This window comes from Natator depressus, chromosome 5, assembly GCF_965152275.1.
Source record: "Natator depressus isolate rNatDep1 chromosome 5, rNatDep2.hap1, whole genome shotgun sequence".
Lineage (NCBI taxonomy): Eukaryota > Metazoa > Chordata > Testudines > Cheloniidae > Natator > Natator depressus.
In genome coordinates, this window is record NC_134238.1 from 121,947,878 (window position 1) to 122,088,837 (window position 140,960).

Sequence of the window (140,960 nt, forward strand, 5' to 3'; positions counted from 1 at the left end):
ATCAGGTACCCTGTGCTCCCAGGCAGCTAGCCCTTCCCACTCCAAGGCTGGAGTGAGACTGACCCAGCTCCTCCCTTAGCCCTTATATCCGGGCCGGATGGGGCCTGATTGGGTGTGGCCACAGCTGTGGTTGCCTCCCCAATCAGTCTTTAACCTTCTTCCCTAGGAGCAGGGTAACTGCCCTGCTACAATAGTATATAATGACAGACAGTCATATAACTACTGTGTATCTTGGGAAATTAAGTCCCGCTGCAGAGCTTGATCCATATAGGAGAATGGGTGCATGAGGCATCTGATCTATACCTCCCATCGGACACCATAGCAGCATTTTAGAATTGAAATATTAGATCTTGATCTTCCAGGTATTTTACTGTTCTATTTTTAGCCATATTAAATCACATAGTTTCTTTATGCCCAGTTCACCAAGCGATCCAGGTCGCTCTGATTCAGAGACTGTCCTCTCATTATCTACCTCCCCCTCAATTTGTGTGTCATTCACAAACTATATCAGTGATGATTTTATGTTTTCTCACAGGTCACTCATAAAAATGTTAGATACCGTAAGGACAAGAACTGATTCCTGTGGAAACACATCTGCTCAATGACAACTCCCCATATACAATTACATTTTGAGACCTATTAGCCATTTAATCTGTGCCAGGTTAATTTTATATCATTAATGGTTTTTAAATAAAGTGGCATGGGTACCAACTCAAATGCCTTAGAGAAGTCTAAGTATGTTATGTCAACACAATTACCTGGATCAACCAAACTTCTAATATCATTAAAATATATCACTTTAGTTTGATGAGGATCTATTTTCCATAAATCCATGTTGATTTACATTAATTATATTTCCCTCCTTTAATTTTTTATTAATTAAATCCCATATCAGCCAATCCATTACCTTGCCCAGGATCAGTCAGGCTGACAGGTCTATAATTACACAAGTTATCCCATTTACCCTTTTAAAAATAGGCACAACGTTAGCTTTTTCCAGACTTTTGGAACTTCCAGTGCACCAAGACTTTACTGAAAATCAACATTAATGGCCCAGCAAGATCCTCAGCCAACTCTTTAAACTCTTAGAGACAAATTATCTAGACCTGCTTATTTAAAAATATCTAACTTTAGCAGCTGCTATTTAACATCCTCCAGAGATGCCCATTGAAAGGAAAGGTGTTACTTTACCTGTCTATGTCTCTGATTCCCCATTCACACAGGGGGCACCAGACCCTCAAAGGTATTTAGACTTCTAACGTCCATCTGGGCCTCTCTTAGTACATGCTAGGCACTGATCTACAAAATGAGACTACATTATCTATTGGGGCCTCTTAGTGCTACTGTAATACAAATAATAAGTTATAGATCTAATGTTTCCTTTTCTTCATATACATGATCTGTCCCTCAACAAATCATGAAATTCTTATGAAATACCATAAAGCATTCACAGATTTCTTTAGTGTCTAATTCATGATCTAGAGATTGCAAATTCTGTTTGCAGAAGACAATTTGCATTATCTTAATTAACTACATGATTCCAGTAAAGGACCAGAAATAATGCCATGTGACATGTCTCGAGCAGAACATATTTCAGATTGTACATGTGATTGCAGTCTTTACTATTCACCACTGGCCATGGCTGTAGCACTGGGTTTGTAAAACCAACATTCAAACCACTGAGCTTGAAATTCACTTTAAACTGGTTAAGGCTCAAGTTCTCCAAAGTTGTGGGAAGTTGACCTAAAAAGATAAAATAGTCCCATCAGGATCCACTTTCCAATTTGAAGTCAAAATTTGCCAGATAATCATTTCGACTACCCAATCAGCTGAAATCAGAACCCATATGTGAGTGTAGCTTGTTATGTACACTAAATACTGCAAACAGGATTGCGCAAAGCCCCTCCATTTCCTGCTTCATGACCACTAGACTTGATTAAAACAAAATCTGTAAAAAGCCAGCTGCTCTTGGAGGGAAACTTTGAAAAGCAAACAAACCAAAAAAGGTTGGGGGCGTTGACAAAAATTTCAAGGGAAATTATAAGTTTCCTTTAAAAATGTTTTTGACAAAATATTTTGGACCAGCACTAACAGTACTCGACAGTGATTAAATAGGAATTTTACTCAATTTACTAAATATAATTTTTAAATCCCTTTTACTGCAGGAGGATGGAAAGAAGGGGGCATAAAAAGTCCGTCAGCTTTGCTAGTAGGGGTGGGAGACAAAGGGATGGAGAGAAGGAGGGTGTGAGCAAGGGGAAAATAGCTTTCTAAAAAGGCAAGGACACTTCTGGTTACAGAGGGCCAGCTTTTTATAGGGATTTAGGCATATAAATACCTTTAAAAATCTAGCTCAGAGTGACTTCTGGGCTCAGATATCCTGCCCTAGGATGTAGACTGAATTTCACCAGAGCACAGGAGAGCAAGTCAGACACACTTACATGTACATGCGCACACACTCTCTCCTCCAGTAACAGCTTGATACCTTGCTAAAAGAGAACACATAATAAAACAAAGACACCCCCCCCACACACACACACACTCAGATTTCCTTACCTAGACCCACAAGCACTGAAGTCAGGAACTACTGTTCTTCCATACAATCTCCTCCCCTCTACTCCTGGAGCAGCTGCATTAAGAGACCTTGCCAGGAACTCCTGCAGGAGCCGAAGTTGGTATTAACCCCTTGTTTGACAAGACAGGGAATCTAACTCTCCCTCAGGGAATTACTCATCCTGAGACAGGAAGATCAGGCCCCTTGTTTACAAATGTTTCTCCAGTCTCTCCAATCGTCCACTTAATTATTTCTATTGCATTAACACTTAGAAATCCCAACTGAGCCCACTGTGCGAGACACCTCTGCACAAAACTAGGAAGTCCCTGCCTCAAAGAGTCTGAATCGACACAAGGATGTATTGTTAGCCCCATTTTATAGCTGGTGAAACTAAGGCAGAGAGAAGGGAAGTGACTTGCCCAACGTCACGTAAGAAGTCTGTGACCCTGACAGGAAATGAACCAAGATTTTCTGCTCTCCAATCTGGCATTTGAACCACATGATCAAGTTCCTTAGCGTGTCTATACATTCATCTTAGCGATGTAATCTAGATAACATTGAACATATCTGTGATCATTATTATTAATGTCAGTCATCTCATGCAGAATGAAAAGGCACATTTCCACATTTAAAAATCCACTGCCCTTTTTAAAGCAAAGAAGCCATTTGCTCATGAAAAGGCAAGTCCCAGGTACTCAAACCATCATTGCGGTACTACGCCTAATTGACTTATAATTGAGGGCAGGACCCCAAGAGGAGTTTAGCAACTTGCATTTCCTTGTTGAGAAACCACAGTGTGAAGCTAACACTCCCCAGGGTGCAGCAGTTACTTTCAGAGCTCCCCATTGTACACAGAGCACAAATGGAGAACAAGGCTCCAAATCTGTTGCATTAGAAATCCCTTTATGTAGTCTATAATTTTAATCTATTTTCTTCACCTGCTATTGTACAAATAAGGATGCACTTCCCTTGATTGGTATTTTCATTCCCATAGACACTTTAATAAAAGAATATCATTCTTGCTTTAGCTAATGCATAGCAGCAGCAAGTTTTGGAGAAAATTTGTCCCTAGCTCTTACATACTATCGGAGGCAGGAAGATTGGATTTCTTGTTTAATTTAAATCTACAAGTGGTTTCACAAGCAAAGCTCGCTGAGATGAAACACCTCATTAACAGGCAGGCCCTGTGGGCTGGAATATGTCCCCCTAATATCAAGATTGATTTAACTAGCTGTATGAAAAATGACTTTTTTTAAAACCATTGAATTTTGTAAGACTTTTATAACATAGCCCACTGAAGTCAGAAGGGGTCTTTGCATTACCTTCAGTGGTCTTTGGATCTTGCCCTTCATGGCCAGCTCGTGTCCCCAGCATTAGGGCTGGCCCAAAAGCAAAAACAAACACTAGACCTTTTTAAAAAGTGTGGAAAAGTACAAGACAGAGCCCACCCTCAGGGTTAAGGGAATTCCTTGGGCTGTAGTTGACCTCGGTTCAAGTCCTGTTCTGAATCAGGCAGGTCCCACATCCCTGGATAGTGCCCTATCCAACAGGCTATTATAGAGTCAATCTCATGCTATAGCCTAATGAATATTTCATTATATATGTAAGCAGAGCCTGGATGAGCTCTCCCTGACATCTAGTGGTGAGCTGTGGAAAAAGACTTCAGAAGCTGATCTCATTTGCATGGACACACTCACCCTTCCTAGGTGCTCAGCATGGTGGGACTGCTGGCCCAAATGATCACTTGTGGCTGATGTTGGATTTCCAGTCTTCTTGTCATTGGGGCAGGAGTAGTAAAGGGTTGTTATCCTTGTTGTGTGAACCAAGGGCAGCAGAACTGTACCTGGCATACCCCAATAGAGGGACTCACCCTCAACTGAACAACACTCGCTAGGCAGGGGACATGGGTTCCAAAGCCCAAAGAGTTGAGAGAGAGTCAGTCTGAGACACCATTTGACCTTTTCTCTCTCCATGGTATAATAAAAGAGCTAATTTAGACTCAATTGAGAGTTACATGCTGAAGAGCTGAAATCACTGATATCTTTGGGACAGTGTCTCTCTACTGGAAGAGACTGCCCAGTGTGCACCAGCACCAAGGCTCCCCCACTAACAGCTGAAATCACTGAGAGCTCTGCTAAGTGTGGGGAGGCCCCTGAAGACATCTTGGCGAGCAAGGCAGCTGGCGGAGAGGCGCGACCAGCAGGGTGCCTGGCAGAGAGGTGTGGCAAGCGGCTAGCAGGGCGGTTGTTGGAGAGGGCCAGAGCAGAGCCCCACAGAGGCATGGCAATAGGCCACTGGGGCCACGCACGAGTTCTCGAGCAGGGCAGCGTGTAAAGTGCCTCCTTCCACACACCCCCAGCCTTCCACACAGGGTGGGAGATGAACTCTGCAGATGAACGTCTGAACTCTGGAGCTGCACTGGCCAAGGACAGCAACTGTGAGTGGGATACAGCGAAGGGATGGGCACATTAAAAGGACTTTTAGGTTGCTGGACTTAAGACCCTGAGGGGGAAAAGACACTGCCCAACTTACTTGGGGGTAGGTCTTTTGCTCATGCTTTGTGTTTATGAGCCCTAGTTGTGGTGTTTTCCCAAATTAATGCTGAGTTAATTCCCTCCTTTTATTAAAAGTTTTTGCTACACTCAGACTCTGTGCTTGTGAGAGGGGAAGTATTGCCTCTTAGAGGTGCCCAGGGGGGTGGTGTGTAATTGTCCCAGGTCACTGGGTGGGGGCTCGAGCCGGTTTTGTGTTGTATTGTTGAAAAGGAACCCCTAGATATTGAACCTGGCCCTTGTTGCTGCTGGCTCCACCCAGCAGAAAGGTTACATATACAAAAAGTGGAACCGTACCAACAGAGGAGCATTCACAAGAGGCTGATTCTGTATCCAATGGTCCGGGCACTTGTCTAAGATGTGGGAGATCAAAGTTCAAGTTATGACTCAGGTAGAATAAGAACTTCAGCCTGCCTCTCCCAGGTTGATGCCTTGGCTAGGCTGGTCGCTCTCTCATTTTGCCAGAAATTCCATCCTGGGCCTGAGAAATCTTCTGGATGCATCAGCATTTTTTGACCAAAAAAAATGTTTCACTGAAACATTCCCAGCCACCTCTACTCAGGGTGCAGCCTGAGAAACTTCACTCTTCACTAGGGATATACTTCAGGAGTGGGGAAATAATCTTGTCCCCCTTGGTGATGTGCAAACCACTACTGCAAGCTCAGTATTGCAGAGGTGCCTGCAATTGGTGTGCTACCCCTATGCAGGGGAGGAAGTCTGGTCTATCTGCATACTCAGGGATGCACTAGATGCACCTCATTCCTATGCTATGCCTGTGTCTGTGCTAGTGAACCAGGAGCCCATGCTGGGGCACATTTCCTACCCAGGCTCGCAAAAGTTCGGTCTCTCTGCACAGTGAAACTGCATTAATTGATTCTGCTCCATGCAAGGCCTTGTTAGTTTGTGGGATAGGTGGAGCAGGACTTGCCCATAAAGGTTAAATGTAAGATGCCAAACTACATGGAAATAATCAGCAGGACAAAATTACAAGAGTTGGCCATATTGACTTACTCTAGTTTTTGCATGAAAAGGAAGTGGGGTAAAGGTTAAACCAAAAGAAGCACACTAAAAGCCAGGCCTTCCTCTGCTTTGATTTACACTGACGTAATGTAGGCGCGACTCCAGTGAAGTCAGAAAGCCAGGTTCTGCCTGGTCCGTAGGCAATGGGAGGGGTGGCAGTAAGAAATCTCCAACCCCACTCATGCTGCCCACTTAAGGACCAATCAGAAATCCAGCCCCTGTGCACAAGGGAGTACACAAACTGCTCCCTCCCTACTCCACTGGGGTGTACACCGCCTCAAAGGGGAAGGGAGAAGAGAGGCAGGGAGGATGTAAAGTAATCGCTCTGGTCACCCCCATGAGCCAGCCAAGGGGCATATGCTTGAAATTATGAAGGGCTGTAGCAGCATTCATGCTCCCTGAGATGCTGGGGACTTCAAGGAGGAATGGTTCCAGGTGCTCCCAATGGGCAGCTCTGCACTGCCTTTTGCTAGAGAGGCGGCATACTCAGGGCTGAAAGTGAGCCGGTGTGGGTTGGTACGGCATACCAGTAAGAACCCGCACCAGCCCATACCCAGCCCACGTTAAAGCTACGGCAGCGCTTTAATGTCCCTGCCCCTTTTGCCTCCCCGGTTGGCGGCCCTGCTGGTAGGGTCTGTACCGGCAGGCCCGACGCGTGGGGGGCGGGGGGGAAGGGGCAGCAAGGTTAAAGCGCTGCCGTGGCAATGGACCCTGCAGCGCTTTAACGTCCCTGCCCCTTTTGCCCCCCATCAGCCGTTCCCACTAAGTCCCCCCTCGGCCGCCAAGGGGGAGGGGAAAGGGAGCACTTGCCCCACTGCACCACAGCAGCAGCGTCCGGAGCCCCGGGCCCTTTAAATCGCCCCGGGAGCCCCAGGAGTGCAGGCCGGGCGGCCTGGAAGGGCTGGCTGGGGGCCCCTTCCACCCGAGGCCCCGCCCCTTCCAGGGGCTGAAGCTGGCCCCAGCCCCGTACCTGTAAGTGTCCCGAGTTACTTTCATCCCTGGGCATACTCTAGCCCAAAGGGATTACAGTGGTGTAATGCTGAAGTAGTTGAGATCCAAGTATTTGTAGAGTAATCCCTTGGGAATCCCCTAGGCTTGATTCACAATTGCCGTGCACTTTTCAGAGTCTCCCTGTGCAAAGTGTCCATAAAACACCACCAACCAGATTGGATTGGCATTCCGCACAGGTATATGTCAGTATGCCAGAGGCACGGCGGCAGAGAATCAGGCACTCCCTGAGATTTGTCAGTTTACATCAGGCAGTTAACATGGTATCAATACACCAGTGGGGTTTTTGTGCTGCATTTAATATGCGCTGCCGTTTTGGAACATAGGCCAAAGTAAAGTCTGCTGTGAAGAGTCCACTTCCCTTTCAATGCTGAGGTTCTCAGAGTTACAGTGCACTTGGAGAAACTGAAGAAGGCAGCTGATCACTGAAGTGACACATCCTTTGGCAACAGCCAGCTACAGTTATTTATTGTAACGATGCCGAACACTTCAAGTCCGGTGTCAAATGAGTTCCACCGGGATGCGTCCCCACCTCCCCCCAGTGAAATTTTGCCATATCCATGAGGCTAGACCCTCAGCAACCAAATAAACAATGTCTTTGTGGAGTCTGGGTCAGCTCATTCCTTCTAGCCAGCATTCCACTTCCCAGTGTGTCAAACCGTCCAATGTTTAAGTGCTTTGCTTTACATTCTGCTGGCTCCCTTTCATTAAAAAGCTTAACGGTTAATTTCTTTCGCCATTCTCTTGCTCTAGGAAGAGATGAACGGTTAGAGTGGGGGCCATAATGAGACTCTAGACAACCATAAGGAGGCCGGGAGAGCTGTATATAAACAAGTTTGGTCCAGTCCTATAGAGCTGTGTAATTATCCGTGTGTAAAAAAAATCCCTGTTCTTTTGAGTTGCACAGCGGGAGCACGGGAGCTTAGGGGAGTCTCAGAAATAATCAGGTGCTTCTAAAAACGAGTTCATTAATTAATCACGTCTCTGTGGTCCCCTCTCTCTTCTACTTCATCTCATTAATATTCATTAATAATGACTGTTAACAAAGACATAGAAGAGGAGCGGACATTTGCTGTTTGATGACGTGCCTGGAAGAAGACAATAGTCCCACCAAGTGATAAGTTACTTTTATTACAGCACAGGAATTTCTTCCCTTGGTCTTTTGAAGAATAGGAGGAGATATATTATTGTGGCACAAAGGTAGCCATAGGGAGCCAAAATGGAGCTGAATTACCACTGCAGCATACAGTTTCCTACCTCAGAAGGGGAAGCGGACTCAATAAAGCTGTTTTATTCATGGCAGGTCGGGGACTGAACAGTGCCTACCAATCAACACACTGACTAGTGGAACCCTCCATTCCATCACTGCAGAGTATTTGGGGACCTAATGGTTTTAAGATGAACCATTAGGACATGCAGAGTGCAGTATTTTCCAAGCCCTCCCCACCCCCCACCCCCCGCAAAAAAGTCCTGTTGAAAATTCCTGACTAGCTCTATCCAAAACATTTCCTCCCACAGCTGCCGTAGGAGAAAGAGAGAGCCTGAGACAGGAGGACTTGTATAAGAGGCCCAGTATGAGGCCTGAGGCCTGGACTAAAGTGATAGGCCCTGCTGATATAAACCAAAGTGAGCAAAAATCAGGGTGTGAGCAGAAATCAGGCCAGTATACAACATGCCCAGCTCACCGAACCTTGCAAGCTCACCAAACCTGGCAAGACCAGGGCTGGTATTGCAAAAACACACATGTTCCTGAGACCTACTAGGCACAGGACATAAATGCAGTCCAGAAGGATGGTACGAGAACACCCTGGTACCAAGTAGGGTAAAAACACTCTCCCCAAAGATAACAAGGACACGTTGGCCTCTCCTAAAGATAAGGTCAGATGAGAGCATGCTGGATAGAGATGTTTTGATCGAACCAACATGTACAAGGTAAAGGGTGGTAACTAACATGAAAACATAAGAACATAAGAATGGCCATACTGGGTCAGACCAGTCCATCTAGCCCAGTATCCTGTTGTGATGTTGCTACCCATAATGTTTTATACCAATATGCTTATGAGTGTAAACATGACATAACTGGAATATGTTTTATGATAGATATGCCATGTAACATATCTTTGCAAAGGTTATGATCTACTGAATATATTCATCCTATTTGTATCCATGTATCATTTTTATATCTGAATTTATGAGTGTTGCCTCTATTCTTGTATTTAAAGTGTTTGCTGTAGGAAACACGTAAGACAGATTTGGTCAACATAGTGTGAAGGGGTTATTCAAGTAATTGGGTGTACTTAATGAACAATGGACTTTGGGAGATGCCAATCCACATCTGAGCTTTCCGGGAACGTTCAAACTAACATGTAAACAATGGTGTTGGCCTGCAAAATGGTGAATCATTCATAGACATGTGACTTGCCCAAGTGGCTAGAGACCCCATCTTGTGGCTGTGATGTTGCACAAGAGAGAGAATATAAGAAGGCCCTGGAAACGCCTCCATTTGGTCTTCAGCTGGCTCAAAAGGTAGCCTCTCCACCCCAAAGAGATGCCTGAAAGAAATTGGAACAAAGGACAGTAACTACGGGAGTGTGCGTGATTGCTTGACCCAGACTAGGAAGGAGTTTAGTCTGTCAAAGAAGCTTATTGGAACATCTCTGAGGGTGAGATTTACCTGCATTTAGTTTCCTACTGTATTAGGCTTAGACTTGCGTGTTTTATTTTATTTTGCTTTGTAACTTACACCGGACCCTCGCTAGAACATGGGATTTGGGATCCATGAGTGATACTGCGTTAACACAGGGACTGTGTTATAGTGGGGACCGCGTTAAAATGAATTCCAATTAAAGTAATTAAATTTGGGATTCATGGCTGCGACTGCGTTATATGCGAATTCGCGCTATATAGATGCATGTTCTAGCGAGGGTCCCGTGTACTTCGTTCTGTCTGTTATTACTTGGAACCACTTAAATCCTACTTTTTTATATTTAATAAAATCACTTTTTACTTATTAATTAACCCAGAGCAAGTACTTAATTCCTGGGTGAGCAAACAGCTGTGCATATCTCTCTATCAGTGTTATAGAGGGCGAACAATTTATGAGTTTAGCTTGTATAAGCTTTATACAGAGTAAAATGAATTTATTTGGGATTTGGATCCCATTGGGAACTGGGTATCTGGGTGCTAGAGACAGGAGCACTTCTAAAGCTGTTTTCAGTTAAGCCTGCAGCTTTTGGGGGAAGTGGTTCAGACCTGGGTCTGTGTTTCTATCAGACTAGCATGTCTGGCTCAACAAGGCAGGGTACTGAAGTCCCAAGCTGCCAGGGAAAATGGACTCAGAGGTAGTCCCAGCGCATCAGGTGGCAGTCCCAAGGGGGTCTCTGTGACCCAACCCGTCACAGTGGCATAGTCGAGCAGGAGCTGTGCACAGCTGATTGCTTTGAAATACTGGTAGTGATTTTAATTGGGAATAAACTTTTTGTGTTTTGTAAGTCCCAGTACAAGCGTGGGCAAATAAGGAGTAGATTTCTGTAAGACCTCATTCTGAAGGATATAGGAGTGTGGGATATTGTTGTGATTTCACAATTTTAAGAAAAATGTTTATGAAAAGGGACCAGGAGGTGTGGGGGCTAGTTAAGGAGCCCACCCTCCTGGCTAAATTGGTAGAGGAACAAAGCCTGTGTCCATGAAAAGGGTTGGTTCAGTGAGGAAAGCAGGATCAGGCCCAGACAAGCAGGCAGGCAACAGATAAAGAGATTGGAAAACAGCTTGGGAGCCCTGAGGGGCATAGTGGCAGGAGTAAGTACAGGCACGGGGAATTCAGATCCCTGGGACAATACTTGGAATCGTTAAATCTGAGTTGATGAAGGTGTCATTGTGGGAGATAAGCAAGTGATTTAAGGAAAGAGAGTGAGAAGTTAATTCTGCAGAGGCTGGAGGGAATTAAGCAGTTGAAGTTAAAAAGGAAAAGTGTTATAGAAAGAGAATTCTTGGTTTCTTCGCAGCCATTCTGAAGGGAAAATGGGCCCTTTTCCAAAGGAATGTCTGTAAATAAGCCAGGCAAAGAGACAATCTGATTTAAATCGTTTGACTATGAACAATTTAGTCAAATTTGCTAAAGGAACATAAAGGGTTTCTATTGGAACTTAACTGCCCCCAAATGTATACAAATGTAATCTACATACAGATGTGTATAAATATATTGTGTAAATATGTGGAGTGTCTAGAACCTAAACCAACACTCTTGGCTTGTAAAACTCTGTTTTGTAGGTTTAAGATAAATTGTTTTTTGTTTTGTTCTGTTTTGTTTTTAAATAATACCACTAACAAATTCACCCTTTAACTCCTCTGTGTGGCCAGTGCTAAAGGCAGGCAGCCAATCCTGACGTTTAACAATTGATTATAGAAGAATCAATAAGGGCACCATCCCTATGGCCCCTTTTGTGGCTGATATGACACAGGTCATAGAAAAAGTGCAAGCCACATCTAAATATTTCTCAGTTATTGATTTGGCCAAGTGTTTGTTTATCATATCCCTACATCCGGACTCACAAGATCGGTTTGTCTTTACAATAAAGGAGCAACAATGGACCTTTTGTCGGTTGCCCCAGGGATATCACAACAGCCCGGCTATTGCCCATTGGCATGTTGTGGATATGCTAGACCAGTTGAGTCCACAAGAAAGGCCTTTTGTGTTTTCATACGTAGATGACGTTTTAATATTTGGGAAACTGAGGCACAAACTCAAACACTAAGAAAAAGTTTTGGCACTAATTCAGGAAACGGGGTTCAAACAGCCGTAGACAAGGCTCAGTTGGTGCTACCTCAGGTTACATATCTGGGCATAGTTGTTGGACAAGAAGAGAGACAAGTAGCTCAGAGGAAAGTAAGGCCCCTGGTAGAAATGCCAGCCCCTACCTTAAAGTAATTAAAATTGGGATTCATGGCTGCGACTGCATTATATGCGAATTTGTGCTATATAGACGCGTGTTCTAGCGAGGGTCCGGTGTACTTCGTTCTGTCTGTTATTACTTGGAACCACTTAAATCCTACTTTTTTATATTTAATAAAATAACTTTTTACTTATTAATTAACCCAGAGCTCCATACAATTTATCAGGTTTTAAGGCAATCTGAAAATTCCCCACGGCCCGTGTATATTTATGCTTACAGTGATTTTTGTGTGAAGCGGATAGTTTTGGATACATGATTGGTATAGGACCGGGTGGAAAGCAACAGATGGAAAGGATATTGCATATTCAGAGGAATGGAAATGGATTTACCAGTGGGTAACAAAGAACCCTAAACAGTTAAAGGCGCGACATGTAAAGGCACACAGTAAAGGAACGGGTATGGAGGCCACCTGGAATAATCGGGTAGATACAATAGCCCGACAGCATGACATAGCAGTTGTAACCAGAAGTCAGAAAAGGAATGTGTGTGTTGACACATCTGAGCCAACAGATGGCACTACAGACCACCTTAACTGAGTTCCAGGAAAAGTAAAATCATAGAATATCAGGTTGGAAGGGACCTCAGGAGGTCATCTAGTCCAACCCCCTGCTTGAAGCAGGGCCAATCCACAATTTTTGACCCTGATCCCTAAATGGCCCCCTCAAGGATTGAGCTCACAACCCTGGGTTTAGCAGGCCAATGCTCAAACCACTGAGCTATCATCTGGCTCTTAGGGGTGGGGTGGGCACCCACTATGGTGGCCCATGAGACCCTCCTGCCCAGTTCTGGGGGCAGTCAGGGGACAGGGGAGGGGGCTGGATGAGGCAGGGGTCCCATGGGGGGCATCAATGAACGCGGGGGGTTGGATGGGGCAGAAGTCCCGGGGGATGGGGGTGGGGGTGGGCAACGACCCCCTCGTGGAGTGAGGAGGGAAGCAGTTGTTAAGATTTTGGCAGCTCATCACTGCATACACCCCCTCTATCTTATCTATCTATCTATCTATCTACCAATCTATCTATCCCCATCCACCCCCTCTATCTAATCTAATCTATCTATCCCCATATACCCCCTCTATATATCAATCTATCTATCCACATACACTGCCTCAACTATCTATCTCTCCCCATACATCCCCTCTATCATCTATCTATCTATCCCCACACACACCCTCTATCAGTCTATCAATCAATCTATCTATCCATCCCCTTACACCTCCCTCTATCTATCCCCATCCACCCCCTCTATCCGTCTATCAATCTACCTATCTATCCCCATCCACCCTCTCAATTCACATAGATTTCTTAGCGAAGGGAGCCTTTCTGCTAAACAGTACACCTGCATGTCAGCCAAAGCTCTCTTCTTCAAGCTATTGGGCAGGAGATAGAATAGTATTTAAAATGCCAGATTGAACAGCAACAGAGGTGACAACTTGCCAGTGTTGCCTAAAATAACCAGATATGTGTCCCTCAGCATTTGCAGTACTTTCTTGTACCTATCACATGCCTTGAATACTGCAAATAGCAAAGTTATCTCATTGCAAATTAGTTATTTAAGGTCACTGACCTGCTTTTAGTCCACAAACTGAACTCGATGGAATGAAGTACGCCGATTTAAAATGTCTCCTAGTTCATTCTGTGAGGGAGGCATACTCATGTGGAGACTGGCCAATTTGTGTAGTGTCCTGTTACTTTCTAGAAGCTGGACTCTCCATTACCAAATGATTCTTGAATTTCTGCTTTTAAATTCTCTTCTTTAGAAGTGCTTACATGCCCTTTTGGTCCCTCTCTCTCCTCCCCTTTTAGACACAGTGTTGGAAATATGCCTGCCAAGGCTGGGCTCTGGTACCTCTCACAATGAATAGCGCTTTAAATCAGAACAACCTCGTAATTTGAGATGATGCCTTACAATGGGAAATCAGGCTAAAGGTCAATCAGCCAACCTCACATAGCCAGCTGTATTGCATTGGTATCCAAACCAGAAGACAAAGGTACTTAGATACTATGGGAAGAGGCCACATAAGTAACTTAGAAACTTATGTGTAAAGTTACTCATGTAAGGACTTGTCACAGGTCAGGGCAACTGCACTTGTATTTCTCTTCAGTGGTCCCTCAGGGGCACGCACTCTAGGCTCCCAGCTGTCCAGCAGTTACCTCTTTTGGGCAGAGATCTGCATCTCTCTCCCTCCTGGTCTGGGTTTTTTCAGGCTGCACAGTTCCCTGCCTATACTGTGATGTCCCCAGCAAACCAGACTCCTAAACAGGCCAGCGTCTTTTTGCTTTCTCTCCGAAGGCTTATGAACAGTGTAATTGCCAGCATTTATAAGTTACCACATAGCTCTTTCTGAGCAAGGACATTTATTCTTAAAGTGAAAGCATTCCGGAGAAAATATTAAAAACAACATTCATACACACATGCTAAAGGTTTACCAGACGTCACCCATCAAGTCTTATGGGGCCTCAAATAGGCTAAAGTCCTTCCAACCTCTCCTAGGAAGGATTGGGACCCTCCTTGGAAAGAAGGCCATTAAACTCAGGCAATTTATTTAAAAGTCCTTTCTCTGTTGATTTCTAAAGTATCCACCCTGAACTAGTATATGTAAGCCTCTCTAGGGGCTTGTACTTCCCTGGAGGTGTTACAACCTGAGTTAATTTGCCTAATCAATTCCCCCCCTCTCCCCCCGCCCTCCGGTTCTTAGTTCCTGGAGGAGCTGTGGTCACACTCCCCCATGGAATTATATACAGTCACTGGCCTAACCTAATACAATAAGATCTCTCAAAGATATTGCAGGAATTGCCATATCTGTCCCACTCTACACTTGGAAATTTAGCAAGACAGTTATTTCATTACATTTCCAAGTGTAGACAAGCCCTAAGTGTTGGCAGGATCGGACCCTTAAAGCAAGATGTAAAACAGACAACAAAAGAAGAGGTGTTGGAGAGGAGGGAAGCTCGAAGGGTTTGCAGTACAGATGTGTGGTGATTTTGACTCTGGATGTAGTTGCAAGTGTTTACAGTATTGCCAATCCCAAAAGTTCAGATGAGTTGTTTTTTTTTAAGAATTAAATAATGTTTTGCTCTCTTCTGATCTTTACAATGCTGCCAACTCTCATCAACTTATAGCAAGCAAGGCAATTCTGTCCCTACTGGAGATCTCCCTAAAGGGCCTCATTGTGCTAGGCCCTGTATAAAAACATTGTGAAGGACAGTTCTTACTCCCAACAGCTTACAATCTACAATCATGAATATGGGACATGGAAACTGGAACTGCACATTTCTCAATAGAAGCTACCAAACTTCCATTAAATGGAAACAACTTTTAATCCCTGCTGAGATGAGTTGTATTGTATGAGTGTATTGCACTCGCAATGCTGTGATGCATCAGGTCCCCGTTCGTTTTTACAGCTGAGGGAGGCTTGCTTTCTGAAGAAATAAGTTTATTCAGCCAAGTTCTGACCATTCTGGAGCTTGCACTGGCACAGTCTTCCACTCTCTGGCGATGCAGGGAAAGTGTCCCACAGACAGCACTCTCAGTCTGCCTCACCCGCTTCTTCGAGAGTCAGCCCATAGTCCAGTGGGATACATCACATCAGCTGGTACTCTGAGACACAAAAAGGAGGCAGTAAGCACTATAATGCAGTCTCAGTGACCTTGTATCTCCACTCCCATTCAGCCCCTGCCCCAGTCTGTCCTCATCCACTAGCTCTTATGTCTATCTGTGACCCCCAGCAACCCTATGTGCCCCATGCCTTCTATCTCCCCATATCCCCTGTCTCCTGACCTGACAGGCGCTGTGAACAAGGCAGGCTCTTTCTCATCCCTATGGAAGTGGGGGCTGGCTGGGAGCTGTTGCTCTGTCCTTGTGCCACAACACTCTCTGGTGGGAAAAAGGCAGAACTGCAGCAACTTTCTGGCAGAAGTTATTTTCTGCAGAAAAAAATATACATGGCATATTAATTATGCGTGCCCACAGTGGCACAGAATTCCTCAAGGAATAGCTTTTTTGGCACTTTATACATCACAGCTGCATCAGGTGGTACAAATCCAATTCTTTCCTTGTCCTTCATGGCTTGTTACTTTTAAGGGGAGCTGTACTGCCATACCAGGTGGTATCCCTATTTCATATTTACTAAATTATGTTGTTGCTAAAGAATTTCACTCAGAGTCTCCAAGAAGCAGCAACAGAGCTGCCTATGCTAACTGAGCTGAGAGAAACTGGAACTAGAAGGTGAAGTCATGTCTCAAGGAAACAGAGACACTTCCAGTTAGAAGCAGTAGTATTTGAGACCTAAGGCTATATTTTATACTCTTGGGTGTCTTTAGTTTACGCTCAGTTGAGACTAAGGTTGGTGACAGTTGCAGGAATAGTAAGTCAGTCATACTAGCAGAGTAATACCACCTCAGGATTCAGGGAAAGATTTTCATGTCTGACAGGGTACTATGGGTAGAGAGCCAGGTCAGTCAACTGGCATCGTGGCAATAGGCTGTCATAAATATAAAGGGAAGGGTAAACACCTTTAAAATCCCTCCTGGCCAGAGGAAAAACCCTTTCATCTGTAAAGAGTTAAGAAGTTAGGATAACCTCGCTGGCACCTGAACAAAATGACCAATGAGGAGACAAGATACTTTCAAAAGCTGGGGGGAGGGAGAAACAAAGCCTCTCTCGCTCTGTCTGTGTGATGCTTTTGCCAGGAACAGAACAGGAATGGAGTCTTAGAACTTAGTAAGTAATCTAGCTAGATATGCGTTAGATTCTATTTTCTTTAAATGGCTGAGAAAATAAGCTGTGCTGAATGGAATGCAGATTCCTGTTTTTGTGTCTTTTTGTAACTTAAGGTTTTGCCTAGAGGGATTCTCTATGTTTTGAATCTAATTACCCTGTAAGATATTTACCATCCTGATTTTACAGAGGTGATTCTCTTACTTTTTCTTCTATTAAAATTCTTCTTTTAAGAGTCTGATTGTTTTTTTCATTGTTCTTAAGATCCAAGGGTTTGCAAATTGGTGAGGATTTTTATCAAACCTTCCCCAGGAAAGGGGGTGTAGGGTTTGGGAGGATTTTGGGGGGAAAGAGGTTTCCAAACGGGCTCTTTCCCAGTTATGTATCTGTTAGACGTTTGGTGGTAGCAGCGATAAAGTACAAGGGCAAAAGGTAAAATAGTTTGTACCTTGGGGAAGTTTTAACCTAAGCTGGTAAAAGTAAGCTTAGGAGGTTTTCATGCAGGTCCCCACATCTGTACCCTAGAGTTCAGAGTGGGGAAGGAACCTTGACATAGGCCTTGGAAGAAAGTAGTAGCTTACTACCCACCAAACAGATGGTCAAGACCCAAGCTGACTCAACCCAGAAAGCGGCAGGTACATTTCTGTACTGGCAGAAGCTCATGAGTGGTCACGTATGTGGCGCTAGAAGAGAAACTCAACAAGCATCACTTTCTGTAGAACCTTGATGATGAGATTAAGGTTGAATTATGGGTCAGTGGTGAGGAGGAAGATGTAGTTCTACCTCCGCTTGCTCCAACAGGCATAAAAAAGGAGACCACTTACTCAGGTTTTTGACATATTATATGAGCCCTAGTCTTTGTCTGAATGCTGTAATATTTATTCTGGGAGACAGTGTTTAAATACAGACACTTCTGTGGCAATGAAGTCTTAAGTAGACTAGTGCTACATAAGACAGGGAAATCAGGCAAGTCCGTTAAACAATATTAAAACCTCAGGCTTACTTCCCTATCGTGCCAAGTTGATGAGACTAGGAAATAGGTAGTGTCGCTGAGTAGGCACACCCCATCACAGTTAACTTGTTAGGATCTGTTGCTATAAGGGCTGATGAAACAGGACTAATATTGTTGAGTATTCTCTTTTGGAACGGCTCGTCTATCAAGATTTCCTCCTTTGGAAGTAAGCCAGCCATACTTCCCCACCTTGTTATATTTAACAACAACATCTGCCCTTAGGAGCTAAAACATCCCCCAAAGATAGTTAATTCAACTCCTACTTCATTCCCTTTGTGAGTTAGGACCTTAAGACTGAACAAATGACTACGTTTTTCAGTTTACATAGAGCTGACATTTGGCAAGTGATATTCTTTGCTGTGTTTAGTGACATGTTATACATCTAAAGACACTTTGCTACTCTACAAGACCTCTGCCTTCTGCTCTGCTTTGATCTCAGGCTGGCTCTAGTGCTGCTCTGCAGAAGCCACTTCAGAACTAACCACCTTCCGTTTTGTGTCAGTTTCCACCTTCTGCTCCATCTCAGGCTGACTCTGCTGCTTCTCTACAGAAGCCACTTCAGAACCATCCACCTTCCACTGAGCCTTGGCAGAGGGAGGGAGCTGTAGCCTGGCTTTGCTGCTTCTCTAAGGAAGCTGCTTTGGAGCCACCCACAGAGGTGTCAAATTTACCTGAGAGCAAACTGAACAAAGGTTAGGCCTACCCAACAGTTGTTGAGGTGTGACGTTCCCCTGGTGTTATCTGGACCGGTGATCTGCTAAGTCACTCAAATCCTCGACTCTTGGAGCCAGCCTGACCCTGCTCCGCTGTTCATGCACAGCCTCTAGCATGTAAGCTGCTCCCAGCAACGTGAGTGAGCACTTTTGGCCAGCTGCCGCTTGGATTGTGCAACCGAATGACACTAGCTAATATCTCCAGTCCCAGACACAACCCTAGGAATCTCCGTCTTGCAGTGTCCAGTTCATCAATTTAACAAAGAAATTGATATGCACCAGGCTTGTTATCCCAAGGGGAGTCTCTGACATGTTTCAAACCAAATGCACTGCTTCAGGTAGAATAAACAAACATTTATTAACCACAAAATATTGATTTTAAGTCAAAGCACAACATGTCAGATTTGGTCAAATGAAATAAAAGTAAAACGCATTCTAAGGTGATCTTAACACTTTCAGTGCCCTTACAAACTAAGATGCTTCTCGCCACAGGCTAGCTGGTTGCCCTTCAGGCTCTCCCCTTTGATCAGCGCTTCAGTCTCTTGGTGGTGTCTGTAGATGGTGGTGGAAGAGAGAGAGCATGGCAAACATCTCTCCCTTTTATCATGTTCTTTCTTCCCTCTTGGCTGTGCCCCCCCTTCAGAGTCAGGTGAGCATTACCTCATCGTAGTCCCAAACTGACCAAGGGAAGGGGGGTGACTCACTCAAGAGTCCAACAGATCCTTTGTTGCTGCCTAGGCCAGTGTCCTTTGTTTCTGTGAGGCTGGGCTGGGTTTGTTTCATACATGCCCTGATGAGGTGTGAACTGCCCCCTCTGCTCCTGGAGAGTTTTGCCTGGGCTTGTTTTAAGCCATGAGGACACATTTTCAGCCTCATAACTATACACATGAACCAAGGTCAAAGCAGTGGTAACTCCTGCTAGAGACAAGGACGATGCATGAACCGCTGGCTGGGGGATGCTAGCCTCCAGCCCCACCCTTTCCACCCAAGGCCCCATCCCTTCCGCTCATCCCAGAACCCAGAGCCCCTCCAACGCCCCAGGCTGGCTAGTGCCTGCAGCCCCCCCCCCCAGACCCGGAGCGCCGTGGGGGAAAGCGCATGGTGCTGCTTCAGCCCCGGGATGGCGGGTGGCGTGGTCCCAGCCCCTGGAGCCTAGTGGCACTTCCAAAGTGGAGCCCTGGGGGCAGAGTGTGGGCGGGGCCATGCCTGGCTGTTTGGGGAGGCTCAGACTCTCCCAGACTCTCCTACCCACCGCCCATGGCTAGAGAGCATAATGGCCAGGAGTGGAGAGTCCAGCTAATCTCTATTCCTCACCCTGCACTTGTCTCTGGAGTCCCTCCCTTTCCACTCATGCACATTTGGGGGCGTTATCAGCACTCTGAGCAGTTTCAGGCTTGTGCTGAAAAGTAAGCAAGAGAAAGTTACTCACCTTGTGCAATAACATAGGTTCTTCGAGATGTATATCCCTGTGGGTGTTTCACTTTAGGTATCCGTGCACCCTGGCGCTCGTAATTGGAGATTTGTGGTAGCAGTGCCTGGTTGGGTCGCACTTGTGTGGTCCCCATCTCACACAGCTTCGGGAGGTTATCTGGTGCTGTGCGACCAACCCCCCCGCCCCTTCCTTCTCTATTGCCGAGTATTATTGTGAAACTCCAAAGCAGAGGGGAGGAGGGAGGGTAATGGAATACCCACAGGGACACACATCTCAAAGAACCTATGTTACTGCACAAGGTGAGTAACTTTCTCTTCTTCTTCAAGTGATGTCCCTGTGGGTGCTTCATTTTAGGTGACTTCAGAGCAGTGCCTCCGGTGGAAGGAGGGGGCTTTTGCGTTGAAGTTGTGGTAAATGGCAGTGCAGTGAGCCTGAATGAGGCATCAGATGTTGCATGTTGCTCTAATGCATAATGCTGCATAACTGTATGGGCTGAGGCCCAGGTTGCAGTCCTACAGATTTCCGTAATGGGAACATTGTTAAAGGAATGCTATGGAAGCCGATAAGGCTCTGGTGGAATGTGTCCAAATCCCTGCAGGGTCATGTTGATAGTAACACAGTTTGATGAAATATCAAATCCATTTGGATAGCCTCTGTTTGGATATAGCGTTCCGTTTGGATCATGCTGTGATTGAGACGAACGGTTTTGGGGACTGAAATGGTTTGTTCTGTCTGTGTAAAAGGCTATTGCCCTGTGTACATCCAGAATATGTAGTGTGGACTGCTGTCTATCCTCATGGAGTTTGGGATAGAATGTCGGTAGGTGGATGGGTTGATTGAGGTGAAATACTGAGGGTTCGGACTCTTTATCTTTGAAAAAGATTGTGTGTGGTGGGTCTCCGAACTCTGCTACTCGTCCGGTGGATGTGTAATGGCCACGAGGAGCCCTACTTTCATGGAAAGGAGTAGTAGCAAACATGTCACCATGGGCTCAAATGGAGGACCATTGAGGACCCAAAGGACTCTAGGCTGAGGTTCCATGGTGGAGTAGGATTCTGCACTTCCAGGTAGATGTTGGTAAGGCCTTTGAGGAAATGTTTGGTAAGTGGGTGGGCAAAGATTGATAATTCATCTACTTTGTGGTGAAACGCTGTGATAGCGGGGAGGTGTTCTCTTATTGAGCTCATGGAAAGGCCCCACTTTTTAAGTTCTAACAAGTAGTCTAATATTAGGGGTAAGGAGGCTGAGATTGATACAATCTGTTTTTGTTGGCACCAAGTATCTAATCGCCTCCATTTATGTAGGTATGTGTGGCGTGTTCTATGGCTATTTAACAAAATGTTTTGTACCTCTTTTGAGCATGTCATTTCAGATCCCCTGAGTCATGGAGTAAGCATGCTTTGATATGGCATTTTGGGGGATTTGGGTGAAGGATCTGACCTGCATCCTGGGACAGGAGATGAGGCAGGAGTGGATGCGTATGTGGTGGACTTCCACAGCACTGCAGTGTTCCACTCCTTAGTTTTATAAACAAGAGCTAATAATTTTTTCTGAGTCAAATACTGGATGTTCTCTTTGGCATCAGGCACTGGATCTTACCAGGGTCATTCCAGTGATGTAATTGCAGGTGCCTCCCATTCTTTGCTTTTTCCCCAGCTCTGCACATAAAACATTAGAAAACTTTTCAAAGTTTAAAAATAACTAATTTGGGTGGGAAACTTATATCTTAGGAACTCCTCCATCAAATGTCCTCAAATTTGCCCCATACAGTCTACACTAGACCCTGAACTGGTGTGCTACTTTTCAAGCCAACAGGAGCATGTATGTGGATTTTAGAGTGGATGCAAAATTAGTTTGAAAAGAAACCCTGTCAACCTTAGTTATAGAGCAGCTACAGCTATTATTTTAATTCTGGTATTACGGAGAGAAATAGTCCGAGAGGAACAACAGCTGTTTGCCTTTCTCTTTTCTATGTAACTGAGATGTCCGCATGTGTCATGGAGCCTGACTCCATGCCACAAGCCTGACTCCAAAACAGCATTAAGAATTTCCGTCAGAAAAGGAACTAGTCGCCATTGGAAATGTTTGTAGAAATCAGCGGAGAACCGACTCAGTCCAGGGAGTCTGCCAAAGGAGCAGATGAACTGTGCTATGAACTCTCTCTATAGAAATAGACTCAGAAACAGTCTACGGGCTTAATCCTGCCAGGTGCTGGGCTCCTTCTGCTCCCACTAACTACACTGTGATATTCAGCACCTTGAAGGATGGAGCCCCAAGTGATTTTGGTCCTCGGAGACGAATTAGGGCCCCAACCCCATAAGTGACTTTGCATGGGCAGACCCCTCCAGTGTCAGAACTGAGGTTTTAGTTACTGATATTGGCCAGGCACTCTTTGAGTCGTGCTTCGCTTTAGAATCCTTGTGAGGAGTGAACGGGTTCACAAATTTTCCCTGTTCTGCAGAAATTCCCATAGTGTTTAGGCTTTTAAACCAAGCTGCTCTTTTCTACCTTCTACATTTGGTTCTTCAGTTAGTGAGCCCTATTTTTCTTGAAGGGCCAGTAATGCATCTGCTTCCCTTCCCTTCCCTTCTCAGATGTGTGCTTTTTCCAGGTAGACTAGTATTTACATTACCCTCAGGAACACACTGTTTTTGGGTAAATCTTCAGAGCCCCAATTCTTTTGCGACGTGTCCCTAGAAAGGAGCCTTCATTCAGTATTAATCATGGTGAAAATTTATAATTAATTCTGTTTGGGATAGGGAGATCCAATGCCCTCTCAGCCCTAGTCCTGTTAAGGGCCAGATTATGATACCCTTACTCACAATGAGGAGCCCATTACTCTCTCAGAGCTCCCATTGACTTAAATGGAATGATTCATGGTGCATGGTCCTATTCGGAGGACGTGTGAGGTAATGTGGCATTCATTGCTGACCCAATCTGTTTGTAGGATATGCGTGAGATCTTGCATGATGCCAGAGTCCTCCTGCGGATATTTAGTCAATGAGGGCCTGTCAGACCTGTGCTGGCATCATATAGTTAAGAGAGGGCTAGATGGTGCCTTCAGGCACAGCCCGGAACAGTGCGTGTTGCTGTTTTCCTCTCTGCTATACGGCGCACTGAGGCACTACTTAAGAGCGTTCAGGCTGGTCTTTACTAGGGCACGCTGGTGAATGAAAGTAACTGTGATGTTTTCTATACTCCCTGCTAGAGCAATACAGCATCCCGGCTCACCTGCCATTTGACAAATGAATAAACCAAAGTTTGGACACCTCCAAGAACAGCCACCAGAGCTGATGAAGCTGCCTGGAGAATAAACAATGTGGCTCACTGTATTGTGGTTGCTTTTAATGCACTTAATCACGTGTGCCATTTCTCTCTAAAAAGGTCTGGTTTGTTCTGGGCTTCTCTGACTTTTGGGTGGCCTGTGATATCGCCCTCATTATCACTCCTTGCTTCTGCTGCACAGGCTCCAGCATATCAATCGGCCAGGGACATTGCCACATCTGTCAGCTCTTTCTGAGCCCAGCAGATTTGTGAGCACAGACTTTGTTACCTTTCTGCCTCCTTCCAGGGTTGTGCCCAACTCAGCCACTATTTCTCCTGGCTCATTTCAGAGTCGTCATAAGCAAAATACTGAGGCCAGGACAGAAGTCCTCCCCCTGAGAGGCTGGTAAGCCACTCTGCCATTTTCACAGTGCCGGTGGAGACCCATGGTGACAGAAACAGTCTCTAATGATCCACTGGGCACAGTAAAAACTCCCTAAATGATCATCAGCTGCATAAAGCTCCCACCTGCTACCTCCACTCAGGGCCAGAGCCAACTGGCTGGCTGGGTGTCCATCAAAGGGAGCTAACCCCCGCTCCCTTTGATGCGGGGTGAAAATTCCTCTCCGGGCTGCTTGCCTTTGTTGTAGCAGTGTTGATTCTTGTAGTGGTTTAGGTAAATGGTACATTCATGGATAGTTATAAGCGAAGGGCAATATAGACACAATGAGCATGTGATGATCATTGCACTAGTTATGACTGATTCATGCATTCACACCTGTGTGTAGTTTTCCCCTCCGTACTTGAGAAACCTGTAAATGTAATTCACATTGACTCAGTGCAAGTCTTTGTTTCACTCTGGTGACTGGTCCACATACACACTCTATGACTCTGCTTAGCTCATGTGGTCAAGGTCCATGGCTTTAACTCAAGAGGTCCCAGGTTTGATCCCTATTTGTGCCTGTTATACAGCACTGTAATACAAACATCTGTATTAACTGCCAGGATGTTAGTTTACTCCACAGATGGTGTTCCCCTGCATTCATGTTCTCTTTGCTTTCAGCAGGGTTTGTACTTTCTTTTTACAATCTCACTATAGAATTACAGCTCCAGCATGGGATATAGACTGGGAAGGAAGAACCACAGCATGGTCACAAAGTTCATTCTTCTGGGTCTTTCCGATCAGCCCGAACGGCAGCAGCTCCTCTTTGTGGTGTTTTCCCTAATCTACACAGCAACTCTGTTTGGAAACCTCACCATAATTACATTGTCCTCCATGGATTCTCACCTGCACATCCCCAGGTTCTTTTTCCTCAGCAATCTGTCCTTTTTGAACATCTCATACACATCTGCTGTGGTCCCCAAAATGCTAAGTAACGTGCTAGCAAACAACAAGAGCATTCCTATGAGCTGTGTGCAGCACAGGGATATATGACTGTGTTCCTGGGGGCTGCCGAGTAATTCCTGCTCACAGTGATGGCTTTCGGTCACGACGTAGCCATATGCAATCTGCTGCGATATCGCACTGTCGTGAACAGGAGAACGTGCATCAACGTAGCAGTGGTGTCCTGGGCAATCAGCTGCCTGCCCTTCCTCTCACCACGCTGTGGCCAGCCCAGTGTGGCCCCAACGTCATCAACCATTTCTTCTGTGGAACCCCGTCATTGGGTGAGCTGTCATGTAAGGACACCTCCACGCACAAAACCCTGATGCTCGTGAGGGGTGTTTTCACATTGATGGTCCCTCTCTTCCTATTTCTGGTGTCCTATGTTCACATCCTGGTGGCCATGCTGGAAAACAACTCCACTGCGAGTGGCAGTGGAAGGTAAATATATGCCACTTAGTATGTTACATTGCCTAGTGTTATGTGATCGTTCAATGTGGGCTTGCAAAACGGTGATGAAAAATTACCAGGCCAGGCACAGAATCCACTCATCCATCTTTCTTCAGAGGATGAGGAGACCGAAAATGCTCGTGGTATTTATTGACCTGGGTAAGTGACAGTGTCAGATTTTTCAAAGAAGATGCAATCACAGAATCAAAGAAATGTCAGGCTGGAAGGGACCTTGACGAATAATCAAGTCCAGCCCCCTGCAGAGTGGCAGGATCCAATAAGCCTAGGCCACCCCGCACATGTTTGCCCAGTGTGTTTTTCAAAACCTCCAATCATGGGGTTTCCACAACCTCCCTTGGAAACCTATTCCAGAGCTTGTGAAGCCATATCCAAACTCATACACCTACAAGGTGCTCAAGAGCTGGATACTGGGTTTCCTGGCTTAGAAGGATTTCAACTCTCACTTGTAATGGTCCTGAATTCATGTAACTTGCACATAGAATCATAGAATATCAGGGTTGGAAGGGACCTCAGGAGGTCATCTAGTCCAACCCCCTGCTCAAAGCAGGACCAATCCCCAACTAAATCCCACATGCATTTTTATAAGGATGGGCGCAGACAGTATAGTTAAAACTGGATTCATTTCCTAGTGAGAAGCCTGGCAAAAACTAACCAATCAGTCTCTGCTTCCGGGACAGCTGGGAGAAAGCAACAAACTTACTGGCCAGTAAATCAGGACGAGGTCACTTCCCTTCCTTTAGAGTTACCCTGGAGTCAGTGTCTGACAGGATGTTTGCTTTCCTGCTGAGCGGAGCTGGGGAGGAGTAGTGAGGCAAGGTGCCTATTGTGCCCAATGCAGGCTGAGAGGATTGCAGCACAGCAGCCAGGAAGCGTGTCCACCAAGTCTCTGACACCTACTGCTGCTGAGTCATTGCTCACGTCTGCACCCAGCAGCACAGTCCATTCGCTCCTCGTGGAGCTCTCTGCCGCACAGCAAAGATGCGCTCTGCAGAGGCATGGTAAGTGTAAGCAGTAAAGCTGGGAGGATGGGCTTGGCTTTGGTGGGTTAAAGTGCAGGGTCCACAAGGGCAGATTTTATATGGTACTTTCAACACGTCATGCAAACGAGAGGTATGTGGTCTGCAGAATCTAGTTTCTTTTTCTATCTGGGTCACCGGCTCCTGCGATCCCGAGGCCTGCATTAATGAGGAACTAAAAGAAAATAAACCACAACTAGAGCAAGGAGCAAAAGGAGAGACACAGCAGCGGGCCCAGTTCTGAGTTCACACTGCTTTTACCCAGTATAACTCCATTGGCTTCCATGAGGCACTCCTGATGCCTCCTGTGTGAGAAGAGAATCAGTGCCAGTGTCGGACAATGGAGGTAAAACACTCACTGGGACTGGCTGCACTGCTTCCTGCTGTATCTGGGTTCTGCAGCAAAATGCACTCTCAGCCAAATCCCTCCCCCATGGACACAGGCAAAGGCCTGTTAATCATTTCTGCCAGCGCTCCACTTGAGAGCCCTGGTCTAATAGATACCATCACAATCTGTAGAGATCCATTCTTTCTTCTGGGTATTTTTTCAGTAAACGTGCTACAGTTATTGGTAGTTTGTATTTGCCTCGATTTTGCAATAAGTGTTAAATTTGTATAGAATCAGTACATCCGATAATAAACTGGCAAATAGTGATGCATGAAAATTATCCCATAGTGCTATAAAAACAGTGAAAAATGACTACACAGCAAAGTCATTGCTACTGTTCTAGAACAGAGAGTACATGAAATTCTTGAACTCCCATAACATTTTCATAAAACATGCTCATATCTAGCTGAACCATAAGTCATGGACTTCTTGCAGGAACCATAGAGTATAATTTTCTGGCCTGTGGGAGCCCAGAATAGCCGTTTCTGTCCTTAGAATCTATAAGTTAAAGGAGCATCCAGCACAAACTATACATTACTGTCTCAATTACAGTCCTAATCAACAGAACTAAGCACTTACAGGAATATTACAAGCTCTTTGCATGATGGAAGAAATCAAAGGACATTCTCTTCATTTGCCAACCTATACTCTTTTTCCAACATAGTCTCAGTGCACTGTCTCCCTAAGAGTAGAATGAGGTACTAGGTCCCCCGGTTAACCTGTTCCACAGGGGAAAGTGCTTAGGGATTTAGAAGGTCAGTATTACTCTTTCTACCTGTAACTCTAAAGCCATTCAGATGAAGATGCAAACTAGAAGGAAGTGTTGATGTAAAGGCCAGTCATGATCAAACACAAAGTGCCAGGTCCCACTGAGCAGAGCTGATAAGATTAGGATTCCCCAAGCAGGACCTTTGCCTTTCTCTTGATTGCACTGTGCAGATGTTTAACTAGAGGGGGAAGTTTTCCATCTGTTGTTTATCGATGAGATATGATGCTCTACAATGTACTCCTGTGTATGGTATAAGCACAGTATTTTCTGAAGACAATGCTAGATTTGTAACCCACCTGTCCAACACAGAACCAGAAATCCCCCCTCACCAGGATTCAAACTCACCACATTTCTGGAGGCAAAGCCGTCCCCACTTCTCACTTGGAAAGTCAGTGTAACAGGACTAAAGATCCCAGCCCTCCATGAGCACAGCTTAGCAGTTCAGTTTGTTTCCACAGCTCAGAGACCAGCTTACCAGTGAGAGAGCTGTGAACGTGAGGAGCATTCTGGGTACTGCCATCCAAATGAACGCACTGCCTCAAGATTTCTATAGGAAAGGGGCCTTAGTGGTCTAAACTCCAGGGACAGATCCCAGCAAGGTTGACTTATCCCTTAATCCTCCCAAGGCAGATAAAATGCATGCCATACAGTGAGCTCTTGGGATGTTTCGGATGACAACTTAATAATGATTTAGTTGGGGTTGGTCATGCTTTGAGCAGGGGGTTGGACTAGATGACCTCCTGAGGTCCCTTCCAACCCTGAGATTCTATGATTCCTACCTAGGGAGGTGGTGGAATCGCCATCCTTAGAGGTTTTTAAGGCCTGGCTTGACAAAGCCCTGGCTGGGATGATTTAGTTGGGGTTGGTCCTGCTTTGAGCAGGGGGTTGAACCAGATGACCTCCTGAGGTCCCTTCCAACCCTGAGATTCTATGATTCTATGAAGGTCCTGTGCTGTGTGGAAACTAAAGCTCTCATCATGACACCTTTTGCAAGTGCAGAGGCTTTTCCCAGGGTCCATGCCCAAAATGTTATCATCTTGAAGCCTGATTCTGAGCTCACCCCGGTTTACAGTCTTGTATCTCCGTGACTTCTGATTCTTGTCTGGAGTGAGTGAGATCAGAATCAGAGCCCACTCCGTCCCCACACAGTGCAGCCTGCTTCACATCAATTAGCTGCTGCTCTCAACCTCTCAGAGATGGCTGCATTTCACTGGTGGTGAATACTGTGTATGTAGCTTGTGAGGGGCTTTGGGACCTATCAGCATGGAAGGTGCTATGCAGATGTAAAATAGTGGTACAAATTCTGTTCCAGTTATACTGGAGTGAAACCCATTGTCTTCAAAGGAAGCTACACCCGTGCAATTGAAAGGAAATGTGGCACATTGGGCCAGCTCCTCAGCTGAAAAATCAGCTAAGCTCCCTTGATGTCAGTGTGAATCCTCCATATTACAGCAGCTTTCTGTGCCAGGCCTCACTGCAATGACACAGAAGACAGTAGTCACTCTGCTGTATGTTGATGAAAACAGTTTTGTCCTGAGATGCATTGGAGCCAACCTCTGCCCCACATTTGCAGGACTGTGAATTGCAAATATTTTCTGGTGTCGATTAGGAGATGGTATGATGGGATAATATGATTTTGGTAATTAATTGATCTTTAAATATTCATGGTAAATAAGCCTAATGGCCTGTGATGGGATGTTAGATGGGGTGGGATCTGAGTTACCCAGGAAAGAATTTTCTGTAGTATCTGGCTGGTGAATCTTGCCCATATGCTCAGGGTTTAGCTGATCGCCATATTTGGGGTCGGGAAGGCATTTTCCTCCAGGGTAGATTGGAAGAGGCCCTAGAGGTTTTTTGCCTTCCTCTGTAGCATGGGGCATGGGTCACTTGCTGGAGGATTTTCTGCTCCTTGAAGTCTTTAAACCACGATTTGAGGACTTCAATAGCTCAGACATAGGTGAGGTTTTTCTCAGGAGTGGGTAGGTGAGATTCTGTGGCCTGCGTTGTGCAGGAGGTCAGACTAGATGATCATAATGGTCCCTTCTGACCTTAGTATCTATGAATCTATGAATCTATTTTTGGCATTGCGTCTGCTCAATCACTGTCTAGCGCACATTTGAACTCCAGTGGTTGTGTGCAACTGCATGTGTAGGGTCGTGTGCAGTGCTCACTTCTCCAGGCCCACTCCTTTGGCACCGAAGAGATAAGTGGGAGCTATGCACTAGAAAGAGAGCTGGCACTCTAGAAAATGCAGGATGGGGTCAGACTGTGTTAACTTAGCTGCAGATTCCCCAGGGGCTGATGCAGGTCTGATGCTAATATGAGTATAGCTAATGTAACAGCAATTTTTTTAAAAGGCTCCACAGACGATCTTGGCAATTACAGGCCAGTAAGCCTAACTTCGGTACCAGGCAAATTGGTTGAAATTATAGTGAGGAACAGAATTATCAGACACATAGACGAGCACTATTTGTTGGGGAAGAATCAAGACGGCTTTTGTAAAGGGAAATCATGCCTCACCAATCTACTAGAATTCTTTGAGGGGGGTCAACAAGCATGTGGACAAGGGTGATCCAGGGGATATAGTGTGCTTAGATTTTCAGAAAGCCTTTGACAAGGTCCCTCACCAAAGGGTCTTAAGCAAAGTAAGCTGTCATGGGATAAGAGGGAAGGTGCTCTCATGGATCAGTAACTGGTTAAAAGATAGGAAACAAAGGGTAGGAATAAATGGTCAGTTTTCACAGTGGAGAGAAGTAAATAGCAGGCTCCACAGGTATCTGTACTGGGACCAGTGCTGTTCAACATAGTCATAAATGATCTGGAAAAGGGTGTAAACAGTGAGGTAGCAAAGTTTGCAGACCATACAAAATTACTCAAGATAATAAAGTCCAAAGCAGTCTGAGAAGAGTTACAAAGAGATTTCACAAAACTGGGTGACTGGGCAACAAAATGGCAGATGAAATTCAATGTTGATAAATGCAAAGTTACGCATATTGACAAACACAATCCCAAGTAACTATATATAGAGAATGATGGGATCTAAATTAGCTGTGACCACTCAAGAAAGATCTTGAAGTCACTATGGATAGTTCTCTGAAAACATCCGCTCAATGTACAGTGGCAGTCACAAAAGCAAACAAAATATTAGGAACTATTCAGAAAGGGATAGATGATAAGACAGTAAATATCATAATGCCACTATATAAATCCATGGTACGTGCACACCTTGAATACTGTGTGCAGCACTGGTCCTGCCATCACCAAAAAGATATATTAGACTTGGAAAAAGTACAGAGAAGAGCAACAAAAATGATTAGGAGGCACGGAACAGCTTCCATATGAGGAGAGATTAAAAAGACTGGAACTTTTCAGCTTGGAAAAGAGAAGACTAAAGGGGGATATGATCTATAAAATCTATAAAATCGTGACTGGTGTGGAGCAAGTGAATAGGGAAGTGTTATTTACCCCTTCACATGCCACAAGAACTGGGGGTCACTCAATGAAATTAATAGACAGCAGGGTTAAAACAAACAAAAGGAAATACTTTTTCACACAGTACACAGTCACCTGTGGAACTCGTTGCCAGGGGATGTTGTGAAGGCCAAAAGTATAATGGGGTTCAAAAAAGAATTAGATAAGTTCATGGAGGATAGGTCCATCAGTAGCTTTTAGGTAAGATGATTAGGGACGTAACCCCATGCTCTGGGTGTCCCTAAGCCTCTGACTGCCAGAAACTGGGACTGGATGATAGGGGATGGATCACTTGATAATTGCCCTGTTCTGTTCATTCCCTTTGAAGCACCTGGCATTGGCCACTGCCGGAAGACAGAATAGTGGGCTAGATGGACCATTGGGGAAACCCAGTATGGCCATTCTTATGCGCATCTTCCTAGGCCCAACTCCTCTCACCATTGTCCTGCTCCTCCCAGCCAATGATCTGCACCCTATAACGGAGGGCAACACCATGGAGGCAGCCCAGCCCCACTTCTACACAGGCAGAAGGAGAACCATGTCTGGAGGACGCCTTCTCTATGCGGATCCCCACAGCCTGACGGGGCTTGCAACTGGATCTCAGGGGAGCTGCACAATTAAAAGGGGTAGGAACTTGCAAAGAAATCAAACTGGTGCAACTCTGCTGCTGGGAAGGCAAAGGCACAATGCTACCTACATTACTGGGGTCAGACAAGACTCCCAAAGAGGTGTGAGGAATGGGGAATGCCTGGGCAGGAAAAATCATTGTTAAAAATAGTGTGGATTCAGAAGAATGTTAAAAATCAATGGTTAAAATGATAATGATAGACAAAGAAGCACAGAGTGTAGAACCGTGCATAGCTGGTGGCCGTCTAGTCTAGTCTATTTCAAATTTGAAGAAGGGATCTAGGCAAACTGGCCTCAACATTTCAAACTTGGGTGCCTAGCAGTAGGCATCTAAATCCGTATTTAACCACTTAAGGGAAGGTGGTATTCTGAATTAGGCACCTGCCACTCCCCAGCTCCCATAGAAGTCAATGGGACTGCAGGTGCTCGGCACCTTTGAATATCAGGCCACTTTTATTTGTACGCCTCACTGTGGATTTAGGAACCTACCTTTAGCTTCCAAAGTTTGAAAATTTGGGCATTAGGTTTTAGGACATAACAGGCCAATATCTACTGTCATATCAAAGATACTTAAAATGGCAATAGACACACAGCTAGTGGACCATATGTAGATGGGAGGACATACTAGATTTTTCATACAAAATGAAGAGGGGGAATCCATACTTTAAGTGCAAAACAGAACCCAACCTTACCTGTGGACTCATGGTTTGCTAGCCCCATGCTGATGATCCTGACAGGAGAAGACTTACCCATGGTTAAACACACGGACTTAGCAAACCCTATACCAAATGGAAAAGGTATTGATTTTGCCAGTACTGAATTTGGAAACTCTCAAGCAAACGGGGGAGTGTGGGGTGCCTCTTTGCATGTCAGAATCCAGAATTATCTTCCAGCTGGCCATCTCATAGCCGTGTTAGTATCGGAACCATTTGGATTTTCTTGCATGTGTGCACTGAGTTATTTTCTACACACTCACAATCAAAGGTCTGCTATTCAGAGAGCATACTCCAGGAGAGGGGTTTGTGTGTGCTAAACGAATGTGTTTATTATCTGCTCACGTGTCTCCAGGGGCTGGCAGACAAATGCCACTTGTGAGAGTTCAACAGACATGGAGCTGGTTCTGCATTACTCCCTTATTCCAGCGGTAAGTAAACCAAGTCACCAGCAGCCTAGAGCTGCCATACTCAGCAGAAGTACTGTTGAATGTATCTTGATTATGTGCAATAATGGATCAATTGATTCCTTGCTGCAATCACAGCTCTCAATTCAGAAACAAGCTACGACTGCATCAGACACGGAAACACTGCAAAATGCTGGCAGGAAACTGAACAATGCTTACACCAATTCTATATGGGAAACAAGCCATCCTAATATCTACAAACATACATGTGCCAAATTTCAGTGTTCCCTCATATTGATTTTAAATATACTCTAAGACCTTATGTGTACACACAGCTTGTGTGTGGGCTCTGGGGGGATTTACTTAACCTGTTTACTTTCACAGAGTTAGTTTATTAGGCTTATTGCCTAGGGGAGCTGATTCAGTCATGTTTGCAGACACAGGGAGTCATTCTGGGTGGGCAGGATCCTCTGTAATTTTGTAGAACCCAAAGGATCTCTGCTTTTCATACTCACAGCACACCGTGGGCCCAGTTGTGAGATGAGTCTGACTGAGTCTGAGGGTCAGGTTTTTGTGGTGGTGTTCCCAGAATGAGATGCGCAGGCTGAGCAAGAGTGTGACTGTCTGTCAATAACTTACACACTAAGAGGGCTTAATCACAGCCATTTACACTCACCTTTGGATTTGGTTCCCTGTATTGTGGCCCTCTTCCTTACACAGAGGGCTGGATGGGATTCTCTTAAGGAGCATGTTAGCATCCTGCTGTAGTTGGGTACAAGAATCACCCCACGAGGGAGAGGCTGAGGAGAGAAGTCAAAGTCAGATTGTCATCAATCCAAGTGGGGGAAAAAATCACATACTGGTGCAGGAAAGGCATGCTCCGAAGTGGTAAAAGGAAACCAAGGAAACCCGGAGGCCTAGCAATGTGTTATAGTATCAGCATAACACCCGAGAGCATCTGGCCTCAGTAACGGGCTCTGTTCTGCATTGCCAGTGTCATGGAGTCTATGATTTAGTGCATCTTCCCCATCTCTATGGTCCTAGTAGGCTGTGTTCTTTCCTAGAGTCAGGGGCTCCTACACTCCCATCTCACAGTTATTCTCCTTTCCTTGTAGTTTGCCATCATTTTGGTGCTGTCCTTCCTTGAAAGAAGAGTGAGCAGGAGTCAGATAGATGGAAAATTGCACCTCCTCAATGGCCGCTTTGGAATTGTGATGTGAGTCTGAGCATGACCCATTACGGCTGGTCCCGGCCATTTCCAAAGACATGGCTGCCCAATGTTCCCCTTAACTCTTATAGCAGGCTGCTGTGCTCTGGAGAGGTGGGAGGAGAATAAGATGATGATGAGCTTTTAATTCAGGAAGCTCAGTTTGGAGAGGAAATGCCTCTGCAGCCCATTACCATGTCCAGCTCTTGCTGCTGGGTTTCACCAGAAACAAGAAGTCTGCTTCAGTCAGTAATTCAGATGCTCTGAATATATACATCTGCCACAGAAATATCAACAACATTATGGGCTTGATCCCCCTTTCACTGACACCCGATTTACCCCAGGGCCACTCCATTCATCTCAGTGCAGTCACTCCTGATTTACCCAGAGGATCCGAGGGGAGACTCAGGCCCATTGTCTCTGAAGCAGGCCCAATGCCCCTTGCCTGTGGAGAGAGTGGAATGCACTCCCACATGCCTGGCTGTCTCCGCTAGTCACTGGGTCATTTCTGGAAAGGCTGAAATCACTTCTAGTGCTGCAGAAAGCTCACCCTACTGGAGTTCAGGGCCCCTGTGGAAGATGAGGGAGGGACTTCTGGTGTTCTCTCCTGTCTCTGAGCAGCCATGCAGTGCTAGACACAGCCTCCCCATGGGTCCTCACAAACCTCTCTGCAGGAAGGGATTTGCTAACCCACAGCTGCACTGGGTGTTTTGATAAGTACATGTTCCCCACAAGCTGCTTCCATCCTTTTGGTGTCTTATTAGCTAACTGGTCTCCATAGTCCGCTTAATTCAGACCGTGTGGAAAGGGATCCAATCTACAGAAATCTACTCCATGAAGGGGCTGATGGCTGTATCTGGAATATACAGCAGCACCCAGTTAAGGAGAAAACTTGGGGAGCCAGCCAGCAGTGCATATGGCTGTGAACACTCTGTGAAGGGGAAGGTGTGAAGCACTGACCTGCTACACACATGGGAACCTCCTTACTAGAGGGCCCGGCCATTTGTTACTATGAAGTGAGCTTCCGCTAGGCCCAGCCAACTCCCGTGTTTTCCCATTTGGCTCAAGGATGCCAAAGGACCCACTGAAATGTTTGAATTATCCCACAGAAAGGTGCAGCTGTCTGCCAAGAGCTGGTTACTGCTGCCCAAGCAGCATGAGCCTGATGTCAATACAAAGAAAAAATGAACCAAAGGCAACCTGTTAAGTCCTTTGGGGTTCAAAGTAGGCACAGGTGTCCAGAGCATGGCAGAGAAGAGCAGCAGGGCCCTGTGATGTAGTGTAATGAGTGCTTTTCCTCTCACTGCCCCATATGCACAGCCATAGGCGCCGAGTCCGTGGGTGCTCCAGGGCTGGAGCACCCATGGAAAAAAAATAGTGTGTGCTCAGCACCCACTGGCAGCCAAGGTTTGGCTAGGGGTCAGGATTCCCAGGTGGTCTTTGCAGTGCACAGCCCATGCTGGCCACGAGGGCCTACCCATCTCCAGCAGTAAGAGACACTGATGCTAATCACGGCACATTTGACAGAGTCCTGCTGTCTCCAGGTCAATGGTGATGGCAGGGTCAGCCCAATAGGTTGTCAGTGGAAATTTGGCTCTGAAAAGCAGAGCCAAAAGGAAGAGGACGTCATAGATCAGGGAACTGGCTGGAGCTTTATTGAAGAGGTTGATGGAGGAGCCACAGAACTTCCAAAGGCTAGCACAGACCTTGACAGAGCTGTAATAAAGCCACTTCATGAAGGGAAACAGAGTCATAGATTCATAGACCAGAAGGGACTATTAGAATCAGCTATTCTGACCTCCTGTATGACCCAGGCCATGGAACGTCACCCAATGATTCCTGTGTCAGGTTCATCACACCATTTAGAAAGACAAGCAAAGGGAAAGAGGATTAGAAGGGTCACTGGTGGCGTTTGCAGTTAAATCAAGTCTGAGGAGCAGAGCAGAGTGGGAACCTTGGATTCAGCAGCAGGAATTGCTCTTTGTTCACAGACCCCTGGATTTCGTTGGGACATTCAGCAACCGATGGTCATTTGGTTTTGCATTTGGAGCTACAGCCAATAAAGTTATGTTCCTGTTTTCGGAAGGTTACCGGCCACTACAAGTGCCCCAGTGGGCCCAAGGTATGGTGCAGATCACACAAACCACACTAGAGATGGGGGTATTTGTCCATCTTTTCCTTCTCTGGCTCTTCAGTCTGGCACTTGGAGTAACCTTAAAACTGAGGAAGGGGTACCTTTGCATGGCAGCCAGGGCACTTGTGTGAGGTCTGGTGGCTTCCCCATGCAATAATGCTGCTGGGCACATGGCCTTGGACAAGCCTGAGATTGAGGTAAGGGCATAGGTCCAAGAAGCATTAGGGTGCTCTAGATCTGAGCATCAAGAAGAGCTGGTAGCTTGGGGTGGCTGTGGCCTTTTCCCTCCACCCCCATCCCTACCCCATCACCGTGGCAAGGACTGGCTGACTTTGGGACACGTCACTTGGCCAAAGAAGATAATTCTTGTCCCCAACTCCAGTGGTCTCTGCCGTTTGCAAACTGAGTAATTCAAGTTAAGATAGTGGAGTTACTCTGGATTTAAACTGGTGTAACTAAGATCAGAGTCTGATCCGCTGTCTCAGGACCGGAGGACACATGCACAGCTGTAGCTACACCAGTGTAAATCCCAGTGTAGGGGCACTGCACCATTGTAAATGTAGGTTGGCGTCAGCATGGAATAGCAAGCCTTACACTGCAAGCCCCATATTGCACTGGCATATTGCATCTGCACTGGGGTTTGCAAAGGTGTTATTACTCTGGTACATGTGTCCCAGCATAGATAGGCAACACTTCTAGCGACTATTATAGCCAGGGAAACAAAAGACCAATTTCAGTGGTGACTTATATGGTAGGTTAGTTACTTAAGAGGTACAAATGGGTCACCATTAATGGACTTATATCAAAGCAATGAACCTACACCAGATTGGCCCTCAGCAGGTGTGCAAAACTCATGTAACCTATATGCTGAAGAGGCAGAAGGGGAAGCATAGTTGGAAAGCAGCTAAAAGGGGACTGTAAGTTAGGGCCTGGATAAAAGGTGTGTTAGCTAACACATTTTAACACACACATTCCAAAGCCATAGTGCAGACAGGGCGTACCTTAACATATGTTGACTAGTCAAGGGGAATCTTAGGGGGCAGCCGAGGTTACTCCACATCCAGCTAACGTGTTTGAATACAATTAGCCCTGTCTACTTGAGGGCTTGGAAAGGTGTTACCATGCACATTTAATAAATACACTTTTTACTCTAGTGTGGACAGGCCTTTGGAGGCCTGCTCTTAGCTGCTTTTTCTGCTGTGTTGCCCCACCCTCCCCCTTGTCTTATAAATTATACTCATTTGCACGCTCATGGCCTGATTCTCCGCTGCTAGGCACCCTGTGTTGTCATTGAAGCTGGTGCCAAGCGAGTTCAAAGTGGGTGTGAAGTACTACAATTCACAGTCCTGTAACCAGCTTGCACTCACTGGGCATGCTGACACGAGGCACAGGGCAATGTGCACTACTCTGTGACATACGCCTCCCTTATTAGCTATTCTCCTGCCCTTTTACACGTCATAGAATCATAGAATATCAGGATTGGAAGGGACCTCAGGAGGTCATCTAGTCCAACCCTCTGCTCAAAGCAGGACCAATCCCTAATTTTTGCCCCAAATCCCTAAGTGGCCCCCTCAAGGATTGAACTCACAACCCTGGGTTTAGCAGGCCAATGCTCAAACCACTGAGCTATCCCTCCCCCCATGTGTAACTGCTTCCACTGGTCACCAGTAGATGTACCCCTGGGATCGCCAAAGGTGCTGTACTTGCTAACGTCAGGTAGGGGGTTAGCAGAGTAGGTTCTGAATTAGTTTGTTCTTTTAAGGAAACTAGAAGATATTGAAGGTGTTTGGGTCGACGGGGAGTGATGGGAAGGGCAGGGATGGGATTAGCAATGTCATGGGCATGGGGATTTCTCATTCTCTCATGATTTCCTGAATTTTTGTCACCTTCCTGCTCTGTTGGAAGGTCACTTAGCTTCAAGGAGTCCTTGACAGTGAGAAGGTGCCCTGTGCATGTGTAGAGCTGCAGCTCGTTCAGCCGCAAGAGGAGACCAGGGCCTTGATTCTGGTCACAGGGGCCTCATTAGAACACAGATGTAACTCTACAGACCCCACTGGAATGCATCCACTTTCCCTGCTGTGTCACTAACCAGTGAGAGGGGAGACTGGGGCTGAGCAGATATTGACCAACGGTAGTTTATGGCTAGGCAAGGATTTCAGAACTGACAATAACAGCCTGGCATCATTTGCTTTCCCTCCAGCCATTGTGCTTCTCATAGGCAGCACTGAAGTGGGCCTCTCATATTTCCCTTTCTTCGCCTGCCTCTCGACGGAATTCCGGATCACAGGGTCTGTACTGGGATTCTTCTACACTTTCACTTGGTAAGCCATGTTACCCTGAGATCCAGCCCCTGGCTAGCTGGGCTTAATCCTGCAAAGCCCTGAACACTGACTTCAGTGGGACTCCTTGTGCTTAAGTGCTTTGCTGGACCAGGGCCACAGTGCTAAGAAGCACTTGCAGAACTAAGCCCTGTTTGGGCCACTCATAGCTTTTCTCCACCCACCGCACTGTTTAGAGTATGTGTTCTGCATATTTTTATACCGGAGAGCAGTGTGCCGGGGACCCTGGAAAGCAGCCTGGTGTAGGGGGAGAGGGTACTGGAGAGTAGCATGGGGTATCATGGCAGTACTGGAGAGCAGCATAGGAGGAGCTGGGGCAGGGGGCACTGCAGAGCAGCATGAGTTGAACTGAATAGGCCTTAGAGACTGAACTCTCCCCTCCCATCCCTGGGGTGGCCCTTTCAAAGCTGGACTGAGACATATTGGCAGGGCAGAGTGGGAAGCCATTTGGTGGATAAACAAAGGATTTCAGTCACGAGGGTCTTTGCTCTGGCATTTTTCAGGAGTATTACATTTAAACACACCCCCATCCAATGCTTTGGGTAAAGGGACACTCACTTTTGTGTTGTCATTGCTGGGCAGGGAAGGTTGGAGTCAGCTTGGTCTATGGGTACGTCTACACTGCAGCTGAAGGTGTAATTTCCAGCTCATGTAGACACCCTCTTGCTTTGATAGCGTGAGCATGCTAGAGATAGCAGCAGCAGCATGGTGGATTAATCACCCAACTACAATCCCGTCCAAGATCCATGGTACCTATTTGGGCAGCTAGCCTGTGCCACCACCTGCACCGCCGTGGCTACGCTGTTATTTTTCGGGTGCTAGCTCAAAACTAGCATCTGTGCGTCTACCCAAGCTGGAAATTACACCGCCCACTGCAGGGCCAGCCTACCTGATGTAGGCAGCATCTGCCATTTCCAGCCGCTATAGTGGGTAAAGTTCACTTGAAGAGTAGAAATTATTTCATAAATACATTAAAAAACCTTGAAGGTAATTTTATGCCAGTATCTCGAAATGCCTTGGGCCCTGATCCTGCAATCTGAATGCACAGCCCCACTCTCTCCAAAGGGGTGCAGAGGTGCTCTGTATGTGTCTGATTACAAGATCAGGGCTGGGGACCCTGTGACAGAGGCCAGGCTGTGCACCATGAGATTGTGTGTGTTGTAACGACTGCCGTTGGAGTCCAGTAACACCAGTGTGTTTTCCAGGTTCATAATCACAATCACAAACATTGTGCAGTGCCCACATGGACAAGTAAGTTTCTATTTCTGTCTGATGGTGACTTTATTTTATATGTTACAAATGTTTATGATGCCACCTGGGGCACTTTAGCAACAGAGATTTAACTAGAAAGCCAAATAATCCAACCAAAAGTTCAATCCACTGCTAAGGAAAATAAATGTGTTCAACATCCTTCCCAGAAGATGCCTAGCCTGGAGTTTGGAGGGACCACCGAGAGGAGTAAATGCCACAAATAGGGTCCCCAACTGAGAAAGCCCTTATGCCGAGAGCTTCCAGACAGAGGAAGAGGAAGAACCCTAGAACCATGCACAAAAATGAGCATGTAATTGCCCACCTAAGTTGCACACCTAGTCCTGTGACTGCATGTGCAAATCAGATATCTACACAGACTCTTGGACTGCCAGAGGTCAGATTATCCCCCCAAACCCAAAAACACATAGTGTGCATGCCAGGACTTTGATTCTCCAAAGAAATCAGGGCTCCCACCCTTGGGCCTGATCCACATGGAACCTCATTGACTTCAGTGGGGCTCTGCACCCATGTAAAGGGTTTGCTAGCATGGATCCAGTTGCAGGATTGGGGTCACGGTGGCCTGGAACTAGGGGTCTCAAGTTGAGAACCTGGCTAAGAGGGTTTAAACTCAGGCCTGAGCACACTTCCCGTCTGCTGTGATTGGGTAAGGTGGTGAGACAGCCTCACAGATCTGGAAAATGGCTGTGAGCACTAGTATTTTGAACTGAGCGCAGAGCCTGACAGAAAGCATCACAACTTTGTAGAGATATGCATTTGCTTTCCCCAAATTCTGCCCACTCTGTAGATTAAGAAATAAGTAGTTGTGCAGCATCAAACTGTTGGTGTCTGTGATGGAGCCTCACTTCCTTGAGTGCCTCGCACAGGGGACAGGCTGCCCTGTCTTCTGGGGCTGAGAGTACAGTGCATCTGCAAGACACAGCAACCTCGGCACTAACAGCTGAGAGCCCAGTTCCAGCACAACAAAAAAGGATTTCCTTCTGAGGGCCAGTGCCCTGTCATGGGCTAGTCCAGTGCCCTGTCCCTAGGATGTGTCCCAAGGATGTGGGGAGGCCCTCAGTGGTGAGGTGAGGCCTCGCTGGTTGGTTTAGCTACCTGGGAGCTGGGGAACCACAAAGTCCAACTGTGTCCTGTAGACGCAGTAGAGAATCCCCATCACAACAGCGTCCTCAGTCTCATCTCTGTCCAGAGACACGGTACTGGGCTGACTGCAAGGAGACCGAGATTTACAAATAAATATATTTACACTAAAACAAACAGGAAGGGCTACAATAACAGTTCCAATTCCCTTCTTCTCCCCCAACAAGACAACATGCTGTGCTGCCAGCTAACCCTGGACCTTGTATGTCAAAGTTTCATAGCTTTTAAGGCTAGAAGGGGCAATTATGATCAGCTCGTCTGACCTCCTGTATGGCCCAGGTCAGAGCCTTTTACTTGGGAACTCCTGCATCAAACTCAGAACATACGGTTGAACTCGAGCAGACGTTGTAGAAAGAGACTGGGAGTCTTGATTTAAAGACATCAAGTGATGCAGATTCCACTATGTCCCTTGGGAATCTGTGCCTATGGCTAGTTACCTGCCTTGTCAGAAATTGTGCCCCATTTTTTAGACAAGTGACCCTTGCTCCGCATTCTCCCTCTTCCCTCATCCTGTCGCAGCAAACCCTACGGGTGCAGAGGGAGCAGCCGCGACTTTAGGTGCTGATCCGGCAAGGCACATAAGCATATGTATAAGCCCATTCAGATCAATGGGAATTGATATGGGCTTAAGTGCGCTGCTTGATCTGGGTCTTACGGCCAGTTTTTTTACCGGTATTTAGATGCCAGAAAAGGCAGAGAGTGGCATTTTCAAAAGCACCGAGCACCCAAATCCGGCCTTTAGTGCTCTTGTCTCCACCCAGCAGTAAGCACCATTACGGGATGCAGAGGGAACAATCAGACCTCTGACCGGTGAAAAGCCTGCACATTGTTGCCGTCGCTGGGCTGTGCTGAGCACTTGTATCCCAGGGTGATGAGTGCGGTACAAATACGGGAGAGAGTGAGAGAAGCAGGGAGGCAGACAGGCCTGCTGACATCTCGCTCTGGTTTGGCGGTAGTGGGTTTGTATAACAAAGATGGTGACGAGCCACAGCTTGTGGAATGCAACTCCGCACTCCCACAGACCACAAGGCGGAGGAGATAGAAGTCACCCCACAGGGGGACATGTTCCTCTTTAAGGGGGCACCCTGATGTCCGGCTGCACATTGCTCGAGAGTATCTGTGCCTGTCCTTCCCTCTCCCCTCCGTACTCTTTGGACTTATCCCACCATCCAGAGTTCTGACATTTGTACATTCGGCTTTCCCTACCCAGGTGATGGGAGACTATGAGAAGATCATATTTTATTGGCCTTCCTTGTTCTGTCTGATTTTCCTACTGGGCCGCTTTACCCTGATGTTTGTGAAAGCACTGAGGGTTCGATTAAAGATGGATGTGTCAAGTGTGAGTATTCCTGGGTAACTGCTTCCAGTTTATTAATCTCTCTCTCCCCCTCTCCCGGGAAAACTCCTTCCCTGATCCCTGGGATTAAGTAGAATTTAACCAGCGCATAGACTTTCTGCTGGTGCACCTCTCTACCAGGGTCAGTTTCACCTTTAGCCAGTAACAAGAATTGATTTCACACCAGAGATCTTGGCACATTTCTACAAATCACCACTCACCTGACTTAAAACATGGAAGAGCACCTCCCCCTGCAAGACCCCATGGACTCCAGCATGGACTTCAGTGCTGGCTAGCCACCCAAGTAATTACCCACGGTGCTGGGCAGGTTGGTATACTGCATTCCATGATTGCAGTGTAGATATACACAGAGTTACATGGGGTGAGCACCCCAGGAGCATGGCCATTTGTCTCTTTGTGCTATTCCTGCCTTTGTCTTTCATTTCCTCATCACTATTTCCTATGCCTCTCGCTCCTCCCTCGTTTTATCTCTCACTCCCAGTGCCCTGTGGCGTGAGTGTGAATCAGTGTCTGGGCAGCAGCACTGGGCAGCTATTTCTTCCTTGTATGTTCCTGCTGATAGAAATGTTGGGTCTTCCCACATCCCTTCCCTTTCATTCTCTCCTCCCCTCCCTTGGCAAGGCCCTAAGACAGCAGGGAAAGGCATTGGGTGCCTGTCTTGTTTCCTGTCACCCTTCATCATGTCCACCAACTTCCAGCTGTGACTCCACACAGGCAGGGCTGCCATTTGCCAAGGGGAACATAACCCTGGGCTTTGACAGGAGGACAATGACTGGCTCCATCTTAAAAGCAAGAGGCTTGTGCTGCGTCTTCTTTCCCTTCCCTCTTCTAGCACATTCCATTGTCTCTGAGCCTGGAAATCCATTAGCCCCACTAAAGGGCAGGCAGGAGGAACAGAGCTGTGTCGAACAGACCTTCCCAAGGGACTCCTGCTGCAATGTGGCCCTTCCTCGCCATAGCAGGGTGTCTGCTTACTGAGCTCCCCATCATGGCCAGGGGTTGCTTTGCAGGTGCTCTGTGTCAGGATCCCAACAAGGGCAGTCAGGGCCAAGGGTCAGAGCAGGAACAAACCTGCTGGGAGTAGCAGAGAAGTTCATAGGTTCCAAGCCAGGGTCGATACCAAGAGTCAGAGTCAGGAGGCAAAGTTGAGAACAAGTCATGGTCAAAGCCAGGAATGCAGGAACAGTCATGGCAACTACACAAGAGCCACATAGTTGCTTGGATGCTGCCTAGAATGGCCCTTGGGTTTACATAGGGCAGGGAGCCAATCAGGAGCCATGAGGCTGCTGTCTATCAAACACTTGAAGAGGAACTTCCCATGGTCTGTGTCCACAGCAAGTCATGGGCAATGGAGCGCAAGCTGGTTATAGCTGCTGCTGGGTGGCAGCCTGGAGATGCCAACTGGGTGGCAGCTCTGCAGGCCTGGGCTCTAGAACGGTCTTTATGTTCTACCCCCCTTGGTCCCCTCAGAACTCCACACAGTCTCCGTTGTGGCTAACACCTTCACCCAGTCCTGGATTAATAACAGGAAAGGTTCAAATAATCCTCAAGGTCCTTAATAACAAAAATGATTCAGAGTCCCCAAAATAAAGTCCATAACACAAAAGTTTATAGTCAGCCCTTGTTCTTCTGCCACTCACAGAGCTCTTCTGCTATCCCAGTCTGATTCATCCAAACAACCAGACCTAGCCTCAGCTTCGTTGTCCTGTCAGCCACACCATGCATCTTCCTGCTGCTCTTTGTAAGGAATCCCCTGATCCAGCCTAGATATACCTCTTCAGTAATCAGATTGTCTGACCCCAGGCCCTCCCACCAGCTATTAAGGGTTGAGCTCTTGTTAGCCACAACCTTCTCCCTATGGCTGCCAGTGTAAGCGTGGTGGGTTGCACTCACCTCTTGAACACCCCATTGCCAGCTGAGTCTGGTGCTGCCATTCTCTTCAGTTCCCAGCAACCCTGCAGGTGTCAGCCTACCTCTACAGGTCTTCTGTGTCTCAGCCCTCCAGCCTCACACAGTCCAAAACCCCTTCCGGGGAGTAACAAACTCAAAATAGAAGCAGTTCCTTGCCCATCAGGGCCAATTGCAAACAAACTAGTTTCTGACCCATCTGGAATTGAATTGGCAGGGTCCTTCTGAACTCCTGCCATAGCTGGTGGGCAGCAGTGAGCTCTGCCTGGCCTGGCTCAGGTCCTTTTGCTGCAGCCTAGAGAGCATCCCTCCTCACTCCTCTGGCTCTAGCAAGGAACTGACTTGCTGACAGTAGGCAGCTCCTTGGTTGGCTGTTGTTGGTACCAGCTGTCCCTCTGGGTGCTGCAAAGCCAGATCTCCCTGGTTCCCCAAATGGCTGTTCTTTTCCTCTCAGAGAACTGTTTCCTGGGGTGGGGTGAAGCAGAGCAGTGGGGCCACCAGTAGGAGGCTGCAAAGTCCTGATGTACCCCCATCACAGTAAGGTATCTTCATAACTAAGATCATCAGAACATAAGAATGGCCATACTGGTCAGACCAATTGTCCATCTAGCCCAGTATCCTATCTTCCAACAGTGGCTAAAGCCAGGTGCTTCAGAGGGAATAAACAGAACAGGTAATCATCAGGTGATCCATGCCCTGTTGCCTATTCCCAGCTTCTGGCAGCAGAGGTTTAGGGACACCCAGAGCACGGGGTTACATCCCTTCCCATCCTGGCTAATAGCCATTGATGGACCTATTCTCCATGAATTTATCTAGTTGTTTTTTGAACCCTGTTATAGTTTTAGGCTTTGCAACATCCCCTGGCAATGAGCTCCATGTGTTAGACTGGCCTAATACAGCACCCACAAGGCAGCACTGGATCTATATGTTTGAATCTGCTGTCTCTTCCCTAGTGGAATGAAGAACACTCTTTGATATGCTGACAATCTCTGTTCCTTTAAAACAGCAGGAAAATCATTTCCTGGAGGATCATCAGGCTCAGCATGTCAAGCGTCTGGTCAGGAAGCCCCCAGAGCGGTGAGCATGGCATCTTCATTTCAGATCCAGAACACCAAGCCACAGAGAGTTCAGATTTGGTTCTGATGAGCTTCTAAATCTGCTGCTACTTATTGACTGACATGCACACTGGGGGCCTGCCTGCTCACCTGGGGTGAGCCAGGGACCAGGCATGTTCTCTAGCCACTGGGAGGATCCCTGATCATCCATGACGGGCTTGCCCCGTCTCCCCTCTGAACTACATCCGTAAGCAGTGCACTAGAGCACTCTGTCTCCCATCTCCTTCACCTCAGACTCAAAGCCACCTACTCCATGGTCAGATGCCCCCATCTGTCAAGCCAGCATGCAGCAGGTGGGAGGGGGCTGCCCTTGCAGCAGATGCTGTGGGAATGTGGAGGATCCTGATGTGAGCCCCCAGTGGCTTTGTGCTGGAGAGCAGGTAGGCTGCTGAGAATGCGTGTGCAGGAGAAAGACTGGCTCCTGTTTGGGCCAGGTGAGGCCTCTCCAGACATGCCCAGTGGGAGGGAAGATTGGGTTAGGAAGGTGCGGTGGGTTGTTTTTATGGAGAGGGAGGGAACTATGCTGGAGTAGGTTTTGGGCCTTGAAATGCCTCTAGTGTCCCTGTGTCATCACCGAACATTTCAGGTCTGTTTGTCCATCTTCATCCATTAACAGGCAGGTTCGGAAATCTTGGTTCCAGCGCAAGGTGTACGAATGGGACCCATGCTTTCAGTTCCCAGGCAGAATGATTGGCACATCTGCACTAGCCTTAATCTGCCTGTACATTGTAAGTAAATTGCACACTTGTTTCCTGAAAAGAATTGCCCCAAATGGAGCACAATGTCACACAGCCCTTGTGTGCTTAGTAAGGATTTCAATCCAGGCTGTTGAAAAACAGCTCTTCCATAAATCTCTGCCATTAAACTAAAACAAGGACTGTCTATGCATTTAACAGAGCCACTGGCTCCATTAAGACCAGAATCCATAGTTTACTGGCTCCCTGACCAGGGTACCTTCCAGCTAGGCCAATGGGTGTTTGGTGGGAGTTTATCTTGTTCATGATAGGTTGCTTAAGATGCAGGCAGGAGAGAAAAGGCTGCCAAGTATGTGTGTGTCACATGAAATACATGATACTCATGTGTGACTGTATTTATATTATGTTGTTCCCCGTGAATACTTACGAGTTTGCTTAATTCTAGGCATCCTGGTCTTCCTCAGTGTCTGGTTCAAAATCAGTGGAGATTAACTCCAACAACATTCTTTGAGGGACAAAATTGGTCTACATCCACTTGCTGTCATTTAAAGGTTAAGATGAATCCCCACATATGAAAGGCAATATGTGTTTAAAATCAAATGTAACAGGTCAGATTCCCATAGAGTCACACCAGGGATTAATGTGTTCCCATGTGATTAGATGGCATGTAGTGTTATTCTCTAGAAGTGGCCAATGACAAGATTGCTAAGCTGCTGTTTTTATCTATTTCTCCTCAGTTTATTGTTATTGAGTTTTACATTTACAAGCAATTCTCCAAAGAGCTGAAGATATTGGATCAGAGATTTGAAGAGCTTGTTGATTCTAGCAATGGCTCAGAAGTACTTGTACAAGCTGTCCTGCAGCTGAAAGAGTTTATTAATGTCACTGAAGGTACAGAGATGTCATTTTTTAAAGGTGGAATGAGTGTGATACATTTTAAAAAAGCAGACTGAACTCATAGTTCTTAAGGCTGAGCCAAAGCCCATCCTACTCAATGGGACTCCTTCCAGGATTTTGACACATCAGTTCCAAATGGGAATGAAAACAAAAAACCATTTCCCATAAAATGAAATTAAAACAAAAATCATTTTGGGTCCGTTGAGATGGAAAATGTCATTTCAAAACTGACATTTTAAATTTAAAGAAAATTTAAAAAATCAAACATTCAAAATGAAAAGTCATTTCAAAATGAAGAATTGAAACAGTCGACTCTGAAAGTGTTGAAATGGAGTATTTCAACACTATCAAAATGCTTTTTTCCTAGTTTCCCCCTCAAATCAAAATGTCGTGAAAATCGGCTCATTCCCACAAAAGTTTTGGTTCAAAAAAACATCATTTTCTGATAGAAAAACTTTCAACTTTCAGCTGGAAAATTTTTGACCAGCTCTAGCTACATACTTAGTCATAGAACCATAGAATCATAGAAGATTAGGATTGGAAGAGACCTCAGGAGGTCGCCTAGTCCAACCCCCTGCTCAAAGCAGGACCAACACCAACTAAATCATCCCAGCCAGGGCTTGGTCAAGCCGGGCCTTAAAAACCTCTAAGGATGGAGATTCCACCACCTCCCTAGGTAACGCATTCCAGTGCTTCACCACCCTCCTAGTGAAACAGTTTTTCCTAATATCCAACTGAGACCTCCCCCACTGCAACTTGAGACCATTGCTCCTTGTTCGGTCATCTGCCACCACTGAGAACAGCCGAGCTCCATCTTCTTTAGAACCCCCCTTCAGGTAGTTGAAGGCTGCTATCAAATCACCCCTCACTCCTCTCTTCTGCAGACTAAACAAGCCCAGTTCCATCAGCCTTTCCTCATAAGTCACGTGCCCCAGCCCCCTGATCATTTTCCTTGCCCTTCGCTGGACTCTCTCCAATTTGTCCACATTTTTCTGTAGTGGGGGGCTCAAAACTGGACGCAATACTCCAGATGTGGCCTCACCAGTGCCGAATAGAGGGGAATAATCACTTCCCTCAATCTGCTGGCAATGCTTCTTCTAATGTAGCCCAATATGCCATTAGCCTTCTTGGCAACAAGGGCACACTGCTGACTCATATCCAGCTTCTCATCCACTGAGCCCAAGTGGAAAGCGGCTAAGAGTCTGAAAGCTGCCTATGATTATTTGTAAAATGAATTGGAGATCACAGTCTAGTTTCTAGTGGACAATTTTCCATGTTGCAAAAAGCTTCATCACAGCTAACGTGAATTGCAATCGTTACCTTTATCAGTTTGCTGCCTCAGCAGAGAAACAGAGGACTGAATGGACATGGAGACTGAGCTGCATGTTAGGAGAGTAATGTAGGAAAACCTGCACTTCCAAGTTTTGACAAGTGAGAATCCAGGATCTTTGTTCTGCCCAATATAAATTTGGGTTTGAACACATAATTCTGATCCAGGGCTTTGGTTTGGGCTCAACTCTATAATTCAATGATTAACAAATAATCAAAGCATTTCTGAGTGACTGGGTAGTATAGGCAAAAAGTGTTCCAAGTAGAAATGTGTCCAAGCAGTGACACTGGAGGTTTTCAAAAGCAGGCGGGATAGCCACCTGTCTTGGATGGTTTAGACACAACAAATCCTGCATCTTGGCAGGGGGTAGGATTGATGACCCTTGTGGTCCCTTCTAACTGTATGGGTCTATGATTCTATGTGTACAAATAGCTCTCAACTTTGTGCTGAGTTTAAAATACTTTTGTAATCACGTCATGTGAGCTGCAGAGAAAACATTCTGAACAGATGGTTGCTTTTCTTTTTCTCCAGGTGTTTGGATTTTCACCACCTTTGCTGCCTCCCTGACTTGTGTAAGCTACGTATTTCACATCTTGGCCTGCTACAGGTATGGACACGCAGTAGATTATCAGCAGATAGTGCTAAATTCTCAGGGGTGCTGAGAGTCCTCAAGTACCATGGAGTTTATTGGGAGTTGAGGACACTAGTCAACTCAGCACAGGCACTTGACAGCTCCGAGGATTGTCCCCTCCCCACCGGTTCTCAACCTTCTTCTTTCTGAGTCCCCCCTCCAGGCTATAAAAACTCCATGCCCCACCTGTGCCACAACAACTGTTTTTCTGCATAGCCAGTAGATTAAAAGCCAGGGCTGGCATTAGGGTGTAGCAAGGAGGGCAATTGCCCGGGGTCCCACACCACGGGGCCCACAAAGCTAAGTTGCTCAAGCTTTGACTTCAGCCCGGGGCAGCAGGGCTCAGGTTTCAGCTTTCTGGGGCACCTGGCATTGGCCACTTCAGAAGACAGGATACTGGGCTAGATGGACCTTTCGTCTGACCCAGTATGGCCTTTCTTATGTTCTTTATGTTCTGCCCTGGGCCCCAGCGAGTCTAACGCCGGCCCTGCTGTCTGGTTTATTTTGGCGGATCCCCTGAAACCTGCGCTCATAGCCCCCAGGGGGCCCCAGACCTCCGTTTGAGAACCATTGCCCTAGAACTCTATTCTCCATTCCATCAGCACTCAGTGGGAAGTGTCTCTATTATCTACCCTGAGCTCCACGCAGTTCTAGGCCCTGATGGGTGGCGAAGACACATCAGTCCACACAATGCTCCCATTTTATATAATTTATTAACTAAGCTAAATAACACAAAATAAAACACAAACTAATCAAATTAGAACAAAGTGGGTTAATATCATATCATCAGCTTAATCTAATTATCAGGCTAATTAATCCAAACTGCACAACAATTCCTTGCAAACTTTATCGAATCATGTGGGAAGGGCAGCAGACCTTGTCTAGCTATACGCCTTGGAAAAACAGGGCATTATTTATTTCAGTGCTAATTGATAGTTACTGATATTCCAGACAAACAGCTGATACGGGCAGGAAGAAATCTCTCCCAGGTTGAAATAAATATTAGACGACAGCTCTGATGCTACGTAAGACAGACTGCACAAAATATAGGTGTTAGGTAATAGCCAATCTCTCCCTGCACAGTATAGGGTTGTACCAGACATTCCAATACAATTCAGGATAAAACAGCTTGTTAAATTTAACTAGCAAACAAGAAGTTATGTGAAACTAAGTTTCTCAGGATTTAAACACACACCACTCAACCCATGAGTGTGCCATGAGCCTCTTGAACCATGAGCAATTAAGCCATGAGCCTATTGAACCTTATTGCAGGCTGTTTGAGAAACCATACTCAGCTACATTCTGTGTGTTCTATCCACATGCACACTGTCAGCTGCTAGAGTTAAAAGGACAAGGGTGAGAATGCCAAGGTGGAGGTGTCCCTCTACTAATAAAAATTGAAAAAAAAACAAACCACAAAATAAAATCCTTATCAGGTTGATATTTATGCATGATCTTTGCTGTGACTTTTGTGGTTTCATTCAGTTTCAGGAAATTAGTATGTGGTTGGAAAGATTAGCTGGTGGTTTTCTTGGCTAACTCAACAGACTTGCTGACTGGCTAGAGCTGGGGTTTGATTGCACCATGACCGCCTTCTGACAACAAAAATTACTACACAACCACAGGAGCGGGAACCAAAGCGTGAACCCACCCGAGCCCTGCTGCCCAGGGCTGAAGCCCTTGAGCTTTGTTTTTGGCCCCAAATGGTGGGGCTTGGGCTTTGGCTTTGGCCTTGGGCAGTTGTGCTTGGGCTTCGGTTTCGGCCTACACCCCAGCAAGTCTAACACCAGCCCTGACGACCCCATTAAAACAGGTTCACAACCCACTTTGCGGTCCCGGCCCACAGTTTGAGAACCGCTGGGCTAGAGGTTGCTTGCCTGTAGATGCCAAATTTTGGATGGTGTGTGTTGCTGGACTCTGGCACCTCAGTGGCTGTCTGAGAAAGGGAAGGAAGCACAAGCCTTTTGACAAGCCTGGTGGCCTCTTCACACCAGAGGCTATTAGCCAGAAGCAATGGCTTCTTCTTTTCCTTCCATTTTTTGACGATGGTGGCCCGACTGATTCCTCCCCCTTGGAACTTCTACTCTACTCTGGAGTTTCTTGGCAAAGCAGAATGGGACATTCCCCCTCTGAAGTCATAAACATCACCCAGTGGGGCTGGATTAGGTCATCTTTATGCAAATAAAGAGACTTTCCTTGCCAGTAAGCATTGGCTTAGAAAATCAATCAGTCAGCAGACCTCAAAATATTTTGAGACATTTTAGGAGATAAGATCAACTCTTCCTGGGTATGGGTCAGTCCACAGAGATTATCTCAACCATCCCATACAAGTTCCAACACAAGAACACAAAATAAATTGGAAAAAGTACAAAGCTGTTGCAACTGAAATAATAGAAAAAATCAATCACTCATCTTCATTCAGCCATACACATAAAACAAAGTTATTTATTCTAAGATTAAGCAAGAGACCTTAGTCTACAGACAGATACTTCTCTTTTTGTATTTTGGTACTCAGCAGGTATCAGCAGTTTAACTTTAAACAGGAGTTTTGACAGACACAGTCTTGGTGAAAGGTTACACTTTACCTCTGTCAAAGTAAAATGTCTTTTACTCTTGAAATCACAATTTTGGATTCAATTTTCATATAAGGCCCCTGTTGTAATTACAGTGCTCTTAGCCTGTATGTAGACCAGATTCTATTTTACAGATGTACTACTGAGTCTTAGATAGGTAAAACTCCTATTGAAGCAAAAGATAAGCCTTCAGTGTTGTATATTGTATTGTGTTGTAATAAATCAAAACTTGTGCTTTGGGTGGCATGCCCAATAAAACACAATGTTTGCCATTCTTTCACCATTGCGCCCCTTGGCTCTGTGTTTATTGCATTAATCCATGATGCTTTTAGCTGTAGATTGCTGACCCCTTTGACATTCAGTCAAATCATCTGATATAGCTCCTCTGTGATCAAACAGTCAAACAAAGTTATTGAGTGAATAAAATCTCCAATTTATTTGTGTGAAACTTTTTAAAACTAATTTTGACACCTTTATTCAGAAAACACATGAAGCGGCTGTGGGCAGGGGAGAAACATTTCCTTCCACTAAGGTCTCGTGAGCCTGCTTCTTCTCAAAGCGTGGTAAGTTCTCACTGCTTTTCCCCAAAAGTTCCCAGCCAGTAGCTCTGATCCACTAACACTTGAAATTCAGTGGGAGAACTTGTGAATGTAGTTTACACGTGCTCTCCAGTATTTTGCAAGAGGAGGCCATAGTTTAATGGGTCAGTGCAATATTCATGGGCCTGATTCTGGAGCATGCTAATCTAATTGTATGATGGCTTCACACTGTAAAACTAATGTAAAAGGCTTGTATGACAGATCTGTGCCGTCGATCCAGCGAGTAATGTAGACAAGCCCTCAGGGTGGCTGAGCAACATAAGTTATACCAACATAACCTGTAGCGTAGACAAGCCCTGAGAGGCAGTAACTGGGTCAACGGAAGTCTACACTGGGGGTTAGGTCGGTGTAACTATTCTCTCGGGGTGTGGATTTTTCACACTCCAGAAAGACACGGCTATGCTGATGTAAATCTTCAATGCAGACCGGCCCTCAGTCTAACACTGATATCTCTCATAACAAGCTGTCACAGGAACTTGACCCTGATCACCACTAAGTGCCCTACATTTGTTTATTACCGCCATTGTGTAAGGACCAGGAGATAATCACTGCTGGTTTTGCAGTGATCGCCTCGTGCTGCATTCACACCTCCAGAGCTGACATGCGGTAAGGGCACTGTCGGCTTTTCAGGGAGGGATGGAGCAGGGGAGGAGAGCCACTCACTGACTGCACCCCTCAACTTTCCACTCCACAGATGAAAGCTGCCCCTGAGCAGTAGCAGTTTATTATCTGGTACAGACAATGTCAGTGGTTTGGTCTGTCGTTCAGAATGATGAAGCTGTCTCCCAAAGAACAATAGAAATGGCATCTTTTCAAATCAACTTTGTACTAAACATAACAAATGACAATCCTTACTCAGTGGAGATTGCCATCCAGGAAAGTGAGGGTACTAGAACATGGGTGACTAACACCCCATCGCTTAGTCTGACAGTTAAGTAAGCAAATGCTCCATTAACTAGGACACAAATAAAAGGGCTGTTTGTGTGCTTACAGTTAAGCATATTGAATGTTTGCAGGACTGGAGCCTTACTCTGCATAGAAGTGAATGGGAAAACAATTCTTGTCCCTATTTTCTTCAGACATGTTCTAACAGTTATAAAGGCAGTTTTGTGGGTAGAATTCTGGGTACATGTAGTTTTGTTCCGTTCCCTTGTGTAAGCTGTGCAGGAGTCCAAGCCAAGCTCCTCTGATCTCCTTCCACTTTCAGCACATACTTCAGTTCACTTCTGCACCTTTCCTGTATGCTTCAATGTAGCCCTGGGGTCTGTGATGAAGGGGTGTGGGAGGGACACTGGAACGGATTCCTGGTTGCCCTGCACATTGTCCAGTGACTTACCCAGTGCAGAGTGGGGGTAAACTGTCACCAGTCAGAATGGGATCAGTTCACACCCACTTTGCACTGGTGTGAATGCTGAACAAGGTGCCGGGCAGTGGAGAATCAGGCCCTGTGATTGAAATGTGGCATAAAGGAGCCAGCAGGATGAAGACCAGAATCAGGGCCTAAGGATGTATTTTGTTTCTCTGATCAAACATGCAGCAATTCCAATGTCATAAACGTCTGTCCTTTTTCTTTTTTTAAACTCAGGCTGCAATAGCAAGATACTCTGGTTGGCAAATTGCATACATATTATGGGGTACGTGCCAAGCCTTCAGCATAAGCATACATTCAACCAATATTAGAGCGGTTGTCCTTTTCCTCTATAGTAAGAAATATGTTTTCTCTTTTCCAGGCTACCTGATCATTCATGTGGTGCAGTGTCTGTTTGGTGTAATGATCATGTACAGTTTTGTTTTGCCAATACAGCATGGCCAAGGGCTGGAAGTGGCCAAAGGTTTGGGAATTGGGATGTAAGTGCCTTGTTTTCACACATCTCTGGTGTTATCTCACTGTCTTCGCACTGATTTAGATTTATAGGTCTATAAAATAACAAGAGGTACCTATCTGAAAACGGTAGGTTCCAGTGACAGATGTTTAAGCTGTGTCTACACTATGGATCTTACAGTGGCACAGCTGTACTGCTGCAGCTGTGACGCTATAAGGTCTCCAGCATAGCCGCTCTTTGCCGGCAGGAGAGAGCTCTTCTGGCAGCATAATTAAACCACCCCCAACAAGTGGCGTTAGCTATGCTGGCAGGATTGCCTCTCCTGCTGATGTAGCACTGTGCACACCAGCACTTTTGCCGGTGAAACTTATGTTGGTCAGGGGGGAGTTTTTTTCACGCTGCTATTGAATAACCCTGCCACGTAACATAAATTCTGCATGTTCCTTAAACATAGCCCCAGCAGCCCTCCTCTGAAGATGTGCCATGCAACCTTTCCAAAGGTCAGCAGATCTTTAAACTTGCTTTCCCTGTGGGGAATTTTTGAGAGGTTTACAATCTAAGCACATTGTCTGTTTTCCCATCTTAAGGAAAATGCTGACTACGAGGGGACTGACTGACAATGGATAATCAAAGGGTGAAAGCACATAAGAATACAAGCTAAGCCAAAATGCAATCCATTGTCCACAATGTTCCACCTTCATCTTTAATGCGGACAAGGAGGTCCCAGCAAGCATTGCTCCATTTTGATCTAATGTCCTGACTGCTCAATCTAAAGAAAGCATCTCATGCTGGGACCTGCAATCTCCGTGGCCCACATCTCTGCATTAAAGATCAGCCAGCCACACTCTTCTGTTCAGTGTGTCTCCCAGCCTCCTGGGAAGTAGCCGGCACTGTCCTCAGGTTTGGCAAAGATTGGGTATCGCAGTTTCAAGGCTTCATAAGATATAACAGCTGATTCCACTTCCTGAAGGCAGAGCCACCAGCCCACCTATATGGGTCTAGGGTCTGCCTTTTTGTAATCTGTCTGGGCCAACTACACTCTTTTCCCCACAAACTCAGGAATCAGGGTGTCATGTCAGAAAAATCTGAGGGTGGAGGGGGGCAAAATTGTGTCAGCACAGGAAAAATTAAATATGATTATATTATATCCTGCAAAGTTGGAGGAGGCAGGGGGTGGGAGCGGAAGACATAATGGAGCTTATAGACCTATGAAAAATCTGGGAGGGACAAACCAAGATCTGGGGGTGGCGGCAACAGCCCTTCTTGCCCCCCAGCAAATGAAGCCTCTGTCAGGAACTCCCTACAGGACTCTATTAGTCTCCTGAAGCCATCGCTTCCTGGAATCCCAGGAATCTGTGCAGAGGACGGTCCTCTTTTGGCTTATTATCTTCAGCCCAGTTGGTGACTGCAGACAATAAGACCAGTAGCCACAGAATTCAAATGAGCAGTCATTAAAAAAAATCATAACAAGGCTTATTCTGTGAGCATTGTAAAGCAGGACGACGATTTTATATCTTAGTAAGAATTAAAAAGGACTACTAGACAGTATGTGCACTGATACTAGGTCGCATGGATATTACCCCGGCCACACCTCCTCTGTGCTCATTTTGTGCTCTCAGAAGGACAGCTAGATTCTGATACCCCTTATTCCCATTGGGCCAGATTTTCTGGTTTGCTAAGGCCGCTTCGGGGCTCGTGGCCTTAAAGCTACCAGAGATAAGCAGGTAGAGAATTCCCCCTGCGCGGGTGAGCTCTCCAGTGGGGTTAAAGGTGGTGGGCAGCAGTTCTGATACCGATTGTGCCAGCTGCACACTCCCACCCTCAGCATAACATGAGGGAGACGGTGTCTTAGTGGAGTTCTTGGGGTAGGAGGGAGGTATGGCCAAGTGGAGCTTTGCTACACATGATTCTCCACTAGCCTATGGTCCCTGAGGAACCGTATGGCAGCTGCATAAGTTACTGCTGGTCCTGTGCCACTTTTCTTGTGCCAGAACCAAGTGGCTGAGGATCAGGGAGCGGCAACTGGCTCCCTGCAGCCTCCCCCTTTCAACTGGAGAATCTGAATTTGAATCACACCTTACACCCTGAGCAGCCCTCCTGCAGCCAGTGGAGCTATTTGCAGTGAGATACTACCCCGTGAGTAAGGGTATCACAGTCTGGGGCATGCAGAGGGTCAGGAAGAAATTCCCCACAGGATAGAGCAGTGGTTCTCACCCTTTTCTCGTTCACAGACCCCTGAGAGCAGAATGGAGGCCCAGACCTCTTTGGAAATCGATTCTCTTTACATAGAGTTGAATTCTGGTCAGTCCGTTTTCAATCTAAGTCCTTCGCGGACCCCTTAGACATAGTCCGCGGACCCCGCGGGAGGGGGGCTGCAGGTCACAGGTTGAGAACCTCTGAGATACTGCACAGGTAAGTGCATGATGGCAGTGCAGCATCTTCCTCTACACCTGTGCAAAGTGGGCATAAAACCCTACAAAGCAGAATGGTGGCATTTCACGCCTGCTTTGCTCTTCCTTTGCACAGGGCAGTGGGGAATCAGTCCCAGGGGCTGGCAATCACATGCAGGTCTCCCATCCCATTGTCCAGGGACTCTAACAGGCTATATTTCCAGCCCCTTTCACCACAACATCCATATTAAAAGGGTCGCAAAAAGAAAAGGAGTACTAGTGGCACATTAGAGACTAACCAATTTATTTGAGCATAAGCTTTCGTGAGCTACAGGTCACTTCATCGGATGTTTCTCTTTTCCTTTTCCATTACAGTCTTACAGTTGGGATTGCCACGGGGCTCATGATATTACAAATCAAGATCGCTGCGAGATTTTTCCTTCAGCCAAAGATCTTGCCAGATGATAAGCGGAAGCCATTAGCTCTCAATAACAGGTTAGTGGTAGGAAAGAAACAGTCCTTATGGTCTTGCATCCTCCAGACAAGGATCTCCTACTGCATGGGGCTTTTCATACAAAGATCTATGTCTGCCTGGACAAACATGAACTAATGTAGGTACAAGTAGACAGAGAGGGTCGAGCCACAGAATTTGGTTCAGGGTCTGAATTTCAAACACCATGCACGTGGGAGTGTGTGGATATCTGGGCCAAATCCAAAAGTAGTAAGGAGGGGTAAGGTATGCAGTGGTGAGTGGGGACTGAAAGTGAAGCTACAGGGTCTAGCAAAAGGGAAGAGGGGGAGTGGGCCCTAAAAGTCTCCCCTCATTGAAAAATTGCAGTCATAGAATCATAGAATGTCATGGTTGGAAGGGACCTCAGGAGGTCATCTAGTCCAACCCCCTGCTCAAAGCAGGACCAATCCCCAACTAAATCTCTATACTTCTGTGAGTGCAAGGACTCCACAAGCTCAGCCCCAAGAATCTTAGGTTGCCAACTTTCTGACTGCAGAAAAACAAACGCTCTTGCCCCGTCCCTTCTCCGAGGCCTAACCCCCTTCTCACTCCATCCCCCCTTTGTCGCTCGCTCTTTCCCACCCTCGCTCATTTTCATTGGGCTGGAGCAGGGGGTTGCGGCGCAGGAGGGGGTGAGGGCTCCGGCTGGGGGTGCAGGCTCTGGGGTGGGACTGGGGATGAGGGGTTTGGGGTGCAGGAGGGGGTTCCCGGCCAGGGATGAGAGGTTTGGGTGCAGGAGGGGGCTCTGGGCTGGGACAGGGGGTAGGGGTGCAGGGTAGGGCTCTGGCTGGGGGTGCGGGATCTGGTGTGGGGCCGGGGATGAGGGGTTTAGGAGTGGATCAAGATCTAAAACTTTTGTGTCTTTGGTCAATCTCTGTTAGTTCCTTGTGAGCTGTTGTGGCACACTGAAGCCCAAACCAAACCCATGATTGGGCACTAAGTGTGAAAGTGGATTTTCCCCTCTTTTGCAGGAAAGCTTTCCACAACTTCAATTACTTTTTATTCTTCTACAATGTGCTCCTGGGCCTGGGGGCTTGTTTGTTCAGACTGCTTTGCAGTATCCTGTTGGGAACTTGGCTGATTGCACGGATAGACAGGACTATAATGCAGAAAGGGTATGAAGCTGCTGACATGGGTAAGTGTACGAAACGTCAGAGCATTGCATGGATAGCTTGTATGGGGATTTGCCATTTGGTGGCTCTCTCATAAAGAATACTGGAACTTTTCAAGCAAACATCTGATGTATCTATAGGGAACCTCTTCATGCCCAACACACCTGCAAAGGAGCAAGGCAGAATATAGTACTAGCCATACTCGGGCTGTACATGGCCAGGGCCTTGGCCTCCCTCCATGTATCCAAGAGTTAATAGTGTAACTAATCCTGCTTGTCTGAATCCAAGATCTTCCATTCTAAAAGCACACGCGTCTAGCACCTAATTGCTGTAACTGGGAGATGCTGCACTCTTTAACCTCTTCCATTGGTCAGACAGTAGAAGGGGACAAAGACCCCTCATCTAGGGTGGTTTACATTAGCAGCCACTATGGTGAGCACATGATGCTCCTTCTTGGAGCACTGTACAGCATGCTCTGGCTCCATCATAGATATTATGGTGATGGGTGCTATAGAAAACAGTGCATGAAGAATAGCTCAGTTACTCTACTCAGATGCAGCCACTCCACTTATCTCAGGATTTTGTCCTTGGCTTTTTTTAATATTAAAAAGTACACAAAGATGTAAACCCTGAAGCATATATTCTGCCCCTCCGCAATGATGGGTTTGAGCCAATTATTGCCAAGTATTGGTTTGAAGCTGGATGTGTATTATATGACTATTTTTCCCCGACTGACATTTTCAAAAAAGGGGAAGCTTCCGAAGAATAAAGCTCCAAGAGGGGAGTTTTCTTTTAAAATGTAGAATCAGTAATTTATTTGTGGATTGGACTTGTGAGTTTAGGGTACAGTTGGTCAATATATTTATTGCTCCTTGCTTATTAATTTTCGGAGACCAGATCACAATTGATTAACTATTCCAAAGGCCTGGTGTGTTCACAAACACATTGGAGCTGAGGGTTGTTTACAAACTCTTTGTAGTTAGTATTCAGACTGTCCTTGATATTCAGAATGGCCACTTAAGTCACATCGTATGGTTTCTGTTTCCTGATTGGGTGGCCTAACTTTTATAAACTACTACTGGTCTGTTAAACAAATATTGTTTCTTTCTTGATTTCTTTTTGGAATGAAAGAATCCTAACTCTTCCTGTGCCCCCACCCCTCAAGATGAGTTGTGGAGCAAGCACCACCCAACCTGTCAAAGGCTACCTACATCCACACCTTGCCCAGGGAGGACTTGGGTTGAAAAGCTTTTGGCTGTATATGAATGAAGAGTCTGAGCCTGCATTCTTTGTTCTCACAAATGCCTACTGACTTGAATGGGAGTCATAGGTTCACAAAGAATGCTGTACTGGGCCCGCCGTGTATAGAGAAGGGAGCTAAGCTGCACGTCTCTGTAGATGTATCCCTTTTTTAATGCAGGATTCAACACATGGGTTGGTATGATATTTATGGACCACTACCACACTAACCCCACCCTCCTCAGCTTTTGTCACATTCTTCTGGCCGGAACCACTGAGAAAAAACTGCAGAAATCCACTAAATATTATATCTTCAATAATATATCAAGTAAGCACTTTGACTGAAGTATTAACATATATGCCACTTAACTGAGTACTATGAGCTATTTAACTCTAAAATTATATTACTCTTTGGGAATCCTTTATCTCTAACCTCCCTCTGCTTCCCATGCTGATGATCAGATGCAAGGTACGAGAACTGATAGACCCTGTCATATTATCTCAGCACGCCTAAGTGCAGAAACTATTCTTATTCATATGCAGTAAAGAGACATTTCTGCTCAACATTACATGGGTGCAACTGAGTTGAAGTCAATCAGGCTTCAAATGTGCATCTGAAAGATAAGCCCTAAGGCCCACAAAAATGGCCTGTAATCTTATGACCATAACCCTTTATTGAATCTTGCTATGCTCTTTGTTTTTACAAAGGGTCATATTTGGGAGCCGGTGTCTTCGAGTTAATGCATGCAGTGAAGGTGAAGCTGTTGGCCCTCAGGTGGAGGAAGGATATTAATCATGCTGTTTATCAAGTGGTGCTGACAATGTTCTGAGCTAAATTCTCTTCTCACTTACACCAATGCTATTCCACACAAGTCAGTGGAGTTACCCCAGTGTAAACGAGAGGAGAATTTGGCCTCATGTCTTTTGGGTCAGATAGATTACAGTCTATAAGTATCTACATGGGGAACCATAGGCGCCGACTCCGAGGGTGTGGGGAAAAATTAGTGAGTGCTCTGCACCCACTGGCAGCCAAGCTCCCCTCCCCGCCCCCCCCCACCTCACCTAACCTCCACCTCCTCCCCTAAGCGTGCCGCGTCCCAGCTTCTCCGCCTACCTCCCAGCACTTGCCGATGCAAAACAGCTGTTTCGCGGCACAACAAGCTCTGGGAGGGAGTGGGGAGGAGCAGGAATGCAGTGCGCTCAGGGGAGGAGGCGGGTCTGGGGCAGGGGCGGGGCAGGGGTGGAGTCAGGGTGGGGTCAGGGACAGAGGGGGGTTGAGCACCCACCAGCGCCAGCAAAAGTCAGCGCCTATGTGGGGACCAAATATTTAATAATGGGCTCTTCAGTCTAGCAGAGAAAGATCTAACAATCCAATGTCTAGAAGTTGAAGCTAGACAATTCTGGCTGGAAATAAGGTGTACATTCTTAATGGTGAGAGCAATTAATCATTGGAACAATTTATCAAGAGTCATCACTGACAATTTTTAAATCAACATGGGATGTTTTTCTAAGAGACCTGCTGTGGGAATTATTGTGGGGCAGGTCTCTGGCTTGTGCTATATAGGAGGTCACACTAGATGATCACAATGGTCCCGTCTGGCCTTAGAATTTATGAATCTTCAGTGGGTGTCTATTGATATAACTCCACTGATACCAGCTGAGGAGCTGGTCATTAGTTTCTGAATTACAAGAGAAAAAGAAGTGGAGTGTGTTGATTTAAAAAGAAGTGGAGTGTGTTGAGTTCTGTATTTATTTCATTTTAGAACCCAGAGTGTCAACCAGAGCCAGGACACGGTGGTTGCTGCTCTACACCCTTCTCAACAACCCCAGGCTCACTGAACTCAGGAAGCCTAACGCGCAGTGTGTTGCCAGTGATGCACCACAGAACCCCTGTGTCTAGCTTACTCTGCAGGTGGAAACTGGAAGACTCTCGAACAGCTGGTGACTTGCCTCTTAGGACTTTCAGAAGATGGAGTTCTATTTCAGAGCTATACACTATGAGCAGTTAGGGCTCTCAGCCTTGGTATGACAGGAGAGCGGTGGGAATGGATGTCCAGGAGCACTTGCTGTCATTGGTTGTTGTGCATTACATTTGTTTCCAATAGACAGCTGTGAATTGTGTTAAATCACTATAAACCCCAGTAATATTTTCATTGTTTTAAACCAAATAGAGATACATTGGTTTTGGCCAATATTTCCTTGACTGTGTGGGGTCAAGGACCATTCTTCTCTCATTTTGCCAAGTGTGCAAGTTCAAGGGGACAGAAACGAATTTCCACATTGAATACAAGGCTCCGGTGTGAGTTTGGTTTTGTACAGCCTTGCCTCTCACAGCAAGCACAACTTTTATTTGTCCTAATTCCCAACTGTGCCAGAGCCTATGCAGGGACTAATGAATGTGCAATGAACTCTGAAACACCAGCACTGAGTTTGAAAAAGTTACAGTTCAGTTACAAGTAGCTGACAACTGATGCCTCATTTCCTAATAGCTTTTAGTTACCGACGAGAGACAAGATGGTGAGGTAATGTCTTTTATTGGACCAACTTCTGTTAGTGAGAGAGACAAGCTTGCAAGCTTACACACAGCTCTTCTTCTTTATGTACTTCTAAGACTGGTCTGCTCAGAGGAGTGAATCAGCCTCTCTCATTCTACCAAACCACTGAGCTGTGATCAGCACAGGGATGCTTATGTTTTCCTGTCACGCTTCCTCACCCTGAGATGGTCAAGATAGGAAATTATCTATCACCTTCCTCTAGTCAAGCTGTTGCAGGTGGTGGGAAGAAGGTCCCCTTCTTCTGACAAGCCTATCACACTCTTTCTCCAAGCCATTCTACTTCTATCTACAAATGCCCATCTTAATTCTTCACTGACTTCTGGTCCTCTTCATTCCCCTTTATGGTATTCAATGTTCTGTTTCTACCCACACATATCTGAGCAGTCCCCAGCTCCTCAATACCACTGAGGAGCTTCAACAAGTCCTTAATGACATACAAACCTGTATCCAAGGATAATGGTTAATTCCATGCCTAAAAGTTAAAGTCTTTTCCACGGCTACCTTTATAGTCCTAACTTAACATGTTGCTTTTCAGATCATCATCATGACATAACAGTTCTTAATAACTATTGATATTTATTCATATCACAGTAGTACATGAGGGCCCCAATCAAACATTGTCACCATTGTGGTAAATGTTGTACATACACATAGTGAGAGGGAGCCACAGTCCTTGAAGAGCCTACAATCTAAACAGGCCAGCTGTCTCCCATGCACCTCCTCAGGGCTTATGGTCAAACTATAGACAACTTGCCTCAGCGTCCCCTCCTGGACTATTCAAATAAACTTCACTTTAGGCTTTTTCTTGGTCAGAAATACCTCTCCTTGGGGTCTGGGTTTATTAATATAAAAGAGTACAAATAAAACTCAACATCTCTCCAAAACAAAGTCCACACACAACCCAGTTTTTCTCTTGCTCCTCCCAGACCTTTCTGCCTGGGGCCTTTGCTCTCTCTCCCAGGCCTCACTGCCCACAGAGCTTGTCTCACTCTGTACCACAGCTTCCTGAGCTCCCACTCCCCTCTTCACTGCACCTTCCTGCTCCTTTTATGCTCTCAGGTGGGGTTCCTGAGTCCCAGTGTTAAATCCTGGCCCCATTGAAGACACAGCAAGTCATAAGGACATCCTTCAGCTCCACAAGAACAGCAAATACTGTAGACAGTATTGGTTCTGAATCAGGAAAGGAAGATGACATACTTGTAGCTGGAGCTCTGCCAACGTATTGTCTCTGCAGACGCCCACCTCCACAGTCATTTGCCTGAGATCGCAAGCCAGGAAGCTAGGAGAGGAGAGAAAGCTGTTAAGGATGCTCACTGACCTCACCACGTAGAAGAACCTGTCCCCAACTATCTCCTATTTCCCCTCTCCCTCATGGACATTAGGACCATGGGCATGTTTTGGGGAGGGCAAACTGCAAGCGTTGGGCAGGTGTGGAATTTTCTCTCCCCCCCCCCCCCGCTCCCGTTGGTCTGACTGGAGCTGCTCCCCCAAATACAGAAGTCAAACTACACCTGTGCTTAGGACTGCCTCTTTTCTCACCATGGGTTGTGGGACCTTCACAGGTTGTCCTGCTGCCCTGGGCTACAAGATGCAGCATGTTACACTGCCATTGCTAGGCACCAGATCATGTGTGTGAGTAAAAGTCAGATCCTGTCAGAAAATAACAGATCCTCTCAATTTTTGTGCCCGAGCCCCCAAGCTGTACCACCTAAAGCACTTCTCCAACCATTGGTATGGTGCCAACAAATCTGGAGTCCAGCCAGTCTCCATGGATCCAAGAGGATCCTTCATTTTCTGGCAGGATCTGACTTTTATCCACATCCTGCTTAACCTATGTCAAAGGCACCTAGAGTCCTAGCTTGGTGCTTTTCTATGTAGGGTATGAAGCTAAATAAATAAGGACCCTGACTAAGCCTGTGGACTACTGGGTCATGGGCAGGCTCCTTCTACATCTCCACACCCTCCATCACCCCTTGGCAGGCTCTGGTCTGGCGCCTCCATGCCAGGCAGCAGTGAGGGCCGGTTCAGCTCCAGCAGTGTGACTGGGAGGTGGCAGACATTGGCGGGGCAGGAAAACCCACTGGTGTCCTGATGGATAGCAGCCAGGAGCATGCCTGCACCTGAGGGAGGCTGCTTGTCTTGGGTCCCCTGGAGCTAAGCCCAGAGATGCCGAGCCCTTCTGTCAGCCATAGCACTGGGTGCCGTGGGCCAGGATGGATGAGGGAAATGGCCATGCAAGAGCTGCTCCCTCCCCCATGCTGGCCTGAGATGCCCAACTGTCACTCCCAACTGCCACGGAACCTTCTCACACCAGCATTCCAAAATGGGGGTCTCTGTGTGCCCTCTCCACGCAAGCTGGGTGCATTCAGTCAGTGGGCAACAACACTGCTAGGCACTGCATATTGTCTCTTCACTCTAACCATATCTGGCCATGCTATAAAACAGGGTAACTTGCTGGCTGCTACACCTTAACAACCCCCCTCTGTCCGTTCAATGGCTGTCAACTTCACCATAGTTTCTGGGACAGAAACAAAAGCGTCTTACATCGTGGGCTGTTCTAGGTGTCCAACTAACCTATGGAAACTGTTAGGACAACCATTGTCTTTGTTTTCCAGGACTAGTTGGTGTAACTAAAGTCCAACAGCCTTTGCCACAGTGATTCTAGAACTGAATGAACGTGAAGGTGATGCCACCCCAGGGGAGGGTAGTAGGGTGGAAAAGCATTGTAAATTAAGAAGGAAAACTGCTGGCTCTCTCCCGTCCTGAATGCTTGCAGCTCCAGAGTTTGTCTTCTCTTCTGTCCCTGCCCATCCCTCCCCTACAACCTCTGAAGGAATCATAGAATATCAGGGTTGGAAGGGACCTCAGGAGATCATCTGGTCCAACCCCCTACTCAAAGCAGGACCAATCCCCATTTTTTGCCCCAGATCCCTAAATGGCCCCCTCAAGGATTGAACTCACAACACTGGGTTTAGCAGGCCAGTGCTCAAACCACTGAGCTATCCCTCCCCCCATATCTGACAGAGTTAATACTGGGCTGGAAATCTTGAGAGCCCAGCATGATCCACTGGCTAACAAGCTATCCACGAGGTGATGTGGCAACAAATCATCACACTAGTACAAACTAGGGGGAAAAGTAATGAACTTTTGGTACCTAGCTTCTCCTGGATTTCCCCACTTCTGCGACTCATCCTACTCAGGAGACCACAAATGTGAGAGATGGTTAGTTTGGAACGACTGAATGTCTAATTCCATTCAGGATATTTCACTGATATTCATTCTATGTTTCTCCTTCCCACCAGAACGTAGCAAGCCAGGTGGCCAGACCATCCCTAGTCAGTGCTGCCCAGGGGCAGAACCAGGGGCTAGCCTCCTTGAAGGGGGACTCTACCCACATCAGTGCTTCTATATCACGATGCCAACTTTTCCCAACCTAGCGCTAAAAATTTCCCAAGTCTTCCCAAATCTGGTACAAAAAAAATCCCAGCAGTGCTTCAACTTGGGAAATTGGGAATTTTCATTCAAAACATTTTACTCAAAAATTCCCAGATTGTGGAAAATTCCCCAGGACATAGAAACACTGTCCCACATTCATAGCCAACAGGAATGCTTCCCACACAGGCTGTGTCTGCAGCAGGCCCTTCCTTCCCTCAGGGAGGGACCTATGGATAGTTATTAAAGAAGAAAAGTAACCCTATCTCTTCTCTACAGAAAAGAAAGGAAGGGGGGTGGTGGTGGTGGTATGGATCTACTCTCTTCCCTGCTGTCCCCCAAAATAAGCAGCACTCCTGCTTCAAAAAACTCCTCCTCCAGTTGGTGCATTTCCAACAGGTGTGGCAGGGCGCGGCTGGCTGAGCCCAGAGCTGTTCCTTAACCCCTTGTTGCCCAGTGTGGGGCAACCTAACTCTCTTTGAGGTTCTGGGCCTAAGTCACTTAGGCCTTGCAATGCTGAGTGGAGCAATAGCTAAATACCTTTAAAAATCTGTGCCATGTTCTCTTCCCTGGACAAGTCAACTAGCAGGAGAGCTATAAATGAACTGAGGAAGCAACTTGTACCAGCTGGGCCAGAGAAACTGCCCCAGCCTCTTCTGGAGTGGGCAAGAAAGCAAAATAATACAACAGCTATCAGCACTCTCCTCTCTTAGATAGTTTTACTGACAAAAAACCTTCTACACCGAAAATGTTACCAGGGAAATGGAGCATAAAGGCACTCTTCAGAGGGAACAACCGGAGCACTCTGAGAATATGAAGCATTCTTATTATTTGTATTACCGTAGCATTTCAAAGCCAAAATCAGAACTGGAATCCCATCGTGCTAGGTACTGTCTTAACACAGAGTAAAAGGCTTGCCCCAAACAGCTCATAATCTGAAACTAGGTTTGCCAGCCCTACAGGATCATCCTGGAGTCTCCAGGAACTAAAGATTGTCATGTGATGGGACCTCCAGGAACACATCCAAGCAAGATTGGCAACTCTGAAACCCTGTAACTTTTCAGAAGCTCACAGCCCTCACTGGGCAGAGTAGAGAATGCAGCTGTGTGATTGGTCTCCTGAGCTGTCTGTCAAGTGTGTCCAGCCCCATGATGACATCATCACAGGAATATAATGGCTGAAGGGGGGTAGATCCAAGTATTGGCAAAGGATTAGTAGTGTGGAAGTTTGGTAAGATGTGTGCTTAACCTCTATGCTATGTCTTAAGTTCTGGGGGTGTTTAGATGGGGGCTCTTTTCTTACACAGAGTGTGACTGAATGTCTTGCCTGATCAGGGCCAGTAGTGGTTAGGATTGAATGATCAGAAGCTCTTAGCTACTTGCTGTACTTGTGTAAAGCATTTCTAGCTGAGTCTTCTGAGTAAACAGTCCAGGGAAGAAAACTATTTGCCTTCCAGACTGGGAGGCCTGGATTAATGGCATGTTCTAGGAGATGGAGGCTTCCCTAGAGGAGAATAGACTATTTAACAAGGAGAACTAAATTAGAGCCTGAACTATGGAAAAACTTTCCACTCACCTCTCTACCTGAGCGAAGCTATGCTGTTCCCACTCAGGGATGGGGATTGGGACTTCTGGCTGTAGTCTGAGTTCTGGCTTGTCCTAATGATCTGCAGGTGGAAACACTTGACTGAGGTGGCTGATTCAGCTGAGAGGGGAGTGTTGGGTAACCAATATGTATCTGAAACAGATAATGCAGGAAACACTAAAGGAAAACAGGCCTGGTGCCTTCCCATGAGGGAAATGCTTCCTGGCCCTAGCTTTCTAGTTAGTGGTCTCACTCTTGCCTCCAGGGGTGATGGTGTCAATTTACCTGAATTGGAATCGGTTTCTTTACCAGACCAGTCTTTAACTGAGAATAGAAAATATTTGTATTTTTACCAGCTAAATTGTCTTTAAAATAACCAGCCTGCCATAGTGGGCATCTCCTATGTAGACTCATAGATATTAAGGTCAGAAGGGACCATTATCATCATCTCCTATGTAATTCAGTATCCAGGGAGACTCCTACACTACTCACTCTAGAGGTCCCTGAAGGCTCACCAATGGTACCTTCTCAATTCAGTGTTCTGTGTGTGTAGTCAATGGCTACTACCTTCAGCAGGGTAACTTCTGTCAGTGATTGTACTCTGGGACAAATGGAATTAGCCCCGGTATTATCTGGGAAAAGACTAAATTAGGAGGGTGCCTCTGAGCTGTGCAGGTGTCCTGGTGCTCCCCTTGGGAGGCATTGTTGGATCTAGAAGTCTGATGAGAAGCTTTGGGAGTGTGTAACACCAACAGACCCTGGTGATCAGCAGGATCAAATCTGGGACCTCTGGAGCTAAATGCAAGAGCTAACAGCCATAAAGTTCTTAGCTAAGACTGTAGAGCTGATGTGTTAATATCTACCTCTCTAACTGGTCCTGGTACCACAAGATGGGCCAGAAGAACATACCCACAAGGTGTGTGGATTACAAGTGCATCTCTGGGCTTGAGGAACTGGCTGTCTCTGAGCCTGCCTTAGATCAAAGGTTTAAGGCCCTGGCCTGTTTTCTGTAGAGAGAGACTTACTGCAGGGGGACAACCTGGTCTGGCTCTTATTGAAAATGGATGGGGAGCAGCTCTCCTGGTGTTCCTACAGAAGATTGATTTCATTGTTTCCTGCTGTAGCCACTCAATATTCCTTTTTGGGTCTTGCAGGGACATCTCACTCCACCATGTCTGCTAAGGAAAATGAACCACAGGTGGAGATCCAGGCAGAAGAGCAACAGGTGGGTCCCTCCTGGGGAGGCAGGTGTGCTTGGCAGCTGGAAGGGCTGTTCTAGCTTGAATGTCTCCACTGCTGGAGACAGGGACTCGTAACCACAACTCTAGCTAATGCTCCAAGGTCTAGTTCTCAGAGTGCCATAGTCATTGCCCACAAGTGCCCCTTGAATCTGGGAGGAGCACCAGCACTGGTGACCCTGTGAATGCTCTCTGCACTAGAACACCGGCAAATCCCGCTGATTGTAATGCCCAGTGGGGGCACTGTACTGGGTGCTGGACTGAGACATGGTCCTGATCGGGAGAGACTGCACTTGGAAAGACACAAGGTCTTTCCATTACTGCTCTCGCTGACGGAACAAGATCGTGACACAGTTCTGTTTTGTTGGTGGGCGTGCCAGGATGGGAATGGCGTTCCTGACACCTTGCTGAATATAGGCAGCTGTTCCAGTGGGACCAGGCTTCTGGGTGTGTAACTAATGTCACAGGCAGGCCACTGAACCCCTGCTGACAGGGACCGGAGACTGCCTAGCTCTGAGGACAGTCCCTCTGCAACTGATTCTGTAGGAGAAAGAGACAGGAGGGCACCTTGACAAGCCAGGAGCTCTTCCTCAGCTGACTCCTCTTTCCCTCCCTCAGACTGCAGGGGACAGGGTGGCTGGCCTGCCCTTGGTCAGCTCTGCCTGTGAGATGGCCTCTGCCAGCTACGCTGCCACCAAAGAGACCCACCCAGCCATCAAAGCAGTCTGTGAGGTGGCAGAGACTGGGGTGAGGGCCATCACCTCTGCTGCCATCACCAGGGCACGTCCCATCCTGGACCAGCTGGAGCCACAGCGTGAGTAAGGGAAGAGAGACAGGAACACTCCTGTGTGTGTGGCGGGGGAGGTGGGTCTGGGGGCAGGTTCAGCCTATAGTGGCTCTAGGCCCACTACTGAACTTGGCCTCCAACTGACAGCAAACAGAATCCACAGACTCCCTTCTCCTGCTCCCCTGAACTCTGCTAGCTCCTAGACATGATCTGGCCAAGGCATTGGCCTCGTGCAGAGCGGCTCTGATGGTTGCAGCAGCTGTTGTTGGACTCTTCCTCAGGTATCGGTGCTGAGCTGGACCAGCCTAGAGACAGGCAGTGCCCACGCACAATCCCTGGTGTGCGTGCCTGGCCCAGTACCACACAGCCACATGCACTGTGTATGGCACCTAATGCCATGGAGCAATACCTGCTAGAGGGCACAGGAAGCAGCTCCAATGCTAAAAGGATCTGAGCCCATTGCAGGCACTGGAGATGCCTGAAACCCTCTAGGAGAAGCTGGGGGTGGATGAACAGATGACTGGCAGCGGGATCTCCTGAGTGCTAAACCTGGCTCTGAAACAGACAGGCTCCATAGCCTTGGGCAACTTGCCCAACCCCTCTTCCTTGGCTTTCCCATCAGTAACCTGGGACACTTGCTTAGGAACACCAGTCCTCCAGTGTACACAGATTAGCAGCCCCACGAGATCTGTGCACGTGAAGGAATTAAGGGAACGAGTTCTGTGGTTGTGTTACAGTTGCAGCAGCCAATGAATGTGCCTGTCGGGGTCTGGACAGACTGGAGGAGCAGCTGCCCATCCTGCAGCAGCCGATTGAGAAGGTAACCACAGGAGTGTCACGGCTGGTCCTGGAGCAGGGTGAGGCTGTGGGCCCTTCACTTCCGCTAGGTGTTCAGTGACCTCTCTTCTGACCCCTTTTCCTCTAGGTGGTTTTGGATGCCCAAGACCTCGTGCGTGCCACAATGGTGGGTGCCAAGGATGCAGTCTTCAGCACAGTCACTGAGGCCAAGGATGCAGTGACCAGCATGGTGAGCGTGGCACAAGGGGCTGTCCAGGAGAGCGTGGAGGTGACCAAATCCACCGTGACCAGCAGCATAAGCACAGTGATGGGCTCCAGCATGGGGCAGATGGCTGCGAGTGGCATAGACACAGCATTGGGGAAATCTGAGCAGCTGGTGGACTACTACCTCCCCATGACCAAGGAGGAGCTCGGTAAGATCCCCTCTGCTGAATACAAACCAATGTGACCCTGGTGTCTTGGGGTGCGGCTTGAACTTGGGGTTCACAGCTGATCTGCCAAAAGAGCCACCTCTCCTTCAGGCTAGCTTGGCTACTAGCCCTCCCTTAGTTCCTTCATGCTGGGCCCTCCGCTCGCCCTGTCTGATGGCTTTGACACTGCTCCCTGTGCAGCTACCCGCTGCCTTACTGGTCGGTGCTGCAGGGCATCCAAATGTGCCCTGGGAAAGATTGCATAGGTCACAAGCTTTGGGAGGGCTGAACGCATCCCCGCCTTGTATCCTGGCCCTGCCAACTGGTGGTACAAGTAGATTTTAATTCTTACCAGTATGGGGACTCATGGGAGGGACCCAAAAGTGGTGGTGGGGGGGGGGGAAATGACTCCCCCCAAACGACCCCACCCTGCCTTGTGCAGGGGGCTCTACAGACCCCAGACAGGAGATGCAACTACATGGAAGGGCTGGTGGGGAGCCAGCTGGGGACGGTACAGCCACACCGGAGGAGGTGCCAGCATTCTGCTCCTTTCACTGCTGCGGTTCCTGAGAGCCCTGCAGTTTTCAGTGGATACTGAAGGTCATTCCAGTACGTCATACCAGCAACAAATGTCTTAATGGTGCGGCGTACCTGACCTTACTGCCTTACTTGCACCACTGCTGCCAACTGACCCCTTCCCCCTTCCAGCTGAACTTGCCACAACTCCCGTTGAGGGGCCTGGAGAGGCTCCAGCAGAACAGCGGAGTTACTATGTGCGTCTGGGTTCCCTTTCGAGCACGCTGCGCCAGCGAGCCTACCAGCACGCCCTGGGCAAGATGAGACAAGCCAGGCAGCGCACCCTGGAGGCCCTCTCCCAGCTCCAGCAAATCATTGACCTGGTAGGAACACGACCCCTCTCCCCTGCCCTGTAGCTGCTGTGGGTCACGGTCTCTGCAGCCTCCCATGCTCAGTGCCATTGGCGCTGTTAGTTCGTGGGCCCAGCTGTGTCGCTGCAGTAGTGCTGCTTGCCTGCTGCCCACACCTGGCTGTGGGAGAGCTTCCCTGGCCAAACGCCTCCTGCTCTTCCCAGCTAACTGCCCTCTCCTCCTGCAGATCAACCGTGCCAAGCAGGCTGTAGATCAGAAGCTTCACAATGGCCAGGACCATCTGTACCAAATGTGGCTCCAGTGCTGCAGGGGGAAGTTGGAAGGGCAGGAGGAACCAGACTCCACAAAAGTATTCTCCTTCTCGCCCTGCCAGCCTTGCTTCAGTGAACTCCCCCCCATGTGTAGGGGAAACTTGCAGATAATCCAGTCTCTTTCTCCTTCCAGCAGGTTGAAGCTCAGGCTCTAGCCACGTCCCAGAGCCTCACCCAGCAACTGAAAACCACCTGCCTTACTCTCCTGGGCAGCATCCAGGGCCTTCCCAGCACTATCCAGGACAAGGCCCAGCAGGTCTCGAGCAGTATAGAAGAGCTCCAGGCTTCCTTCTCCAGTGCCAGCTGTTTCCAGGATCTGTCGAGCCATACCCTTGCCCAGAGTCGGGAGATGGTGACCAAGGCCCAGGAGTCCCTGGATGAGCTGTTGGAATACGTGATGCAGAACATTCCCCTGGACTGGATCGTGGGACCCTTCACTCCCGCTGGAGACTCCCCACCGTGTCCTGATGAGCTGGTGGAGGAAGGAAAGAAGGTGGAGGCCTGAAGGGTTCCCCCTGCTGCTGGAAGGAATCCAGCTGAATTGCCTGCATAGCTAGTGTGTGGTCTCCTTGCTGAGGCTGCAGTTCTGCTTTGGCAGAAGGTGGACTGAGGTCAACTCTTCCTTCTGCAGAATTACAGAACGTGAATGTCATTTCCCAGGCACGCTTCCCCAGAACCATGTATTACCGGTTATAGGGTGGCATCACTAGTCATGCAGGACTGCATCCGTTGCAGGGCGAGTCTGCTTTTCTCAGGACATGGATTGTAACTGACATACAGCTGTCTTCCTCTATACATAGGAAGTGTTCCTCAGCTTGATCTTTTTCCTAGCTTTGTAATGTGTAAAACTAGGGTTTAATGTCACAATAAACCTCAACTGCATTCAAATTGCTGTCTGTTTAATGTGATTCCCTCCCTACCTCGTACTCTGTACAAACATATATTGCACAGGTGACCCCATCCCCCTCTTCTTCACACACCCCCACAACCCCTTTTTCTCTGGCAGGGCTCCAGAATGGCTGAGCTCATATCCTGGGTGAAGGCATCTCTTCAGGTGCCTCCATTTGACACGCTTCCATTGAGACTTTTTTCTCATGTAGAAGGAGGCAGCAGCCCATTGAGAACACTCATCTGGCTTCCAGGGGGTGGCAAGGCAACATTACAGACTGAGACCAACTAACAGAGGGAAAGACCCAGGTTGTTGAGATAGGGCACTATGGCCTTGAGAGGAAATGGGGTGTGTGGAGAACTGAGAACCTACTGCTGGTAATGAGCGAAGTTAAAAGGGTCACATACAGTGGTGGGAGACTGCTGGGCCTTGCCTCTAGTCCAGTGCAAAAAAGCTCAAAAGGTTGGAAGTGTCTCAGAAAAGAGATGGTGAATTGGCAACTCCAGGCAACTGGGATTTAACAAAAGACGCGCACACACAGGGAGACGAGCTGCAAGAGAGAGCAGCTGCTAGCAGCAGCAGCCAGCCTGAGTCCTTCCTCCCTGCTGTTAGCCAAGCACCGGCCTAACCTTTCTTACTGCTTAGTGTAAACCTAGCCAGGTCAATAACACTACAGGCACGTGGCTCAGGGTTGTGGGAGATCCATAGTAGGGTCAGTGCTGGGCTTGTAATGCGTTTTCCTGAGAGCTTGTGTCTGTGCTTGAAGTCACAAGTGGGTAGTGTCATCTAGGCAGCTCCATCACTGTTGCTTATCCTAACTCGGGCTTGAGCTATTAAAAAGCTTCAGGCAAAGAAAGGTCTCCTGGGTTCAGCACTGCAACAGCACCATGCGCAGGAATGGGTGTGTTGGTCTCAAGGATGGAGACTAGTCACAAAGTGGTGATCTCATTGGAAAGGGCCTGCCTTGTTCTCCAATCGATTGAGGATACTAAGCTCTTCATAGAATATCAGGGTTGGAAGGGACCTCAGGAGGTCATCTAGTCCAACCCCCTGCTCAAAGCGGGACCAATCCCCAACTAAATCATCCCGGCCAGGGCTTTGTCAAGCCTGACCTTAAAAACTTCAAAGGAAGGAGATTCCACCACCTCCCGAGGTAACCCATTCTAGTGCTTCACCACCCTCCTAGTGGAAAAAGCTTTTTCTAATATCCAACCTAAACCTTGCCCACTGCAGCTTGAGACCATTGATCCTTGTTTTGTCATCTGCTACCACTGAGAGCAGTCTAGATCCAGCCTCTTTGGAGCCCCCTTTCAGGTAGTTGAAAGCTGCTATCAAATCCCCCCTCACTCTTCTCTTCCACAGACTAAACAATTCCGGTTCCCTCAACCTCTCCTCATAAGTCATCTGTTCCAGTCCCCTAATCACTTTTGTTGCCCTCTGCTGGACGCTTTCCAATTTTTTCACCCCCTCCTTGTAATGTGGGGCCCAAAACTGGACACAGTACTCCAGATGAGGCCTCACCAATGTCGAATAGAGGGGAATGATCACATCCCTCGATTTGCTGGCAATGCCCCTACTTATACAGCCCAACATGCCATTGGCCTTCTTGGCAACAAGGGCACACTGCTGACTCCTATCCAGCTTCTTGTCCACTGTAACCCCTAGGTCCTTTTCTGCAGGAAAGTCAGAAACTCCCTAACTGACAGGGAGCAATTACTGCAGCTAGTCTGCCTGTGGAACTGGAGGTGTGTTATAAACCCTGCTGTGTTATGGATTAAAAATGGCCCCTCCAACACACTCATGGGGAAGAGTGAGTAAAAGCACTAGCGAGGTGGAGCCCTGCTGGAGTGAGTAAAGGTCCTAGCTTGCTCCTTTTAGGGATATGGAAGAGTAAGTGCAGACTTCAGGAGTACTGGTCAGCTAATCTGACTTCTGTGTTCAAGCCCAGTGAAGCTCTTTTCTCTTTAGTCCAAGTCTAATAAAATGCGTGAGGTCAATGAGTGGATTTCACATCAGCAGATGTTTGCTTCAAACTTGGAATGAAGCTGGATTTTCTTTACACCATGAAGAGCATTGCAGCCTACATTTCCCCAGCACAGCCCCTACAGCTAATCTTTCCATAGGGAAGGGGTGGTTCTATCACATCCTCAAGCCAGGGTCAGACGTAAGATACCCCATCGAAAATGTTGCTGGACCAATCTTAAGTTATACAAAGCAAATGCAGTAACTGACTAACCCACCGGATGCAGTATTTATGGCACAAAGAGCAGTGAGTTATTTCAGCAAACCCCAGCATGATTCACCCATGGGCTCAAGTGTTTAATCCAAAGGCCTGTTGGAGGATCCATGGTGTGAGCATAGAGATCACACTAGCTACACTCCAATGGTCTGAATATTAGAAGGAGAAATGGGAAAAGGAAAGATGCTTTCTGCCCCCAGCTGGCTATCTTTCCTGGGCACTACCGCCTGCCTAATTAGTGATTGTAGCTACCAGGTAGGAAGACTTGTACTGTGCTGTCAACATGGTTGGGCTTGCTTTTTCTGCTGGCTGCATATGTGGGAGGGCTATGAATGGGAAGGTGGTTTCTAAGCCCTGAGCATGCAATGGTCTCTCTGTGCTGGTGTTACTTGCACCTGTGCAGAGCTCTCTGAAACTCAACTACTCTTCCCAACTGCCTGTTGAAGTTACTGGAGGTCTGAGTAAATGCAGGGGCTGGTTTGTGCAGGGCTCATTGTAGAATCAGGGCCTAACACTGCCCCACTCTAGCCTTTGCAGCCGCTGAAGGTCGTGTGTCTGGATGGAGGCCCACTCACTTCCCTCTGTGGGACAGACATGGGTATGAACATCTAGGCTTCCTTTAAAGGAGTGAGGTGAGCAGCTGCCTCAGCCCCAGGCCACTGTCACTCTGCTCAGCTGTTCCACGCATTTGCACTCCCTGTTTTGTTTTACTCCCTGTGTGAAGGGCGATGGGGAGGTTATGGGAAGAAGATATACATGTTGTGATCTTCTGTCACTCCAGCTGGGAAGGGCCCTGGCACTGGAGTAACTAGGCCAGGAATGATAATGGGGAGAGGGTAGAGCCGAGCATAGTGGCTATGACTGACTCCCCCCCGCCCAAACTTTTCCCTGAGCTTGTCTCCCCTCTTAGATCTTCCCTGTGGCTGTGTCATCCCCATCATTTCCCAAATGCTCCCCTGATGCCCCCTGAGCCTGGGGGTTCCACGTATTCAACTGACACTTATATTGGAACTGCTAACTGCACTCAGTCTTTAACCCCTTATTGCCCAGTGTGGGGCAACCTAACTCTCTTTGAGGTACCAGCACTCTCCTCTCTTAGATTGTTTTACTGACAAAAAACCTTCTACACTGAAAATGTTACCAGGGAAATGGAGCGTCAAGGCGCTCTTCAGCGAGACCAACGGGAGCCAAAATTGGCAACTCCAAAACCCTCTAACTTTTCAGAGGCTTACAGCCCTCACTGGGTAAAGTAGGGAATGCAGCTGTGTGATTGGTCTCCTGAGCTGTCTGTTAAGTGTGTCCAGCCCCATGATGACATCATCACAGGAATATAATGGCTGAGACCTGAGGAAGGTCTGAGTATTGGTGAAGGATTAGTGGTGTGGAAGTTTGGTAAGATGTGTAGTTAAGCTCTGTACTATGTCTCTGGTTCTTTGGGTGTTTAGATGGGGGCTCTTTCTTACACAGAGTGTAACCCAATGTCTTGCCTGATGGTCAGTAGTAACGAGGATTGAATGGTCAGAAGCTCTTAACTACTTTCAGTACTTTGTAGCTGTACTTGTGTAAAGCATTTCTAGCTGAGTCTTCTGAGCCAACAGTCTAGGGAAGGAAACTGTCTGCCTTCCAGACTGGGAGGCCTGGATTAATGGTATGTTCTAGGAGATAGAGGCTTCCCTAGAGAAGAATAGAATATTTAACAAGGAGAACTAAATTAGAGCTTGGACTATGGGAAAACTCTCCACTCACCTCTCTACCTGAGTTAAGCTATGCTGTTCCCATTCAGGGATGGGGATTGGGACCTTTGGTTGTGGTCTGAGTTCTGGCTTGTCCTAATGACCTGCAGGTGGAAACACTTGACTGAGGTGGCTGATTCAGCTGAGACTGGAGTGCTGGGTAACCAATATGTACCTGAAATGGATAAGGCAGGAAACACTAAAGGAAAACAGGCCTGGTGCCCTCCCATAAGGGAAATGCTTCCTGGCCCTAGCTTTCTAGTTAGTGGTCTCACTCTCCTCTCTAGGGGTGATGGTGTCAGTTTACCTGAACTGGAATCTGTTTCTTTACCAGACCAGTCTTTAACTGACAATATAAAGTATTTGTATTGTTACCAGCTAAATTGGCTTTAAAATAACCAGCCTGCCATAGTGGGCGTCTCTGATATAGACACATAGATATTAAGGTCAGAAGGGACCATTATGATCATCTCCTATGTAATTCAGTATCCAGGGAGACTCCTACACTACTCACTCTGGAGGTCCCTGAAGGCTCACCAATGGTACCTTCTCAATTCAGTGTTCTGTGTGTGTAGTCAATGTCTACTACTTTCAGCAGGATAACTTCTGTCAGTGATTGTACTCTGGGACAAATGGAATTAGCCCCGGTATTATCTGGGAAAAGACTAAACTAGGACGGTGCCTCTGATGAGCTGTGCAGGTGTCCTGGTGTTCCCCTTGGGAGGTATTGTTGGGTCTTGAAGTCTGAGTAGAAGCTTTGGGAGTGTGTAAATGGGGCGTTACATCGGGTGGGATCTGAATTGCTTCAGAGAATTCTTTCCTGGTTATCTGGCTGGTGAATCTTGCCCATAGGCTCAGGGTTTAGCTGATCACCATATTTGGGGTCAGGAAGGAATTTCCCTCTAGGGCAGATTGGAAGAGGCCCTGGAGGCTTTTTGCCTTTCTCTGTAGCATGGGGCACAGGTCACTTGCTGGAGGATTCTCTGTTCCTTGAAGTCTTTAAACCACGATTTGAGGACTTCAATAGCTCAGACATAAATGAGAGGGTTTTTGCAGGAGTGGGTGGGTGAGATTCCATTACCTGCATTGTGCAGGAGGTCAGATTAGATGACCATAATGGTCTCTTCTGACTTTAATATGTGTCCATCGATCTATGTGTAACACCAACAGACCCTGGTCATCAGAAGGATCAAACCTGGGTCCTCCAGAGGCTCATGCAGTGGAGCTAAATGCATGAGCTAAAAGCCATATGGCTCTTAGCTAAGACTGTAGAGCGGATGCATTAATCTCTCTCTCTAACTGGTCCTGGTGCCACTAGAGGGGACAGAAGACCACACCCAGATGAACTGGCTGTTTCTGTTTCTGGGCCTGCCTTAGATGAAAAGTTTAAGGCCCTGGCCTGTTCTCTCTGTAGAGAGACTTCCTACAGGGGGACAACCTGGTCTGGCTCTTAAAGAAAACGGACTGGGAGCAGCTCTCCTGATGTTCCTACACAATATTGATTTTATTTCCAGCTCTAGCCACTCAATATTCCTTTTCGGATCTTGCAGGGACATCTCACTCCACCATGTCTGTTAAGGAACACGAACCACAGGTGGAGATCCAGGCAGAGGAGCAACAGGTGGGTCCCTCCTGGGGAGGCAGGTGTGCTTGGCAGCTGGAATGGCTGTTCTAGCTTGAATGTCTCCACTGCTGGAGACAGGGACTCGTAACCACAATACTAGCCAATGATTGTAGCTCTGAGTGCCGTAGTCACTGCCCACAAGTGCCTCCTGAAGCCAGGAGGAGCACTGGGGACACTTTGAATACTGTCTGCACTGTAACACTGGCAAATCCCGTTGACTAATGCCCAAGGGCCCCCAAAAAAGAGGGGGGCATTGTACCGTGTCCTGGACCGAGACATGGATCCTGATCGGGAGAGACTGCACTTGGAAAGACAAAAGGTCTCTCCATTCCTGCTCTTGCTGACAGAACGAGACTGTGACATAGTTCTGTTTTGTTGGTGGGCATGCCAGGACGGAAACGGCGTTCCTGAGACCTTACTGAATATAGGCAGCTGTTCCAGTGGGACCAGGCTTCTGGGTGTGTAACTAATATCACAGGCAGACCACTGAACCCCTGCTGACAGGGACAGGAGACTGCCTAGCTCTGAGGACTATCTCCTACAGAATCGGCAGTTGCAGAAGGAAAGAGACAGGAGGGGCACCTTGACAAGCCAGGAGCTCTTCCTCAGCTGACTCCTTTCCCTCCCTCAGACTGCAGCGGACAGGGTCGCTGGCCTGCCCTTGGTCAGCTCTGCCTGTGAGATGGCCTCTGCCAGCTACGCTGCCACCAAAGAGACCCAGCCAGCCATCAAAGGTGTCGGTGAGGTGGTAGAGACTGGGGTGAGGGCCATCACCTCTGCTGCCGTCACCGGGGCACGGCCCATCCTGGACCAGCTGGAGCCACAGCGTGAGTAAGGGAGGGGAGGCTGGAACACTCATGCGTGTGTGGCGGGGGAGGTGGGTCTGGGGGCAGGCTCAGCCTACAGTGGCTCTAGGCCCACTACTGAACTCGGCCTCCAGCTGGCAGCAAACAGAATCCACAGACTCCCTTCTCCTGCTCCCCTGAACTCGGCTAGCTCCTAGACGTGATCTGGCCAAGGCATTGGCCTTGTGCGGAGCTGCTCTGAGAGCTGCAGCAGCTGCTGGTGAGGACTCTTGCTCCGGTACCAGCAGTGAGCTGGGCCAGCCTAGAGGCAGGCAGTGCCCAGGCAGAATCCCTGCTGTGTGTGGCTGGCCCAGTACCACACAGCCACATGCACTGTGTATGGCACCTAATGCCATGGAGCAATACCTGCTAGAGGGCACAGGAAGCAGCTCCAATGCTGAAGGGATCTGAGCCCATTGCAGGCACTGGAGACGCCTGAAATCCTCTAGGAGAAGCTGGGAGTGGATGAACAGATGACTGGCAGCCGGATCTCCTAAGTGCTAAACCTGGCGCTGACCCAGACTGGCTCCATAGTCTTGGGCAACTTGCCCAACCCCTCTTCCTTGGCTTTCCCATCAGTAACCTGGGACACTTGCTTAGGAACACCAGTCCTCCAATGTACACAGATTAGCAGCCCCACGAGATCTGTGCACGTGAAGGAATTAAGGGAACGAGTTCTGTGGTTGTGTTACAGTTGCAGCAGCCAATGAATATGCCTGTCGGGGTCTGGACAGACTGGAAGAGCAGCTGCCCATCCTGCAGCAGCCGATTGAGAAGGTAACCACAGGAGTGTCACGGCTGGTCCTGGAGCAGGATGAGGCTGTGGGCCCTTCACTTCCGCTAGGTGTTCAGTGACCGCTCTTCTGACCCCTTTTCCTCTAGGTGGCTTTGGATGCCCAAGACCTCGTGCGTGCCACAATGGTGGGTGCCAAGGATGCAGTCTGCAGCACGGTCACTGAGGCCAAGGATGCAGTGACCAGCATGGTGGGCGTGGCCCAAGAGGCTGTCCAGGAGAGCGTGGAGGTGACCAAATCCACCGTGACCAGCAGCATAAGCACAGTGATGGGCTCCAGCATGGGGCAGATGGCTGCGAGTGGCATAGACACAGCATTGGGGAAATCTGAGCAGCTGGTGGACTACTACCTCGCCATGACGGAGGAGGAGCTCGGTAAGATCCCCTCTGCTGAATAAAAACCAGTGTGATCCTGGTGTCTTGGGGTGTGGCTTGGACTCACAGCTGTTCAGTGTTGACAGCTGAGCTTGCAAAAGAGCCACCTCTCCTTCAGGCTCCCTTGCAACCTTGATAGGCTACTAGCCCTCTCCTTGTTCCTTCATGCTGGGCCCTCTGCTCGCCCTGTCTGGCTCTGACGCTGCTCCCTGTGCAGCTACCCGCTGCCTTACTGGTCGGTGCTGCAGGGCATCCAAACGTGCCCTGGGAAAGATTCCATCGGTCACAAGCTTTGAGAGGGCTGAATGCATCCCTGCCTTGTATCCTAGCCCTGCCAACTGGAGGTACAAGTAGATTTTAATTCTTACCAGTATGGCAACTCATGGGAGGGACCCAAAAGTGGGGGAGGGTGGGAAGCACATGACTGCCCCCAAGCAACCCCCCCCCGCCTTGTGCGGGGGGGCTCTATAGACCCCAGACAGGAGATGCAACTACGTGGAAGGGCTGGTGGGGGGACAGCTGGGGGCAGTACAGCCACACCAGAGGAGGTGCCAGCGTTCTGCTCCTTTCACTGCTGCGGTTCCTGAGAGCCCTGCAGTTTTCAGTGGATACTGAAGGTCATTCCAGTACGTCATACCAGCAACAAATGTCTTAATGGTGCGGCGTACCTGACCTTACTGCCTTACTTGCACCACTGCTGCCAACTGACCCCTTCCCCCTTCCAGCTGAGCTTGCCACAACTCCTGTTGAGGGACCTGGAGAGGCTCCCGCAGAGCAGCGGAGTTACTACGTGCGTCTGGGTTCCCTGTCGAGCACGCTGCGCCAGCGAGCCTACCAGCACGCCCTGGGCAAGATGAGACAAGCCAGGCAGCGCACCCTGGAGGCCCTCTCCCAGCTCCAGCAAATCATTGACCTGGTAGGAACACGACCCCTCTCCCCTGCCCTGTAGCTGCTGTGGGTCATGGTCTCTGCAGCCTCCCATGATCAGTGCTGCAGTAGTGCTGTCTGCCTGCTGCCCACACCTAGCTGTGGGAGAGCTTCCCTGGCCAGCCGCCTCCTGCTCTTCCCAGCTAACTGCCCTCTCCTCCTGCAGATCAAGCAGGCCGTAGATCAGAAGCTTCACAATGGCCAGGACCGTCTGTACCAGATGTGGCTCCAGTGCTGCAGGGGGAAGTTGGAAGGGCAGGAGGAACCAGACTCCGCAAAGGTATTCTCCTCCTTCTTGCCCTGACAGACTTGCTCCAGTGAACTCCCCCCATGTGTAGGGGAAACTTGCAGATACTCCCATCTCTCGCTTTCTCCTTCCAGCAGGTTGAAGCTCAGGCTCTAGCCACGTCCCAGAGCCTCACCCAGCAACTGAAAACCACCTGCCTTACTCTCCTGGGCAGCCTCCAGGGCCTTCCCAGCACTATCCAGGACAAGGCCCAGCAGGTCTCGAGCAGTATAGAAGAGCTCCAGGCCTCCTTCTCCAGTGCCAGCTGTTTCCAGGATCTGTCCAGCAGTGCCCTTGCCCATAGTCGGGAGATGGTGACCAAGGCCCAGGAGTCCCTGGATGAGCTGCTGCAATACATGATGCAGAATGTTCCCCTGGACTGGATCGTGGGACCCTTCACTCCCGCTGGAGACTCCCCACCGTGTCCTGATGAGCTGGTGGAGGAAGGAAAGAAGGTGGAGGCCTGAAGGGTTCCCCCTGCTGCTAGAAGGAATCCAGCTGAATTGCCTGTATAGCTAGTGTGGGGTCTCCTCGCTGAGGCCGCAGTTCTACTTTGGCAGATGGTGGACTGAGGTCAGCTCTTCCTTCTGCAGAATTAAAGAACATAAATGTCATTTCCCAGGCCCACTTACCCAGAACCATTTATTACCGGTTACAGGGTAGCATCACTAGTCATGCAGGACTGCATCCCTTGCAGGGCTAGTCCTGCTTCTCTCAGGACATACATACAGCAGTCTTCCTCTGTACATAGGAAGTGCTCCTGAACTTCATATTTTCCCTAGCTTTGTAATGTGTAAAACAAGGGTTTAATGTCACAATAAACTGCAACTGCATTCAAATTCCTGTCTGCTTAATGTGATTCCCTCCCCGACTCGTGCTCTATTCAAATGTATACTGTACAGGTGACCACATCCCCCTCTTCTCTCTCTCTCACACACACACACACACACACACACACACACACACACACACACACACACACACACCCCTTACACCCACTTTTTTCTGGCAGGGCTCCAGAATGGCTGAGCACGTCTCCTGGGTGAAGGCATCTCTTCAGGTGCCTCCATTTGACACTCTTCCATTGAGACTTTTTTCTCGGGTAGAAGGCGGCAACAGCCCATTGAGAATACCCACTGGAAGCCAGACAAGTAGCAAGGCAACATTAGACTCTGAGACCAAATAACAGAGGGAAGAACCCAGGGTGTTAGGGCACTATGGCCTTTAGAGGAAATGGGGTGTGTGGAGAACTGAGAACCTACTACTGGTAATGAGCGAAGTTAAAAGGGTCGCATACTGTGGGGCCTTGCCTCTAATCCAGTGCAAGAAGCTCAACAGGTTGGAAGTGTCCAGGAAAAGAGATGGTGAATTGTTAAATCCCAGTTGCCTGGAGTTGTCAAAACGCACCCCTGCGCGCACACACAGGGAGACTAGCTGCAAGAGAGAGCAGCAGACAGTCTTGCTGAAGCATGGACATCAGCCAGCCTGCGTCCTTCCTCCCTGCCATTAGCCAAGCACCTGCCTAACCTTTCCTACTGCCTACTGTAAACCTAGCCAGGCCAATAACTGTACAGGCATGTGGCTCAGGGTTGTGGGAGATGCATAATAGGACCAGTGCTGGGCTTGTAATGCATTTTCCTGAGAGCTTGTGTCTATGCTTCAAGTCACAAGTGGGTAGTGGCATCTAGGCCGCTCCATCACTGTTGCTTATCCTAACTCGGGCTTGAGCTATTAGAAAGCTTTAGGCAAGACCATGTGTCTCGGGTTCAGCACTGCAACAGCACCATGACCAGGAATGGGTGTGTTGCTCTCAAAGATGGAGACTAGTAATCATAGTGGTGATGTAAGCAGCTCCCAGGGCTGGTTACTCCTGATCTCATTGGACAGGGCCTGGCTTATACTCAAAAGGAGTGGGGATAGCAAGCTCTTCAAAGTCAGGAACTGCTGAACTGACACGCTAACCTGCCTGTGGAACTGGAGGTGTGTTACAAACCCTGCTGTGTTCTGGATTAACAAAGGCCCCTACAACACACTCAGGGGGAAGAGTGAGTAACAGCACTCACTAGGTGGAGCCCTGCTGGGGTGAGTAAAGGTCCTAGCCTGCTCCTTCTAGGGACATGGAAGAGTAAGTGCAGACTTCAGTAGTGCTGTTCAGCAAATGGGACTTCTGTGTTCAAGCCTAAGGAAGTTCTTTAGTCCAAGTCTAATAAAATGTGTGAGGTCAATGAGTGGATTTCACATCAGCAGATATTAGCTTCAAACATGGATAGAAGTAGGAGCTGGATTTTCTTTACACCATGAAGAACATTGCAGCCTGCATTTCCCGACCGTAGCCCCTGCAGCTAATCCTTCCATAGAGAAGGAGTGGTTCTAACATATCCCCAGCCAGGGTCAGAGGTAAGATACCCTATAGCAACTGCTGCTGGATCAGTCTTAAATTATATAAAGCAAATGTAGTAACTGACTAACCCACCGGATGCAGTATTTATGGCTCAAGGAGCAGTGAGTTATTTCAGCAAACCCCAGCATGATCCACCAACAGGCTCAGGTGTTTAAGCCAAAGCCCTGTTGGAGGCTCCAAGGTGTGAGCATAGAGATCACACCAGCTACACCCCAATGGTCTGAATATTAGAAGGAGGAATGGGAAAAGGAAAAAGATGCTTCCTGCCCCCAGCTGGCTTTCTCTCCTGGGTGGCACCCTCTGGATAATTAGTGATTGTAGATCCCAGGTAGGAAGACTTGTAGTGTGCTCTCAACATGGTTGGGCTTGCTTCTTCTGCTGGCTGCCTGTGTGTGAGGGCTATGGATAGAAAGGTGGTTGCTAAGCCCTGAACATGCAATGGTCTCTCTGTGCTGGTGTTACTTACACCTGTGCAGAGCTCTCTCGCACCCAGCTACTCTTCCCAACTGCCTGTTGAAGTTACTGGGGGTCTGAGTATCATAGAATATCAGGGTTGGAAGGGACCTCAGGAGGTCATCTTGTCCAACCCCTGCTCAAAGCAGGATCGATTCCCCAATTAAATCATCCCAGCCAGGGCTTTGTCAAGCCTGACCTTAAAAGCTTCTAAGGAAAGAGATTCCACCACCTCCCTAGGTAACGCATTCCAGTGTTTCATCACCCTCCTAGGGAAAAAGTTTTTCCTAATGTACAACCTAAATCTCCCCCACTGCAACTTGAGACCATTACACCTTGTCCTGTCATCCTCTACCCCTGAGAATAGTCTAGATCCATCTTCTTTGGAACCACCTTTCAGGTAGTTGAAAGCAGCTATCAAATCTCCCCTCATTCTTCTCTTCTGTAGACTAAACAATCCCACTTCCCTCAGCCTCTCCTCGTAAGTCATGTGTTCCAGTCCCCTCATCATTTTTGTTGCACTCCGCTGGACTCTCTCCAATTTTTCCACAGACTTCTTGTAGTGTGGGGCCCAAAACTGGACACACTACTCCAGATGAGGCCTCACCAATGTCGAATTGAGGGGAACAATCACGTCCCTCAATCTGCTGGCAATGCCCCTACTTATACATCCCAAAATGCCATTGGCCTTCTTGGCTACAAGGGCACACTTTTGACTCATATCCAGCTTCTCGTCCACTGTAACCCCTAGGTCCTTTTCTGCAGAACTGCTGCCTAGCCATTCGGTTCCTAGTCTGTAGCGGTGCACTGGATTCTACCGTCCTAAGTGCAGGACTCTGCACTTGTCCTTCTTGAACCTCATCAGATTTCTTTTGGCCCAATCCTCCAATTTGTCTAGGTCTCTCTGTATCCTATCCCTACCCTCCAGCGTATCTACCACTCCTCCCAGTTTAGTGTCGTCTGCAGACTTGCTGAGGGTGCAATCCACGCCATCCTCCAGATCATTAATGAAGGTATTGAACAAAACCGGCCCCAGGACTGACCCTTGGGGCACTCCGCTTGATACCGGCTGCCAACTAGAAATGGAGCCATTGATCACTACCTATTGAGCCCGACAATCTAGCCAGCTTTCTACCCACCTTATAGTGCATTCATCCAGCCCATACGTCTTTAACTTGCTGACAAGAATACTGTGGGAGACAGCGTCAAAAGCTTTGCTAAAGTCAAGGAACACCACGTCCACTGCTTTCCCTTCATCCACAGAGCCAGTTATCTCGTCATAGAAGGCAATTACATTAGTCAGGAATGACTTACCCTAGGTAAATCCATGCTGACTTTTCCTGATCACTTTCCTCTCATCTAAGTGCTTCAGAATTGATTCCTTGCGGACCTGTTCCATGATTTTACCAGGGACTGAGGTGAGGCTGCCTGGTCTGTAGTTCCCAGGATCCTCCTCCTTCCCTTTTTTAAAGATGGGCACTACATTAGCCTTTTTCCAGTCGTCCGGGACTGCCCCGGATCGCCACGAGTTTTCAAAGATAATGGCCAACGGCTCCGCAATCACATCCGCCAACTCCTTTAGCACTCTCAGATGCAACGCATCCGGCCCCATGGACTTGTGCATGTCCAGCTTTTCTAAATAGTCCCGAACCACTTCTTTCTCCACAGAGGGCTGGTCACCTCCTCCCCATGCTGTGCTGCCCAGTGCAGTAGTCTGGGAGCTGACCTTGTTCGTGAAGACAGAGGCAAAGAAAGCATTGAGTACATTAACTTTTTCCACATCCTCTGTCACTAGGTTGCCTCCCTCATTCAGTAAGGGGCCCACACTTTCCTTGACTTTCTTCTTGTTGCCAACGAACCTGAAGAAACCCTTCTTGTTACTCTTAACATCTCTTGCTAGCTGCAACTCCAGGTGTGATTTGGCCTTCCTGATTTCACTCCTGCATGCCCGAGCAATATTTTTATACTCCTCCCTGGTCATTTGTCCAATCTTCCACTTCTTGTAAGCTTCTTTTTTACGTTTAAGATCAGCAAGGATTTCACTGTTAAGCCAAGCTGGTCGCCTGCCATATTTACTATTCTTTCTACACATCAGGATGGTTTGTCCCTGTAACCTCAATTAGGATTCTTTAAAATAAAGCCAGCTCTCCTGGACGCCTTTCCCTCTCATGTTATTCTCCCAGGGGATCTTGCCCATCAGTTCCCTGAGGGAGTCAAAGTCTGCTTTCCTGAAGTCCCGGGTCCGTATTCTGCTGCTTTCCTTTCCTCCTTGTGTCAGGATCCTGAACTCAACCATCTCATGGTCACTGCCTCCCAGGTTCCCATCCACTTTAGCTTCCCCTACTAATTCTTCCCGGTTTGTGAGCAGCAGCTCAAGAAGAGCTCTGCCCCTAGTTGGTTCCTCCAGCACTTGCACCAGGAAATTGTCCCCTACATTTTCCAAAAACTTCCTGGATTGTCTGTGCACCGCTGTATTGCTCTCCCAGCAGATATCAGGGTGATTGAAGTCTCCCATGAGAACCAGGGCGTGCAGGGAGTAAATGCAGGGACTGGTTTGTGCAGGGCTCATTGTAGAATCAGGGACTAAAACTGCCCCACTCTGGCTCTGGCAGCCACTGAAGCTGAAGGTTGTGTCTCTGGATGGAGGCCCACCCACGTCCCTCTGTGGGACAGACACATAGGTATGAACATCTAGGCTTGCTTTAAAGGAGTGAGGTGAGCACCTGCCTCAGCCCCAGGCCTCTGTCACTCTGCTCAGCTGCTCCAGGCATTTGCACTCCCTGCTTTGATTTTACTCCCTGTGTGAAGGGTGATGGGGAGGTTATGGGACGAAGTTATGCCTGGTGTGATCTGCTGTCACTCCGGCTGGGAAGGGCCTTGATGCTGGAGTAACTAGGCCAGGAATGATAATGGGGAGAGGGCAGAGCCGAGCATTTTGGCTATGACTGACACCCCCCCCAAACTTTTCCCTGAGCTTGTCTCCCCACTTAGTCCTTCCCTGTGGCTGTGTCACCCCCAGCATCTGCCCAAATGCTCCCCTGATGCCCCCTGAGCCTGGGGGTTCCACGTATCGAACTGACACTTATATTGGAACTGCTAACTGCACTCAGTCTTTAACTCCTTATTGCCCAGTGTGGGGCAACCTAACTCTCTTTGAGGTTCTGGGCCTAACTCACTTACGCCTTGCAATGCTGAGAGGAGCAATAGCTAAATACCTTTAAAAACCTGTGCCATGTTCTCTTCCCTGGACAGGCCAACCAACAGGAAAGCTATAAATGAACTAAGGAAGCAACTTGTACCAGCTGGGCCAGAATAACTTCCCCAGCCTCTTCTGGAGTGGGCAAGAAAGCAAAATAATACAACAGCTATCAGCACTCTCCTTTCTTAGATGGTTTTACTGACAAAAAACCTTCTACACCGAAAATGTTCCCAGGGAAATGGAGCGTAAAGGCGCTCTTCAGAGAGAACAACTGGAGCACTCTGAGAATATGAAGCATTCTTATTATTTGTATGACCGTAGCATTTCGAAGCCAAAATCAGAACTGGAATCCCATCGTGCTAGGTACTGTCTTAACACAGAGTAAAAGGCCTGCCCCAAACAGCTCATAATCTGAAACTAGGTTTGCTAGCCCTCCAGGATCGTCCTGGAGTCTCCAGGAACTAAAGATTGTCATGTGATGGGACCTCCAGGAACACATCCAACCAAGATTGACCACTCTGAAACCTGTAACTTTTCAGAGGCTCACAGCCCTCACTGAGCAAAGTTCAGAATGCAGCTGTGTGATTGGTCTCCTGAGCTGTCCGTCAAGTGTGTCCAGCCCCATGATGACATCATCACAGGAATATAATGGCTGAGGGGGGTAGGTCCTAGTACTGGCAAAGGATTTGTAGTGTGGAAGTTTGGTAAGATGTGTGTTTAACCTCTATGCTATGTTGCTGGTTCCTAGATTCTGTGTGTGTTTAGATGGGGGCTCTTTTCTTACACAGAGTGTGACCCAATGTCTTGCCTGATGGCCAGTAGTGGCTAGGATTGAATGGTCACAAGCTCTTAGCTACTTTCAGTACTTTGTAGTTGTACTTGTGTAAAGCATTTCTAGCTGAGTCTTCTGAGCAAACAGTCCAAGGAAGGAAAATATCTGCCTTCCAGACTGGGAGGCCTTGATTAATGGTATGTTCTAGGAGGTGGAGGCTTCCCTAGAGAAGAACAGAATGTTTACCAAAGAGAATTAAATTAGGGCTTGGACTATGGGGAAAACTCTCCACTCAGCTCTCTACCTGAGCTAAGCTATGCTGTTCCCACTCAGGAATGGGGATTGGGACTTCTGGCTGTGGTCTGAGTTCTGGCTTGTCCTCATGATTTGCAGGTGGAAACCCTTGACTGAGGTAGCTGATTGAGCTGAGACTGGAGTGCTGGGTAACCAATATGTATCTGAAACAGATAATGCAGAAAACAATAAAGATAGCAGGCCTGGTGCCTTCCCATAAGGGAAACGCTCCCTGGCCCTAGCTTTCTAGTTAGTGGTCTCACTCTCATATCTAGGGGTGATGGTGTCCATTTACCTGAAGTGGAATCTGTTTCTTGACCAGACCAGTCTTTAACTGACAATAGAAAGTATTTGTATTTTTACCAGCTAAATTGGCTTTAAAATAACCAGCCTGCCATAGTGGGCATCTCCTATGTAGACTCATAGATATTAAGGCCAGAAGGGACCATTATGATCATCTCCTATGTAATTCAGTATCCAGGGAGGCTACTACACTACTCACTCTGGAGGTCCCTGAAGGCTCACCAGGGGTACCTTCTCAATTCAGTGTTCTGTGTGTGTAGTCAATGGCTACTACCTTCAGCAGGATAACTTCTGTCAGTGATTGTACTCTGGGACAAATGGAATTAGCCCTGGTATTATCTGGGAAATGACTAAACTAGGAGGGTGCTTCTGATGAGCTATGAAGGTGTCCTGGTGCTCCCCTTGGGAGGCATTGTTGGGTATAGAAGTCTCAGGAGAAGCTTTGGGAGTCTGTAACACCGACAAACCCTGGTGATGGGCAGGATCAAACCTGGGACCTCTGGAGCTAAATGCATGAGCCTCTACTGCATGAGCTAAAAGCCGTAAGGCTCTTAGCTAAGACTGTAAAGCTTATGCGTTAATCTCTGCCCTTCTAACTGGTCCTGGTGCCACGAGATGGGACAGAAGAACACACCCACAAGTTGTGTGGATTACAAGTGCACCCCTGGGCTTGAGGAACTGGCTGTCTCTGAGCCTGCCTTAGACCAAATGTTTAAGGCCCTGGCCTGTTCTCTGAACAGAGAGACTTACTACAGGGGGACAACCTGGTCTGGCTCTTAGAGAAAACAGACCAGGAGCAGCTCTCATGGTGTTCCTGCACAACATTGATTTCACTGGCTCCTGCTGTAGCCACTCAATATTCCTTTTTGGGTCTTGCAGGGACATCTCACTCCAGCATGTCTGCTAAGGAAAATGAACCACAGGTGGGGATCCAGGCAGAGGAGCCACAGGTGGGTTCCTCCTGGGGAGGCAGGTGTGCTTGGCAGCTGGAAGGGCTGTTTTAGCTTGAATGTCTCCACTGCTGGAGACAGGGACTCGGAGCATTAGCTAGTGTCGTGCTTACAAGTTCTGGTTCTCGGAGTGCTGTAGTCACAGCCCACAAGTGCCCCCTGAATCCGGGGGGAGCACCAGCACTGGTGACCCTGTGAATGCTCTCTGCACTAGAACACCGGCAAATCCCACTGATTGCAATGCCCAGTGGGGGCATTGTACCGGGTGCTGGACCAAGACATGGTTCCTGATCGAGAGAGACTGCACTTGGAGACACCTATTGTCTTTCCATTTCTGCTCCTGCTGACGGAACGAGATCGTGACACAGTTGTGTTTTGTTGGTGGGCATGCCAGGATGGAAACGGCATTCCTGAGACGTTGCTGAATACAGGCAGCTGTTCCAATGGAACCAGGCTTCTGGGTGTGTAACTAATGTCACAGGCAGGCCACTGAACCCCTGCTGACAGGGACCGGAGACTGTCCTCAGAGCTGGGCAGTCTCCTACAGAATCAGTAGTTGTAGAGGGAAAGACAGGAGGGGCACCTTGACAAGCCAGGAGCTCTTCACCACCTGACTCCTCTTTCACTCCCCCAGACTGCAGGGGAAAGGGTGGCTGGCCTGCCCGTGGTCAGCTCTGCCTGTGAGATGGCCTCTGCCAGCTACGCTGCCACCAAAGAGACCCATCCAGCCATCAAAGGGGTCTGTGAGGTAGTAGAGACTGGGGTGAGAGCCATCACCTCTGCTGCCGTCACCAGGGCATGGCCCATCCTGGACCAGCTGGAGCCACAGAGTGAGTAAGGGAAGGGAGGCAGGAACACTCCTGTGTGTGGTGGGGGAGGTGGGTCTGGGGACAGGCTCAGCCTACAGTGGCTCTAGTCCCACGACTGAACTTGGCCTCCAACTGGCAGCAAACAGAATCCATGGACTCCCTTGTCCTGCTCCCCTGAACTCGGCTAGCTCCTAGATGTGATCTGGCCAAGGCATTGGCGATGTGCGGAACAGCTCTGACGGCTGCAGCAGCTGCAGTGCCCAGGCACAATCCCTGCTGTGCATGGCTGGCCCGGTACCACACAGCCACATGCACTGTGTATGGCACTTAATGCCATGGAGCAATACCTGCTAGAGGGCAAAGGAAGCAGCTCCAATGCTGAAGGGATCTGAGCCCATTGCAGGCACTGGAGACGCCTGAAATCCTCTAGGAGAAGCTGGGGGTGGATGAACAGATGACTGGCAGCGGGATCTCCTGAGTGCTAAACCTGGCTCTGAAACAGACAGGCTCCATAGCCTTGGGCAACTTGCCCAACCTCTCTTCCTTGGCTTTCCCATCAGTAACCTGGGACACTTGCTTAGGAACACCAGTCCTCCAGTGTACACAGATTAGCAGCCCCACGAGATCTGTGCACGTGAAGGAATTAAGGGAATGAGTTCTGTGGTTGTGTTTCAGTTGCAGCAGCCAATGAATGTGCCTGTCGGGGTCTGGAGAGACTGGAAGAGCAGCTGCCCATCCTGCAGCAGCCGATTGAGAAGGTAACCACAGGAGTGTCACGGCTGGTCCTGGAGCAGGATGAGGCTGTGGGCCCTTCACTTCCGCTAGGTGTTCAGTGACCTGTCTTCTGACCCCTTTTCCTCTAGGTGGCTTTGGATGCCCAAGACCTCGTGCGTGCCACAATGGTTGGTGCCAAGGATGCAGTCTGCAGCACGGTCACTGAGGCCAAGGATGCAGTGACCAGCATGGTGGGCGTGGCCCAAGAGGCTGTCCAGGAGAGCGTGGAGGTGACCAAATCCGCCGTGACCAGAAGCATGAGCACAGTGATGGGCTCCAGCATGGGGCAGATGGCTGCGAGTGGCATAGACACAGCATTGGGGAAATCTGAGCAGCTGGTGGACTACTACCTCCCCATGACAGAGGAGGAGCTCGGTAAGAACCCCTCTGCTGAATACAAACCAATGTGACCCTGGTGTCTTCGGGTGTGGTTTGGACTCACAGCTGTTCAGTGCTCACAGCTGAGCTGCCAAAAGAGACACCTCTCCTTCGGGCTCCCTTGAAACCTAGCTTGGCTACTAGCCCTCTCCTTGTTCCTTCATGCTGGGCCCTCAGCTAGCCCTGTTGTCTGGCTCTGACGCTGCTACCTATGCAGCTACCCGATGCCTTACTGGTCGGTGCTGCAGGGCATCCAAAGGTGCCCTGGGAAAGATCCCATCGGTCACAAGCTTTGGGAGGGCTGAACGCATCCTGCCTTGTATCCTGGCCCTGCCAACCGGTGGTGCAAGTAGATTTAAACTCTTACTAGTATGGCGACTCATGGGAGAGATCCAAAAGGGCAGGGGGGTTACGTGACTCCCCCCAAACGACCCCACCCTGCCTTGTGTGCAGGAGCTCTACAGACCCCAGACAGGAGATGCAACTGTGTGGAAGGGCTGGTGGGGGGGCCAACTGGGGGCGGTACAGCCACACCGGAGGAGGTGCCAGCATTCTGCTCCTTTCAATGCTCCAGTTCCTGAGAGCCCTGCAGTTTTCAGTGGATACCGAACGTCATTCCAGTATGTCATACCAGCAACAAATGTCTTAATGGTGCGGCGTACCTGACCTTACTGGCTTACTTGCACCACTGCTGCCAACTGACCCCTTCCCCCTTGCAGCGGAGCTTGCCACAACTCCCATTGAGGGGCCTGGAGAGGCTCCTGCAGAGCAGCGAAGTTACTACGTGCGTCTGGGTTCCCTTTCGAGCACGCTGCGCCAGCGAGCCTACCAGCACGCCCTGGGCAAGATGAGACAAGCCAGGCAGCGCACCCTGGAGGTCCTCTCCCAGCTCCAGCAAATCATTGACCTGGTAGGAACACGACACCTCTCCCCTGCCCTGTAGCTGCTGTGGGTCATGGTCTGTCATAAATATAAAGGGAAGGGTAAACCCATTTAAAATCCCTCCTGGCCAGAGGAAAAATCCTCTCACCTATAAAGGGTTAAGAAGCTAAAGGTAACCTCGCTGGCACCTGACCAAAATGACCAATGAGGAGACAAGATACTTTCAAAAGCTGGGAGGAGGGAGAGACACAAAGGGTCTGTGTCTGTCTGTATGCTGTGTTTGCCGGGGATTGACCACGATTGGAGTCTTAGAACTTTTAGTAAGCAACCTAGCTAGGTATGTGTTAAATTATGGTTCCTTTAAATGGCTGAGAAAAGAACTGTGCTGAATAGAATGATTATCCCTGTCTGTGTGTCTTTTTTGTAACTTAAGGTTTTGCCTAGAGGGATTCTCTATGTTTTGAATCTAATTACCCTGTAAGGTATCTACCATCCTGATTTTACAGAAGTGATTCCTTTACTTCTATTAAAAGCCTTCTTGTAAGAAAACTGAATGCTTTTTCATTGTTCTAAGATCCAAGGGTTTGGGTCTGAGGTCACCTACGCAAATTGGTGAGGATTTTTACCAAACCTTCCCCGGGAAGTGGGGTGCAAGGGTTGGGAGGATTTTGCGGGGAAAGAAGCGTCCGAACTACATTTCCCAGTAAACCCAGTTAGAGTTTGGTGGTGGCAGTGGAAATTCCAAGGGCGAAGGGTAAAATTAATTTGTACCTTGGGGAAGGTTGAACCTCAGCTGGTGAAAGTAAGCTCAGGACATTTTCATGCAGGTCCCAACATCTGTACCCTAGAGTTCAGAGTGGGGGAGGAACCTTGACACGGTCTCTGCAGCCTCCCATGCTCAGTGCCATTGGCACTGTTTTTCCTATGCCCAGCTGTGTCGCTGCAGTAGTGCTGCTGGCTTGCTGCCCACACCTAGCTGTGGGAGAGCTTCCCTGGCCAGCCGCCTCCTGCTCTTCCCAGCTAACTACCCTCTCCTCCTGCAGATCAAGCAGGCTGTAGATCAGAAGCTTCACAATGGCCAGGACCGTCTGTACCAGATGTGGCTCCAGTGCTGCAGGGGGAAGTTGGAAGGGCAGGCGGAACCAGACTCCGCAAAGGTATTCTCCTCCTTCTCGCCCTGACAGCCTTGCTCCAGTGAACTCCCCCCATCTGTAGGGGAAACTTGCAGATACTCCAGTCTCTTTCTCCTTCCAGCAGGTTGAAGCTCAGGCTCTAGCCACATCCCAGAGCCTCACCCAGCAACTGAAAACCACCTGCCTTACTCTCCTGGGCAGCCTCCAGGGCCTTCCCAGCACTATCCAGGACAAGGCCCAGCAGGTCTCAAGCAGTATAGAAGAGCTCCAGGCTTCCTTCTCCAGTGCCGGATGTTTCCAGGATCTGTCCAGCAGTGCCCTTGCCCGTAGTCGGGAGATGGTGACCAAGGCCCAGGAGTCCTTGGATGAGCTTCTACAATACATGACACAGAATGTTCCCCTGGACTGGATCGTGGGACCCTTCACTCCCACTGGAGACTCCCCACTGTGTCCTAATGAGCTGGTGGAGGAAGGAAAGAAGGTGGAGGCCTGAAGGGTTCCCCCTGCTGCTGGAAGGAATCCAGCTGAATTGGCAGCATAGCTAGTGTGAGCTCTCCTTGCTGAGGCCGCAGTTCTGCTTTGGCAGATGGTGGACTGAGGTCAACTCTTCCTTCTGCAGAATTACAGAACGTGAATATCATTTCCCATGCACACTTACCCAGAACCATGTGTTACCAGTTACAGGGTGGCGTCACTAGTCATGCAGGACTGCATCCCTTGCAGGGCTAGTCTGCTTCTCTCAGGACATGGATTGTAACTGACATACATCTGTCTTCCTCTGTACATAGGAAGTGCTCCTCAGCTTGATATTTTTCGTAGCTCTTTGTAATGTGTAAAACTAGGGTTTAATGTCACAATAAACCTCAACTGCATTCAAATTGCTGTCTGCTTAATGTGATTCCCTCCCTGGCTCATGCTCTGTAGAAACATATACTGTACAGGTGACCCCATGCCCCTCTTCTACACACACACACACTTTTTTTCTCTGGCAGGGCTCCAGAATGGCTGAGCACGTCTCCTGGGTGAAGGCATCTCTTCAGGTCCCTCCATTTGACACTCTTCCACTGAGACTTTTCTCATGTAGAAGGAGGCAACAGCCCCTTGAGAACTCTCGTCTGGCTTCCAGTGTGTAGCAAGGCAACATTACAGACTCTGAGACCAACTAACAGAAGGAAAGACCCAGGTTGTTGAGATAGGGCACTATGGCCTTGAGAGGAAAGGGGGTGTGTGGAGAACTGAGAACCTACTTCTGGTAATCAGCGAAGTTAAAAGGGTCACATACAGTGGTGGGAGACTGCCAGCCCTTGCCTCTAGTCCAGTGCAAGAAGCTCAACAGGTTGCAAGTGTCTCACAAAAGAGATGGTGAATTGACAACTCCAGGCAACTGGGATTGAACAAAACACACACACAGGGAGACTAGCTGCAAGAAATAGAGCAGCAGACAGTCTTGTTGAAGCAGGGACATCAGCCAGCCTGCGTCCTTCCTTCCTCGCTGCCATTAGCCAAGCACCGGCCTAACCTTTCCTACTGCCTACTGTAAACCTAGCCAGGCCAATAATGGTACAGGCTCAGGGTTGTGGGAGATCCATAATAGGACCAGTGCTGGGCTAGTAATGCATTGTCCTGAGAGCGTGTGTCTATGCTTGAAGTCACAAGTGGGTAGTGTCATCTAGGCAGCTCCATCCCTGTGGCTTATCCTAACTCGGGCTTGAGCTATTAAAAACCTTCGGGCAAGGAAATGTCTCTTGGGTTCAGTACTGCAGCAGTAGCATGACCAGGAATGGGCGTGTTGCTCTCAAAGATGGAGACTAGTAACCAAAGTGGTAATGTAAGCAGCTTCCATAGCTGGTTATTCCTGATCTCATTGTACAGGGCCTGCCTTGTACTCCAATCGACTGGGGATACAAAGCTTTCCATAGACTCCCAGAATATGGGGGGTTGGAAGGGACCTCAGGAGGTCATCTAGTCCAACTCCCTCCTCAAAGAAGGACCTATTCCCAATTAAATCATCCCAGCCAGGGCTTTGTCTAGCCTGTCCTTAGAAACTTCAAAGGAAGAAGGTTCCACCACCTCTCTAGGTAATGCATTCCTGTGCTTCACCACCCTTCTAGTGAAAAAGTTTTTCCAAATATCCAACCTAAACCTCCCCCACTGCAACTTGAGACCATTCCTCCTTGTTCTGTCCTCTGCTACCACTGAGAACAGTCTAGATCTATCCTCTTTGGAACCCCCTTTCAGGTAGTTGAAAGCAGCTATCAAATCCCCCCTCAATTCTTCTCTTCTGCAGACTAAACAATTCCAGTTCCCTCAGCCTCTCTCAAAAGTCATGTGTTAGTCTCCCTAATCATTTTTGTTGCCCTCTGCTGAACACTTTCCAATTTTTTCACATCCTTTTTGTAGTGTGTGGCTCAAAAGTGGACACAGTACTTCAGATGAGGCCTCACCAATGTCAAATAGAGGGGAACAATCATATCTGTTGATCTGCTGGCAATGCCCCTATTTACACAGCCCAAAATGTCATTGGCCATCTTGGCAACAAGGGCACACTGTTGACTCATAGCCAGCTTCTTGTCCACTGTAACTTCGAGGTCCTTTTCTGCGGAAAAGCCAGAAACTCCCTAATTGACAGGGAGCGACCGCTGAGGCTAATTTGCCTGTGTAACTGGAAGTGTGTTACATACCCTGCTGTGTTCTGGATTAACAGAGGCCCCTCCAACACACTAGCTAGGTGGAGCCCTGCTGGGGTGAGTAAAGGTCCTAGCCTGCTCCTTTTAGGGATATGGAAGAGTAAGTGCAGACTTCGGGAGTGGTGGTCAGCTAATGTGACTTCTGTGTTCAAGCCCAGTGAAGCTCTTTCCTCTTTAGTCCAAGTCTAATAAAAATGTGATGTCAAAGAGTGGATTTCACATCGACAGATATTAGCTTCAAACTTGGATAGAAGTGGGAGCTGGATTTTCTTTACACCATGAAGAATGTTGCAGCCTACGTTTCCGGAGCGCAGCCCCTGCAGCTAATCTTTCCGTAGAGAAGGAGCGGTTCTAACACATCCCCAAGCCAGGGTCAGACCTAAGAAACCCAATCGAAAATGTTGCTGGGTCAGTCTTAAGTTATGTAAAGCAAATGCAGTGACTGACTAACCCACCGTGTGCAGGATTTATGGCACAAGGAGCAGTGAGTTATTTCAGCAAGCCCCAAGTAGGCAGACTTGTAGTGTGCTCTCAACATGGTTGGGCTTGCTTCTTCTGCTGGCTGCCTGTGTGGGAGGGCTACGGATGGAGAGGTGGTTGCTAAGCCTTGGGCATGCAATGGTCTCTCTGTGCTGGTGTTACTTGCACCTGTGCAGAGCCCTCTGGAACTCAGCTACTCTTCCCAACTGCCTGTTGAAGTTACTGGGGTCTGAGTAAATGCAGGGGCTGGTTTGTGCAGGGCTCATTGTAGAATCAGGACCTAAAACTGCCCCACTCTGGCCTTTGCAGCCGCTGAAGCTGAAGGTCGTGTGTCTGGATGGAGGCCCACTCACATCCCCCGGTGGGACAGTCCCATGGGTGTGAACATCTAGGCTTGCTTTAAAGGAGTGAGGTGAGCACCTGCCTCAGCCCCAGGCCTCTGTCACTCCCTGCTTTGATTTTACTCCCTGTGTGAAGGGCAATGGGGAGGTTATGGGAAGAAGTTATACATGGTGTGATCTGCTGTCACTCCAGCTGGGAAGGACCCTGGCACTGGAGTAACTAGGCCAGAGAATGATAATGGGGAGAGGGTAGAGCCAAGCATAGTGGCTATGATTGACTCCCCCCCGCCCAAACTTTTCCCTGAGCTTGTCTCCCCTCTTAGTCCTTCCCTGTGGCTGTGTCATCCCCATCATTTCCCAAATGCTCCCCTGATGCCCCCTGAGCCTGGGGGTTCCACGTATTGAACTGACACTTATATTGGAACTGCTAACTGCACTCAGTCTTTAACCCCTTATTGCCCAGCGTGGGGCAACCTAACTCTCTTTGAGCTACCAGCACTCTCCTCTCTTAGATTGTTTTAGTGACAAAAAACCTTCTACACTGAAAATGTTACCAGGGAAATGGAGCATAAAGACGCTCTTCAGAGAGTCCAGCGGGAGCCAAAATTGGCAACTCCAAAACCCTGTAACATTTAAGAGGCTCACAGCCCTCACTGGGTAAAGTAGGGAATGCAGCTGTGTGATTGGTCTCCTGAGCTGTCTGTCAAGTGTGTCCAGCCCCATGATGACATCATCACAGGAATATAATGGCTGAGACCGGGGAGAGGTCTGAATATTGGTGAAGGATTAGTAGGGTGGAAGTTTGGTAAGATGTCTGGTTAAGCTCTGTACTATGTTTCTGGTTCTTTGGGTGTTTAGATGGGGGCTCTTTCTTATACAGAATGTGACCCAATGTCTTGCCTGATGGCTAGTAGTAGCTAGGATTGAATGATCAGAAGCTCTTAGTTACTTTCAGTGCTTAGTAGCTGTACTTCTGTAAAGCATTTCTAGCTGAGTCTTCTGAGCAAACAGTCCAGGGAAGGAAACTGTCTGCCTTCCAGATGGGGAGGCCTGGATTAATGGTATGTTCTAGGCGATAGAGGCTTCCCTAGAGAAGAACAGAATATTTAACAAGGAGAACTAAATTAGAGCTTGGACTATGGGAAACCCTCCACTCACCTCTCTACCTGAGTTAAGCTATGCTGTTCCCATTCAGGGATGGGGATTGGGACTTCTGGCTGTGGTCTGAGTTCTGGCTTGTCCTAATGATCTGCAGGTGGAAACATTTGACTGAGGTGGCTGATTCAGCTGAGATTGGAGTTCTGGGTAATCAATATGTATCTGAAACAGATAATGCAGAAAACAATAAAGATAGCAGGCCTGGTGCCCTCCCATAAGGGAAATGCTCCCTGGCCCTAGCTTTCTAGTTAGTGGTCTCACTCTTGCCTCCAGGGGTGATGGTGTCCATTTACCTGAACTGGAATCGGTTTCTTTACCAGACCAGCCTTTAACTGACAATAGAAAATATTTGTATTTTTACCAGCTAAATTGGCTTTAAAATAACCAGCCTGCCATACTGGGCGTCCCCGATGTAGACTCATAGATATTAAGGTCAGAAGGGACCATTATGATCATCTCCTATGTAATTCAGTATCCAGGGAGACTCCTACACTACTCATTCTGGAGGTCCCTGAAGGCTCACCAATGGTACCTTCTCAATTCAGTGTTCTGTGTGTGTAGTCCATGGCTACTATCTTCAGCAGGATAACTTCTGTCAGTGATTGTACTCTGGGACAAATGGAATTAGCCCCGGTATTATCTGGGAAAAGACTAAACTAGGAGGGTGCCTCTGAGCTGTGCAGGTGTCCTGGTGCTCCCCTTGGGAGGTATTGTTGGGTCTCGAAGTCTGAGTAGAAGCTTTCGGAGTGTGTAAATGGGGTGTTACATCGGGTGGGATCTGAGTTTCTACAGAGAATTCTTTCCTGGGTATCTGGCTGGTGAGTCTTGCCCATATGCTCAGGGTTTAGCTGATCGCCATATTTGGGGTCAGGAAGGAATTTTCCTCTAGGGCAGATTGGAAGAGGCCCTGGAGGCTTTTCGCCTTTCTATGTAGCATGGGGCACGGGTCACTTGCTGGAGGATTCTCTGCTCCTTGACATCTTTAAACCACGATTTGAGGACTTCAATAGCTCAGACATAAATGAGAGGGTTTTTGCAGGAGTGGGTGGGTTAGATTCTGTGGCCTGCGTTGTGCAGGAGGTCAGGTTAGATGACCATTTTGGTCGCTTCTGACTTAATATCGATCGATCTATGTGTAAATCACCAACAGACCCTGGTCATCGGCAGGATCAAACCTGAGCCCTCTAGAGACTCATGCAATGACAGAAGACCACACACAGACAAACTGGCTGTTTCTGTTTCTGGGCCTGCCTTAGATGAAAGGTTTAAGGCCCTGGCCTCTTCTCTCTGTAGACAGACTTACTACGGGGGACAACCTGGTCTGGCTCTTAGAGAAAACGGACTGGGAGCAGCTCTCCTGATGTTCCTACACAAAATTGATTTTATTTCCTGCTGTAGCCACTCAATATTCCTTTTCGGATCTTGCAGGGACATCTCACTCCACTATGTCTGCTAAGGAAAATGAACCACAGGTGGAAATCCAAGCAGAGGAGCAACAGGTGGGTCCCTCCTGGGCAGGCAGGTGTGCTTGGCAGTTGGAAGGGCTGTTGTAGCTTGAATGTCTCCACTGCTGGAGACAGGAACTCATAACCACAATACTAGCCAATGCTTCTAGCTCTGAGTGCCGTAGTCACTGCCTACAAGTGCCTCCTGAAGCCAGGAGGAGCACTGGGGACCGTTTGAATGCTGTCTGCACTGTAACACAGGCAAATCCCGTTGACTGTAATGCCCAAGGGCCCCCAAAAAAGAGGGGGGCATTGTACCGTGTCCTGGACCGAGACATGGATCCTGATCGGGAGAGACTGCACTTGGAAAGACAAAAGGTCTCTCCATTCCTGCTCTCACTGATGGAATGAGATCGTGACACAGTTCTGTTTTGTTGGTGGGGGTGCCAGGATGGAAACCTTGCTGAATATAGGCAGCTGTTCCAATGGGACCAGGCTTCTGGGTGTGTAACTAATGTTACAGGCAGGCCACTGAACCCCTGCTGACAGGGACAAGAGACTGCCTAGCTCTGAGGACAGTCTCCTACAGAATCGGTAGTTGCAGAAGGAAAGAGACAGGAGGGGCACCTTGACAAGCCAGGAGCTCTTCCTCAACTGACTCCTCTTTCCCTCCCTCAGACTGCAGTGGACAGGGTGGCTGGCCTGCCCGTGGTCAGCTCTGCCTGTGATATGGCCTCTGCCAGCTACTCTGCCACCAAAGAGACCCACCCAGCCATCAAAGCGGTCTGTGAGGTGGCAGAGACTGGGGTGAGGGCCATCACGTCTGCTGCCATCACCGGGGCACTGCCCATCCTGGACCAGCTGGAGCCACAGAGTGAGTAAGGGAAGGGAGGCAGGAACAGTCCTGTGTGTGTGGTGGGGGAGGTGGGTCTGGGGGCAGGCTCAGCCTACAGTGGCTCTAGGCCCACTACTGAACTCGGCCTCCAACTGGCAGCAAACAGAATCCACAGACTCCCTTCTCCTGCTCCCCTGAACCCTGCTAGCTCCTAGACGTGATCTAGCCAAGGCATTGGCCTTGTGCGGCACGGCTCTGATGGCTGCAGCAGCTGCTGGTGAGGACTCTTGCTCCGGTACCAGCGGGGAGCTGGGCCAGCCTAGAGGCAGACAGTGCCCAGGCAGAATCCCTGGTGTGCGTGGCTAGCCCAGTACCACACAGTCACATGCACTGTGTCTAGCACCTAATGCCATGAAGCAATACCTGCTAGAGGGCACAGGAAGCAGCTCCAATGCTAAAAGGGTCTCAGCCCATTGCAGGCACTGGAGACGCCTGAAACCCTCTTGGAGGAGCTGGGGGTGGATGAACAGATGACTGGCAGCCAGATCTCCTGAATGCTAAACCTGCGCTGACCCAGACTGGCTCCATAGCCTTCGGCAACTTGCCCAACCCCTCTTCCTTGGCTTTCCCATCAGTAACCTGGGGACACTTGCTTAGGAACACCAGTCCTCCAGTGTACACAGATTAGCAGCCCCACGAGATCTGTGCACGTGAAGGAATTAAGGGAACGAGTTCTGTGGTTGTGTTACAGTTGCAGCAGCCAATGAATGTGCCTGTCGGGGTCTGGACAGACTGGAGGAGCAGCTGCCCATCCTGCAGCAGCCGATTGAGAAGGTAACCACAGGAGTGTCACGGCTGGTCCTGGAGCAGGATGAGGCTGTGGGCCCTTCACTTCCGCTAGGTGTTCAGTGACCTCTCTTCTGACCCCTTTTCCTCTAGGTGGCTTTGGATGCCCAAGACCTCGTGCGTGCCACAATGGTGGGTGCCAAGGATGCAGTCTGCAGCACGGTCACTGAGGCCAAGGATGCAGTGACCAGCATGGTGAGCGTGGTCCAAGGGGCTGTCCAGGAGAGCGTGGAGGTGACCAAATCCGCCGTGACCAGCAGCATGAGCACAGTGATGGGCTCCAGCATGGGGCAGATGGCTGCGAGTGGCATAGACACAGCATTGGGGAAATCTGAGCAGCTGGTGGATTACTACCTCCCCATGGCAGAGGAGGAGCTCGGTAAGATCCCCTCTGCTGAATACAAACCAATGTGACCCTGGTGTCTTGGGGCACGGCTTGGACTCACAGCTGTTCAGTGTTCACATCTGAGCTGCCAAAAGAGCCGCCTCTCCTTCGGGCTAGCTTGCAACCTGGCTTGGCTACTAGCCCTCCCTTAGTTCCTTCATGCAGGGCCCTCTGCTCGCCCTGTCTGATGGCTCTGACACTGCTCCCTGTGCAGCTACCCGCTGCCTTACTGGTCGGTGCTGCAGGGCATCCAAATGTGCCCTGGGAAAGATTCCATCGGTCACAAGCTTTGGGAGGGCTGAATGCATCCCTGCCCCAAAAGTGGGGGAGGGCGGGAAGCACATGACTGCCCCCAAGCAACCCCACCCTGCCTTGTGCGGGGGGGGCTCTATAGACGCCAGACAGGAGATGCAACTACATGGAAGGGCTGGTGGGGGGCCAGCTGGGGGCAGTACAGCCACACCGGAGGAGGTGCCAGCATTCTCCTTCTTTCGCTGCTGCAGTTCCTGATATCCCTGCAGTTTTCAGTGGATACTGAAGGTCATTGCAGTACGTCATACCAGCAACAAATGTCTTAATGGTGCGGCATACCTGACTTTACTGGCTTACTTGCACCACTGCTGCCCACTGACCCCTTCCCCCTTGCAGCGGAGCTTGCCACAACTCCCATTGAGGGGCCTGGAGAGGCTCCTGCAGAGCAGCGGAGTTACTATGTGCGTCTGGGTTCCCTTTCGAGCACGCTGCGCCAGCGAGCCTACCAGCACGCCCTGGGCAACATGAGACAAGCCAGGCAGCGCACCCTGGAGGTCCTCTCCCAGCTCCAGCAAATCATTGACCTGGTAGGAACACGACCCCTCTCCCCTGCCCTGTAGCTGCTGTGGGTCATGGTCTGTCATAAATATAAAGGGAAGGGTAAACGCCTTTAAAATCTCTCCTGGCCAGAGGAAAAATCCTCTCACCTGTGAAGAGTTAAGAAGCTAAAGGTAACCTTGCTGGCACCTGACCAAAATGACCAATGAGGAGACAAGATAATTTGAAAAGCTGGGAGGAGGGAGAAAAACAAAGGGTCTGCGGCTGTCTGTATGCTGCTTTTGCTGGGAACAGAAGAGGAATGGAGTCTTAGAACTTTTAGTAAGCAACCTAGCTAGGTATGTGTTAGATTATGATTTCTTTAAATGGCTGAGAAAAGAACTGTGCTGAATAGAATGATTATCCCTGGCTGTGTGTCTATTTTGTAACTTAAGGTTTTGCCTAGAGATTCTCTGTTTTGAATCTAATTACCCTGTAAGATATCTACCATCCTGATTTTACAGAAGTGATTCCTTTACTTCTATTAAAAGTCGTCCTGTAAGAAAACTGAATGCTTTTTCATTGTTCTAAGATCCAAGGGTTGGGGTCTGAGGTCTCCTATGCAAACTGGTGAGGATTTTTACCAAACCTTCCCCAGGAAGTGGGGTGCAAGGGTTGGGAGGATTTTTGGGAGGAAAGACGTGTCCAAACTACGTTTCCCAGTAAACCCAGTTAGAGTTTGGTGGTGGCAGTGGAAATTCCAAGGGCAAAGGGTAAAATTTGTACCTTGGGGAAGTTTTAACCTCAGCTGGTGAAAGTAAGCTTAGGAGGTTATCATGCAGGTCCCCACACCTGTACCCTAGAGTTCAAATTGGGGAAGGAACCTTGACACAGTCTCTGCAGCCTCCCATGCTCAGTGCCATTGGCACTGTTTGTTCCTGGGCCCAGCTGTGTCGCTGCAGTAGTGCTGCCTGCCTGCTGCCCACACCTAGCTGTGGGAGAGCTTCCCTGGCCAGCTGCCTCCTGCTCTTCCCAGCTAACTGCCCTCTCCTCCTGCAGATCAAGCAGGCTGTAGATCAGAAGCTTCACAATGGCCAGGACCGTCTGTACCAGATGTGGCTCCAGTGCTGCAGGGGCAAGTTGGAAGGGCAGGAGGAACCAGACTCCGCAAAGGTATTCTCCTCCTTCTTCCCCTGACAGACTTGCTCCAGTGAACTCCCCCCATCTGTAGGGGAAACTTGCAGATACTCCAGTCTTTCTCCTTCCAGCAGGTTGAAGCTCAGGCTCTAGCCACATCCCAGAGCCTCACCCAGCAACTGAAAACCACCTGCCTTACTCTCCTGGGCAGCATCCAGGGCCTTCCCAGCACTATCCAGGACAAGGCCCAGCAGGTCTCGAGCAGTATAGAAGAGCTCCAGGCCTCCTTCTCCAGTGCCAGCTGTTTCCAGGATCTGTCCAGCCATACCCTTGCCTGGAGTCGGGAGACGGTGACCAAGGCCCAGGAGTCCCTGGATGAGCTGCTGGAATACGTGATGCAGAACATTCCCCTGGACTGGATCGTGGGACCCTTCACTCCCGCTGGAGACTCCCCACCATGTCCTGATGAGATGGTGGAGGAAGGAAAGAAGGTGGAGGCCTGAAGCATTCCCCTGCTGCTGGAAGGATTCCAGCTGAATTGCCTGCATAGCTAGTGTGTGGTCTCCTTGCTGAGGCCACAGTTCTACTTTGTCAGATGGTAGACTGAGGTCAACTCTTCCTTCTGCAGAATTGCAGAACGTGAATGTCATTTCCCAGGCCCACTTACCCAGAACCATGTATTACCAGTTACAGGGTGGCATCACTAGTCATGCAGGACTGCATCCTTTGCAGGGCTAGTCTGCTTCTCTCAGGACATGGATTGTAACTGACACACAGCTGTCTTCCTCTGTACATACGAAGTGCTCCTGAGCTTGATCTTTCTCCTAGATTTCTAATGTGTAAAACTAGGGTTTAATGTCACAATAAACCTCAACTGCATTCAAATTGCTGTCTGCTTACTGTGATTCCCTCCCTGGCTCATGCTCTGTAGAAACATACTGTACAGGTGACCCCATGCCCCTCTTCTTCACACACACAAACCCCCTCCACCCACTTGTTCTCTGGCAGGGCTCCAGAATGGCTGAGCTCATCTCCTGGGTGAAGGCATCTCTTCAGGTGCCTCCCTTTGACACTCTCTTCCACTGAGACTTTTCTCATGTAGAAGGAGGCAACAGCCCCTTCAGAACACTCATCTGGCTTCCAGTGAGTAGCAAGGCAACATGAGACTGAGACCAACTAACAGAGGGAAGAACCCAGGTTGTTGAGATAGGGCACTATGGCTTTGAGAGGACATGGGGTGTGGAGAACAGAGAACCTACTACTGGTAATGAGCGAAGTTAAAAGGGTCACATACAGTGGTGGTAGACTGCCAGACCTTGCCTCTAGTCCAGTGCAAGAAGCTGGAAGTGTCTCACAAAAGAGATGGTGAATGGACAACTCCAGGCAACTGGGATTTAACAAAACACACACACAGGGAGACTAGCTGCAAGAAATAGAGCAGCAGACAGTCTTGTTGAAGCATGGACATCAGCCAGCCTGCGTCCTTCCTCCCTGCCATTAGCCAAGCACTGGCCTAACCTTTCCTACTGCCTAGTGTAAACCTAGCCAGGCCAATAACACCACAGGCATGTGGCTCAGGGTTGTGGGAGATCCATAATAGGACGGGTGCTGGGCTTGTAATGCTTTTTCCTGAGAGCTTGTGTCTATGCTTGAAGTCACAAGTGGGTAGTGTCATCTAGGCAGCTCCATCACTGTTGCTTATCCTAACTCGGGCTTGAGCTATTAAAAACCTTCAGGCAAGGAAATGTCTCTCGGTTTCAGTACTGCAACAGGACCATGACCAGGAATGGGTGTGTTGCTCTCAAAGATGGAGACTAGTAATCAAAGTGGTGATGGAAGCAGATCCCAGGGCTGGTTACTCCTGATCTCATTGGACAGGGTCTGTCTTGTACTCCACTGGACTGGGGATACAAAGCTTTCCATAGACTCCTAGAATATGGGGGTTGGAAGGGACCTTAGGAGGTCATCTAATCCAACCCCCTGCTCAAAGCAGGACCAATCCCCAACTAAATCATCCCAGCCAGGGTTTTGTCAAACCCGACCTTAACTTTCTAGGTAACGCATTCCTGTGCTTCACCACCTTCCTGGTGAAAGTTTTTCCTAATATCCAACCTAAATCTCCCCCACTTCAACTTGAGACCATTGAGCCTTGTTCTGTCATCTGTACCACTGAGAACAGTATAGACCCATCCTCCTTGGAACTCCCTCACAGGTAGTTGAAAGCAGCTACCAAATACCCTCCCCCTCATTCTTCTCTTCTGCAGACCAAACAATTCCAGTTCCCTCAGCCTCTCCTCATAAGTCATGTGTTCCAGTCCCCTAAACATTTTTGTTGCCCTCTGCTGGGCACTTTCCAATTTGTTCACATCCTTTTTGTATCCTAGGGCCCAAAACTGGACATTGTTCCCTTCTATTCAACATTGGTGAGGCCTCATCTGGAGTACTATCATGTCTGTCGATTTGCTGGCAATGCCCCTATTTACACAGCCCAAAATGTCGTTGGCCATCTTGGCAACAAGGGCACACTTGTTGTTGACTCATAGCCAGCTTCTTGTCCACTGTAACCTCGAGGTCCTTTTCTGCAGAAAAGTCAGAAACTCCCTAATTGACAGGGAGCGATCACTGAGGCTCATGTGCCTGTGTAACTGGAAGTGTGTTACATACCCTGCTGTGTCCTGGATTAACAGAGGCCCCTCCAACACACTAGCTAGGTGGAGCCCTGCTGGGGTGAGTAAAGGTCCTAGTCTGCTCCTTTTAGGAATATGGAGGAGTAAGTGCAGACTTCAGGAGTGCTGGTCAGCTAACGTGACTTCTGTATCCAAGCCTAGGGAAGCTCTTTCCTCTTTAGTCCAAGTCTAATAAAATGTGTGATGTCAATGAGTGGATTTCACATCAACAGATATTAGCTTCAAACTCGGATAGAAGTGGGAGCTGGATTTTCTTTACACCATGAAGAACATTGCAGTGTACGTTTCCCGAGTCCAGACCCTGCAGCTAATCTTTCCGTAGAGAAGGAGCGGTTCTAACACATCCCCAAGCCAGGGTCAGACCTAAGAAACCTGATCGAAAATGTTGCTGCACCACTCTCAAGTTATATAAAGCAAATGTAGTGACTGACTAACCCACCGGATGCAGTATTTATGGCACAAGGAGCAGTGAGTTATTTCAGCAAACCCCAAACCAACTGGCTCGAGTGTTTAATCCAAAGGCCTGTTGGAGGATCCAAGGTGTGAGCGTAGAGATCACACCAGCTACACCCCAATGGTCTGAATATTAGAAGGAGGAATGGGAAAAGGAAAGAGATGCTTCGTGCCCCCAGGTGGATTCCTCTCCTGGGTGGCACCCTCTGGATAATTAGTCATTGTAGCTGTAGATCCCAGGTAGGCAGACTTGTAGTGTGCTCTCAACATGGTTGGGCTTGCTGCTTCTGCTGGCTGCCTGTGTGGGAGGGCTATGGATGGGAAGGTGGTTGCTAAGCCTTGGGCATGCAATGGTCTCTCTGTGCTGGTGTTACTTGCACCTGTGCAGAGCCCTCTGGAACTCAGCTACTCTTCCCAACTGCCTGTTGAAGTTACTGGGGTCTGAGTAAATGCAGGGGCTGGTTTGTGCAGGGCTCATTGTAGAATCAGGGCCTAAAACGGCCCCACTCTGGCCCTTGCAGCCACTGAAGCTGAAGATCGTGTGTCTGGATGGAGGCCCACTCACATCCCTCTGTGGGACAGACACATGGGTATGAACATCTCGGCTTGCTTTAAAGGAGTGAGGTGAGCACCTGCCTCAGCCCCAGGCCTCTGTCACTCTGCTCAGCTGCTCCAGGCATTTGCACTCCCTGCTTTGATTTTACTCCCTGTGTGAAGGGTGATGGGGAGGTTATGGGACGAAGTTATGCCTGGTGTGATCTGCTGTCACTCTGGCTGGGAAGGGCCTTGATGCTGGAGTAACTAGGCCAGGAATGATAATGGGGAGAGGGCAGAGCCAAGCATTTTGGCTATGACTGACACCCCCCCCAAACTTTGCCCTGAGCTTGTCTCCCCACTTAGTCCTTCCCTGTGGCTGTGTCACCCCCAGCATCTGCCCAAATGCTCCCCTGATGCCCCCTGAGCCTGGGGGTTCCACGTATCGAACTGACACTTATATTGGAACTGCTAACTGCACTCAGTCTTTAACCCCTTATTGCTCAGGGTGGGGCAGCCTAACTCTCTTTGCGGTTCTGGGCCTAACTCACTTAGGCCTTGCAATGCTGAGAGGAGCAATAGCTAAATACCTTTAAAAACCTGTGCCATGTTCTCTTCCCTGGACAAGTCAACCAACAGGAAAGCTATCAATGAACTGAGGAAGCAACTTGTACCAGCTGGGCCAGAATAACTTCGCCAGCCTCTTCTGGAGTGGGCAACAAAGGAAAATAATACAACAGCTATCAGCACTCTCCTCTCCTAGAACTGTTTTACTGACAAAAAACCTTCTACACTGAAAATGTTACCAGGGAAAAGGACTGTAAAGGCGCTCTTCAGAGAGAACAACTGGAGCACTCTGAGAATATGAAGCATTCTTATTATTTGTATTACCGTAGCATTTCGAAGCCAAAATCAGAACTGGAATCCCATCGCGCTAGGTACTGTCTTAACACAGAGTAAAAGGCCTGCCCCAAAGAGCTCATAATCTAAAACTAGGTTTCCAGCCCTCCAGGATTGTCCTGAACTCTCCAGGAATTAAAGATTAATCTTTAATTAGAGATTGTCATGTGATGAGACCTCCAGGAACACATCCAACCAAGATTGGCAACTCTGAAACCCTGTAACTTTTCACGGGCTCACAGCTCTCACTGGGCAAAGTAGAGAATGCAGCTGTGTGATTGGTCTCCTGAGCTGTCTGTCAAGTGTGTCCAGCCCCATGATGACATCATCACAGGAATATAATGGCTGAGGGGGGGTGGGTAGATTCAAGTATTAGCAAAGGATTAGGAGTGTGGAAGTTTGGTAAGATGTGTGCTTAACCTCTATGCTATGTCTTAAGTTCTGGGGGTGTTTAGATGGGGGCTCTTTCTTACACAGAGTGTGATCCAATGTCTTGCCTGATGGCCAGTAGTGGCTAGGATTGAATGGTCAGAAGCTCTTAGCTACTTTCAGTTCTTAGTAGCTGTACTTGTGTAAAGCATTTCAAGCTGAGTCTTCTGAGCAAACAGTCTGGGGAAGGAAACTATCTGCCTTCCAGACTGGGAGGCCTTGATTAATGGTATGCTCTAAGAAGTGGAGGCTTCCCTAGAGAAGAATAGAATATTTAACAAGGAGAATAAATTAGGGCTTGGACTATGGGAAAACTCTCCACTCACCTCTCTACCTGAGCTGAGCTATGCTGTTCCCACTCAGGGATGGGGATTGGGACTTCTGGCTGTGGTCTGAGTTCTGGCTTGTCCTAAAGATCTGCAGGTGGAAACACTTGACTGAGGTGGCTGATTCAGCTGAGATTGGAGTTCTGGGTAATCAATATGTATCTGAAACAGATAATGCAGGAAACACTAAAGAAAAACAGGCCTGGTGCCTTCCCATAAGGGAAATGCTTCCTGGCCCTAGCTTTCTAGTTAGTGGTCTCACTCTCCTCTCTAGGGGTGATGGTGTCAATTTCCCTGAACTGGAATCTGTTTCTTTACCAGACCAGTCTCTAACTGAAAATAGAAAATATTTGTATTTTTTACTAGCTAAATTGGCTGCCATAGTGCGCATCTCCTACATAGACTCACAGATATTAAGGTCAGAAGGGACCATTATGATCATTTCCTATGTAATTAAGTATCCAGGGAGACTCCCACATTACTCACTCTAGAGGTCCCTGAAGGCTCACCAGCGGTACCTTCTCAATTCAGTGTTCTGTATGTGTAGTCACTGGCTACTATCTTCAGCAGGGTAACTTCTGTCAGTGATTGTACTCTGGGACAAATGGAATTATCCCTGGTATTACCTGGGAAAAGACGAAACTAGGAGGGTGCCTCTGAGCTTTGCAGGTGTCCTGGTGCTCCCCTTGGTAGGCATTGTTGGGTCTAGAAGTCTGAGGAGAAGCTTTGGCAGTGTGTAACACCGAGAGACCCTGGTGATCGGCAGGATCAAACCTGGGACCTCTGGAGCTAAATGCATGAGCCTCTGCTGCATGAGCTAAAAGCCATAAGGCTCTTAGCTAAGACTGTAAAGCCGATGCGTTAATCTCTGCTTCTCTAACTGGTTCTGGTGCTACGAGATGGGACAGAAGAACACACCCACAAGGTGTGTGGATTACAAATGCATCCCTGGACCTGAGGAACTGGCTGTCTCTGAGCCTGCCTTAGATCAAAGGTTTAAGGCCCTGGCCTGTTCTCTGTACAGAGAGACTTTCTACAGGGGGACAACCTGGTCTGGCTCTTAGAGAAAACGGACCAGGAGCAGCTCTCTTGGTGTTCTTACACAACATTGATTTCACTGGTTCCTGCTGTAGCCACTCAATATTCCTTTTTGGGTCTTGCAGGGACATCTCACTCCACCATGTCTGCTAAGGAAAATGAACCACAGGTGGAGATCCAGGCAGAAGAGCAACAGGTGGGTCCCTCCTGGGGAGGCAGGTGTGCTTACCAGCTGGAAGGGCTGTTCTAGCTTGAATGTCTCCACTGCTGGAGACAGGGACTCGTAACCACAACACTAGCTAATGCTCCAAGTTCTAGTTCTCAGAGTGCCGTAGTCACAGCCCACAAGTGCCCCTTGAATCCGGGAGGAGCACCAGCGCTGGTGACCCTGTGAATGCTCTCTGCACTAGAACACCAGCAAATCCCGCTGATTGTAATGCCCAGTGGGGGCACTGTACCGGGTGCTGGACCGAGACATGGTTCCTGATTGGGAGAGACTGCACTTGGAAAGACAAAAGGTCTCTCCATTCCTGCTCTCACTGATGGAACGATATCGTGACACAGTTCTGTTTTGTTGGTGGGCGTGCCAGGATGGAAACGGCGTTCCTGAGACCTTGCTGAATATAGGCAGCTGTTCCAATGGGACCAGGTTTCTGGGTGTGTAACTAATGTCACAGGCAGGCCCCTGAACCCCTGCTGACAGGGACAGGAGACTGCCTAGCTCTGAGGACCGTCTCCTACAGAATCAGTAGTTCTAGAGGGAAAGAGACAGGAGGGGCACCTTGACAAGCCAGGAGCTCTTCCTCAACTGACTCCTCTTTCCCTCCCTCAGACTGCAGGGGACAGGGTGGCTGGCCTGCCCTTGGTCAGCTCTGCCTGTGAGATGGCCTCTGCCAGCTACGCTGCCACCAAAGAGACCCACCCAGCCATCAAAGCGGTCTGTGAGGTGGCAGAGACAGGGGTGAGGGCCATCACCTCTGCTGCCATCACCGGGGCACGGCCCATCCTGGACCAGCTGGAGCCACAGCGTGAGTAAGGGAGGGGAGGCTGGAACACTCGTGGGTGTGTGGTGGGTGAGGTGGGTCTGGGGGCAGGCTCAACCTACAGTGGCTCTAGGCCCACTACTGAGCTTGGCCTCCAACTGGCAGCAAACAGAATCCAGGCTCCCTTCTCATGCTCCCCTGAACTCGGCTAGCTCCTGGACGTGATCTGGCCAAGGCACTGGCCTTGTGCGGAGCGGCTCTGACGGCTGCAGCAGCTGCTAGTGGGGACTCTTGCTCAGGTACCGGTGCTGAGCTGGGCCAGCCTAGAGGCAGGCAGTGCCCAGGCACAATCCCTGGTGTGCGTGGCTGGCCCAGTACCACACAGCCACATGCACTGTGTATGGCACCTCATCCCTTCGAACAATACCTGGTAGAGGGCACAGGAAGCAGCTCCAATGCTGAAGGGATCTGAGCCCATTGCAGGCACTGGAGACGCCTGAAATCCTCTAGGGGAAGCTGGCAGTGGATGAACAGATGACTGGCAGCCCAATCTCCTGAGTGCTAAACCTGCGCTGACCCAGACTGACTCCATAGCCTTGGGCAACTTGCCGAACCTCTCTTCCTTGGCTTTCCCATCAGTAACCTGGGGACACTTGCTTAGGAACACCAGTCCTCCAATGTACACAGATTAGCAGCCCCACGAGATCTGTGCACGTGAAGGAATTAAGGGAACGAGTTCTGTGGTTGTGTTACAGTTGCAGCAGCCAATGAATATGCCTGTCGGGGTCTGGACAGACTGGAGGAGCAGCTGCCCATCCTGCAGCAGCCGATTGAGAAGGTAACCACAGGAGTGTCACGGCTGGTCCTGGAGCAGGATGAGGCTGTGGGCCCTTCACTTCCACTAGGTGTTCAGTGACCTCTCTTCTGACCCCTTTTCCTCTAGGTGGCTTTGGATGCCCAAGACCTCGTGCGTACCACAATGTTGGGTGCCCAGGATGCCGTCTGTAGCACCGTCACTGAGGCCAAGGATGCAGTGACCAGCATGGTGAGCGTGGCCCAAGGGGCTGTCCAGGAGAGCATGGAGGTGACCAAATCCGCCGTGACCAGAAGCATGAGCACAGTGGTGGTCTCCAGTATGGGGCAGATGGCTGCGAGTGGCATAGACACAGCATTGGGGAAATCTGAGCAGCTGGTGGACTACTGTCTCCCCATGACAGAGGAGGAGCTTGGTAAGATCCCCTCTGGTTTGTATTCAGCAATGTGACCCTGGTGTCTTGGGGCGTGGCTTGGACTCAGTGTTCACAGCTGATCTGCCAAAAGAGCCACCTCTCCTTCAGGCTTCCTTGCAACTTAGCTTGGCTACTAGCCCTCCCCTTGTTCCTTCATGCTGGGCCCTCTGCTAGCCATGTCGTCTGGCTCTGACGCTGCTCCCTGTGCAGCTACCCGCTGCTTTACTGGTCGGTGCTGCAGAGCATTCAAACATGCCCTGGGAAAGATTCCATCGGTCACAAGCTTTGGGAGGGCTGAACGCATCCCTGCCTTGTATCCTGGCCCTGCCAACCGGTGGTGCAAGTAGATTTTAATTATTACCAGTACAGCGACTCATGGGAGGGACCCTAAAGTGGGGGGGGCACATGACTCCCCCCCAAATGACCCCACCCTGCCTTCTGTAGGGGGCTCTACAGACCCCAGACAGGAGATGCAACTACTTGGAAGGGCTGGTGGGGGGCCAGCTGGGGGCGGTACAGCCACACGGGAGGAGCTGCCAGCATTCTGCTCCTTTCGCTGCTGCGGTTCCTGAGAGCCCTGCAGTTTTCAGTGGATACTGAAGGTCATTCCAGTATGTCATACCAGCAACAAATGTCTTAATGGTGCGGCATACCTGACCTTACTGGCTTGCTTGCACCACTGCTGCCAACTGACCCCTTCCCCCTTCCAGCTGAGCTTGCCACAACTCCCGTTGAGGGGCCTGGAGAGGCTCCTGCAGAGCAGCGGAGTTACTACGTGCGTCTGGGTTCCCTGTCGAGCACGCTGCGCCAGCGAGCCTACCAGCACGCCCTGGGCAAGGTGAGACAAGCCAGGGAGCGCACCCTGGAGGCCCTCTCCCAGCTCCAGCAAATCATTGACCTGGTAGGAACACGACCCCTCTCCCCTGCCCTGTAGCTGCTGTGGGTCACGGTCTCTGCAGCCTCCCATGCTCAGTGCCATTGGCGCTGTTGGTTCCTGGGCCCAGCTGTGTCACTGCAGTAGTGCTGCCTGCCTGCTGCCCACACCTAGCTGTGGGAGAGCTTCCCTGGCCAGCCACTTCCTGCTCTTCCCAGCAAACTGTCCTCTCCTCCTGCAGATCAAGCAGGCCGTAGATCAGAAGCTTCACAATGGCCAGGACCGTCTGTACCAGATGTGGCTCCAGTGCTGCAGGGGGAAGTTGGAAGGGCAGGAGGAACCAGACTCCACAAAGGTATTCTCCTCCTTCTCGCTCTGACAGCCTTGTTTCAGTGAACTCCCCCATCTGTAGGGGAAACTTGCAGATACTCCAGTCTCTTTCTCCTTCCAGCAGGTTGAAGCTCAAGCTCTAGCCACGTCCCAGAGCCTCACCCAGCAACTTAAAACCACCTGCCTTACTCTCCTGGGCAGCATCCAGGGCCTTCCCAGCACTGTCCAGGACAAGGCCCAGCAGGTCTCGAGCAGTATAGAAGAGCTCTAGGCCTCCTTCTCCAGTGCCAGCTGTTTCCAGGATCTGTCCAGCAGTGCCCTTGCCCAGAGTCGGGAGATGGTAACCAAGGCCCAGGAGTCCCTCGGGGAGCTGCTGGAATACGTGATGCAGAACATTCCCCTGGACTGGATCGTTGGACCCTTCACTCCTGCTGGAGACTCCCCACTGTGTCCTGATGAGCTGGTGGAGGAAGGAAAGAAGCTGGAGGCCTGAAGGGTTCCCCCTGCTGCTGGAAGGAATCCAGATCAATTGCCTGCGTAGCTAGTGTGGGGTCTCCTCACTAAGGCTGCAGTTCGGCTTTGGCAGATGGTGGACTGATGTCAGCTCTGCCTTCTGCAGAATTAAAGAACCTGAATGTCCTTTCCCAGGCACACTTCCCCAGAACCATTTGTTACAGGGTGGCCTCACTAGTCATGCAGGACGGCATCCCTTGCAGGGCTAGTCTGCTTCTCTCAGGACATACATACAGCTGTCTTCCTCTGTACATAGGAAGTGCTCCTGAGCTTGATATTTTCCATAGCTTTGTAATGTGTAAAACTAGGGTTTAATGTCACAATAAACTGCAGCTGCATTCAAATTCCTGTCTGCTTAATATGATTCCCTCCCCGACTCCTGCTCTATTCAAACGTATACTGTACAGGTGACCCCATCCCCCTCTTCTCACACACACACCCCTTGCACCCACTTTTTTTTCTGGCAGGGCTCCAGAATGGCTGAGCTCATCTCCTTGGTGAAGGCATCTCTTCAGGTGCCTCCATTTGACACTCTTCCATTGAGACTTTTCTCAGGTAGAAGGCGGCAACAGCCCACTGAGAATACCCACTGGAAGCCAGACGAGTAGCAAGGCAACATTAGACTCTGAGACCAAATAACAGAGGGAAGAACCCAGAGTGTTAGGGCACTATGGCCTTGAGAGGAAATGGGGTGTGTGGAGAACTGAGAACCTACTATTGGTAATGAGCGGAGTTAAAAGGGTCACATACAGTGGTGGGAGACTGCCGGCCCTTGCCTCTAATCCAACCTGTTGAGCTTCTTGCACTGGAAGTGTCGAGGAGAAGAGATGGTGAATTGTTAAATCCCAGTTGCCTGGAGTTGTCAAAATGCACCCCTGCACGCACACACAGGGAGACTAGCTGCAAGAGAGAGAAGCAGACAGTCTTGCTGAAGCATGGACATCAGCCGGCCGGCGTCCTTCCTCCTTGCCATTAGCCAAGCACCTGCCTAACCTTTCCTACTGCCTAGTGTAAACCTAGCCAGGCCAATAACCATACAGGCACGTGGCTCAGGGTTGTGGGAGATCCATGATAGGACGGGTGCTGGGCTTGTAATGCATTTTCCTGAGAGCTTGTGTCTCTGCTTGAAGTCACAAGTGGGTAGTGGCATCTAGGCAGCTCTATCACTGTTGCTTATCTTAACTCGGGCTTGAGCTATTAAAAAGCTTTAGGCAAGACCATGTCTCCTGGGTTCAGCACTACAACAGCACCATGAGCAGGAATGGCTGTGTTGCTCTCAAAGATGGAGATTAGTAACCATAGTGGTGATGGAAGCAGCTCCCATGGCTGGTTACTCCTCATCTCATTGGACAGGGCCTGGCTTGTACTCCAAAGGACTGGGGATTGCAAGCTCTTCAAAGTCAGAAACTGCCTGACTGACAGGCTAACCTGCCTGTGGAACTGGAGGTGTGTTAGAAACCCTGCTGTGTTCTGGATTAACAAAGGCCCCTACAACACACTGAGGGGGAAGAGTGAGTAAGAGCACTCGCTAGGTGGAGCCCTGCTGGGGTGAGTAAAGGTCCTAGCCTGCTCCTTTTAGGGACATGGAAGAGTAAGTGCAGACTTCAGTAGTGCTGTTCAGCAAATGGGACTTCTGTGTTCAAGCTTAAGGAAGTTCTTTAGTCCAAGTCTAATAAAATGTGTGAGGTCAATGAGTGGATTTCACATCAACAGATATTAGCTTCAAACATGGATACAAGTGGGAGCTGGATTTTCTTTACACCATGAAAAACATTACAGCCTGCATTTCCCGAGCGCAGCCCCTGCAGCTAATCCTTCCGTAGAGAAGGAGTGGTTGTAACATATCCCCAGCTAGGGTCAGAGGTAAGATACCCCATAGCAACTGCTGCTGGACCAGTCTTAAATTATATAAAACAAATGCAGTAACTGACTAACCCACCGGCTGCAGCATTTATGGCACAAGGAGCAGTGAGTTATTTCATCAAACCCCAGCATGATCCACCAACAGGCTCAGGTATTTAATCCAAAGGCCTGTTGGAGGATCCAAGGTGTGAGCATAGAGATCACACCAGCTACACCCCAATGGTCTGAATACTAGAAGGAGAAATGAGAAAAGGAAAAAGATGCTTCCTGCCCCCCGCTGGCTTTCTCTCCTGGGTGGCACTTCTGGATAATTAGTGATTGTAGATCCCAGGTAGGAAGACTGGTAGTGTGCTCTCAACATGGTTGGGCTTGCTGCTTCTGCTGGCTGCCTGTGTGGGAGGGCTATGGATGGGAAGGTGGTTTCTAAGCCCTGAGCGTGCAATGGTCTCTCTGTGCTGGTGCTACTTGCACCTGTGCAGAGCTCTCTGCAACCCAGCTACTCTTCCCAACTGCCTGTTGAAGTTACTGGGGGTCTGAGTATCATAGAATATCAGGGTTTGAAGGGACCCCAGGAGGTCATTTAGTCCAACCCCCTGCTCAAAGCAGGACCGATCCCCAGTTATGTCATCCCAGCCAGGGCTTTGTCAAGCCTGACCATAAAAACTTCTAAGAAAGGAGATTCCACCACCTCCCTAGGTAACGCATTCCAGTGTTTCACCACCCTCCTAGTGAAAATGTTTTCCTAATATCCAACCTAAATCTGCCCCACTGCAACTTGAGACCATTACTCCTTGTCCTGTCATCTGCTACCCCTGAGAATAGTCTAGATCCATCCTCTTTAGAACCACCTTTCAGGTAGTTGAAAGCAGCTATCAAATCTCCCCTCATTCTTCTCTTCTGTAGACTAAACAATCCCAGTTCCCTCAGCCTCCCCTCCTAAGTCATGTGTTCCAGTCCCCTAATCATTTTTGTTGGCCTCCGCTGGACTCTCCAATTTTTCCACATCCTTCTTGTAGTGTGGGGCACAAAACTGGACACACTACTCCAGATGAGGCCTCACCAGTGTCGAATAGAGAGGAACGATCACCTCCCTCGATCTGCTGGCAATGCCCCTACATATACATCCCAAAATGCCATTGGCCTTCTTGGCTACAAGGGCACACTCTTGACTCATATCCAGCTTCTCGTCCACTGTAACCCCTAGGTCCTTTTCTGCAGAACTGCTGCCGAGCCATTCGGTCCCTAGTCTGGAGCGCTGCATTGGATTCTTCCATCCTAAGTGCAGGACTCTGCACTTGTCCTTGTTGAACCTCATCAGATTTCTTTTGGCCCAATCCTCCAATTTGTCTAGGTCCCTCTGTATCCTATCCCTACCCTCCAGCGTATCTACCACTCCTCCCAGTTTAGTGTCGTCTGCAAACTTGCTGAGGGTGCAATCCACACCATCCTCCAGATCATTAATGAAGATATTGAACAAAACCGGCCCCAGGACTGACCCTTGGGGCACTCCGCTTGATACCAGCTGCCAACTAGACATGGAGCCATTGATCACTACCCGTTGAGCCCAACAATCTAGCCAGTTTTCTATCCACCTTATAGTGCGTTCATCCAGCCCATACTTCTTTAACTTGCTAGCAAGAATACTGTGGGAGACGGTGTCAAAAGTTTTGCTAAAGTCAAGGAACACCATGTCCACTGCTTTCCCTTCATCCACAGAACCAGTTATCTTGTCATAGAAGGCAATTAGATTAGTCAGGCATGGTGACTTGGTGAATCCATGCTGACTGTTCCTGATGACTTTCCTCTCATCCAAGTGCTTCAGTATTGATTCCTTGAGAACCTGCTCCACGATTTTTCCGGGGACTGAAGTGAGGCTGACTGGCCTGTAGTTCCCAGGATCCTCCTTATTCCCTTTTTTAAAGATGGGCACTACTTTAGCCTTTTTCCAGTCGTCCAGGACTGCCCCAGATCGCCATGACTTTTCAAAGATAATGGCCAACGGCTCCGCAATTACATCCGCCGACTCCTTTAGCACTCTCAGATGCAACGCATCCGGCCCCATGGACTTGTGCACGTCCAGCTTTTCTAAATAATCCCGAACCACTTCTTTCTCCACAGAGGGCTGGTCACCTCCTCCCCATGCTGTGCTGCCCAGTGCAGTAGTCTGGGAGCTGACCTTGTTCGTGAAGACAGAGGCAAAAAAAGCATTGAGTACATTAGCTTTTTCCACATCCTCTGTCACTAGGTTGCCTCCCTCATTCAGTAAGGGGCCCACACTTTCCTTCACTTTCTTCTTGTTGCCAACATACCTGAAGAAACCCTTCTTGTTACTATTAACATCTCTTGCTAGCTGCAACTCCAGGTGTGATTTGGCCTTCCTGATTTCACTCCTGCATGCCCGAGCAATATTTTTATACTCCTCCCTGGTCATTTGTCCGATCTTCCACTTCTTGTAAGCTTCTTTTTTGCGTTTAAGATCAGCAAGGATTTCACTGTTAAGCCAAGCTCGTCGCCTGCCATATTTACTATTCTTTCTACACATCAGGATGGTTTGTCCCTGTAACCTCAATAAGGATTCTTTAAAATAAAGCCAGCTCTCCTGGACTCCTTTCCCCCTCATGTTATTCTCCCAGGGGATCTTGCCCATCAGTTCCCTGAGGGAGTCAAAGTCTGCTTTTCTGAAGTCCAGGGTCCCTATTCTGCTGCTTTCCTTTCCTCCTTGTGTCAGGATCCTGAACTCAACCATCTCATGGTCACTGCCTCCCAGGTTCCCATCCACTTTTGCTTCCCCTACTAATTCTTCCCAGTTTGTGAGCAGCAGCTCAAGAAGAGCTCTGCCCCTAGTTGGTTCCTCCAGCACTTGCACCAGGAAATTGTCCCCTACATTTTCCAAAAACTTCCTGGATTGTCTGTGCACTGCTCTCCCAGCAGATATCAGGGTGATTGAAGTCTCCCATGAGAACCAGGGCGTGCAGGGAGTAAATGCAGGGACTGGTTTGTGCAGGGCTCATTGTAGAATCAGGGACTAAAACTGCCCCACTCTGGCCCTGGCAGCCACTGAAGCTGATGGTCGTGTCTCTGGATGGAGGCCCACTCACATCCCTCTGTGGGACAGACACATGGGTATGAACAGCTAGGCTTGCTTTAAAGGAGTGAGGTGAGCACCTGCCTCAGCCCCAGGCCTCTGTCACTCTGCTCAGCTGCTCCAGGCATTTGCCCTCCCTGCTTTGATTTTACTCCCTGTGTGAAGGGTGATGGGGAGGTTATGGGACGAAGTTATGCCTGGTGTGATCTGCTGTCACTCTGGCTGGGAAGGGCCTTGAAGCTTGAATAACTAGGCCAGGAATGATAATGGGGAGAGGGCAGAGCCGTGCATAGTGGGTATAACTGACACCCCCCCAAACTTTTCCCTGAGCTTGTCTCCCCACTTAGTCCTTCCCTGTGGCTGTGTCACCCCCAGCATCTGCCCAAATGCTCCCCTGATGCCCCCTGAGCCTGGGGGTTCCACGTATCGAACTGAAGTAGTATAAGGGCCCTACCATCAATCAAACCCTGACACCGCCCCTTGGCCCCTTAGCCCCGCCCCTTGACCCCCTTAGCCCCGCCCCTTGACCTCTTAGCCCCACCCACCGTAAGTCCCGCCCCATGGGTTATTACTTCCGGGGTCAAGGCTGCCACATGACCGGAAGCAAGGTGTGTCATGTGACACCCACCCCACCCCTTGACCCCTTTAACCCCACCCCTTGACCTCTGCCCCCCCACCGGAAGTCCTGCCCCATGGGGTATTACTTCCAGGGTCAAGGCTGCCACGTGACCGGAAGCAAGGTATGTCATGTGGACCCTCTAACAACTCCTCCCACTGCCCTCTACCAATCAGGATGGGTTTCGCCCCGTCGGACTTCCCCCCCAAGAGTAGCTTTGACCAATCAGGGCGAGTTCCGGAGCGGGGTGTCCTCTCCGGAAGTGGGTCTTGTGACCCCTCTAACAACTCCTCCCCCCACCCCGCTACCAATCAGGAGGGGTTTTGTTCCGATAGGACCAAGAGGAGATTTGACCAATTAGGATGAGTTCCGGGGGCGGGGTGACCCGTCCGGAAATGATTCATGTGACCCCTCTAACAACTCCTCCCACCAACCTCTACCAATCAGGCCGGCCCGAGAGCAGATTTGACCAAAATAGGGCAGGTTCTGGGATGGGGTGAACCACCCAGAAGAGGGGCGTATGACCCCTCTGCCAATCAGAGCGCAGCACCATCACCCCATAAGGCCCAGCGTCGGGCAGAAGAGGCTGTCTTTTACCAAGAGCGCGTGTTTTAGAAATCGTGGAAACATGGACTCCTTCACCACCCCCGTGAGAACTTCGGACTTTGTTTTAGCCCCGAGGGCCTTCAACAAACCGCGGAGAAAGCGCTACATCAGCGACAGTTCCGAGGAGGAGGAGGGGGCAATTGAGGGGAGCCCTTTGGCCCAGCCATTGATGGATACCCCGGACCCTGAAACCCAGCCGCTTGTGGGGCCGCACGATGAGCGTGATGGCCTCTTGTTGTCCACCCCCCGGGAGGAGGAAGGTGATCGCAGCTCGGGGAAGTCACTAGTGGACAAGATGAATGCTCAGGTAAATGAATGCTTAAGAAGTGACGGTCGGGATGGGGTTGTAACGGGGCTAGGAACCAGGGATTGTGTAAATCAAAAACTGAGCAGTGGGGTGCTTACGCTGTTTCTTTTTTGAAAAAAATCTCTCAACAGCTCAATGATGCCTTTCTAGAGGACCCGGAGACTCTGGACAGCGTTGCACCAAGCAGCGAAGATGAACCGGGCCCACCTTGTTTTTGCTCAACGCCAATACAAAATGTTGAAGAGGACTCGGAGGATGACGGCTATGAGGAGTTTAGGAGAAGGCTTGGCATGGAACTGACTGAGCCAGTGCCACGTCGTGAGCGTAACAAAGTCATGCGGACTATTGTACGCGTTGCTGTTTATTCTGTTCTTAATCACTGTCTTAGGGAAAAGCTTTTTGAAGATTGTGAGGGCTGTGTCATAGATGCACCAGGCCAGCGGCACCATGACTGTGTGACTTGGACTTCAGTGGATATAAACTGCAAGCTCTGTGTGCTGAGCTGTGTTTGGAAAGCTTATTAAACACTGTGATTGCCATAGGTTATGCTATGCAATGTCTATGCCTAACCCAAGAACATTTAGCACAAGGGGTGACCTTGATAAATGCTGTGCAATTCAGTGGAGACCCTGACCATGTTTTAAAGAAAATGACCAAACCGGAAGATGCCTTCTTAGAGCGTTATATTAGAATCATAGAATCATAGAATATCAGGGTTGGAAGGGACCCCAGAAGGTCATCTAGTCCAACCCCCTGCTCGAAGCAGGACCAATTCCCAGTTAAATCATCCCAGCCAGGGCTTTGTCAAGCCTGACCTTAAAAACCTCTAAGGAAGGAGATTCTACCACCTCCCTAGGTAACGCATTCCAGTGTTTCACCACCCTCTTAGTGAAAAAGTTTTTCCTAATATCCAATCTAAACCTCCCCCATTGCAACTTGAGACCATTACTCCTCGTTCTGTCATCTGCTACCATTGAGAACAGTCTAGAGCCATCCTCTTTGGAACCCCCTTTCAGGTAGTTGAAAGCAGCTATCAAATCCCCCCTCATTCTTCTCTTCTGCAGACTAAACAATCCCAGCTCCCTCAGCCTCTCCTCATAAGTCATGTGCTCTAGACCCCTAATCATTTTTGTTGCCCTTCGCTGGACTCTCTCCAATTTATCCACATCCTTCTTGTAGTGTGGGGCCCAAAACTGGACACAGTACTCCAGATGAGGCCTCACCAGTGTCGAATAGAGGGGAACGATCACATCCCTCGATCTGCTGGCTATGCCCCTACTTATACATCCCAAAATGCCATTGGCCTTCTTGGCAACAAGGGCACACTGTTGACTCATATCCAGCTTCTCGTCCACTGTCACCCCTAGGTCCTTTTCCGCAGAACTGCTGCCTAGCCATTCGGTCCCTAGTCTGTAGCGGTGCATTGGATTCTTCCATCCTAAGTGCAGGACCCTGCACTTATCCTTATTGAACCTCATCAGATTTCTTTTGGCCCAATCCTCCAATTTGTCTAGGTCCTTCTGTATCCTATCCCTCCCCTCCAGCGTATCTACCACTCCTCCCAGTTTAGTATCATCTGCAAATTTGCTGAGAGTGCAATCCACACCATCCTCCAGATCATTTATGAAGATATTGAACAAAACCGGCCCCAGGACCGACCCCTGGGGCACTCCACTTGACACCGGCTGCCAACTAGACATGGAGCCATTTATCACTACCCGTTGAGCCCGACAATCTAGCCAGCTTTCTACCCACCTTATAGTGCATTCATCCAGCCCATACTTCTTTAACTTGCTGACAAGAATACTGTGGGAGACCGTGTCAAAAGCTTTGCTAAAGTCAAGAAACAATACATCCACTGCTTTCCCTTCATCCACAGAACCAGTAATCTCATCATAAAAGGCGATTAGATTAGTCAGGCATGACCTTCCCTTGGTGAATCCATGCTGACTGTTCCTGATCACTTTCCTCTCTTGTAAGTGCTTCAGGATTGATTCTTTGAGGACCTGCTCCATGATTTTTCCAGGGACTGAGGTGAGGCTGACTGGCCTGTAGTTCCCAGGATCCTCCTTCTTCCCTTTTTTAAAGATTGGCACTACATTAGCCTTTTTCCAGTCATCCGGGACTTCCCCCGTTCGCCACGAGTTTTCAAAGATAATGGCCAAGGGCTCTGCAATCACAGCCGCCAATTCCTTCAGCACTCTCGGATGTAACTCGTCCGGCCCCATGGACTTGTGCACGTCCAGCTTTTCTAAATAGTCCCTAACCACCTCTATCTCCACAGAGGGCTGGCCATCTCTTCCCCATTCTGTGATGCCCTGCGCAGCAGTCTGGGAGCTGACCTTGTTAGTGAAAACAGAGGCAAAAAAAGCATTGAGTACATTAGCTTTTTCCACATCCTCTGTCACTAGGTTGCCTCCCTCATTCAGTAAGGGGCCCACACTTTCCTTGGCTTTCTTCTTGTTGCCAACATACCTGAAGAAACCCTTCTTGTTACTCTTGACATCTCTTGCTAGCTGCAGCTCCAGGTGCGATTTGGCCCTCCTTATATCTTTCCTACATGCCCGAGCAATATTTTTATACTCTTCCCTGGTCATATGTCCAACCTTCCACTTCTTGTAAGCTTCTTTTTTATGTTTAAGATCCGCTAGGATTTCACCATTAAGCCAAGCTGGTCGCTTGCCATGTTTACTATTCTTTCGACTCATCGGGATGGTTTGTCCCTGTAACCTCAACAGGGATTCCTTGAAATACAGCCAGCTCTCCTGGACTCCCTTCCCCTTCATGATAGTCCCCCAGGGGATCCTACCCATCCGTTCCCTGAGGGAGTCGAAGTCTGCTTTCCTGAAGTCCAGGGTCCGTATCCTGCTGCTTACCTTTCTTCCCTGCGTCAGGATCCTGAACTCAACCAACTCATGGTCACTGCCTCCCAGATTCCCATCCACTTTTGCTTCCCCCACTAATTCTACCCGATTTGTGAGCAGCAGGTCAAGAAAAGCGCCCCCCCTAGTTGGCTCCCCTAGCACTTGCGCCAGAAAATTGTCCCCTACGCTTTCCAAAAACTTCCTGGATTGTCTATTCACCGCTGTATTGCTCTCCCAGCAGATATCAGGAAAATTAAAGTCACCCATGAGAATCAGGGCATGCGATCTAGTAGCTTCCGTGTGTTGCCGGAAGAAAGCCTCATCCACCTCATCCCCCTGGTCCGGTGGTCTATAGCAGACTCCCACCACTACATCACTCTTGTTGCACACACTTCTAAACTTAATCCAGAGACACTCAGGTTTTTCCACAGTTTCGTACCGGAGCTCTGAGCAGTCATACTGCTCCCTTACATACAGTGCTACTCCCCCACCTTTTCTGCCCTGCCTGTCCTTCCTGAACAGTTTATAACCATCCATGACTGTACTCCAGTCATGTGAGTTATCCCACCAAGTCTCTGTTATTCCAATCACGTCATAGTTCCTTGACATCACCAGGACCTCCAGTTCTCCCTGCTTGTTTCCAAGGCTTTGTGCATTTGTATATAAGCACTTGAGATAACCTGTTGATCGCCCCTCATTCCCAGTATGAGGCAGGAGCCCTCCCCTCACAGACATTCCTGCCTGTGCTTCCTCCCGGTATCCCGCTTTCCCACTTACCTCAGGGCTTTGGTCTCCTTCCCCCGGTGAACCTAGTTTAAAGCCCTCCTCACTAGGTTAGCCAGCCTGCTGGCAAAGATGCTCTTCTCTCTCTTCGTAAGATGGAGCCCATCTCTGCCCAGCACTCCTCCTTCATGGAACACCATCCCATGGTCAAAGAATCCAAAGCCTTCTCTCCGACACCACCTGCGTAGCCATTCGTTGACTTCCACGATTCGACGGTCCCTACCCAGGCCTTTTCCTTCCACGGGGAGGATGGACAAGAAGACCACTTGCGCCTCCAACTCCTTTATCCTTCTTCCCAGAGCCACGTAGTCCGCAGTGATCCGCTCAAGGTCATTCTTGGCAGTATCATTGGTGCCCACGTGGAGAAGCAGGAAGGGGTAGCGATCCGAGGGCTTGATGAGTCTCGGCAGTCTCTCCGTCACATCGCGAATCTTAGCCCCTGGCAAGCAGCAGACTTCTCAGTTTTCCCGGTCAGGGCGGCAGATAGATGACTCAGTCCCCCGGAGGAGAGAGTCCCCGACCACCACCACCCGCCTTCTCCTCTTGGGAGTGGTGGTCGTGGAACCCCCAACCTCAGGACATCGCATCTCATGCCTTCCAACCAGCGGAGTCTCCTTCTGCTTTCTCCCCCCAGACATATCATCTGGTCCACTCTCCGCAATGGTACCTGTGGAGAGAACATGAAAGCGGTTGGTTACCTGTGTCTGTGTTACTGGAACCCGGACATTCCGCTTACCTCTTCTGGAGGTCACATGTTGCCAAGCTTCCTCACTGGCCTCTTGGCTCCTCTGTGCCACCTGCTCTATATCTTTAGAGCTTTGTGCCCCTAGAAGCCTATCCTGTGTTTTGTCCAGAAAATCCTCAGTTTCTCGTATGCAATGCAGGGTCGTTATCTGTTGTTCCAGACCTTCAATCTTCTCTTCCAATATTGACCATCTGGTCCGCACAAAAAGTTACAGAACCCTGCTTAAGAAAAAGGCTATTTGTAAAAAATCTAAAAGGATTAAGTTAGAAAATGGTGAGGTGCCAAACATGCGATATAAAACTTGGTAGCTGTAAATTTTAAAAAAAAATCTATTGAAAAGGGCTTTGTGACTATTTGTATTTCTGTTAAAAGGTCTCTGGCCCTTAAGGGAGCTTAAAGTCTTTTTTTCTTTCTTTCTTTTTTTAATGGAGCATCTTGGTTTGTTTTGAAGGAGCTGTATGTCTTTTAAATAAAAAAAAATTGTTTGTGAGAACCTAGCTCTTGTGTCTTTTGTGTAAGAGAGACCCATTTACAGCAAAAAAAAAAAAAGCTGAAATGTATGTTGTGGGAGGGGGAAAAATACCCTAAAAATGTGTTTACAATAAAACAAACGGGGATGGTTCAGACATGTGGTTGAGTACAATAGAGTTGACTTATTCTGTTGAACTGAACGGGTTTAACCACTCCCCCCCTCACTGAATAGCCAGGGTGACTGTGATTACTCACCCTTGTTGCCATAGGGTTAATTTTGATGGGGGTGCACCCATAGTAAGGGAGGTGGGTGGGTGAGGATGGTGAGTTCTGATTAATATGAAATGAAATAAAACCTCAGGAGTTTGCAGATGCTATTGGGCAGTTTAAATATAACCCCTGGAGTTGGTGGAACGCTATAGGCCAGTTTAAATATGGCCCAGGAGTTGGTTGAAGGCCACGGGGCACTTTTTCTAGAAATCACCCCCCGTCCCACCAAACTTTAAGCATGAAAGAACATGTTTTTAAAAACAAAAACAAGCCCCAAGACATTCATTGATATCTGCAAAGGGCCCCTCACTTGAAATGGTTACTGTAAGAAGGCCCTACAGGGTGGGGGGAACAAAAAGTATTTGAACTTAAAAAAGAAAAAAAAATAAAAGCAGCCCAATTGTGCAGAAAAACTTATTCCCCACCCCCGATCACAAAAGGGAATGCTAGGGAGGGGTGATCCAATCAACCTGCTAACTATTTTGAAACAAAAGAGTTAGGATGGTGTAAAAAAAAAAAAAAAACCTCAGGTAGCTTGGAGACTGTCTCTTTCAACAGAAACTCTCTTGAATTGCTGCTGGGCTGCAAGTGGAGGTATGTTCCCTGGTTTTTTTTTTAACTCTGAAAATATATATATATTATATAATGCCATTTTTTGGCCATGCTATCTTAGTAAATAATGGTGCATATCTGTATTGCAGTGTGATCTGTTTAGCATGGAGCCAGTAACTTTAAGTTGCAGTTCATCACCAGGCCAAGGTAAAAACCATTTTTAACTGTAGTTGTGCTTAATAACTTCAGGTATTACATAGGTTGAATAGGGATTTGGGAGCTAATACTAACTAACATTTTGGCTTGTTTTTCTTACCCCAAAGACCCCAAGCACACATGGCTGGGGCAGGGCGGGGGCCAGAACAACCAGGGATCTTTTTAAAAGCATGTGGGTTTATTGAAAAGTATTTTGTTGCAAACAGTGTTTTAAACTCTGTGTGTGTGTGTGTGTGTGTGTGTGTGTGTGTGTGTGTGTAAAACATAGGCGGTTTTTAAAAAGTATATGTCTACAAACTGATGGTGATGGTGTGTTTCCAATTAACAGGGTTTTTACTTTGCAAAATGAGATGTATTTTTAAAAAAAAAAATATTTGTGGGGGTTGTTTTCAAAGTGGTAGAAATAAACTCAAAACCTGTGATTGTTGTACAGTCTGAAATGGATTATTTTGTTTTAAAGCTATGACTTTTTTAAATAGAAAAAACACTCTAATGGATATTATTTTATTTTATTTTTTAAAGTTTACTAGACAGTTTCATGTGTTTTATTAGAATGTTGTTTGCTTTACAGCACGGTCAAAACTTGAGCGGGTAAAAATACTCAAAAGAAAAAGGAAAGAGACAATTGAAAAGAAAAATTCCCAAGTATCAGTGACAGATGGATGGATGAAGCCGGGTAAATATATTTTGCTTATTAGTCTGGTTAATTTATGAGGTTTTGTATTTTAAGTACCTACATAGGTGTGGGTGAGAAAGCTGGCAAAGTTACATTTTTGTAAAATGCTTTTTTTCCCCCCCTCCTGCCCCAAGCAGGCATATGCAGCCCTTCTGACAAGGCTGTAGTGGGAGCTACAAGGACCCCTCCCCGAGAACCACCAAAGAACCAGGAATCTGCTTTGAGACCTTTAACAACGCAAAACAGCACAAGAGTGCAGATGAAGCATCAGCCCAGTCCAAACCTCATTTACGTCAAACCCAAGGACAAAACAAAACACTCTGGTAAAAAACATCCATGCAAAGACAACTCCAGTTCCTCAGCGGCCACCACCACGCCAAGCCCTGAGAAAACTGTGAGCGAAAACGCCCACATTCACAAACCCGGAACAGGCGCTCTAGGGATTGTGAATAAAAAACCAAGGATTGAAAACACCTGCGATGCCAAGGTATTGCAACCATGCAAACACAACTCCCGTTCCTCAGTGGCCACCGCCGCACCAAGCCCTGAGAAAACTGTGAGCGAAAACGTCCACATTCACAAACCCGGAGTAGGCACTCTAGGGGCTCTGAATGTGTGCAGAAACACACACATTCACAAACCCAGAGCAGGCACTCTAGGGGTTGTGAATAAAAAACTAAGGACTGACAAAGATCCCCCATATTCTAGTATTTGGGAAGAGTTTGATGCTTCATTCAGAAAACTGATGGACGCTGTATCTTCGGGGAGTCTAAAACTACGGCATTCTAAAAAGATTTGGAAAAAATACGACGCTTTGTTCAGAAAACTGATGGACGCTGAATCCTCAGGGGGCCTAAAAGAAAGGGGGGCTGGAAAGGGTGGCTCTGATCAGGCATGACTAGGTGTGGAAAGGGGTACCCTCAAGGGTGCACATCAGCTCGTGTGTAAACAAAAGGGCGGACGGCGCTTGGGGGATAAACAGATGGCTGCCAAAAAATTCCAGGCCAGGGTCGCTGTAAAAATTTTAAGAAGGGCTAAAGAGGTAATGAGGGAAAAAAAACAAAAAGAGATGCCCCCTACCAGAGGCTCTCAAACTGGCATGTCTGAAAATGGGGAGGCGAAATCAGACTCTGGTTTAGAAAATTCCCCAGAGTGCTCTCTAGACGGAGTCCCATCGACTCCCAATGCCCCTCACGGAGGCGTCTCAGAGTCTGACTCTCAATTAGTATCGGATGTAGAAGATGCCACTGATGATTCGGTAGAGGAACCCCCAAGTAACCCTGAAAATGCAGAGGTGTATATGGAGAGAGTGAGAAGTTGGCAACGTGAATTACCTAGATTTGGGGGGTCGGTGTATTGTGAGGAGTTTCGTTTTGTCCATCTTGAGCAAATAAATTCAGCTCAACAGGCTGTTGAAGCCATACACAGAGGGATACAGCTAGTTCTTGATGATGTTAATGGTAGGGTAGGCCCTGATGATTACGTACAGTTACGTTTAGAGAGCCGTCGTTTAACTAACCCTTTGTTTTCAGTCAGAAGAACTAGGGATGAGCTGTCTGCTGAGGATTTCTTGAACCAGACCTCAAAGCTGCTTCAGAGCAATAGAGAATTGCATTTCGATGGGACGTTGCGCCTTGTTGTGACAGTTGTAAAAAATAGGGGTGGGGGCGCTCGAAGAGTTTTAAATTCTATCCTTAGTAGTCAGATTATTCATAAAAAGAGACAATGTTTAGTAGACCTGACTTACACCGGTACCAATCTATGTTTTGCGGGAGGGCTCTTGGCTGTCATGGCCGGTCATAAACCTACAGATGCAGAATTGTTAGCAGAGGCGAGAAAGTTGCACGAGAAACTGGGGTGGTCAGATCAAAAAAAGGTTATGCTCACTGATGTAGCAAAGTTTGAACAGCATTTAGGAGTTAACATAGAGGTGGTGCTGTATGCGGTGAAAGGTGGCTGGGTTTTTTTTAAAACGGGGGGCCCCGTGTACCCTAAGACTTATTTCATCCTGTTGCACAATGAACATTACTATGGGGTTCTGGATGTGAAAAAGTTGTTCGGAGCAAAAAATTACTGTGAGTTTTGCCACACGGTGTACAGTCACGACCATTCTTGCAGGTATCGTTGCCGTCTCTGCTTGAGCGCAACATGCTCTGACAACATGGGTGTGCAGCTGAGGTGTCCTAGCTGTAAACTGTATTGTCGGTCCAAAGAGTGTTTAGACAGACATGTCAACTGTGCGTCAAAAAACCAAGTTGAATGCCTGTCTAAAACTTTGTGCGGTAAGTGTCAGGCGTACGTGGACAAGCAGCACAGGTGTAAAGGGAGGCGCTGTAAGCAGTGTCAGGGTTTGATCGTTGGAGATGTAGACATTCACCTCTGTTTTATGGACAGCCTTAGAAAGCCCGAATCATCAGAAAAGTATATTTTTTATGATTTTGAATGCATGCAGGAGACTGGGTTGCACACTCCCAATTATATTTTTGCAATGTCCCTAAAGCCGGAAAAATCCTGGGAATTTAAGGGTGACGAATGTCTTTCTATGTTTGTTAAGACCTTTATTGGCAAAGAGTTCCGGGACTACACGTTCCTAGCACACAATTCCAAAGGTTATGATGCGTATTTCTGCATTAGACAGTTACTGAAGGAAAAGATGTGCATAGAACTGATCACTCAGGGCAGTAAACTAATGTGTGTGGAAGTTAAGGCCCTTGGCATTCGTTTTATAGACTCTTTAAACTTCTTGCCCATGAAGCTTAGCAAGCTCCCACAGGCGATGGGGTTTGAAGGTTGCAAAGGGTATTTTCCACATTTTTTTAACACTTTAGAAAATCAAAATTATGTGGGGCCTATGTCCGGTGTGGAGCACTAAGGTGTAGAAAGCATGATGCCCAGGGAAAAAGCAGAGTTTCTCAACTGGTATCAAGACCACAGCTCTGAGACTTTTGACCTGCAGAAAGAGCTTGCGTATTACTGCCAGCAGGATGTAAAAATTTTGAGACAGGCTTGTATCCTATACAGAAAAGAAATTATGAATATGACGGAGAAGGTCGATCTAGTAGAGAGAGAACCCGGTAAATTCACTGAGATAAAACTGTGTATAGATCCGTTCCGGTACATAACGCTGGCATCCGTCTGCATGGCTATGTACAGGTTTATGTTTTTGGAGCCTAACACGGTAGCTCTTCTCCCTCCAGACAACTATCACAGACAGAAAAAGAGATATTCGACTCCATCTATCCAGTGGCTGTTGTATATCTCTCAAAAAGAACATATACAAATACGGCACGCTTTACAGGGTGGGGAACTACAGGTAGGCCCCTACTTTTTAGACGGTTATGCCAATATTGACGGGGTACACACAGCCTTTGAGTTTAATGGGTGTTTTTTTCATGGCTGTGTCGCCTGTCATTGTGAAAAAGCACAAAACCCTATGATGGGTACAACTTTTGGGTTTCTTTATTACAAGACGCAGCTCAAGACCGACTATCTAAAACGGCTTGGTTTTGTAGTGAGGACTCTTTGGGAGCACGAATGGGTGGTGATGAAAGAAACAGACAGGGAGCTTGCGAGCTTTTTAAACCGAGCCCAGTTACCCCAGCCTCTCATGCCTAGGGATGCTCTTTTTGGGGGGAGGACGAACGCCATCCGTCTATATTATAAACCTAAGCCCGGGGAAGAAATCCACTATTATGATTTTACCAGCTTGTACCCTTTTGTAAACAAAACGAAAGACTACCCTATCGGGCACCCCGATATAGTTTATGACAAATTTGGACCCCTTGCAAATTATTTTGGAATTGCAAAAGTTAAAGTGTACCCCCCACGAGGCCTCTTTTTCCCATTGTTACCTGTCAGAGTGGGCGGCAAGCTTATGTTCCCGCTATGCCGAACCTGCGCGGAAACCGTGCAGCGGGAGACGTGCACCCACACTGACGAGGAGAGGGCCATCCTGGGGACTTGGTGCACTGTGGAATTGAACGCAGCCATAGCGAAGGGGTACGTGGTGGCTAAAATCTATGAAATCTGGCATTTTAATGAAAAATCTGATAAACTCTTTTCGGAGTACATAAAATTACACCTCCGCCAGAAACAAGAGGCTTCAGGGTATCCCAGCTGGTGCACAGACGAAGACAAACAAAATAAGTATGTTAACGATTTCTACCAGAAAGAAGGCGTGCTTTTACGCCGACACGAGATCAGGCTAAACCCCGCTAAACGCCAAATTGCTAAACTGTTTTTAAATTCTCTGTGGGGTAAATTCGGCCAAAGAACCAACCTACCCAATACCAGCATCGTGAGAGACCCCGACGAACTCTTTCAGTACCTATTTTCCCCCAACTACGAGGTTTCATCCTGTGAGTTTATCGACGATGAAACAGCGTGCGTATCTTGGAAGCACGCAAAAGACCGTTATTCTGTCTCTGGCAATACCAATGTTTTCATAGCCTGTTTCACCACCGCTTATGCCCGCTTAGAACTATACAACCTCCTAGACGGATTGCAAGAGCGGTGCCTGTACCACGACACTGACTCTGTGATATTTGTGAAAAGGGAGGGGGCCTGGAATCCCCCTCTGGGGGATTATTTAGGGGACCTCACGAGCGAGATCCCACCAGATCAACACATCACCGAGTTTGTGTCGGCAGGCCCAAAAACATACGGGTACAAACTGTTGGGAGGAAAGGCTTGTATGAAGGTCAAAGGTATTACCCTGAACGTAGCAAACTGTGAAAAGATCAACTTTGACAGTTTGAAAGATCTAGTCCTGGACTATTGCACGGGTCTGCGAGAGAACCCCTCAAAAAAGATAGAGGTGCAGCAACCCTCTATTGTAAGAAACAAAAATCAGTGGCAAATAGAGACAAAAACCCTTAAAAAAACACAGAAAGTCGTTTACAACAAGAGGGTCCTAGGAGAAGGGTTTAAAACCCTGCCCTACGGTTTTTGAAAAATGGATACGAGGTGGAGACACCCCTTTTCTGCAATTCTCGCGGGGCCTAGCAACTGCGGGAAAAGTTACTTTATAAAAAATGTATTGGATAATGCCAAACAAACATTGTCTGTTACGCCTGAGAATATTGTGTGGTGTTACAGTTGTTGGCAACCCTTGTATAAAGAACTGCTCTGTAAATACCCCTTTATCAATTTTGTGGAGGGTCTGCCTGATGCTTTTGACGATGACCGTTTGTTTCCTACCAATAAAGTGAACATGATTATCATAGACGATCTGATGAACTCCGCTTGTGAAAGCGATGAAATCGAGAAAGCCTTTACCAAGTACGTGCATCACAGGAACCTGAGCATTATGTATATAGTTCAGAACGTATTTTGCCAGGGAAAAAAGAGTCGCACTATTAACCTAAACACAAAATACATGGTTCTGTTCAAAAACCCCAGGGACAGATTACAAATTGCTACACTCGCTCGGCAAATGTACCCCGGCAAAGCTCAGTTCTTTCTAGAAGCTTTTGAGGATGCTACCAAAAGGCCTTATGGCTACCTGGTGGTGGATTTAAATGCTTCCACACCAGAAGCTTATAGGCTAAGAACTGGTCTTTTCCCTCCAGACTGGCCGGCAGTTTATACTTTAAAAAGAACAACAGCCCTGTATAAAAAGAGATGAATTATTGGCAGGTCCCTTTTTAGCAGCCGGGGTTGCTGACTGAAAACATGTCTAGCTGCGTGAAAAGAAACCTGGGCCTTTTAAAATTACTTAGCAAATCGTCCCCACAGCAAAGGAGGGCTATACTGTGCTCGGCCTCTGACGATCTAGTAGCAGCCATCTCAGAAATAGCGCTCAACACCTTAAAAGGAAACGTACCTTTAACACCGAAGCAAGTGCGTGTGCTGAAAAAGAAACACACGCTTATAAAAACTTTGTGTAATAAAAGGGTTTCACTTAAAAGAAAGAAGCGTCTGGTGAAGCAGTCTGGGGGGTTTATAGGACCCCTGTTAAGTTTTGCTATCCCTCTGATAACGGGGCTTTTAACTAATCGATAATGGAGTATGCAGAAAAAATGTACCTGGTGCCCAGCCGGCAGTTGGAGCAATTAAGTGCTCCCCCTCCGGCAGAGGAAAATATCAGAACGACTGCAACTTGCTTACTGGATGCTGAAATGAAATCTGTTCTTCAAAGAACTGACTTAGGTGAATATGAAAAGGCTAAACTTTACAGCACCGTGCTTCAAAGGTACCTAACGTACGTGAAGCAGAGCGATGTGGACAAAGAAAAACTAAGTCTGTTTCTACCAGAACAGGAACAGAGTGTGACTGCCAAACCCTCCGAAACACCAAAGACCTCAGACTCTGTTGCTCAGGAGGTGTTGGATAACGTGAATAAGCATTATAAGAAAAATGCATCAGTATTGCTAAATAAGCTGGGCCAAGATAAATACATTTCTTCATGGACCGATAAAGGGTCTTTTGTGTACAAAGGCTCTGTGGTTAATGGTTCTAACATGCTCGACTTAGTCAGGGCCGTCACCCAGACGCGCTCTGTTCCTAGCAGACATGTACCTAAAGGATGGGATGTGTTTATGAATGCCATGGCAGAACTGAACATGCCATCTTCCATCATGGGCAACGCGACCAACAGAGATCTTTTGGAACGCCTCAAGGCCTCAATCGCTGACACCGGTGTGGACCAAGAAACCGTGACCCCTTTTTTGCCATCTAAAAAACGAAAATTGGCTAAAAGAGCCGAATGGCTCAGTTTGTGATCTTTTTCACGTTCTATTTTTTTTTAAAACTGGTAATGTTTTGCTTTAAATAAAACATTTCTGAATTGGGTCATTGTGTTTTGTTTTTTTTTAAAAAAACCACGCCAAACATCGATTGTCTTTAAACTCCCCACCTGGGGTGCTTTATTGGGTAACATGACTATGAAAATCGTTGCAAGATACGCATGTCTGGGCTTGTTGAAACATGCTTTGAGCAAGGCTAGGCATGGCCAAGTATCTAAATTTATTTTTTACAAAATTCATCACCATCCGGTCGTTTTGCACTAAGTCATTAGAATACAATTTTAAAATCCGGTCAAAAGATAAACCCTTGCTACGATGGTGTAAGAAAAACACGCAGTGATAGCCGCAGGCAACGGAGCTGGGGTCTTGTAATTGTCTGTTGTGAAACACAATGTCTGTGGCATTTTTGTTTAAAAATTTCATAATGCTTTTAGGAAAGAACACACTGTTCGGGGGATGCCCGTATGAGTCAAAAAACTCTCCAAGGTTACGCTCCACCAGATACACGGCAAGCCAGTGTTCACCCGGTCGGCTGTGTGGATGCGTGTTGACCACCAAACCTAGGGGTCTCTGAGACAGCTTGCCGCCAGGGAGCCAATCACAGGGAAACACGTCTAAGAAATTCTTTTTCGTGTAAGGGTCTGTTGATAAGACACGTGAGAGCTGCACGGTGTCCATGTTCACATGTAGTCAAACAGAACATTTCTCCTCTGATTTATCTCTATGACATTGTCAAAAACCCCATACACGATCATATTGACGGTAATGGTTAAAGCCTTCCCAAAACGAATTTCTGCTCTCAGGTTCCCGGTTTTAATCAGGGAATAGTGATCGGTGCATTCCTGGTCGGGGGACAGGTCAAAGGCAAACATGGTGTAACCCTGTGCAAACTCCTCACGGTCGATTAACAGAGAACGATCTTTCATGTGTTTACCGGCCGTCTGTACCAGATTCATGTATTCTCTCACGCAGCGTCCTGCCTCGAAGTCTGGTTGCAGAGGCTTGGTCGGTATCTGCTCACCATCCACATACAAGGCCACAAAATTAATATCGTAATGCTTAAAATGAAAGGGATTTTTAGCGTAACTTCCGCTAAAGGCATCGTTATCCACGAACCCCAGGACAAGCATTTTGGGCAACTGTCCCAAGAACAGGTTCTCCTGGTTACTGACCCTGCTGCCCGCAGGGATGCTAAACACTTTCATTCCCACACGGTCCACGGGGTATTTGGCATTAACGGTAAGCAGGGCCTCGGCGTGCCCCAGACGAACGCTCGGGGCCACACGTACTTTCTTCACAAAAAGGGATGCTTTTTTAGAAAACTCGCTCTCTCCGGGGGCGCAGGTGTAGCTTGATGATCACCTTGCCAAAGCGAAATGAGACGCTTTTGTTCTGATCTGTCTTTATTTCAATGGTAATTGTGTCGATGTGGTGTTTACTGATAGGGACGTAATGAGGTTTATCGTAGGTGATGGTGACAAACTCGTTGTTCCTTCCTTGGACGGGGACACAACGTAACAGGGGAACAGAAAAATCCCCCACAAACTGATGTTCTACGATATCCGTGTACAGATACAAGGAATTAAAACCCCCTGTAATGTCTGCCGAGAAAGGGAATTTTTGGACGCTGTGTTTGGGGCCCAAGCCCAGAATGTTAGCTAGCTCCCCGCTGGTAGAAAACATATAAGTAAAAGCGGCGGATTTAAGTCTAATTTTTCTACCCACAGGGTCATAGTTCATGACCATCTCAGGCGGTCCGGGGTGACGAGCTATGATACTATTCATATGATCCAGTAATTCGGGTATGGACGCGTAATAACCTCGTCGTAGGATGAAACTCCATGCCATATCTCCAAAGGTGACTTCAAAAGGGGTGTCTTCGTTGATAGTGTTCCAGCTGTGCGGGTATTGTATTTCCACTAACCCCACCTCCCAGGCACCCCGGAGATCCAAGGGCTTAATTAGCCGTATTGTAAAGTTCGAGCTGGTGTTTTGGGGAAAAACTGCAGCGCTGGCGTTGCTGGGCAAAGTAATGTAAAACCCGCCGTCGCTCATCTTCTCTGACTTTGCGGGGAGGAATAACTTTTGTTTGTTTGTTGTTTGCGTCTAAATGTCACAGAGTTGAGAAGCTTTCACCCAGCTGTTAAACTTATCAAGCCACCCCAACCATTTTACCAGTAGTTGCTTTTTTCTCCCTTTTCCTTTCTGCGCTAGAACTTTTTCAACCCTGTAAATCCTGTCTCGTTTGGGGTTTACTTTTTGTAATTCTTCAGGGTAAAAAGATCCAGTAACTGTCTCACCCTCGTAGTCTTTTAATCGGTATACAGGTCTGTGACCCCTGGTTAAGGCTTCATCCACTATGAATATCTCATCGGTAAATGTCTGTTCATAACCTTTTTCAAAAGCTCCTTTGGTTTTAGATAGTCTCACGTGGTCGCCTTTTCGAAAAGGGGCAACAACCGGTTTTATTTTAAAATCATCTCCATAAACCATTTTCCATACCTTCAGAGAATTTGAAGGGTTAACATCAGCGGGTCTGGTATGTATAGTTCTGTGAAAGCTCTGGTTGTAACTCTTTATAAAGTCAGGTAACACATCGATGTAGCGAAAGGTGTTATGGGCTGTAAAATATCTCCACATCCTAGTTTTTAAAGTTCTGTTAAACCGCTCCACAACCCCTGCTTTGACTTCATTATTAGTAACAAAATGGTGAATGCCATGCCGTTTTAACAATCTGCTTAAGGGTTTGTTTAAAAATTCTTTCCCCCGATCGGTTTGTAATTTTTGAGGCACACGCCCTTCGCTAAAAATAGCTTTAAAGGCCTTGCATACCTCACCACTCGTCTTGTCCCTTAGGCCTAAGGCCCAGGCATATTTGGATAGAATGTCTACCACTGTTAAGATGTACTTAAAATTGCTGTTCTGTTTGGAGAACTGGTGCATATCCACCAAATCTGCCTGCCATTGCGCATCCACATCTGAAACAATGGTCTTGTTTCTTTTAAAACGTATTCGAGCCGGTTTGTGTAAAGTATAAGCATCCTGGTCTGAAAGGCAAGCTGTTACTTGTCTTCTATTTAAAGTTTTACTATGCTTTTTGGCCACTTGAAAAAGAGGGTTCACCCCGCCAAAGCTCCCATCTTCCCCGGGGGTGTAATATATTTTCTTTAACAGAGCCGCCTGTGGAGACATGACTGTTACTGGTACCATCTTTTACTAACACAAGTGTGGGTGGGGGACAACATTCATATTAACACGTTTAAATAAGTTTTATTAATCACCTGGTTTAACACAACCTTTTACAACCGCCTGTAAAAATGGACGCCATGACTCCTAACATGAGGGTGTCTGTGCTGGTTCATTCTTCCATTTTGTCCTTTTCCTCTTGAGATCTGTGTCTCAGACATGAGCAAAAACAGCTGACGCATGATACATTTACTCCCACAGGGCTACCGATGTGTAAGTTCTCAAAGGCCTCCAGAAAGGCATCATCGAGCTGTTGAGAGATTTTTTTTTTCAAAAAAGAAACAGCGTAAGCACACCACTGCTTGGTTTTTGATTTACACAATCCCTGGTTCCTAGCCCTAGCCCCCCCCCACCCCACCCCCACCCCCATTACACACCCCCACCCCGACCGTCACTTCTTAAACAGTCATTTACCTGAGCCACGTCTTTTTCATTCACCTTGTCCGCCCGTAACTCCCCCAAGCCGTGATCACCTTCCACCTCTCGGGGGGTGGACAACAAGAGGCCATCACGCTCATCGTGGGGCCTCACAAGCAGCCGGGTTTCGGGGTCGGTTTCCGGTGTGTCCATCAATGGCTGGGCCAAAGGGTCCTCCTCAGAACTCTCGCTGATGTAGCGCTTTCTCCATACAAGTCCAAAGGCCTTCAGGGCTAAAACAAAGTCCGAAGTTCTCACGGGGGTGGTGAAGGAGTCCATGTTTCCACGATTTCTAAAACACGCGCTCTTGGTAAAAGACAGCCTCTTCTGCCCGACGCTGGGCCTTATGGGGTGATGGTGCTGCGCTCTGATTGGCAGAGGGGTCATACGCCCCTCTTCTGGGTGGTTCACCCCATCCCAGAACCTGCCCTATTTTGGTCAAATCTGCTCTCGGGCCGGCCTGATTGGTAGAGGTTGGTGGGAGGAGTTGTTAGAGGGGTCACATGAATCATTTCCGGACGGGTCACCCCGCCCCCGGAACTCATCCTAATTGGTCAAATCTCCTCTTGGTCCTATCGGAACAAAACCCCTCCTGATTGGTAGCGGGGTGGGGGGAGGAGTTGTTAGAGGGGTCACAAGACCCACTTCCGGAGAGGACACCCCGCTCCGGAACTCGCCCTGATTGGTCAAAGCTACTCTTGGGGGGGAAGTCCGACGGGGCGAAACCCATCCTGATTGGTAGAGGGCAGTGGGAGGAGTTGTTAGAGGGTCCACATGACATACCTTGCTTCCGGTCACGTGGCAGCCTTGACCCTGGAAGTAATACCCCATGGGGCAGGACTTCCGGTGGGGGGGCAGAGGTCAAGGGGTGGGGTTAAAGGGGTCAAGGGGTGGGGTGGGTGTCACATGACACACCTTGCTTCCGGTCATGTGGCAGCCTTGACCCCGGAAGTAATAACCCATGGGGCGGGACTTCCGGTGGGTGGGGCTAAGGGGTCAAGGGGCGGGGCTGAGGGGGTCAAGGGGCGGGGCTAAGGGGTCAAGGGGCGGGGTCAGGGTTTGATTGATGGTAGGGCCCTTATACTACTAACTGACACTTATATTGGAACTGCTAACTGCACTCAGTCTTTAACCCCTTATTGCCCAGTGTGGGGCAGCCTAACTCTCTTTGAGGTTCTGGGCCTAACTCACTTAGGCCTTGCAATGCTGAGAGGAGCAATAGCTAAATACCTTTAAAAACCTGTGCCATGTTCTCTTCCCTGGACAAGTCAACCAACAGGAAAGCTATAAATGAACTGAGGAAGTATCTTGTGCCAGCTGGGTCAGAATAACTTCCCCAGCCTCTTCTGGAGTGGGCAAGAAAGCAAAATAATACAACAGCTATCAGCACTCTCCTCTCCTAGAACTGTTTTACTGACAAAAAACCTTCTACACTGAAAATGTTCCCAGGGAAATGGAGCGCAAAGGTGCTCTTCAGAGAGAACAACTGGAGCACTCTGAGAATATGAAGCATTCTTATTATTTGTATGACCGTAGTATTTCGAAGCCAAAATCAAAACTGGAATCCCATCATGCTAGGTACTGTCTTAACACAGAGTAAAAGGCCTGCCCCAAACAGCTCATAATCTGAAACTAGGTTTGCCAGCCCTCCAGGATCGCCCTGGAGTCTCCAGGAACTAAAGATTGTCATGTGATGGGACCTCCAGGAACACATCCAAGCAAGATTGGCAACTCTGAAACCCTGTAACTTTTCAGAGGCTCACAGCCCTCACTGAGCAAAGTAGAGAATGCAGCTGTGTGATTGGTTTCCTGAGCTGTCTGTCAAGTGTGTCCAGCCACATGATGACATCATCACAGGAATATAATGGCTGGGGGGGGTATATTCTAGTACTGGCAAAGGATTAGTAGTGTGGAAGTTTGGTAAGATGTGTGCTTAACCTCTATACTATGTCTCTGGTTCCTAGGTTCTGTGTGTGTTTAGATGGGAGCTCTTTTCTTACACAGAGTGTGACCCAATGTCTTGCTAGATGGCCAGTAGTGGCTAGGATTGAATGACTAGAAACTCTTAGATACTTTCAGTGCTTGGTAGCTGTTCTTGTGTAAAGCATTTCTAGCTGAGTCTTCTGAGCAAACAGTCCAAGGAAGGAAACTATCTGCCTTCCAGACTGAGAGGCCTTGATTAATTGTATGTTCTAGGAGGTGGAGGCTTCTGTAGAGAAGAATAGAATATTTACCAAAGAGAATTAAGTTAGGGCTTGGACTATGGGAAAACTCTCCACTCACCTCTCTACCTGAGCTAAGCTATGCTATTCCCACTCAGGAATGGGGATAGGGACTTCTGCCTTGTCCTAATGATCTGCAGGTGGAAACACTTGACTGAGGTGGCTGATTGAGCTGAGACTGGAGTGCTGGGTAACCAATATGTATCTGAAACAGATAATGCAGGAAACCCTAAAAGAAAACAGGCCTGGTGCCTTCCCATAAGGGAAATGCTTCCTGCTCTAGCTTTCTAGTTAGTGGTCTCGCTCTCGCCTCTAGGGGTGATGGTGTCAATTTACCTGAATCTGTTCTTTAGCAGACCAGTCTTTAACTGAGAATAGAAAATATTTGTATTTTTACCAGCTAAATTGGCTTTAAAATAATCAGCCTGCCATAGTGGGCATCTCCTACGTAGACTCACAGATATTAAGGTCAGAAGGGACCATTATGATCATCTCCTATGTAATTCAGTATCCAGGGAGACTCCTACACTACTCACTCTAGAGGTCCCTGAAGGCTCACCAGCGGTGTCTTCTCAATTCAGTGCTCTGTGTGTGTAGTCAATGGCTACTACCTTCAGCAGGGTAACTTCTGTCAGTGATTGTACTCTGGGACAAATGGAATTATCCCTGGTATTATCTGGGAAAAGACTAAACTGGGAGGGTGCCTCTGAGCTTTGCAGGTGTCCTGGTGCTCCCCTTGGGAGGCATTGTTGGGTCTAGAAGTCTGAGGAGAAGCTTTGGGAGTGTGCAACACCGAGAGACCCTGGTGATGGGCAGGATCAAACCTGGGACCTCTGGAGCTAAATGCATGAGCCTCTGCTGCATGAGCTAAGACTGTAAAACCGATGCGTTAATCTCTGTCTCTCTAACTGGTCCTCGTGCCACGAGATGGGACAGAAGAACATACCTAGAAGGTGTGTAGATTACAAGTGCATCCCTGGGCTTGAGGAACTGGCTGTCTCTGAACCTGCCTTAGATCAAAGGTTTAAGGCCCTGGCCTGTTCTCTGTACAGAGAGACTTACTACAGGGGGACAACCTGGTCTGGCTCTTAGAGAAAATGGACCGGGAGCAGCCCTCCTGGTGTTCCTACACAACATTGATTTCACTGTGTTCTGCAGTAGCCACTCAATATTCCTTTTTGGGTCTTGCAGGGACATCTCACTCCACCATGTCTGCTAAGGAAAATGAACCACAGGTGGAGATCCAGGCGGAGGAGCAACAGGTGGGTCCCTCCTGGGGAGGAAGGTGTGCTTGGCAGCTGGAAGGGCTGTTCTAGCTTGAATGTCTCCACTGCTGGAGACAGGGACTCGTAACCACAACACTAGCTAATGCTCCCAGTTCTAGTTCTCAGAGTGCCGTAGTCACTGCCCACAAGTGCCCCTTGAATCCGGGAGGAGCACCAGCGCTGGTGACCCTGTGAATGCTCTCTGCACTAGAACACCGGCAAATCCCGCTGATAGCAATGCCCCGTGGGGGCACTGTACCGGGTGCTGGACCGAGACATGGTTCCTGATTGGGAGAGACTGCACTTGGAAAGACAAAAGGTCTCTCCACTCCTGCTCTCACTGATGGAACGAGATCGTGACGCAGTTCTGTTTTGTTGGTGGGCGTGCCAGGATGGAAATGGTGTTCCTGAGACCTTGCTGAATATAGGCAGCTGTTCCAATGGGACCAGGCTTCTGGGTGTGTAACTAATGTCACAGGCAGGCCACTGAACCCCTGCTGACAGGGACAGGAGACTGCCTAGCTCTGAGGACCGTCTCCTACAGAATCAGTAGTTGCAGAAGGAAAGAGACAGGAGGGACACATTGACAAGCCAGGAGCTCTTCCTCAGCTGACTCCTTTCCCTCCCACAGACTGCAGGGGACAGGGTGGCTGGCTTGCCCTTGGTCAGCTCTGCCTGTGAGATGGCCTCTGCCAGCTACGCTGCCACCAAAGAGACCCACCCAGCCATCAAAGTGGTCTGTGAGGTGGCAGAGAAAGGGGAGAGGGCCATCACCTATGCGGCCATCACCGGGGCACGGCCCATCCTGGACC

At 48.3% G+C, this 140,960-nt stretch overlaps 6 protein-coding genes and 1 pseudogene across 9 annotated transcripts in view; all 7 read left to right on the forward strand.

Annotated features, from left to right (window-relative positions):
- Nucleotides 1-25,821: 25,821 nt before the first annotated feature.
- Nucleotides 25,822-61,011, forward strand: LOC141987082 (stimulated by retinoic acid gene 6 protein-like). Of its 4 annotated transcripts, XM_074952125.1 has the most exons (19): nucleotides 25,822-26,076; nucleotides 31,181-31,348; nucleotides 32,418-32,493; nucleotides 33,585-33,685; nucleotides 35,668-35,798; nucleotides 38,011-38,131; nucleotides 39,355-39,400; nucleotides 41,769-41,897; nucleotides 44,830-44,900; nucleotides 45,555-45,666; nucleotides 46,371-46,524; nucleotides 48,392-48,467; nucleotides 51,546-51,627; nucleotides 53,249-53,297; nucleotides 53,394-53,511; nucleotides 56,252-56,371; nucleotides 57,359-57,522; nucleotides 58,920-59,066; nucleotides 60,502-61,009. In XM_074952125.1, exons 3-19 carry the CDS (start codon nucleotides 32,458-32,460, stop codon nucleotides 60,636-60,638), a joined length of 1,794 nt encoding a protein of 597 aa, XP_074808226.1. In that variant the 5' UTR covers nucleotides 25,822-26,076; nucleotides 31,181-31,348; nucleotides 32,418-32,457; the 3' UTR covers nucleotides 60,639-61,009. The 4 variants fall into 4 exon arrangements, with proteins under 4 accessions (XP_074808226.1, XP_074808225.1, XP_074808224.1 ...); XM_074952124.1 differs by lacking the exon at nucleotides 31,181-31,348 and having other exon boundaries at nucleotides 44,833-44,900; nucleotides 60,502-61,010; XM_074952123.1 differs by lacking the exon at nucleotides 31,181-31,348.
- A 4,901-nt stretch (nucleotides 61,012-65,912) lies between these two features.
- Nucleotides 65,913-71,245, forward strand: LOC141987083 (perilipin-3-like). Its single transcript, XM_074952127.1, has 8 exons — nucleotides 65,913-65,955; nucleotides 67,434-67,534; nucleotides 68,166-68,361; nucleotides 69,072-69,154; nucleotides 69,260-69,545; nucleotides 70,251-70,441; nucleotides 70,656-70,778; nucleotides 70,874-71,245. The coding sequence occupies exons 2-8, from the start codon at nucleotides 67,481-67,483 to the stop codon at nucleotides 71,243-71,245; spliced, it is 1,305 nt and encodes a 434-aa protein (XP_074808228.1). The 5' UTR covers nucleotides 65,913-65,955; nucleotides 67,434-67,480.
- A 3,757-nt stretch (nucleotides 71,246-75,002) lies between these two features.
- On the forward strand, nucleotides 75,003-80,918 carry LOC141987996 (perilipin-3-like). Its single transcript, XM_074953819.1, has 9 exons — nucleotides 75,003-75,112; nucleotides 75,211-75,260; nucleotides 77,122-77,222; nucleotides 77,857-78,052; nucleotides 78,765-78,847; nucleotides 78,953-79,238; nucleotides 79,964-80,154; nucleotides 80,332-80,445; nucleotides 80,547-80,918. Exons 1-9 carry the CDS (start codon nucleotides 75,003-75,005, stop codon nucleotides 80,916-80,918), a joined length of 1,503 nt encoding a protein of 500 aa, XP_074809920.1.
- A 1,650-nt stretch (nucleotides 80,919-82,568) lies between these two features.
- LOC141987997 (perilipin-3-like) lies at nucleotides 82,569-93,292 on the forward strand. The gene is made up of 9 exons (XM_074953820.1): nucleotides 82,569-82,576; nucleotides 87,162-87,208; nucleotides 88,723-88,823; nucleotides 89,458-89,653; nucleotides 90,308-90,390; nucleotides 90,496-90,781; nucleotides 91,504-91,694; nucleotides 92,710-92,823; nucleotides 92,921-93,292. Exons 1-9 carry the CDS (start codon nucleotides 82,569-82,571, stop codon nucleotides 93,290-93,292), a joined length of 1,398 nt encoding a protein of 465 aa, XP_074809921.1.
- A 2,592-nt stretch (nucleotides 93,293-95,884) lies between these two features.
- LOC141987999 (perilipin-3-like) lies at nucleotides 95,885-103,405 on the forward strand. Its single transcript, XM_074953821.1, has 8 exons — nucleotides 95,885-95,894; nucleotides 98,864-98,964; nucleotides 99,589-99,784; nucleotides 100,497-100,579; nucleotides 100,685-100,970; nucleotides 101,625-101,815; nucleotides 102,825-102,938; nucleotides 103,034-103,405. The coding sequence occupies exons 1-8, from the start codon at nucleotides 95,885-95,887 to the stop codon at nucleotides 103,403-103,405; spliced, it is 1,353 nt and encodes a 450-aa protein (XP_074809922.1).
- Nucleotides 103,406-107,817: 4,412 nt separating this feature from the next.
- On the forward strand, nucleotides 107,818-113,178 carry LOC141987084 (perilipin-3-like; annotated as a pseudogene).
- Nucleotides 113,179-138,559: 25,381 nt separating this feature from the next.
- LOC141987086 (perilipin-3-like) overlaps nucleotides 138,560-140,960 on the forward strand; it is a 5,293-nt gene continuing 2,892 nt past the window's right edge. The window contains exons 1-3 of the mRNA XM_074952128.1: nucleotides 138,560-138,581; nucleotides 140,045-140,145; nucleotides 140,780-140,960. The exon at nucleotides 140,780-140,960 is cut by the window's right edge and continues 15 nt beyond it. Coding sequence (XP_074808229.1) covers nucleotides 140,092-140,145; nucleotides 140,780-140,960 — 235 coding nt within the window. The 5' untranslated portion in view covers nucleotides 138,560-138,581; nucleotides 140,045-140,091. The remainder of the gene's footprint in view (nucleotides 138,582-140,044; nucleotides 140,146-140,779) is intronic.

Excerpts from the sequence above, each read along its gene's own strand:
- LOC141987082 (XM_074952123.1), top strand. The coding sequence starts at position 26,057 with ATGCGCTCTGCAGAGGCATG. Across the intron at positions 41,898-44,829 it reads TAAAGATGGATGTGTCAAGT|CAGGAAAATCATTTCCTGGA; the intron begins GTGAGTATTCCT and ends CCTTTAAAACAG. Across the intron at positions 53,298-53,393 it reads AATTGCATACATATTATGGG|GCTACCTGATCATTCATGTG; the intron begins GTACGTGCCAAG and ends TCTCTTTTCCAG.
- LOC141987083 (XM_074952127.1), top strand. The coding sequence starts at position 67,481 with ATGTCTGCTAAGGAAAATGAACCACAGGTGGAGATCCAGGCAGAAGAG. Across the intron at positions 68,362-69,071 it reads GGACCAGCTGGAGCCACAGC|TTGCAGCAGCCAATGAATGT; the intron begins GTGAGTAAGGGA and ends GTTGTGTTACAG. Across the intron at positions 70,779-70,873 it reads AGGAACCAGACTCCACAAAA|CAGGTTGAAGCTCAGGCTCT; the intron begins GTATTCTCCTTC and ends TTCTCCTTCCAG.
- LOC141987996 (XM_074953819.1), top strand. The coding sequence starts at position 75,003 with ATGTTACCAGGGAAATGGAGCGTCAAGGCGCTCTTCAGCGAGACCAAC. Across the intron at positions 79,239-79,963 it reads CATGACGGAGGAGGAGCTCG|CTGAGCTTGCCACAACTCCT; the intron begins GTAAGATCCCCT and ends TCCCCCTTCCAG. Across the intron at positions 80,446-80,546 it reads AGGAACCAGACTCCGCAAAG|CAGGTTGAAGCTCAGGCTCT; the intron begins GTATTCTCCTCC and ends TTCTCCTTCCAG.
- LOC141987997 (XM_074953820.1), top strand. Across the intron at positions 90,782-91,503 it reads CATGACAGAGGAGGAGCTCG|CGGAGCTTGCCACAACTCCC; the intron begins GTAAGAACCCCT and ends TCCCCCTTGCAG. Across the intron at positions 92,824-92,920 it reads CGGAACCAGACTCCGCAAAG|CAGGTTGAAGCTCAGGCTCT; the intron begins GTATTCTCCTCC and ends TTCTCCTTCCAG.
- LOC141987999 (XM_074953821.1), top strand. Across the intron at positions 98,965-99,588 it reads TCCAAGCAGAGGAGCAACAG|ACTGCAGTGGACAGGGTGGC; the intron begins GTGGGTCCCTCC and ends TCCCTCCCTCAG. Across the intron at positions 99,785-100,496 it reads GGACCAGCTGGAGCCACAGA|TTGCAGCAGCCAATGAATGT; the intron begins GTGAGTAAGGGA and ends GTTGTGTTACAG.